This window comes from Sinohyriopsis cumingii, chromosome 2, assembly GCF_028554795.1.
Source record: "Sinohyriopsis cumingii isolate HCF-2022 chromosome 2, ASM2855479v2, whole genome shotgun sequence".
NCBI classification, from domain to species: Eukaryota; Metazoa; Mollusca; class Bivalvia; order Unionida; family Unionidae; genus Sinohyriopsis; species Sinohyriopsis cumingii.
In genome coordinates, this window is record NC_142962.1 from 124657099 (window position 1) to 124776502 (window position 119404).

The 119404-nt window shown below is 37.8% G+C and overlaps 3 protein-coding genes across 3 annotated transcripts; all 3 read left to right on the plus strand.

Annotated features, from left to right (window-relative positions):
• The first annotated feature begins 3386 nt into the window (after positions 1–3386).
• Positions 3387–90824, plus strand: LOC149805750 (uncharacterized). The gene is made up of 18 exons (XM_089950422.1): positions 3387–4005; positions 10121–10165; positions 19031–19138; positions 21316–21354; positions 30464–30535; positions 35831–35952; positions 40135–40298; positions 40753–40849; positions 41816–41928; positions 43270–43313; positions 56180–56290; positions 58858–58944; positions 59715–59823; positions 83267–83409; positions 83816–84216; positions 84847–84944; positions 86068–86124; positions 86754–90824. The coding sequence occupies exons 1-18, from the start codon at positions 3823–3825 to the stop codon at positions 86777–86779; spliced, it is 2019 nt and encodes a 672-aa protein (XP_089806548.1). The 5' UTR covers positions 3387–3822; the 3' UTR covers positions 86780–90824.
• Positions 90825–92299: 1475 nt separating this feature from the next.
• Positions 92300–92632, plus strand: LOC149805751 (protein CFDP2-like). The gene has a single exon (XM_089934730.1). The coding sequence runs from the start codon at positions 92300–92302 to the stop codon at positions 92630–92632; it is 333 nt and encodes a 110-aa protein (XP_089790856.1).
• A 124-nt stretch (positions 92633–92756) lies between these two features.
• Positions 92757–93572, plus strand: LOC149805752 (uncharacterized). Its single transcript, XM_089934740.1, has one exon. The coding sequence runs from the start codon at positions 92757–92759 to the stop codon at positions 93570–93572; it is 816 nt and encodes a 271-aa protein (XP_089790866.1).
• The last annotated feature ends 25832 nt before the right edge of the window (positions 93573–119404 follow it).

The following is a 119404-nucleotide window of genomic DNA, read 5'->3' on the forward strand; positions in this document are numbered from 1 at the left end:
ACAGTTTCAATTTTATCGTGCAGTTTCGAAAGTCACCATGCCCGAAACAATTCTCTAATCTTTGCAGCACTGGCTATTGTTTCAGACTGAGGTCATCCGCATTCACACTCATGCTATTACGGCATAAATGGACGCATCTACATTTCCTGTCCATAGTATACAATCACTAGTATATACAGGCACAGAATTGAAAGATATTTTTTCTTACAGTCTTTGAAAAGATAAATCCTCCAATTGGAATGTACATATGGTGCAGGGATACACTGATACTAATAATAACGAGTATCACCTCCAACAGATACTATGTATATTAAAGTTTCATGGGTGTATCATTAATCATACACTTTTTATACCAATTTAAATGTGAATGCATTAACCACTTACAGGACTCGGACCACAATTTTTATTCCTATATAGTCTCTACATTTGTTCCCAGTACTGAACTTTCCACTGTGTCCAAATCATAATACATCACATGTTAATCTAAAATATCTTAAATGATGAATTCACGGTGAAGTTCTTAACATGGGTTATGCCGCATTTCTTGGTCAGGTTGGCTGTAAACAAAACAATGTGCAATGGATCAACAATTTCACTTCAGGATCAGCATCAACGCTTTATTACTCATTCTTCACGATCGCCAAAATACTTAATCACAGCCACATCATAATGTTTACATTCTAAAGAATAAACAATTACCCTTAAATCAAAAACAAGAATGTCTAACTCTAACTCTTGTATCACCACTGAAACGAAAGAGAAAAATGCTCCATTAATAAATAAATAAATAAATAAATAAATAAATAAATAAATAAATAAATAAATAAGACTGGGACTATAATCGTGGTTACTGACCTGGAAGTAATAACTGTGACCCAAATCCACATGGACTCGGATCACAATTGTTTATCCTACGTGGTCTCAACATTTATTTTTTAGTATTGAACTTTCCACTTTGTACGAATCCTGATAAATCTTCTCAATCTAAAATACCTTCGAAGAAGTTATTGTCATATCTTATCCGATATTTTTATGAGAGGATGAATTGTAAATAAAGTGATGGGCAATGGGTAACATATTTCACTTCCGGATCCAGCAAGGGATCACGTTTGTCAGGGATTGATAAAGAAAAATGTAATAAACTGACTACGAACAGTGCAAAATTAGTATCTAGCTTGCCTAAGCGCTTTCGACTCCTAATGAGTCTTTTACAAAGGCAAATACAAAACATAGACAAGACAAACAAATAAAACAGTTTTACAAAGACAACGGTTTGTTGGGGGTGGGGGGCGGGTGTGTATCTATATTTTACACCATTACCAATATCACTGTTGGATCATGGAATGATTACTTGAATTGTTACAGAATATCGACCTTGGAATTTACGAATGAAATCGTACTACACATGACTCATCTTTACAGTACAACCCATTCATAGGATAATAGCATTAAAAATGTCATTAATTAAAAGACCCTTACAAAATTTATTATTATGAAATAATATACATAATATAGATATACACAACAATATCAAATAATAAATTTCTTATGTTGAATCAGAAAAAACAAGAAGCAGAACGTCTATTTTGATAATAATGTAAGAAACAGTTGAATTATATTATGTCTATGTCTATTTCTATTTAAATTTTTAGTTCAGTTATAAGGAACCGAAAAATCGTTTTTAAACATATGTTGCATAATTCACATCGTTTTCAGAAACCATGTTCATTTAAAATTACCCGATCTGAATGCTAATCCGGATACGGCAAGCAGTAAATAAAACGGGGACGGAGTCTTTTAGATCTACAAAAAACACAATGAAAGCAGTTCTTAAACTGTCCTTTTAATATGTAAAATTATTATAGCATTATTAGGCTACGTTTAAGACGTTTAGACATATATATGGTTTATTTGAACACGTGCACTTTTATTCACGACAACCATGGGATGACCTCATGGCGGGAGGGGGTGGGCGGGAACCGTGTCCCTGTACCGCCCCCTTAATCTGGTCCTAAAACTTGGAAGGCAAATGTACCAACCGAGCGCTTCATCATTCACTATCCATCTGATCTTAAGTGAGAACACTTCAAAATATACACAAATCCTATTTTTAAAATGAGTCTACTCCAAATGCATATGTTGATACAAGCAGGAGGTAAACGTTTTAATTGTTCGCGCAATAAATATTTATCTTGCCTCCTTTCTGTAGAACCGTGTAAGGAATGTGCCCCAGACGTCGTACACAATCCAAGTCGGGTACCTGCCCAACAATGACTGAACCGTCTCTATTCCAGAGAATGACTGGATGGGAGCGGAAAAAGAACATTAAGTCAAACTAGATTTTTTTTAAAAAACCCAACAGTTTCTAGATCAATATAAAATATTTTCCAGCATCCGCAATACGTCATAGTCATGTAAAGTTGTGCAAACACAACGATTTTTCTGTTTTATTTGTTTGTCTTGTCTATGTTTTGTATTTACCTTTGAAAAAGACTCATTAAGAGTCGAAAGCACTAAGGCTAATTAGATACTAGTTTTGCACTGTTTGTAGTCGGTTTATTGCATTTTTCTTAATCAATCCCTGACAAACGCGATCCCTTGCTGGATCCTGTGCGCTTGAATGGACTGTTATTTTCATGAGAAAAGGAAGAATATTTTCCAGCTGAGTATGAATACACGCGCATTGCAATGTCACATATATTATTTTTTTTCAAAGTAGTAGACGTTTATTGAGTTAAGTTATATCGCGATATCGGCGACGTCAGTAAAACTCGAGGAGTATAATAGCATATATTTGGTTTGAGTACGTATCTGTATTGACGTGATGAGTACTTTTCTTAAAGCAATGAAACTCACAAAAATATTCACAAGCATAAATTGTTCTGAAATACAGTCAGGAAACTAAATTTGCAAAACAATTAACACTAGGATGCGAAATACGAGTCACAGTAAGTGGATAATCAATTCGCGAAAATTTGGTATCGGATGTGTGACACCTTAACTAACTCTAGGAACATACAAAGACGATTCAGTCTACTACATAGCATTTGATTTAGATTATAATGCAAAATAAATTATCCAGGCAAATAAACATGGATTCATGTTGTGTACTTTTGACGTGCACCCAAGGCCTTATGCACATTCGTTGTTACAGGTATTCAAGCCAAAAATATATGCAATATATTTTCACATGAACTTTTTTCGTTTATTTTACATTTTCGTGATAACGATGTTGTGTCACTATCCAATTAGTGAAGACCTATTACGATCTACAATTAGGTGGTCCTTCCTTAAAGCATTTTCTTTCGAGGCTTTACGGCTAATCGGATACGTACGGTTCATTGTTATCGCGGGCATTTAACCGCCTGAAACATGAAACCTTTGGTGTGCTTTTTTTTTGTCCCGACGGGAATTCAAATACTCATAGATAGTTCTATTGTTTTTACATATATCTAATCCAGTTATGATACTTACGCGTATCCTTAGGGACGAAAGACAGCATGTAACTTCATAGCGCAAAAGATATACATGCGAATAATATACGCTAGTCGTATTTCTCTTATTGCGTTTTGTTGGATTAAGCGATAAGCAGTATTATCAGTGGTTGCTCTTGGTGAAAGAGAGTGGGACTGTAACGATAGACGCATGTACTGACAACAGCTGTGAATTAACCATTAATTGGTCTATCGGATTAAGTTGCAACATAAATTTTTGTGACAAAATTCTTTTCTTTTCTCGAATAATTTTGAAGTGAGGACTTATCGTGGAAAGTGATTAGCGTTTGTTTTATTGAGTATATACTGGTGAGTCTTGGGTAGCATCATGGCGGTAAGTCTAATAGAGAATAGGAAAAATCATTTGTATGGACCGGAGAGGAATTCACGGTTCCAGGGAATTCGGGATAAATTGACCAAGAGTTCCGTACTGCAAGATGGCGAATACAACTTTACTGCGTACGGACTTCGAAAGAACAATTGGAATACCAGCCATTCGACAGATTACCAAGTAATTTGTTTACATATCCCATTCTCTGTCTCTCTCTCTCTCTCAATTCGTCGGGATCATAATTTTTTTCTAAACCGAAATGGTCGTTCGCACTTGTGAAAACATGCATTGATGCCAGTGCATAAACGCGCATCTAGACCGACCCCCCCCCCCAAAAAAAAACACTGTTCCTGTATTTAGTGTACAAAATAAACAAAAACTGTTAATCTAGTTTCATAACGCACTTTTCACAAAACAAAAATCTTCGTCCCACCCCTCCCAAATGTAGTGTATTAAAAGAGTTCCCAATTGCCACTCGCGCAACTTACTTATTTAAAAATTAATGCTTATCAATTTTCACACAAATTATAAGAATTCATGTTTCAAATATTACAATACCAGTAGAGGAAAGATTGGTTTGAATTCAAAGTTATTAATTCAGCAAGACTTCCTTCTTTTATATGTAGGGTTCTGGGGACAGTTTCTATTGACAAATTTAATGCCGCATTCACCAGTCTAGTATTAAAAAAATCATAAAAAAATAAAATACACACGTGAGGTCAGCGGCGTCGCTAGGGTTGGTGTCACCCAGTGCGGTAAACTCATGTTGTCACCCCTCCAGACTTCCACCATGGATTTCTTCTTCTTAAAATAAGTCCACGGTATAATATAAAAATAAGCACCAGACGCTCTGCAGACTGCATGGTGGCACCCTGTGCCTGCTAGTCACGTATTTAACTATGATCGGTTATCCGCTTATGAAATCCGACTAGACCGAGCAGTGTGTGCTCTGTAAAATTTGCATTTTTTTATTTTGGTGTCACCCCTCTGAGATGGTGTCACCCGGTGCGGTCCGCACCCCACTAGCGACGCCACTGCGTGAGGTCAAAAAGGTCCATATTCTTGGATAGCTATATTAAAAAAAGCGTAAGAATAATATCCACCGTCAATGGCAGTTCATAGCAAAAGATCATAAAAACAAAATCACGTTCATTAGATGATAATGTTTCAATGATGTCATTTGATGACACCATATATAAAAGTTTGAAGAAAATAAAAATAAAAATATTTTTAAAAAATGGATAATAATGTATCCTGGCCAGTTTTAAACATGCAGAAGTTATCTCCTATAATTCACACTATCTGAGTTTTCAGTGTAATTTAGTATGAAATTCATTCTGAACTGTCAACTGCAAAAGATGGAATTTAGACATATATCTACCTTGTCGATATCAAAGAGTTAATTTTCTAGATGAATTTAGACAGGTATTTTTACTTATCGATATTGTCGAACCTCTAGCCATATAACCTGGGGACAGGCAATGTAGAGCAGTATCACAATAAAGGGTTCTAGCTCAATGAGAATTAACAATACAGTGGGATCGGAATCCTTTCAAGCTTATCCATTCAGAAAAATGTAACTTATGTATTATAATATCATATTTATCTTGGCTATGGACATTCATTATCAGTTACATATCAGTCAGGTTAATGTACTCAGTACAAACTAGTTAAGTCCACACACACACACACACACACACACACACACACACAACCACGCGTTAAATATAACATTGCTTTCATATAATATTTTATTTTAAAGTGCTGGATAAAGCAATTTGAATATACCAATACTACTGGTATATTAAATTGTGACCCCATGGCGCATTAATGCGCATATATAAATATTGTTTCAACATAAGGTTATGTTTCAAAAGTAGGCCATATATACTGTATTCTCCAAATCTTTGATCAATTTCCACTGATTAATAATTAGTGATGTTGTTGTCGTCGTTGTTGTAGGGTTTAACGCCATTTTTCAGCACAAGATAGGCTATACATGGCGGCCAGTATAATTGGTGGAGGAAGAACCCTGGAAAACCCAGGGAAGAACCAGCGACCCACGAGAAGCTACTGGCAGGCTTTCTCACGTACCAACGTTAGCCGAGGTTGAGACTCGAACTCACGCAGACAGAGGTGAGATGGCAGTGATCCGTAACGGCGAGTGCTTTAGACCACTCGGCCACTCGGGGCCCCTAATTAGTGATGTAATAAAATAACGATAAAAATATAAATAATCCTTGTCTTCTAACTGAATTAAATATGGAAAACGACTTCTTCGAAGTTCTCTCTCTCTCTCTCTCTCTCTCTCTCGTATGCATAAGAGAGATAATACTGGAGATGTATGTGAAGAGAGAGAGAGAGAGAGAGAGAGAGATCAAGAAAACTAAACTTGCACCAAACTGCCTACAAGAACCTGGGACTTAGTAACGGTTAGATGTACACGTTCTGTGGTATTTTAATAGTGTTCGCAATGTCAGTGTTACAAAGGTACATTATAGTCTGTCTAGACTATACGGTGCATTTTTTGGTTAGGACCTGGCAGACACATACTTTAATCTATTTAATGCTTTGTTTGTCTTTATTTCTTTTTTCTTATTAAAAAACCCTATTAATAAGGGTCTGAAAACAGATTATTTAATATTAAAATGTCAGAAAACCAGAAACACAGTGGCCACACAAATTTTGCAGCAAAAAAGAAATAATAATAATAATCAGAACTTTGTATAGCGCCTAATCTTTAGAAGCTCTACGCGTTTTACAACATTAGACAACACATATAACATAAAAAACATATATAATGATATGATTACAAAAAACAAACACCATGAAATTAGAAAACATTAAAAAAAAACATGCTAAAATATTTTAGGTAGGAAACATTATTAGGTCTTCAAGTTTGTTCTTGCAGTCGAAATAATATAAACACCCTTACTTGACCGACAGTTTATGAATAAATTCCGCACGTAGAGGAACTTACTAAGAAAATCGGTGAATATAGTACAACAGATTGAGGTATCTATTGTTGTCATAGCACTTTTTTCATTCCGACTGGTTGCAATATTTTCAAATGGTAGAGGAAATTATAAAAGAAAACTAGAGCAACTGCTATGACTCATCAGCACAAATCTCCACGTTTCGTATTGTATATTATAAACCCCTGCAATCACCAGGACTGAACCCCTAACAGACAGGAAGGGACCAGATATCTTTTACCCTCCCAGACACCCAGGGATGGCAATGGCTGGTCGAGCAAGGATACCCCCCCCCCCATCGCAGATGACTACAGCAGGTGCAGCACAGCTTCAGCGTTTCGCGAAGTTGACCCAGGTATTCATTAGATGTGGTCATGGCCAGTAACGGCCTTAGCAACGCTGGGCCCGATTTAAATCATTTTGGCAGGGCCCCCTGGATTTACGCGTGGGGCCCACCGTGAGCAAGGCATTTGAAAATAAACTTTTAAACAAATTTTATATGATATTAAAATGTCAGAAAAACAGTCCATTTTCTTCCATCGATTAAAAATTACTTTTTCTCTTTTGATATATTTTTTTAAAATTACTGAACCACTATGAGCGCGGTGCCCGATTGGGCCAAATCGGTCCAATCGGCCAAAGGCCGGTCCTGGGTATAGTGATAATTGAGCAGTTGATGTTGGAATCAGTCTTATTCAGACTAGATCTCTACAGTCCTACGGTAGATCTGATGGACATGTTCTGTTGACTTGTGGTTCACCAATCAAATCACAGCTTTAAAATATACGAAGTGATGCACGTCATTGGGAACATATAATTACCACCTATAACTCTCCATAGCAATACTTTATCCGATAGGATATTAAAAATAATTGGACTGTAAGTTCCAAAGGTCACCAAAACAAGCACTTTTATCGGTGTGTATCATATTGACACGTAGTACTGTGGAGATCTGATTTTAATCAGATTAATACCGCGATTTTTTTATTTAAAAAATGGTCAGTTGAACAGTACATTTCCATTTGGAGGAGAGAGAGAGAGAGAGAGAGAGAGGATTTTCTATGTTGCAAATATATCGGATACAAATCGGCACTTGGAGTACATGCTTAACTTTTGAGGAGGAAATTGGATCAAGAATAGTATCGATTTTCAGTCTAGTTCCATTGGAAATTAATCTATTTTTAAACGTTTTATGACAAATACAGAAAATGACTTTAAAGGCTTCGATGTAAATAAATTATGTTGATGTACCCACAATGTGTACCTAACCATCCTACGTTTCAAACGATGATCATTTACAATAACACAGCAAGGTAGTCGCATTTATATTTTTCATTAAAACTTTCAGATGATTTGTTATTCCAATGTTGTGTTATCAGATGGTATGGAGAAAATAAGGACGGATAGTCGCCATCTTTGTTCTTCTATGACATCTAACAATCACACATTTTTCTGAACTAGATTAAACTTCACTTTAATTTTTTTATGTGCGTTACACCATGAGTACGATTTTACTGCACAATGCCACCGCAAATATGACAACTCGTCTATAAAAAGAACAGTTAAACGAAAGTTTACAGAAAGTAAGTGCTAGGTCAGAAATGCAGTTTGGAATCCATTGCTCTTATCGGCCGCGAACGCATACAGTTTTATATTACTGTTTTTATGCTTTACGTCCTTGTTTTAAATATATCTTCCTAAAACATCGATCTCTAACTTTTCTATCGATAATTGATTTTACTACATTTGTAGGTTGACTAACCGATTATTCGACTAATTGCGCCAGGTCTAAACAAATGATCATATATTTAAAGTAGATTTCCCCTGAAAACATATTGTTTCTTGTCTATAACAGCATGTAAGCTTGCCAATTCATTATCAACACAACAAGACTACATATTAAACTATTATGGTCAAAATACAATTAACTTTTTGTGATATGCTGTTTTTCTTTGTCTTAATTTCTTTTGTTCTTTCTTCATTCTTTATTTCTTGCTTCATCCAGTCTTTATTCATGTTGTTCTTCCTTTCTTCCTGTTTCATAGTAAATGTCTCCATACAAAAATAAAAATTCGTATAATATCCAATGATTTTACTCGAGTATTTAAGGATACTGTTATAATTTTATGCTCTTTAAAATAAGTAATAGAAAAGAGTGAAAAACAACAAGCTTTGTAAAATTCAACAAATACTTTATTTCCTACGACTACAAAGTGAGGAAAAAAAGAACTTACGGTATTGCGAATTAAATCCCAAAATAATCATAGAATTACAGACACAAGTTCTAATAATAAAAGCTCTGAATAAACTTTAGTGGAACTCAAAATTAAATCCAACGCTGAAAGTGTTGCTGTGTCTGTGGTGTCTTGTATCGTGGTACATTATCAACAGTCTCTTGTTGAATAACAGTAATATAATTTCATATTTGAATTCACTATAAATCCCAGTGTATATCTCTGTCCAAGAATATTATTTTATGAGCACTCTGTATTTCCAGAGAAAAATCACTTGAAATGAATAATTTGAAAAAATAAATTCCAGCCCAAATGAATTCCTGGACACAAAAATAATACAATTGAATCTGCTAGATGTTAAAACAAGAATAAATAATTTTTTCATGTGACAAGATTATATCGTCCTCTACTTGACATCAGGTCACATTAGCTTTTTCTAATAAAAACAATTACTAATGAATAATTTCTATCTGGAAGGTTTTAAATGTTTACAAGATAAAATGTTAGTTATAATTAGAAGGTGTGTTACAAAAATTATCATACAGAACCTTAAAAAGGTCAGGTATATAAGGGAAATCCCAATAACCTAGCGCCACCCAAATAAACATGTTTACTTCTATTAATAATGAGCCTAACATTAAACCCATCAACATAGAGAATATTTTAGCTTTGTAATTAGTTATTTACAGAATATGAAGGGACAAAAAACAATAATTCAGGTCAAGTGGAAAATAAACTTGATTTTGAGCAAGATTACGTCCAACAATGTTATATTGCAATAGCATATAATGAAATTTAAAAAAAATTAAAAAGAAAACTTGCTAACAAACAATTCAAATTAAATATACATAACAGTACGAATGCATACAAGTTATCTAGTTCAGATCTGTCGGTTTTAAAATATTACGAAATATCTAGGAGTAAATCAATACACCTGCCACTGCTTCTAACGTTTGTCTGCAGTTGTCGTGTAAATATTGACAATATTACAACATTGTTTGCTACTTTGACAGTTTTACAGCTGCCTGCCTGTGTTGATTAGAATGATATATAAGTTTAGACATTTTTATTCTTTCTCTTTCTCAGGGAACCATGCTGGATCCCCGCCAGAACAAATCAACTCCCAGTCAGGTATACACAGGGGCATCTGATATAGACGAACAAACGTAAAGTAGATACCATATATCCTTATGTATAAGCCATACCAAATAAAACCCATTTTCAGAATGACATCACAGACAGCCATATTAAATTACAATATTATATTTTTACCGTTGATCATAAAAGGAGCTTGACGAATTAAAGTAAATTTTGTAAGTATGTAAGAAACATATCAACAGCTGGAAAAGAAAAAAGATTTTCCATTCGTTGTTTGCTAATTTTGTCTCAGTTTGACTGGTTAAAATATAGAAGGAAAAAAATATGTTGGTTGACATATAGAACAGAGAGGTAACGGGTTTGTGCTCAAAGTATGTAAATTTATTATCACTGACACTTTAAAACGCTCTCTACTGATCTGACTCTAAAGAGAGAGAGAGAGAATATTTATATGAGAAAGATAGCGCATTTTACTAGTGATTATATCGGTTGATATATATATATATATATATATATATATATATATATATATATATATATATTGATGGGTGGTTATATAATCGGGAAAACCACTGACCTGGTCAAATTTGGCTGGGCCGAGTAAAACTTGACTACATACTCGTCCCTGGTCCAAGCACGTGTAGATTCGCTTCTTGATCTTAAATCAGAGTGCTTTTACTACTCTTAACAAGTGGCGAAGTTCAACATCGCTTATGAATTGACAAGGGACAGTTATAAGTAAACCATGCCTAATGTGCCTACTTGCTTATAAATAAACCATGCCTAATGTGCCTACTTCTTTATAAGTGAATCATGCCTAATGTGCTTACTTGTTTATAAGTAAACCATGCCTAATGTGCCTACTTGCTTATAAATAAACCACACCTAATGTGCTTACTTGTTTATAAGTAAACCACGCCTAATGTGCCTACTTGTTTATAAGTAAACCATGCCCAATGTGCCTACTTGTTTATAAGTAAACCATGCCTAATGTGCCTACTTGTTTATAGTATACCACGCCTAATGTGCCTACTTGTTTATAAGTGAACCATGCCTAATGTGCCTACTTATTTATAAGTGGACCATGCCTAATGTGCCTACTTCTTTATAAGTGAACCATGCCTAATGTGCCGACTTCTTTATAAGTGAACCATGCCTAATATGCCTACTTCTTTATAAGTGAACCATGCCTAATGTGCCTACTTGTTTATAAGAAAACCATGCCTAATGTGCCTACTTGTTTATAGTATACCACGCCTAATGTGCCTACATGTTTATAAGTAAACCATGCATAATAGTTATACTTGTTGTTAGTTTAGAACATGTTGCAAAACAACATCTTTATTAACACAGGTACCCGGATGTAGCATTGCTAATAAAATGGGTAATTGTCATGAATGCATTATGTTACAGTTTCACACCTAGCCTTTGATTTGTTAATGGTGTTTGCATTTACTGTGACAGTTATCAGTAATTTAGGAATCCCATGTCTTTATGAATCAAAATTCGGAGATGTTAAAAGACAGAGAATGCCAAAAATGTTTTCATCTGGTCAGGCAATGTTAGACTGAAGCTTTATTGATACATTGCCATGCCAAATAGAAAGATGCCAGCATATATTTGTATAAGCATCTAATTACTTTTCACAAGAGAAATGCTGCCAACTTACATTCGAAATAATTAATTTTTAGTATTTCATCCTCCACACAATGCATGCAGTTTTAATCTATTTATAAAACAGAGAATGTGGAGACAACAACTGATTGCTAGAAGTCTAGTTGGGCTAATGACCTAAATATGTTCCAATTCTTTTGGACAAATCAGCAATCTTCCTTTTAATGACACCCGTTTGTAGCCCCCCCCCCCCCGAATGGATGCTTGATCAAAATGGATAATTTAGTATGAACGTTGGAAACAGACTTGGGATTTTTAATTTAAGTGAAAGTTACTGATATTTGTTTGTGTGACAGTGTATTGATAAACAGCACATTCATGAAAATACAACTGATCTGTACCGTTGTCCGACCAGACAAGGATTATCACATCTCCAGTTTCTAAATGTATACCATATCTAGCTTTATCACATACCCTGTCTCTTAATTTATCTCATATCTAGCTTTATCACATCCCCTGTCTCTTAATTTATCCCATAGCTAGCTTTATCACATCCCCTGTCTCTTAATTTACCCCATTCCTAGCTTTATCACATCCCCTGTCACTTAATTTATCCCAAATCTAGCTTTATCACATCCCCTGTCTCTTAATTTACCCCATGCCTAGCTTTATCACATCCCCTGTCTCTTAATTTATCCCATATCTAGCTTTATCACATCCCATGTCTCTTAATTTACCCCATTCCTAGCTTTATCACATCCCCTGTCTCTTAATTTACCCCATATCTAGCTTTATATCATCCCCTGTCTCTTAATTTATCCCATATCTAGCTCTTAGAGATGTGTGATAGCACATAGAAAAGGAAAATCATCTCATCTAGATTTCTGAAACGTTTCACTGTAAATGTGAATCAATACATCAAAGACTCTATGTGCAACTGCTGTTTCTCGAGTTACAGTCTCTTATTATATGCGAGTGGTCTAAAGCGCTCTCCGTCACGGATCACTGCCATCTCACCTCTGTCTGCGTAGGTTCGAGTCTCGGGCTCGGCCCATGTGGATATGTGAGAAAGCTTGCCGGTAGCTTCTCGTGGGTCGGTGGTTCTTTCTGGGGTTTTCCCGGGTTCTTCCTCCACCATTAATACTGGCTGCCATGTATAGCCTATCTTGTGCTGAAAAATGGCGTTAAACCCTATAACAACAACAACAACTTATTATATGCTTATCTAAACAGTTTTGTACTAGAACATACCATTTTCATGGTTTTTACCCATTTTTTTAAATATCAAAATTGCATCAGGTACCTGTGGTATTTACCCATTTTTGTAGCTTACAACAGGTGCTTGTGGTTTCTTAGTGAAAGCGTAAGCAGTGTAGCGGAGAAGTGTACTGTGTTGAGTATAACGAAGACAAGGTTGAATACATGGGAAGTCTCTTCACTGATATATATATATATATATATATATATATATATATATATATATATATATATATATATATATATATATATATATATATATATATATATATATATATCCCCTCTGCAGTAATAGGGTTACTGCGGCAGAAAGGTGGACATTTAAATTTTTTATGAGTTACGAGCCACCAGTCAGTAATCAGCAATGCCGACAGGCTAAATACATGTAAAACTCAAGGTAAACTATATAACGATTTAATCAATATCAATAATAAATAAAATAATTTAAACGATTTCTGGATATAACTCTTCCAGTTACACTTCACTCATAAATTTCAACAATTTCTGCAGGTTTGATTGAATGCTGTACCTTGGACACTTGGCCATCGTTTGAAAGTGTTGGTGTTGACCAAAAACTTTTCCTGTTTTCAGAAGCAAGTGCATGTGTTGTGTTGTTATCAGAAAATAAAGATTAAAAAGATTTCACCTAATTCAACCAGAATTTTAAAAGTATCATACAACAAAAAAATCAATCGTCCAGAACACGTTTTACATTTATTTCCTAAATGTAATAAATTACCAAAAATGTGTGGACCTCTATTTGCATTTGTAAATGACATAGAAAGGAAGGGAATTATGACGGATGCAAAGAGCGTGATGAGAGAGAGAGAGAGAGATATGCTTGAACTTGGGTCCGTGTAAAAGGGAAGGGGAAAATATGCTTGAACTTGGGTCCGTGTACAAGGAAAGGGGAAAATATGCTGAAACTTGGGTCCGTGTAAAAGGGAAGGGAAAAATATGCTTGAACTTGGGTCCGTGTAAAAGGGAAGGGAAAAATATGCTAGAATTCGGGTCCGGGTATAAGGGAAAGGAAAAATATGCTGGAACTTGGGTCCGTGTACAAGGGAAGGGGAAATATGCTGGAACTTGAGTACGTGCGATCCGACCACAAGCAGATGCATCTAATATATTTATCTAATAATGTATGTGCACGTTGTTACAAGCAGGTATGTATGTATGTATGTATGTATGTATGTATGTATGTATGTATGTATGTATGATGTATGTATGTGTCACAACTCGTCTACAGTATTAGAGCTAATATGGTAGAAAGGTGGACATTTAAATTTTGAATGACTAGCGAGTGCCCAGTCAGCAATGCCGACAACCTCAATACATGGAAAACTCACAATAAAATATATTGCCATTTAATCAATATTAATAATAAATAAACTATTGAATCAATTTCTGGATATAAATCTTCCAATTACACTCCACTAATAAATTAACACATTAGTTTGACCTGTTACAAATGTCTTCTTTATTCCATCATACCAGATTTAATATCCTAATGTGAGAGTCTCCTTTCAGTGAGTAGCTCTTGTACTCATCTGTATTAATTCTCCTTGCTCCCTTCTCCTTCCCTCTTCCTCTGCCGCTCCTTACTATTCTCTTTATCCTGCACCATTACTGCCACTCCTCGTACTCCGCTATTCCTTGTACTATTCTCGCACTTTCCCCTTCTCTCTTTAAGAGTTTGGTGCCGTCTCTACGCGCACCCTGGGAGATTCTCGTAGAATCTTCCTATTTCTTTCCCAGTCCAATTGCTCTTTCCTATTTTACGAGTCTCTCGCTCGAAGTGGTCTTTTCCAAAAGAATTATTTTTATAAGTCTTATATCCTCCGCTCATTTCAAAAGGTCAGGAACCAATGATTAATTTCACCTGGCACTGGCTAGACGTTTCATTGTCTTTCTGAGACATTAGCTCCTTCTACTGGTAGGTTTTTAAATTTCTATGATTCCGATTGGCTGGTACGCCTAGTCTGATGTTCGCTGCTTGCCACAAACCCCTCTTCATACGGATCTGTCAACATAAAAATATGTCCGTTGCAGCGACACAAGAGGGTTAATCCCTTAGATGCGACTAGCCGACTCCTATGAGGCGGCATAGCGGACAATAGCTAGTCCAATGAGAACATTGCAGTTGAAATTTTAATGTCATATGTCAAGAATTCCAATTTCACATGTTGAATCAAATTGCGTATCCTTAAAGTTCCATCTTCTCGGTCGAGAATTTAGATTTATTGTGTTGAATTGTGCAGCGGTGGTAGAAATTTTAATGTCCTATGTTCAGAATTCCAAGCTCAGATGTCGAATCTAACTGTTTGTGTTGAAAGTTCCATTTGATACGTCGAGTATTTAGATAACAACTGTTGAATTACACAGCGTTGTTTGAAACTTAGAATCAAATGCTGATTTTTTTAAAATGGATTTTATCTAAGCTGGTCTAATGAGAATGTTGCCGTTGAAATTTCAATGTCGTATGTCGAGAATCAAATTTCAGATGACGAATCATACTGTTTTTCCTTAAAATTCCGTTGTCTAGGTCGAGATTTTAGATTTTATCTGTTGAATTGTACAGCAGTGGCTGGAAGTTTTATTTCAAATGTCGATTATTTAGATTTCATCTGATGAATTACACAGCGTCGATTGAAACTTCGATGTCCAATGTGGAGTTTTTAGATTTTAGTTTTTGAAGTGTACAGCGGTGATTGAAATTTTAACGATGCACATCTTGAATCACATTTATTGTGCTGAAAGTTCCATTTCGTATGTCGAGTTTTTAGATTGTATCTGTTGAATTACACAGCGGTGTTTGGACGTTTTAGCTTGCTTTGTCAGATTTGCTATTTTATATATAGTGAAATAGGTGTTGGTCTTAGTAGTTACATTTCACGATGAAAATGTTTACTGTAACAATTCTAAATAATATCGAATGTTAAGACGTATCATTTGTGTATTCAATTACGAGGCCCCGTTATATTTTATGCATTTACAGTTTGAAACTTATCATTCTTGGTTCGAGAATTACTAGGAACTTCCTCGCTAGAGGTCGCTCTCTCTAAAAGAACCGTGCCATTTTTAAATATGGAAGATTCCCGTTGATTGATTTTGAAGAGCGACAATACAATGAAAATATCTGCTCATATTAGTTATCTTACTACTCTTTATTGAAGAAACTGTAACCAGTGAGCTGCAGGACTACATTTTAAGTCTATATATATATATATATATATATATATATATATATATATATATATATATATATATATATATATATATATATATATATATATATATATATATATATATATATATATATATAGATAGATAGATAGATAGATAGATAGTGAATGATATTATGTTTGCTTTAGTATACCTATCCAGAAGTATGAACCTTTTTGACCTCACTCGTGTACTTTATTTTTGTATTGAATTTTTATATTTGGCAGGTGTATGCAACATTAAATTTGTTCACAAAAACTGTCCCTTGCACTCATATATAATACCCGAATGACGTCACCGGCAGCCATATTTGTGGTTTGCTGGCAGATTTACCGTTCAGTTTATATGGTGTTTCAAAGTTTAAATAAATTCATTGAATCTGGCGATACTGTTACAACACATACACAGATACATATAACGCAAATCAGGCTTTTCTCTCAGAATCTACATAATCTGTTGATGCTTGACTCTACTTCATAAGTTAATTTTGCTGCAGTTTCAACTTGTTCAAAATTGTCAATTTTGGTGGTTGCATTTAGGAGAAACTTCAAGGTTGCCCATCGTCCAAGTAAAATTGATGAATATCGCCTGATAGAGTCCTTATCGAGAAGCATCTATAGGAATGGTTTTGGGTTATAAACAGGGAAATAAACCTGCATACATCTGATTTTTAGCTAATTATATTTAGATGAATGAGTTTACAGTGTATCAACACATCTAGGCAGGGGAAAATGTGGAGGGTGAGTGTCACTCAAAAGAATACAAAACAAGCTTTAAACAAAATTGTTGTATAGCTTTATTAACATTGACAAATATTCGAATTCTATCCGAATACTAATCTTCAATCAAAAAGTGCGTACACTTCAGAAGTTAAGTTACAACACGTGCGTGTATCCTTTACTTAAAGAGACTCCTCACGTCTTCCTCAACTGCGGCTCGAGATCTTGCAGACGACCGGTCTAATCTGTTGATGTTTGACTCTACTGCCCTTTTGCCTTCATCTAACAAGCTAGCTTCTGAATCCAATCTATTCGTGTCGGCTGCTAGATTCGTTAGAATGTCACCGAAATTAGGGTTCAAACTTACCCTCCTTGTCGTTTTATCAGCGTAAATGTAAGAATTTTAATGTCATTAAAATATATAAAATTAAGTCATGCAGCACGTTACTACTGTTTCTCAAAATAAGAGTAAGATCAATACTTTCAGCAGAGATGTACTCGTATTTACGCGCATCTTGACAAGGGAAACGAGTAACAACGACAAGCAGCCTCATTGTTGAAAACAATACGCGTCGTTTTACAAGAGCGACGGAGGAAATTCATAGTAATTCTCAAACTGTGAATGCGTAAAAGGCAATGGCGCCTCACAACTGAATACACGAATGATACATCTTACTACTCAATACAATTTTGAATTGTTAAAAGGGTATTCTCACCATGTGATGTAGGTTTTAACACAAACATACTATTTCACTATATAAAAGTTGCAATTCTGACACGCACAATGAAAGGACAACCACCTCTGTGTAATTCAACAGATACAACCTAAAAACTGGACATACGATATGGAACCTTCAGCACAATGAATGTGAATCAGCATGTTAAACTGAAATTCTCGACATATGAATTTAACATTTCAACAACCGCTGTGTAATTCAGTAGATACAATCTAAAAGCTCGACAATAGATATCGAAATTTCAACAAACACTGTGTAATTCAACACATGAAAGCTAAATGCTCGACTTCTGAAATCGAAATTTCAACAAACGCTGTGTAATTCAACACATGAAAGCTAAATGCTCGACTTCTGAAATCGAAATTTCAACACAGTTTAATTCAACTCGTAAATTAAGAATTCTCGACATATGACACTGAAATTTCAACTACCGCCGTTTCATTCAAACGACACAATCTAAAACTTCGACAATGTAAATGGAACTTTCAACCATTGCTGTGTAATTCAACAGATACGATCAAAAATCTTGATATAGAAAATAAAATGGAATTTTAAGGACAAGCAATTTGCTTCAACGCGTGAAATTAGAATTCTCGACATATGCCATTAACATTCCAACACCCGCTGTGTGATTCAGAAGATACAGTCTAAAACCTCGACATTGGATATCGAAATTTCAACAAACACTGACAAACAGCTTGATTCAACAAGTGAATTAAAAATTCTCGACATACGACATTGAAATTTCAACCGCTGCTGAGTAATTCAAACTACACAATCTTAAACCTCGACCTGGAAAATTAAATAGAACTTTTAGGACAAGTAATTTGATTCAACACGTGAAATTGGAATTCTCGACATATGACATTAAAATCAAAACTTCAACGTTCTCATCGGATCAGCTTTTCTCCGCTGCGGCGCATCAGAGACTCTAATCTAATTAATGAATAACACACAGCCGGCCATCCGCTGTGGGTGTCACAAAGCCTTCAGTCAACTGTCATAAATCGTACGTAACTCTTAGCCAGCAAGAAAGTTGAAATCACAGCCTTAATGATAGAACAATTCTGACTATTTCCTCACAGTATGTATGTATGTATGTATGTATGTATGTATGTATGTATGTATCGAGGATAGATGGCCGAAATTGGTGGGTACATGGATGTATAATTTCACCGTTTGATGCGTCCCACGAGACAGGAAGAGACTGGTATATATTTTAATTTGTGATTATTACTTCCTCAGATTGTTACTCTTACAATTTTGGAAGCAAACCACTAGCACGATGCTGAAGTAGTCAAACAAAGACTAACAACGTTTTACGCATTCGTACCTAATGATTTCAGCTTGTACACCATTTTGACATGGGAAACCAAAGTGGAAAGCTTCTGGAGAAACGAATCTATCAACTTGGTGTCACAAAAGACGATTTCCCACAGCAACTGATAAACAAGGTAAAGTCCCACACTCCTATGGCTAAACTTCTAAGATCACCTCACCCACCCACGTTGTGACTATAGGACTCACGGTACTAATTCAACTTTCATAGTAAACATATGGAAACCACAATGGTTCGTATCGTTGCTCACAATTGACCTGTCATACATGTACCATAAAATAACTACAAGGGAGGACATTTGTCTCCTTGCTCGCACTACCTATTTAAGAATAAACGCTGATATTTCAATCGACGCTTTGCGTAGCTTAATAAATTTGGTACCGATATTTAGCTCAGGCATTCGACTGTGGATCCCTCAAAAGTTTGATTTATTATCATACCCTTAAGGTATGCCAAATCATTTTCCAACGCTACCGCTCGATATGGTCCTGATCGCGCCCGCTAAATATGCAAGAACAACGCGCTGAATGGAATACTACCTTCTCACTGGCGAAATGAAAATAAGTTATAAATAAATACAGGACATCATTTTATTTTAACCAGTGAGAGGACAGTATTCCATTCAGTGGGATCTCACTTGAATATGAAGCGGGCGCGATCAGGGCCATGTCGAGCGGTAGCGTTGGAAAATGATTTGGCATTCCTTAAAGGTATGATATTAAGTCAAACCTTTGATAGGAATACACAGTCGATGCCTGAGCTCAGTATTGGTACCATATTTATGAAGCTACACAAAGCGTAGCTTAAAATATCAGCGTTTATTCTTAAATAGGTCGTGCGAGCAAGGAGACAAGTGTCGTCCCTTGTAGTTATTGTATAGTACATGTATGACAGGTCAACTGTAAGCAACGACATGACATGAACCCCTGTGATGGAAACACCATCATATTCAAAATTCAATAACTTAAAATTTATGGGTGCTGGTGATCAGACCTATATTTCTCCATGCGCAACTATCCTTGGTGCAAGCTTCTGTACGGAGAACATCATACGAGCTGCGTCATCTTTTTTTTTTTTATCTACATGTGCATGAAATACATGTTATGGGTTATGCACCCAATGAATCAGGTCCGGCTTTCATTATTGAGTATTCCTAAGTCAAGTCTGTAAAAATCCTAAAATTGCATCAATATAATTTTGTTTATTGTGTTTTAAATTATAGATAGAATAAGCTCTCAAAAGATACTTTTACTAAACTTTCCTTTTCATTATAAACCAATTATGGACCACCAAACCCGTATATACTCTGTGTTTTTTTTTGCAAACCAATTTCTAGACTGGTTCACAGTTCTTCCGTATAATTAGTACCGTGTGTCCTATAGAGTTCTGAATACAGGACTTAATGCTTCAATAATTATACGCACAAGACTCTCTCTCTGTCTCTCTCTCTGTCTCTCTCTCTCTCTTTCTCTCAATCTTAACGGGTGAAATGAAAAGCAAATGAAAAATACACTACCTCCTTATTTTTTGGTGGGTGGAGTGGGGGTGGGGGTTTCCTCCTTGCTAGGCAATTTTTGCTTTCAACTTCACAAGCAATTAGCTCTTCGACATCTTTTTGTGCATATTGTATATACTTAAGTTTTGGGGGTTTATTTGCAAATTATTAAAATCTCACATAGGTAATTGAAATTGATGAGAAGTAATTTTAACAGAATCATTCATTAAATAAACATCATAAGATACAGACGTTCCTATTCTTTGCTGCTGATACTATATGCTATATGCCGTGAGGCATACTACTTAATTCAGCCTGTCTCTCTGCGTTTATTTCTGTGATGTTTGTTAAAACCTCCATGCGTCAGAGTCAATAAGGGTGGATATTATAATACCCTCCATTTGTCAGTCCCTCCTTCAGCCACCACACTGCCTTATGAAACCGTTGGTTGGAAATTCGCCAAGCTTGGTAGTTGTCTGATCCACGTTGTATCCGTCTACACGAGGGTATACTTTTTAGCCCATTCCCTTGGGGTTCATGGGATGCGGTTTACTTATCAATTTCGGTGATATTTTAAAAAATATTCCAACACATGCAGTCATTGCAGGAAGACCTGTATTTTGTAATAGAGTTTGCATTGTATCTCTTGGATCGTAGTACCCCAAACTCTCTCTTTCCTTCTCCCCGAAACCTTTCATTGGGGAGAGCGAGATTAATAGCAATGGAAGGGTTTGGGATTCTGCAATGGTCAGCCATGGAAGAAACTCAAGTTTATCGTACTTTTTTTTCCTTCACAGCCGCAAATATTTCGAGGAGAAAGCGTTATAAACTGGACGGTGAGTCAATTATTGTAGTGTTATGTATCTTTAATTTATATTGTTTGTTAGTTAGTATTCTAAAAAATGTATACTTAATTTGCATTGCTTGTTAGTATTTCATTTTTTCCCCATTCCATTATATGCTATTGGTTTGTTATTATATGCTGGTTTTGACCTTGTCGAGATCATTGTATACTTAACCCGAGTCAATGATTTTTAAAAAATTCTGTAAACAACTAACACGTAGCTAAATAGTTTCTCATTGAGTATGGTTTAACTATTAGGAATAATAGTTTTGCCTGAGTCAATGATATTGTGTTTACCATATTTTATATTCTAATTATATCTCTTTTGTATTCATTAGGAACCTTCTAAAAGTTCTTTTGCATTATGTAATAACTTTTATCTGAAAATGTTAATTGTGACCTGAGGTCACGAAGAAGACAATGAAATCTTTTTTTTTCTAGACATTATATATTCGTTCTTTAATATCTGAGCAGAATCAGTTGTATTATTGTTGCGTCGTGTTGTTCATTTACGCCGAAATTTTATTTATTTAAATGTTTTATTCACTGTAAATACAAAGTGCTCATTCAAAAAATAACACTCTTGGAAATGGAGACTCGGGATTATTGTGAAATTTCAAATAAGGATATATGCATGGATTGTATTATCGTGATCCAACAAAATACTATTGGCACACCAGCTTTACACGTGTAACTGCAGACACATCAACACTTCCAGCGTTGGATTTAATTTTGATATCCACTAAACTTTATTTAGAACTTTAATCATTAGGGCGTGTGTCTGTAGTTCTAGGATTATTTGTGATTTCATTCGTATTACCGTAAGTTCATCCTCTTACATTTTACAAAGTTTGCTTCTTCTCACACTTTTTTCCCCACTTGTTTTAAGACAAGAGAGTCGTAATAAAATATTGGGGGCTCATCTGGGATACGGATTATTCTCAATTTTTTCAGAAACGTTTGTTTTAGAAATTTAAATTTACCTTAGAGGTATTGTGTCACATTTTAGAAATCTTTAGTGAAACCAAGCTTTTACAATGTCATCTAAAGTGGAGAACGTTGTTTCAAAACCTCCCCAAGAACAGACTCCTTGTAAAATAATTAATAGCTCCAGCCTGCCAGAAAATATAATCTTTCTGAGGCGAAGACTTCTAACGAAGCTAGAAATAAAAATTATTTTGGTCCAATATTTGGTGGAAAGGATGTTTTGGATAAAAGTGCTTTGGATTTGATTAGTAAGTCTCCATCCGGTTGTTAGTTATGAAATTGAAATTAAAATACAAGAATGAAATCGAGTTAATAAAGCCTGAGTTTCAGTTTCAGAAAGAAGAAACAAATGCAGAGAGAGAGAGAAAGAGAGAGAGAGAGCGGTTAATGCAAACAAATATGCAAGGCGAAAAAGAAGAGATATAATTACAGAGAGAAAGAGAAAAGGAATTGCAATTTAAATTAAAAGAATTACAGACGGAAAGTGAATACAACGTCCACACTTTACATGAAAATTGAAGTTTTGATGTTGCTAAAAATATAAGGTCAGTAAAAAGGACTCTATTAATGCACCAAAGTCATGTGAACTTGATCCAATTCCAACATCACTGCTGCTTGAGTGCTTAGATCCAGTATTGCCTTCACTAACTGATGTTATTAATACCTCTCTCTCATCTGGGGAATTCCCATCATTTTTCAAAACTGCCATTGTAAAGCCTCTGCTGAAGAAACCAACACTAGACCATAACAATTAAAAGAACTACCGCCCAGTTGCTAATCTCCCATTCATATCAAAAATCTTAGAAAAGGTTGTTCTATCCAAGCTTGTATCTCATCTAAATTCAAACAGTCTTTTTAGCAATGTACAATCTGCATATCGCCCTTGCCACAATACTGAAACTAGTCTTCTAAAAGTAGTTAATGACATTCTCTCTGCGTTGGATAGCGGAAAGATTACAGTCCTCACCCTCTTTGATTTGTCTGCAGCATTTGACACAATAGACCATGATATATTACTTCACCGTCTCCATCATATATTTGGCATTCATGATACAGTCTTACTGTGGTTCAAGTCCTACTTGGTCAACAGGTCACAAATTGTATCTGCAAATGGAATACACTCCAGCCCAGTTGATCTATGTTGTGGTGTTCCACAGGGGTCTGTTCTTGGACGTGTTTTCTTCATTCTGTACACTCAGTCGCTCTCAAGTGTCATAGATCATCATCCAGTGTCTCGCCAATTGTACGCTGATGACACCCAAATATACAAATCTAGCCACCCAACTCAAGTTGATGCTACCATCCAAGGTGTAGAGAGGTGCATTTATGATGCGAAATCATGGATAACATGGAACAAGCTGCAGATGAATGATGATAAAACTGAGGCCATTCTGATCATAACACAAAGACTTTCTCATTCACATCCTTTACCTGAAGCATATCAGCAACGCCAACATTAAATTCACACAATCAGTACTGAACCTAGGTGTTACAATGGACAGTACTCTCACATTGCACCAACATGTCATGAACATATATGCAAGGCTGCAAATCTTGAGCTGAGACGCATCAGCTCAATTCGCAAATATCTTTCAGTTGATGCCACTAAAACACTTGTGTGTTCATTAGTACTTTCAAGACTGGACTATTGTAGCTCAATTCTGTCTGGTTCATCTCAATATCTACTCCTGAAACTTCAAAAAGTTCAAAACACAGCTGCTCGGATCATATTTAGAGTACCACGATCAGAGCACACCTCCCCGCTGCTCTGTACCCTACACTGGCTGTCCATTCGATCCAGAATCAAACACAAAATTTGTTCTCTGTGCTACGTTTCACTGTCGGACTCTAGTCCAACATACCTATCCGATCTCACCCATGTGTACACACCAGCAAGATACTTACGCTCCTCTTCTGACAATCGTATACTCATTATTCCCACTATGAAAACAAAGTCATATAGCGTTATTTTGCATACCAAGGCCCAGCAACGTGGAATGAATTGCCCACTGAACTTAGACACAAAAACACAGTGATCACATTCAAGAGGGCTCTCAAAACTCACTTATTTCGACTGCAAGAACAAACTTAAAGACCTAATAATGTTTCCTACCTGAAATATTCTCAGCATGTTTTTTATTTTTTAATGTTTTTATTATTTCATGGTGTTTGTTTTTGTGATAATATTATTGTAGGTTTTTTATCTTATAGGTGTTGTCTAATGTTGTAAAGCGCTTAGAGCTTCTAAAGATTAGGCGCTATACAAAGTCCTCATTGTTATCATTATTATTATTATTATTATTACAAAGTGCACTTTTCGGCAAAGCTCGTGACATCTAGACGTCCCTGTCAGTACAGCAAAGTGTTGATTATGATCTGGTTAAGGAATGTATCTTGAAAGGTTATGAATTGGTACCTGAGGCTTATCGACAAAGGATTATGAACTATAAAAAAGAAACTGAACATACTCGTGAATAATTTGCAAGAGAATAAAAGCTGTAATTTGGTGCTTAGCACGAATGTTGGTCAAGATTGCGAAAATCTCAAACAACTCATAATAGTTGATAAGTTCAAGAACTGCGCCCACAGTGACGTTTACCTTGATGAGCATAAGGTCGAAACTTTAGGAAATACTGTCCGTACAGCTGACGAGTATTCCTTAGCTCATAAAGTGTCTTTTTGTCAGTAAGTCTTCTTTTCAGCAGTCTTTTGGTAAAATCTATAACAGCCGAATACAAGCTCTTCCAAATTTCAAACTGGCACAAATTTTAAAAAACAAGTTTCTAATATCGATTGATCAGAAGTCCTTTTTTTTCTTCCTACATGTACCTATTGCAAGAAGAAAGGGCACAATATTTCTGATTGCTACAAATTGAAAAATAAGCAACATAATCATTACATAACTATTCCAAATGTTATTATATCTAAGAGGTCAAGGTCATGCTCGTGCATTGAAAGCAATACATTTGTTGCCTCAAACAAACCACAGTCTGATTTTATTATGGAGAATTATGAACCATTCATGTCGGGCGGTTCTATATCACTCATTAGTGATTTTGCCAATCCTATCCGTATTAAATTTTAAGGGACAAAGGAGCTTCTCAGAGTATTTTGTTATGAGGTAATTTGCCTTTTTCTGAGAAATCTTCTTCTATTGAGAGTGTTCTTCTACAAGGAGTAGATTGCGGCTTTGTTAATGTTCTCTTCATTGTGTAAATTTGTCATCAGATACAGTCTCAGGACCCGTGACAGTCGGAAAAGTATAGTCATTACCCATCAAGAGTATTCATTTATAACTAGGCAATATCATAGATGGATAAAGATTGTTGTGTTTAATCATCCTCTTTTATCTAACAAGCCTTGTTTGGATCGGAAAGTCGATCCTATTGAAAAAGAATCCCTTATTTATACCAAGTTTATGCAAAAGAAAGCTCTTGAGAATGATGTTGTTCACGTAATTGTTCCTTAAACCGACACGTATTGATCAGGCTTTTGATGAGATTATTTTCTCTCTTCGTTTGGATCAGTCAAAAGGTATTGATCTCAATGATTCTCTTCTTGCTACTAATTCTTTTTATTCTAATCTGAGTGACAAACAACAATCACTTGTCGTCGAACAGGAAAAGGATATTTAGATTTTCTGTTTGTTTCAGAGGCCACACAAATACTTCTCTGCTATTGTTTCAAAAATGATGTCATTATGCAAAGATGGAGATCTTCTGAGGTACCTACTGCTAACGAGTTTCGGTGAAATACCAAATTATTCTTCCTAAATCGATTGGACAGGAAAACCTTAGTCTAGCCCATGAAATCCATTTTGCTGCTCAGTTAGGGAATCGTAAGACTTATCTTGAAAAACAAATTCTTTTTGGCCAATAATTATGTGATGTTTGTAAATACTGTAGATCTTGTAACATTCGCCAAATGGTTAGAAAACCTCATCAGAAGGTACCTAAGGCTCATCTTCAACATACTCCTGTATTTGACGATGAAGCATTTAGTAGAGTAATGGTGGAAAGTGTTGGCCCCTTATCTAAGGCTCAGTCATGCAACCAATACTTGTTGACCATAATCTGTGCGTCCAGAATAATTACCTTGAGGAATATTAAAACCAAAACAATAGTAAAAGCTTTGATAACGCTATTTTTTTTTAATCAATTCGGCCTTGCAAAATCTGTCTAATCCGATCTAGCGTCAATGTTTATGTCTGGAATCTTCCAAGAAATTATGCATGGATTAAGCATCTATTGATTCAAGTCAAAATGAATAAAACTACAATGGAGAGAACTTTTCAGTCTGGTCATAGATTTCTGTCTATCTCACTTATTGTTCAAATTTCTTCAGATTAGGTATTATGATCCTTATAAAGTTATAAAGAAAATGAGTCAGTTAAATTACAATATTAGCACTCCTGGGATGTAAACATATTAAAGGAGTATCGGTATGTTGATGGAGATAGCCACGTTAATCATGCAGTCAGATTAGTCGTACCTGTCCCGCACAGGGACGATTTAAGCGATGGAATGCAATCAGTCTTAAGTGACTTGGGAGTAATCAATCGTTGGAATTAAGAAATTATGAATAATCTGGACCAGCCACTTTCACATCTGCAGCCACAAGAACAGAATTAACTAAAACATCTATCTCTTGAATATGAGCAATTGTTTCCAGATGTTACCTACACGAACAAATACAATCTATCATGACGTTGAAATTGTAGATTCCGCGAACTCTGAAACAGCATTCATACAGGATGAACCCTCTGAACAGGAATGTTTGAAACAGAAAAGGAATGATTTCATAGAACCGAGTAAAAGTGACTAGAGTTCACTATGCATTCATGTACCGAAACCAGATAATATTTTGCGCATGTGACCAAGAAAAGATTCATTTCCTTTACCAAGAATCGATAACTGCATTAATAAAATTGGAAATGCAAAACATGTCACCAAATTTGACCTTCTGAAAGGATTCTGGCCATTTCAACTGACAGAAATGGCAAACGAACTTTCGGCATTCGTGATTCCAGATGGACTTTATCAATATGAAGTAACGCCGTTTGGAATGAAAGGTTCGCTTTGTACTTTTCAACGTTTAATGAACATGATTACAAATGGTCTAGATAATTGTAATGCTTACATAGATGATGTTTTCATCTACAACGACGCCTGGAATGATCACTTAGAGACAATTCGGAAATTCTTTGACAGAGGCACTGATGCAAATTCGACAATTAATTTATCCAAAAGTGAGTTTGGTCGTGCTATTGTTACATTTCTATGACATATCGTGTGAAATGAACAGGTTCAACCTGTTAGATGCTAAGATCAAGGCTGTCTCTGAATTCCCTATCAGTAAAAGTAACTGATGCAATTTATTGGTAATACTGGATTCTATCGGAAGTTTGACTACAATTTTTCCATAATTGCTAAAACCCTGAAAAATTATTGAGTCAGAAAACAAAATTTCATTGGTCTGAAAAATGTCAGGATTCTTTTGATAAGTTTAAGGCCATACTTTCAGCTCCAAATGTCAATACTTTAAATGTACGATGATGCAAGTGATGTTGGGATTGATGCAGAACTGATTCAGGAAAACAAAAATGGTGAAATTGTTCATTCCCGCTTTAAAATCTGATCAGAATCAATTTTGTTATTTTTGCATGCAATTGATCATTTGGGCTAAAATTGTATTTATGGAAGTACAAAGTGCTCATTAAACAAAAATTTTGGCTAAATATACTTGGATTTATAGTGGGATTTCAAATACGGATATATTGTTGTATTGCATCTTTGTAATACAAAAAGGCTATTGGATTTAATTTGGATTTTCACTAAAAATTTATCTAGAACTTTAATCATTAGGGCTTGTGTCTGTAATTCTAATATTATTTGGGATCTACTTCGCAATACCGAACATTCCTTTATTTGCATTTTCATTTTGCAATCTAGGGAAATAAATTATTAGTTGAACTTTACAAAGCTTGTTGCTTGTCACGCTGTTCTCTTACTTGTTTTAAGAACATAGAGTCGTAATAATAGTTAACTTACATATTACCCGTAGCAGAGTTATGATTACTTTCCCTCAGTTTTATACAGTCATGTAACCGTGCGTCTGCTCACACTTTCTACAGATAAAGCCCTGGTAAAATTATATATATATATATATATATATATATATATATATATATATATATATATATATATATATATATATATATATATATATATATATATATATATATATATATAGTAAGGGTTTTCTCATCCTATCATTTATCTTGTCTCTCAGGACATTAAGTATTAAGTGTTTGTTTGAAATAGTAAGTGTTTGGAATTAGCTACAATTTATTAGAGAAATTTTCATTGGCTATTTTTCAAACACCACACCGATAACTTTGTTGTATTATGCAGTATAGCAGTTTAGAACTTTATTCCGAAGACCGTTTTTGGCCCATACACTCAATACACTAGACTGAAGCTTTCAGTTTTTAACTGACATGTAAGAGATGCACACCTGAGGAAAATGTATTGAATATGTTAATATTAAGTAGTATGAAAACGTGAACACATCATTTAAAGGTTAAATTAATATACGCTGTACTAAGACTTACTCCTCACATGGATGTATCTCTACAAACCCCATCTCTTCTTCTAAGTAATTTCGCTATCTTAAAATGGCAGAAGGAAGCAGACTAAATGACTTTGATGTCAATAAGAAGCTTCTCAAATATTCACAGATGATTATTTTGAAGTCCGCAGAGATTAATTCAGTCTCAAATTCATCTGAAGAAAGACTGTTGGGTTTTGTACAAAAGGAAACGGGTAAAAAGTTCTCCATGCTGTATTATATTTTTGACGAGGAAGATTACGCTAAGCGACGAAGATACACTAGTGCAGCATTTAAAAAGAATGGGGAAATACATATTTTGTCCAAATACAGAGTGGAGGACTTATTTTTGACGATATTGATAATAAGTTACATTTTTGTTCCTGGGTTTAGGTAAACTTTCTTATAAAACCAGAATAAGAATTTCCACGGTACTTTCTAAGGTTTAAAGTACCGTCCCAAACGTAATGTTAAATTCTCATGACCTTCATTCCAGCCCAAAAAGTAATATTGATTTTCCATAGACTCCAGTTGTGATATCCGTAATGCTGAATTCCCATAACCTCCAGACCAGCCCTAACGTAAGGCTAGATAGACCCCATTATCACATCCATAGTGTTATATATCCGTAACCAAAATAGGGACCCCATACTCTACTGATAACGCAAATAACGGCGAGCGTTATTCGATTATATAATTTACTTGTTATATACCCCTGCTTATTATATACCCCTGTCTGCAAAATTTAAATTTTACAAATATTCTTTTAATTTTGGATTGCATATAAATGCATTATACACAACATATACCGTGTAATGTTACAAAACACATGTACAATGAATTGCTTTGGTCTAGCAAAGAGTTAATAGACGATGTGTAACGACACAAAACACATGTACAATAAATTGCTTTGGTCTAGCAAAAAGGTTATATACAGTGTGTAACGACACAAAACATATTTACAATAAATTGCTTTGGTTAAGCAAAGAATTAATAGACAATGTGTAACGACACAAAACACATTTACAATAAACTGATATGGTCAAGCAAAGAGTTAATCGACAATAATAGTTTTTAAAAAGTGTAACAAGATTTGATGTTTACAGGGATATATAATATTAAGGTAGGTAACAATGCATGTGTTGCATCGGTGGACAATGCCCATGTTCAAAAATTGGTCACATAGTGAGAGAAAGTCTTGTATCACACACACACACACACACACACACACACGCACGCACACACACACACGTTTCTATCATATTTTCAGACATTCCTTGTTAAAAGAGACCTTAATCTAACATAATTTCAGAAAATTATGCGTCATGATATATATACCTCATGTAACGCATGTTGGGCAGCAACCCAGGTATATATATATATATATATATATATATATATATATATATATATATATATATATATATATATATATATATATATATATATATATATATATATAATTTAAATTACTGTAAAATAATAGGATAAAACTGATTCTACAGGATATGGCTCCGAAATATGCCACGAACAGGATACCAGGACCTTCGGAATATACCTCAAGCTATGTTACTGAGGTGAGTTAAATAATAATAATAATAATAATACATTGTAAAATGCGTGTAAAGAAATTGCCTTTTAACATTTTTCATTTTTTTTTGTTGCTGATTTGAGGAGATGCGCTATTATTGAATTTCTAAAGCAAATAAAGTGACCGTTGTTGTCATCGTCATCGTCATCTTTTTATTGGTAGCCTTTTTCTCTAATCGTTTCTATCTCATCAACCACCTATATTGACATCATCAGTGTTGTCGTTATTATCCTCGTCGTAGTAGTCACGATGTTCTTCGTCTTCGTCATTATCATCGTCATTGTTATTTTCAGTGAGTTTCACAAATACAAAGTCGTCACCATTACATCAATATCAATATCGTCCATTTAGGCAACGCATTTCTTTCAAATGCTAACGGTCCTATTAAACTGCAAAGACAATCAGAGCCACACAAGCACGCACAAAGACATGCAAAGACACACAAAGACACACACAAACAATCTGAAATATATAACCTTAGGGATGTCAATCGCTTACAATAAAAAGCATGTTTGTCAAATTATTTATCACGCTTAACGCGGCGATTAAGCACGGGTTATTTTCACCTATAATTAAAAATTACCGTCATTTAATTGAGAACACCTGTTCGATTTTGTTAACGATTATGTAGAATGATTTCACAATTTCGACGGTAAGTATAATAGCACAAAGGAATATATAACAAGCAATGCTGCTGCATGTAATTAAACACATGTATGAGTGGAATGTTCATTTCTATATAATATTGTTTGCGTGATATGGTAATTATTCTGTTTTCAATGTCAGTTGATATGAAACTGATTTTAAAATTCTTAATTATTGGACTTTTTAAAAAATAGATTAGCTTTTGTGTTTATTTTAATTAATTATCCATTCACTTTGCTAAGCAACGTTTTTTTGTGTCTTTTTTTGTTACAACTTTTAACTAATTTGTGTGACATAATCGTATTTGTAACAAAATGCCGTCGGCACGTTCCAACAAGAAGCCCAAGACCGAACATTACCGTTGCATGGTTCGCCACAAGAATTGCAGCACAGAGTCAGAACAGTGTGATGCATATAAATAGAGTTCATGCAAAATGTGAAAGTATTGAATTAAGCGATTTGAGTGATACCTCTGTCAAGTTTACATATATTTATCGAGTGTTTATTTAGAAGGATGTTGGAGAACGCTTCAGCTACAAAAACACTATGATGCAACTAGCAGAGGTAAGTTAGTTTTTAGATTACTTCTTTTTTAGAATTATCAATAGCTAAATACATTATATTTACTCAACTTGACCAGAGAAAATATAGATGTCGTCATGTGTATTAATTTTTCGTGAATGCCTCATTAAAGAGTGTTGCTTTTCTTTTCAACAGATACATTTATAAATTCTTAGAGATTCTTGAATACTGCAATTTGTTCACGGCTATTGTATTTAGTGACCTTCAGGGTCCCTTTTGTATGGTATTTGTAGTATATTCTTAAATCTTGCTTTAATTGAAGCCATGTTGATACAATATATGTGTAGCACGTGTATGCTACCTACTTTTTTCCGTAGAATGAACACGTTTCGTCTGGTTAATTATTTAAAAAAAGAAAAATAAGTTTCACATTCTAATATTTTAAACAAATTTTATTTTCAAGAAGTATTGCTTTACAGTATTTCGTACATTTAATTTAGGTACAATATTTTAAGTCTGATTTAAAATAGTCATTAATATTTTAATATAGAAAGGTCACCAGGCCAATCTTTAGTCGTGACGAATTACGTAATGTTGTTGTCCATCCGTTATTCCGTTAGCGTTTGAATCAAAGGTATAACCATAAATTTCATGTGGTACATGAATAAATATGTTATCGTTTCTAAAGTGCATAGGTGGCGGCAGTATCTGGTCATAGCAGAGTTAAACAACTTTTAATTTACTTACAGGGGTTGGCGTTTGGTTTAGATCATTTACGGGTTATTGCACACAGACAGGAAGATCTACTCGAACAACATTTTATTTTTGACACGTTCCTGCTGGTTATACATCACTATATCTTTTGGTAATGCATTCAGATGATTCGAATGTCCATATCCAGCCCATTTTGACAACGGGAGACAGCCATTGTTTGTTCAATGCACTTTGGATCGGAACATGTGGAAATGAAAGTATGAGTACTGAAATTAGGGTTGGTACGTGTACTGAAATGGCTTTAAACATAAATTATTACACAGGATTGCAGCAAAGACTTCGTGTTGTGTTTTCCATTATTTGAAGATTCTGCGATTATGTGTGCTCAACCCGGTGCTCTTTTGTAAGCGCGTGGAGAAGCGGAACATTGAAATGAGATATAAAAGCAACACTTCCAGGCAAAATTGCTCTCCAGACCACATGACTCTAGAAATAAGATTACCGATTTAGATGCGTTGTCCATTATGTGGAGAAAGATGGGGTCACAAAGAGGCAGTCTCTGGTTACCAAATCATTTCGTACCGCTAGATTCATTGGAGCAAAGATTATAACTAATAAGTGTTCAAGCTGGTAAAGTTAGCACCCTGTCAAAACCTCTCGATGAAATAAATGAAATGGGTTGTGATTAGACTTGTGCATAAATGTCGTTATCAATAAACACACAATCGATGAATGCCAAGTTAACTCCGTTATCAGGGAACACACAATCAATGATAGTAAAATGATGGCTTCAGCACATGAGATCTTGGACAATAGGACAATGTCTTGTGACACTACTGACAATAATGATTTAGTCAATGACAGTACATTTGGTCAACAGATGAGTCATCAGTTAAATAGAGTGTGTGAGTCAAAATGGAAATAATGCGAAAGATACTGAATACACAATTCCCGGCACACATTCTTTACCTGGCGGTAAACTTCCAGCATATCCTGATGTTTTGAACATTGTATTTAATGATATACAAAGACTTGAGAAAGTTTATAAAGGTATCAAAGAAGACGTTTATGTGGCTCCTGTTAATAGTGATATTTTAAAGAGAATAAGTGACAAAACAAACTTTAAAGTATTAGGATGATTACAGAACTTGGGACTACAAAAAGTCTAGAAAAGTTAAAACAAAGTTATTGTTGAAAGAAGGTGACACTCAGTATTGCCTCTGTCGTTTGATTGTTAAAGATGGATTGCTATACACAGAACAAAGAAGAAAGGGAACTAAAATTCTCAAGCTCCTTGATCCATAACTTCCTTTAACAGAAATTGTGACCGTTCGCAGATATTACACGGTACTCAAGCGTCAACAACAGTACAAAAAACGGATAAAACAGATTGAGGGCTTGTCAGACTACCTGAAAGGGAATCGAAATGTCGCAACTGTTGAATACACAGGAGAGTATGAAAACACTGAAGTCCTTCATGGAAGTGTTAAAATTTGTTATGAACCGTATGTTAGAACTGACCCAGAATTATCAAAGACATTAAGAATTATGTCGAGCAGCAAACACCAAGGAAAACAAATGGTAAAATGACCGACCCAGACTTGAACTGTTCAATTTAATCTTCAATAGATTTAAACAATGCCAGAACTACAAGGCTCGTGTGCATGGGGAAAAAAGACCCTATGTGGTGGAAATAATACATTCTCGAGATAACGCATTTCCACCATGTTTAACGAAAGAAATTCATGACTGAAAATACCTTACAAGAAAATGGTCATTCTGACCTCTTAGCGTAATATGAGAAACACGTACAAAATAAACTGGCAGAACACGTAGTTTAGAAATCAGAAGAATTGTGAGGAACAATAACATAGAAAGTAAGAACAATTGTTTGAAAATCAAAATAGACTGTGATCCGAAAAGGACAGACATTATAGTATGGAAAATCTATGAATTAGTTAAAATCCAAACGGTGGATGTGGTACGAGCATGATATGGAGCGGCAAATTACAGTATAGCTAAGACATACGCTCATCTAAAAATAAGAAGAATTAATTTGGACACGAATAGAGAAGAAGAGAAAATGAAACTATATCAAAAGTTCCCACGGGTTGGAAAATTGGTCTAAAAGCGTTCACTGACTTCTGCAGATGGTACATACACCGTACACGAATTAGCGAGACTGACAATGAAGCCCAGCCTAGAGTCCAAGATGTTATTCCTGTCGAAGCCCAAGAAAGTAGACTCAAATGCGTAATATATCTTAAGGCAGCGCAAATGTATTGAGCTCGCCAAGATTTTTCAGATCGAATTGTAAATAACTACAAGTAGTATATTAGTTACGAAAAAAATATAAATTTGAAAGAGTTACTTAAACTAAAATGTTAGTGTGTGATTGCTTCTAGTGATAATGCACTGAAATTAAATAAACTGATGAAATAGACTTATGTTCACACCTCGTTACAATTTAGGAAGTAACAATATGATGTTTTAGCAAACTACACTTTAAAATGTATTAAGCATAAATAATGACGCAAACAAAAATTTAATTTTTATATTTGAAAACAAATCTAACATACCTTGTACAATTGTATGCATATATCTATATTTATGTATATTACTTATATATTTTACTATGCATTTAAATTTCTTCAAATTACTATGCATTTAAATTTCTTCATATTACTATGCATTTAAATTTCTTCATATTACCATGCATTTAAATTTCTTCATATTACTATGCATTTAAATTTCTTCATATTACCATGCATTTAAATTTCTTCAAATTACTATGCATTTAAATTTCTTCAAATTACTATGCATTTAAATTTCTTCATATTACCATGAATTTAAATTTCTTCAAATTACTATGCATTTAAATTTCTTCATATTACTATGCATTTAAATTTCTTCATATTACTATGCATTTAAATTTCTTAATATCTGTGATAAATTATTAATATCAAACTACTTTTTTAGTCATTTTAAATTTGTTTAGTTTCAGACATTACCTTGTGTTTATTATGTAAACTGCCACCACATTCAACTTTTGTACTGTTTCTATTTTGGTAAGGTTTAAATGAATGACAAAAGTTATCATAAACAGTAAAAACTTGAATTTATTTCAAAATAAAATGCCAAATACATGCATATAACTTTTCTCGCTTACTTAGTATGTAATTCCATGACAAACTAAAAAAGATACGTTTTAAAAATTGACTTTATGTAGCTTTTGTCACCCTTAATTTAACTGAACTGCTGTGAACATGTCTTTGTATGTCTTTATCTGTCTTTGTCTGTCTTTGCGTGTATTTGTAGGTCTTGCGTGTCTTTGTCTATTTTTGTATGTTTTAGCAGTGTTTAGTAGGACCCACTGAAAGAATCAATTGACTCCTTTTAGTTAAGGACCAATTCAGCGCCCTTGTATCCCCGAATGAGGACAGCCATTATGAAAATGCCCATAGATCCTAAATTCAGTCGCCAGAAGGATACCTATATTATGTTTGGAAGTGACGCTGACGGGTGAGTGTATCCGCTTAAAATTTAAAAAATAACAATAATTACAAGAAAATAAGTGTATATGTGCCGCTAAAAGAATACATACGACAAGTCTCACAATATAAATCTAATTATCAAATCTATTCAATCTTTTATAAACAAGGTAATTCCTTATTCTGGTATTTTGTTTTGTTTAAATTAAAAAAGTGTTTAAAACAACGGGGACGATAGATATAGCTTCTTAAAAAATTTATTTTATGGAAAAAGGGTATAATTATCTTAAAGCAATATCGTTTAACCATCAGCATGGATTTAATCGATCAATTTTCTCAAAATATCATAATTACCACCCTCCATTTATTTTATTTTTGCTTTTTAAATTCTGACTCGTATACATTTTCTTAAGCTCACTTGGTTCTTCGACTCATTCTATATTTAATGAGGGGTGACAGCTTTCTCAAAAGTTTACATATTAGCCAACTTCTGATTCGGCCTGAGGGAAAAAAAATGGCAGTAGTTAAGATATAAACATTTTACCACTACCTAGATTACTGCCTATTGATTTACTGTCACCTGCTTGCATTCAAGGTTCTGTCCAGACTTAAGTCTTATCTCTAACATTTGCTTGGTATATGTGATTATCTATCACTCTTTGGATATATCTATCTACATATCTACCTACCTGTCTATCTGCCTATCCATCTACCCACCTTTCTATCTCTCTGTCTCCAACGGTTATCTCTATGTACCAACGTATCTATTATTACGACTGTATGGTCTTAAAATAATTAGTAGAAAAGAACGAAAACCAACAAATTTTGTAAAATTCAACAAATAATTTATTTCCCTAGAATACAAAGTGAAAATGTAAAAATAACGCACGGTATTGCGAATTAAATCCCAAATAATCCTAGAATTTCAAACACAAGTCCTAATGAATAAAGTTCTGAATAAACTTTACTGGTATTCCGTTTAATTTCTAACGCTGAGGGTGTTGTTGTGCCTGTACTGGCTGATAGTCTCTAATGTATTAATGTACCAGTGGCCTGAATTTTAATGATGTGGCAACAGTCTTTTCATGAATCGCAATAATACAATCCAACAAGCACTTGATGGAATTCACTATAATTCCAAGTTAATGTCTCATTCCAAAAACATTATTTTTACGAGACTGCTAGTCTCATAAACTCTTAGGAATGCTGTTTCCTATGAAAGGAAGAAGAAGTTCAAGCTCTCTTGAAAGAGGTGTCACTTTGACAACGAAGATATGGCTACATCTGGGGAATATGGCGATGCGAGGGTACTTCGGGATGCTGTAACGACACAAGCCTCTTTGAGATTCTGAAGAATGGACTTTATTAAAATTCTCAACATATAAAATTGCATTACATGATCAACATTCCAACATCAATCTTCATAAACTTAAATTACAGAATAAATCGAATAAATTTACGATAGCTAAAGAATCTAAAATTCAGTGTTTCAGACTTATACCGCAATAATTTAATAGAAATATAGTTTACTAAATTTAATCTAAAATGTCAACATATTAAACTATACTATTTAAAGGGTATTTTATTTCTAAATTAACTATTACTGAGTATGAAGTTGGTAGCGAACATTGTTTTTTTAATACTATTATCAATACTATAATTACAAGTAAATATAAGTTCGTCAAACAATTAAAATTTCCAAAACATTATATTAAAGAATAGTAAAGAAATATTCAATGTTGCAACGTACTGATATTAGATTAACATCTTAAATATAAAAATCCTTATACTATATACAAAAAATTGTACATAGACGATACTCTTACCTGTAACGACACAAGACTCTTTGAGATTCTGACGAATGGACTGGTGTATCCGCAGATCGAGGCTTTTTATACCAGTTTCTTAGGACATGGCCAAATATGGTCATACGTATAGTTCTTGTGTTTCGACATAATCTCAAAGTGAGGCTCCATCGTTTCCTACAGACTATCGTCTGGGTTTATGTACGTCATTAGGCAGACAATTTTGCCAGATCAGCTCATTTACCCATCTAGAAGGAATCTTTGGTATTTGTCTAGTTCGTCTATCTCACAACTTACCGAGTGTAGCTTTTTGCTGACTTATGATACAAGGGAAATGTATAGAGAGTTTTGCCTTTTGCTCATAAGGGCAAAACCTTTATTAAATAGAACATAATTGTAATATGGAAATAAATGATTTAATTTTAATATATTTTAATAGAAAATTACATTCAATATAATTTAATCAAAAATTACTTTTAATACAATTTAGAGAACATTTTAATCTTATTAGTTTTACTTAAATTTGTAATTCAAGAGAAGAATAAACGATTCACCTAAATTAAAATCTAAATGCAAAAATACAGACGATTTCTGGCCAGATGTTATCGCAGGAATAAATAATATTTCCAGTAAACAAGATTATATTAAAAACTAAGACCAAAAAGAAGTATCCGGATGACGATCAAACGTTCATTTCTAGAACAATTTATTTTATAATTAGAAGGTCTGTTAGTAAAAATTATGCTAAAGAATATGATAAGCAGTATGTCCTTGACTCAGATTATGATAATGATCCTAATATTTAACTTACACTCAATGAGAATTGTAAACTATATATTAGTTGTTTACAGAATGGCAAGATTTTTGGAACTCCTCCACAAAAGGTAAAAAGCACCATGTAACCCCCCCAAAAACGTAGATAGGAACATACAGCTATCTAAGGGTACCTATTTAGAACAGAAAACCATAAACAGGATAATAACTGGAAAAACTAAACTAGTAAGCAGTTTTTGAAGGTTTATAGGACCCAAACCAGCAACCATTAACTGCTTTAACTGCCACACCACCGAAGATCTACACTACGTATTCAATATATGCCAAAAATATCAGCCCGCTAGGAAAATATTTATCAAAAACCAAAAAGAGATTGGATCACCACACACATACCCAGAGTTACTTATCGACTCTAATAAAAAGAAACAATCAACATATAAAAATATAGATAAATTCATAGACTCAGCAGGAATTAGGAACAAAATATAATTACTATCCCCACAAAACCAAAAGACCCAGTAACTAGCTAAATAAATTTAGAAGCCCCCACATAAAAACCGATAACATATCATTCAATTTTATACAAATTTTAATAAATATTTCACTTATGAAACATCTATCGAAAACTAAGGAAACCGCACAATCTGATGTCCTAGATGTCAACCGAATAATCAGCTAGGACTCCGGTCCTAGATGTCCTTAATGAACCGTGTAATCGGCTAGGACTCCGGTCTCTTCCTAAATAAAGTATAAATAATATTCAATCTCAGAAAACATTAACAGATAAATAACTTAAAGAGGCATTATCTAAAAACTTATAAATAACATAACGTAGGAAGCACACACTAAACACCTCGACTAGTAATACCATAATAACCTTGAAAATCTCTCTTCATACATGATTTCTACTAACAACCTCTATAAACAGCATAGAACACCTCCCCTTTTTTTAAGAACATTTTGAGAAAAAATAAACAACTCCCCCCCCCCAAAAAAAAAACCCCGCAAGAAACACAAGACAAATGCAACAAGAAACCAGCGATATGAAGCAACCAGGACCGTTCCCGAGCACTCCTTCCCACTAATGACAGCCAACCATTCAACCGTAAGGGACCTTTATGGACCCACAAACTGAGGCAAAACTATCAGGGTTCCTTGAACCCATAAAAGCCTGGGGGAGGTGGCACCATTCCCTTCCCCAGGAACAACTAGCAGGTTGCGGTGCAGTCAGAAAAATGTGGCACATGCACAATTGTGCGCACGCCACTATAATTAAACTCAACAAGAACAACAACAGAATAAAAAAAGTCAATGATTCTTGTCAGGTAGACAATGAAAATTATATTGGACAAGGTCAGCTACAAAATGTAATGCTTACATAACCCATGGCGTATAATTGATACAAAAAGCAAACAATGCAAATAAAATATAAATAACATATACATAACAATATGTCTCTCTGTTTGTTTGTCTGTCTGTCTGTCTCTCTTTATATATATATATATATATATATATATATATATATATATATATATATATATATATATATATATATATATATATATATATATATATATATATATACACACACACACACACACACACACACACTACTTTTTTATAACTGTGAACAGCCTGATCAGCGAGCAGCAGAGGATGTATGGACAGAGCGTTCCAGCATTCGCCAAAGAAAACAATCTAGAAGACACGGGCGAGACAGCTTCCGACACCAATATGCGGATGAAGAACATGGATAAAGTCTCCCATGTCTTTCGCTCCGGGGATTATAATGATAAAGGTACTGCTTTTCACGGACAGTGGTACTCCAAAATGAATATATCATATCGTCATCAAATCAGTGCAAATTTAGTAATTTTATCACATACACGACATAAGATCGATTGTACATAATGCAAAGCAATGAACAAATCGCATGTTTGATTTCCTTACCAGATTCGCAAACGACCGTTAAGCTTTTCAAAATTTGCGACGTACATTATTCAATTAAGAATCAGCATACATGCATCATCATGTTTTCATCCATGCAATTCTAAAAGGTGATAATTTGATGACGAGACTTATAGGTAAAGTTGTTTAAATGATTTTTGCAATGCTAGATGTTCTAATACTGATATATTTACAAGGTTTCTACTGGAGATTATATCGATATTTCTTATAATTTTTTATATGGCAAAAAAAAGCAGTATTACTTTTTAAAAACAACCTCTTTGCTGTGTAAATCTTCTTTTTAGTTGGAAATAATTTTGAAACAACAGCAGTCAATAGTTTTGGACCCAGGACTATTTCCCCAGGCGAGGCTGCATTGGCTAAAATCAGGGAGCAAGAAAAGTATGTATATATCCAGCAGAGAATGAATTAAAAAATGTGTGTCTCTAAGTTCCCTAGCTTATCTTGTAGCAGAATTATCGTAATTATGTGTGGTAAATTAGTTTTTTTTTCTCCCCAAAATGTTTAATTATAATTAATTGAGTATTTTAAACAGTTATTATACGAAAGATAATCGCATCTTATTTATCTCCACTTCTGTATGTCAAATGATCCTCTGGCTGTCTATAATTTTGCGACACCAGTCTATAGAAAGACTTGTGTCCTCATCAGCAGTTTGTCTGTAGTATACATGTGTGGGGATTAACGTTACGTCATCACAATATTGGCGCTATAATACCAATTTAAAAGTAAAGTTGAAAATGTAAATTTTAAAAATTGCAAGGTTATAATGCAACTTTGCATTGAAATGTATGCGAAGATTCATATTAAACAAAGGTCTAAATGTTATGACGCTTGGGCATTCACATCTTCCCAACTTTTTCATCACCGACTCATTTCTTATTGATTATTGTTCTATTTTCATATTATTTTAAGATTAAACTTTTCAAATATATTAGAAAATACAAATTTTTGAAATTGAACAGAATATAATTCGCCCTTGCCGTTAATCTTTGTTTTCTAATTACATTCAGAGGTAGAATATGTCGATAAAATATCTTTACCTGTTTAGTTTCGAGGCCGGTTGTTTTTGCGGAATAAGAACAAAAAGACTTACACAAATTTAGTTTTGACACTTGCAGTCATAATATACCAGATATCAGCGAAATTTAATGGCCGGTTTGATTATGAAGTCGTCTAATTTTAGGGGAATAGGATAACATTTACAACTTTAATTTAGGCCTCCTTTTATCGATACAGGCTAAATGAGGGTATACCAATAAAGGGAAAATTGCATATGGTATTAGTTCTCGTTTCTCTTCAAGTTTTGAAACTGATACTTTAAAAAAAAAAAAAACTTTTTCTCAGGTTACATGCTCAAGGACTACCGATAAGCCAAGCGGATGAGAGGAATGAGTATGCAAATGCAAATCAACTACAAAAGTACGCACGGAGTGTTATTGTGCCAACAATTTTCAAAAGTAAGAACATAATGGTCACCGTATAAAAAAATAAATTGACCTCTCGACAACTGTTGTATCATGTCGTATCAGAATCCTGTACAAGAGTACTGGAACATCCAGGCAGGTTGTAACCTGTAGAAATTCAAATCGTATCATATTCATATTGAGGTAATTTTCACTCAGTCTTTGCATAATTTTATATTTATACAGTCATATATTTTTACATACATACATACAAGCGTATTTGCGACATAAGCACAAAGGTATTAAACTTAAGAAGATATTTTACACTTTTTCATGAAAGCCAAAAGAAAATAAACACAATTATAAAAAACGCAGAAGGCAAACAACCGTTTACACTAGATCCCCTCAAGAAATTCGTAGTTAATGGTAAATTATTAGTTTTTCCTTAATAGCTCAAAAGAAATACGCCTTTGTTAGGATTCATGTACATTCACCATTAACGATGAAGAACTATCTGCCTAAAAGTTGAAAAGTTTGAATTACGTCCGTAACTAACTCTGTTCCAGATAGGGTAATTTATTTAAAACCAATACATTTTAATTGTGTTTTTTTTTGTTGTTGTTGAGACAATTTAACAGATAACCAGTCTCATTCTCTATACCTAAATTTCAGAACTGTGAAAGCATGTGCCTTTCTCTTGAGAATGCATATTTTTACTTTGATACGTTTGACCTCTACATTCTCAAATCCAACTCCTGGTTAGGCATCTGTATAAAATTACAGTGATTATTTTTTCCTTACATCTGAAGTTGGAACTGGGCATTTCAAGTTAGATCAAGTGCACGTACTCGGTTTCACTTGTGAAAATCAAATAAACATTTTATTTATATCATTATTATTTTTAAAAAAGATTTTCCGTTGAACAATTTTATGATCGGTTATAAAGACCAGTTGTGGTGGGACGAGGATTGGATTCGCTGTAGGGCAATGTTCTTTAGTGGCGGCTCTACTTTGCAACAGAGAACAGTAGCTGTGTCAGTTGTCAGATTCCCTATTCCTAACTAAATATAAGCGTTGTGAAAAAAATGTCTCCCTTACGCTAAGGTCATGGTGACATTCTATGAAAATCTCAGCTGCAGGAAAAAACTCCCGACAACGCACTCTTTGTATGGCGTCATGAAGCATTTGCCCGCATCGTGCTGCCACTGAAGACCATTGACGTGTAAGTGTCTTCAAATGTTTTCTGAACCACTCTTATTTCGAAAGGGGATCTGTATTTGGGAATAAAAATACAAAGTAAAATATATAAACTAGTCGAAAATTTTCTTCAAATATGCATCAATATTTAAAATATATGAAGTGTCTATTTCTATTCTTTTTAGTTTCCTTTTTCAGCTGCCGATGATGAGAGATCCTATCAAACCTCTGCACACTTCCAGGTAAGTCTTTGTTCTTTATATATCTATTATATATATCTATATCTATCTATATTTGAAGACCAAAATAAGTCGTAAGAATGGGACATTATAATTAGGATATTTAATTAAAAAGATAACGAAAATTATTCAGTATTTCAAATTAGTTAAAGGACGAAATCAAGAGGTATCTACTATACCAAAGTTATTTTTTGTTGTTGTTGCCTTCTTCGCTACATATGGATCCCCGGACACTCGTCTTTGCCTCTAACCACATGTCTTCTCTAACACGGCCCATATATATTTCATCACTTTTTTGTTGAGGCGCCGCTAGAGGTGTAAAGACAAGTGACGCTAGTGAGCCAGTCATGTGGGTTAGAGTCTCGTACGATTACCTCATTAGGGTATCGAATAAGATCAAACAGACCCACTTTCGTACTACTCTAGGCCGCAGTGATTGTTGAAACTTCTGCAGAGAGAGTGAGTGATGATGTACCCAGACAGGCAAGTCTAAGCTTTCAATCAATAAACCCACGCTGCAGTCTTATGTGCCTAGATGACATTATTAATCGTAACTATACTACATATAGAGGTTGTGTATTGATTTTCTTTTACAGCATTGCGTACACACTAAATATTATAATTTTAAAATGAAAACATGATGGGGCCATACAATGTATACAAATATCTCATACACAAGTAATAGACTGTCAAACTATTTTGAGCGAGTTTGCTAGCGTTTATAAAAATTGAATTAGTTTTCCAATAAAACTGGATTATCAAAGATGTCGGAGAAAAATTGAAAACACTACATCAACTGAATTCGCCATACAGATTAATTAAAGAGGCACAGAAGATGATATACCCATTCTCAGAAATTTTTCCTGAATATTTTTGATCAACTGGTTAACATGGGAACGGTCTTAGAAATGGAAAGGAATAAATTGGGGTAGCAAGAATTGCAGGATATAATGCGTGAAAAAATAGCCACAAAATAAGAGGGATATTAATAATTCACCCAATGAGTCTGACATTTTTAGAGATGCCTACTCCAGCTGTCATGACGAACATGTTTCAGAGCAGGCTAATTATACATACTTCAGGGCCATAAGTATAAAAATGGCATCCAAACTCAATTTCTTTTACAAAGCACATTGCCGCGCTGAAAGAGAGAGGCAGCGCAAGTATATCATACAATTTCTGTACACTCTCCTCATGCAAAAATTGAATGAAATTCACGATGGAAGGTTCAACTTTATTGGGTAAATGCGGCAGTCGGCCAACAAAATTTTATGTTGCTGTCGTACTCGATGATGACTCATTTGCGCTTCTTGAGGCAAACCCTTTTTTGAAAGATGTTTTACTCAACAACCCAGAATGTTTCGTGAGATATGCGTGATCAATTATTTAGCAAGGATTTACTTACAGCTTCGTGTTCATTATAGAAGGTATGAGTGGGAGTGCTGCTAATATAAAATGCAGCAATGTTTTTGTCAATAAGATAAACGCTAGGACGTATTTTAATACGAAGCCCCCATGTCAATGGAACCCAGAAGCTCCTAGGCATTGGGACAAAACATGCATAGTAACTTGCCTGGAAAATACGAATCCTGTGGCAGATCATGCCATTACTAGTACTGTAGAACACATGCGCAAATATTACGTAAAGGCTTAGTGGCACGACCCTTCCTGAATGTAGAATCGGAGTGAAATCAGCCTTGTGTAGTTGGGGAGTACTACAAATTGCGCAGACAAATATCAAAACCACAGACGCATGTGGCTGCCCAAACACAAACACAAACATATATCACAACAGCAGAAATAGGTGAAATAATCACCAGGATTGAAGAAATCGCAGTTTTTGATCCTGACAAAATATAAATATTTAAACAAACCCGTGACAAATTTTCCCAATTGAAAAGACTCTTTGCCTCCCCTTAGTGCAAGTATGCCTACAGTACCACAACTATGACAACTCGCACGGCAGCATGGTATGCACATACATAGGCGTATGAGAAAAGCAGACAATCTTGAATTTTATTGAGACCTCTTTGCGCTGAATTCACAACTTTCACAACCACCACCACCGGTGTTACTGCCACTGCGACAGCCCACCGACACACCAGACAAAGACGCTCGACAGCTTCTGACAAATATAATTTCTGGAATCGTAGCGGTGTTACAAAACTTTGGTCACGCTGGGATCAATGCAGACATTGTCCGCAGTGCTCATTTGGTTATTCCGCCTAGTTATGACAAAGATGAATCCAAAACTACTTTTCCGTGGATTCACAGTGGTACCTGCGTGATCCTGAATCGAAAAGACATCAATGTAATTATCAGCGGCGTTGGAAATATTCTCGAAATGCTATAGAAATACACCAGTGCAGACATGGGATGGACTCTCGAAAGATGTCGCCAGGTCGAGGTCCATCTCTCGCCGTTTTACCTGGTTCGTGGATCCAGTTACTTAGCAGAATCAAACCTGGTCCCCCCAAGATCAGTGATCAGTGGAAAACATTGTGATAATCGTTGTTTTGAATAAAAGATTTTGTCGACGCTATACCAGGCCAGTGACAATCAAGACATGCCTTGAAAATATAGCAACACCTGGCAGATATCAAATTTGATGATATGGAATTTCTCGTGCAAGTGATCAAAGCAACACTGAAGAAATTTGAAACACTTAACCCAGGTATCACTTATGACAAAGGCTTTTATCCACTGACACATTCTCCCCATAGACGGAACGGCGAAACCCAAATTGATTTGATGCTGCTGAGTGAAATGAAAACTCGGTATTGCACTACGTATGGATAAAAAATCTTGGCCGGCAGCTTAGCCGACACAGTTAGCCTGCGCATAAGAATATCCATGCAGACGTTGCATTCATGTATTTAACACTCAATAACTCCTCACAATTCACGACTTTTACTGCGGCGGTATCAATGAAAAACCACATCGCACACGCATGCCCGAGCCTGGCAAAAAACACTGTCAAATTTACTGCTGTGCAGCGAAAGATGAAAGTCCTGTATATCATCTACTAGGATTTCGAATTCTTGAATGTTGTAGTAAAAATCTCTGGTTGTACAGACTCGAATGCGACCGGCTCTGCTAACAAAGACACAGATGCGCTTGACGTCGACCAGACAGTGCAAGTCGCATAACAAATTCCATGCGAGTTTTATTATGTTGTGGTTCAGCGTGATGGCAAATCAGATCCACTAGTCCTATTTCGTGCTTAGAGTGTCAAAGCTCACTGGCTCGTGCACAGGAGCCGCACACAACTCGTGCACGTTGCTGCTGAGAATTTATCGCAACAGAACAAACATTTCTGTGGTGCTTCATAGCTTGCGTGGATACGATGACCACATGCTTATGCAAGCAATGACAACGGTGTCTTACCGATTAGTGTCATCCCCAACAACTTAGAAAAATACATGAAGTTTGGGCTGGGACAATTGTAGTTCATTGTTTCGATCCAGTTTATGAATTCGTCGCTTGAGAAGTTAGCAAGCAATCTGACGGCAGTGAACTTAAAAACCACTTGTCGATACTGTCCAACAAACATGAACCGGATCCCGATAAAAGGGGGTGTATCAATACGAGTACATGAACAACTGGAACAAACTTGCCGAAAATCAGTTGACAGCGATTGAAGCGTTTTATTCATCGATGCCACGTGAAGTTATTTTCGCCGCCGACTACGAAAGTACAAGGAATGTTTGGCCTGCGTTGGCGTGCAAAAACGTCGGTAACTATCACGATCTGTTTATGCGCACGGATGTATGGTGTTACTCGCCTGCGTTTATGAGGCATTTCGTGACACCGCCATATACGTTTACAAGCTCGATCCCGCCAATCACCAAAATGACCAAGACCAAAATCGAAATGGAATCGCTCACTGACGTTGACCAGCATCTGTTTATTAAATGATTATTTCGTGGTGGAATATCCATGTCAAGTCACATTTACACTCGTGCCATCAACCCTAGCCTGTCCGGGTATAACCCAGCTGAAACCAACAGTTACATAATGTATCTCGATACCTATAATTTGTATGAACTGTGGGTGGATTTAAGTGGATCGATCCTTAACAACTGAACTACAAAAAGATGTGCACAATCACAACATTCACAGTGACTACGGATACTTCTTTGAACTCGACCTGGAATATCCCGAGCAAATGCACGAATGACAACGCTTATCCGCTGAACTCAGAAACGCTGTCGGTGTCCGGTTCGAAGTTGTCCCCATGTCAGTGCTCATGGATGAGTCTGAATGAACCAACCTCGTCAAGAATCTCAGGACCAAACACAAATATGTTCTGTTCGTGGGAAATCTGCAGTTGTACTTCCGACTGGGTATGCGTGTGACAAAGATCTCTCAAGCTTGGATGGCTCCGTACATTCAGATGAATACGGATCTATGCACAAAGGCCACCAATGACTTTGAGAAGGACTTTTTCAAACTCATGTTCAATGCTGTGTTTGGGAAAACCATGGAAAATCTGCGCAAACGTATTATGTCCGTGAAAATAGCTAGCAGGAGACATACTTCGAAGGCTCATTACAGACCGACCGTTGAGTTCGGAAATCTCTTCCGTTCGCAGTAAATAATCAGAACTCAAACTGACTTAACCAATATATGTGGGATCATTTGTGTTGGACTTGTCGAAGCTGCTCCTGTACGAGTTTTACTATGACAATATCAAACCATTTTACCAGGGTCGGGTCAGGATGCAATACACCGATACTGATTCCCTGCTGATTAACATCACCACCGATGACGTGTACGCAGACATGATACAGCCATTTTTGGTCAACGAATTTAATACTATCAAGAAGCCGAGAGACATTCTTTGTTTACTAACGACAATAAAAATGTGGTTGGCAAGTTCAAATAAGATTGCTCAGATAAACCAATCGAAGAGTATGTGGGACTGTGCCCAAATTGTATTCGATTGTGACTGGCTTCAAGAAGATTTTAAAAGCTAAGGGAGTTTAACGAGTGATTGTGTAGAAAGATATCAAACAAGAGCTGTAGTTGTAATGCCTTAGAGACCGTCGTGAATTCGTGCACTCGGCAAATGATATCGAATCCAAGAAGAACCATCGCATGGGCATGCGTATACTGATGCACCAAGGCGAGTTTGTTCCCTCTGAATACCAAGCCATAGATACTCCCCACCGCTTACGCGTATGGTTATCGCGATTTTGGGAATGACACTGGTTAACGTGTCAACAAAAATCCAGGTGTCAGCTACGTGTCTGCTGAGACGACTTTTAATTCATCTCGCATTAATGCACAGCTGCGAGGTTTTGGTCCACCAAATGATGATGGCCCCAGTGAGTTACGGGTTGGTTCTCTTAGGGTATCGATCCGTTCCTGAATGGTGAACGAAATACGGACTATACTGGGTCAGTGGCAAGGTGTCGTTGTCCGCCTTCCAATTATCCACGTGCAAACAAATACTGAACAACCTTCTTTCGAGCAGTTGTAGCAGTGTTGGTTGTGAAATCGTTTTCTGATTGGAGGCGGGTCATCTCGTGACAGTCTTTTTCGATTTGCATTGGCTTGTTTTAATCACGTCATGTGACTTCATTGTTCATAGCTGCAACAGCGCTTGTTTGGCCAACCATCCTCTGCCAACCATGCTCTCATGAGTGACTTTGACCGCACTGACGAACTGTTTCAAGGCGGCTTTTACTCTCCATTACCCTAGCGGGCTGTAGTATATTTTGGAGAATGTGCGGATCTTTATGTCCATTATTATACAGGTTTACTTTTGTCTGCCTCCAAGTGGACGCTATCCACCGCTAGAGGCAGAGCCTTCGGGTGCATTCTTGTCTTTCATGCCTCCTTTGATGACCCATCATGCGATTCGTTCTTCCAATGTTGGATTAATCACATTCCGGTCATTAATAAGATCCACTTAGGCGCATTGACGTCCAAGGATATCATTGGATTCTTGGTATCCAAGGTCATATCGGTAACACATCGCTTTCATGCAATTGACAGGTGCTTCAATGGTCCTTTTTTTTTTTGCTTGTGAGAATCGATTCGTAGATCCAGGTCCACAGTAATTGTAGCTACAAATATGCTTCTTGTCGGGATATTTACTCCACTGTGTCGCTCGTAACTTTGTTAAAGCAGCCTTGATGTCACCGCCGCCGGTGACCTTTGCTTTTAAATTGAAACATACAAACATGAACTTCTTTGCACTACATCGAGCACATGTCTCCGCAACCGCTGTTTGTCCATTACGTATTTGAGCTAGAACTGGATTTCTGATACGTGTTTTAGCCCATTTCACGCAATATGAAGAGATAACGACCGACAATGATTCAATCACGTCACACAAAAAGACCTTATAAAGAGCAAAAACTACATTTCACAAGTAACACCTAGACTGGTCAAGCATGGTGATAGAACCGTGTTTCCAAACTCAGTTCGGGCACTGGTCATTGGGTCTTCTGGATCCGATAAAACACAACTGTTGATGAATATGGTTGTACGATGGTTAAACTGGGTTTGGCTGTACGTGATTGCGTTATAGGCCAATGATCAACCATGTTAAAACGTACTGAAAGATCTTGACAAAGCATTAAGAACAGGTAACAATGCTGCCATTCATTTTTTTCAGCACCTAACATTGACGATTTGGACGCCAACAAAAACGAGCTGGTGGTGAACGACGATGCGATGCTCGAGAGTCAAGACATTGCCGCACAAATATTCCATGAGGACGGCATAAAAACGCGGTCGTAATTTATTTTACTCAGCGATACGCGCATGTGCCAAAAGTGATCCTTGACAACTGTAACATGCTGATATTTCCTGGCATTCACTTGACCATGATGCGCAGCTGACCACATGCGGGATGCATTTCGTAGTCATGTTTACGCGGAATTCTTCGAATTCGTATAGTTTTCTCACGATTAATTCGACTTTTGGGCCACGCAGGTATCATGCTGGTTTGCAACGAATGTGTCTCACACGAACGCGTTTGACATAGACACAGTCAATTTAAAAAACAATCCTATAGAATAAAATAAACATTCGACAGCGATACTATAGAATCATAAGAAAGACTACGCAATGAACAGCAAGAATTAATTCAAAAATTAGGCAGCAAAGTAAGACCCAAAATATGTTACACTCGCGACGGACGGGTTCTTACAGCCGGGATTGAACAAACATTTTCACCGCTGATTAAGCCCAGAAACGAAATTTCCGAACGTGCCAAGGATATTAAAGAGGCTGCTTGAGCAACCGTACAACAAGTGATAGCGCCTACGGGAATAGAAGAAGCTATGGCCCAGTTCGTAAAGTAGCTAAACGCACCAAGAATATCAAGAAAACTACAAGAGCAACTGCAGGGACGATTGCGTGTTTGCCAGAAACGATTGAGGAAATCAAAGAAGATGGTGAAGAGCTTGGAGAGGCCCAGGTAATACTCGAGAAAGGCACTCAGGCACTTGATGAGGACACCAGAAAGGCAATGGCCAAAATACCAAACGAACAACCCTTGTACAAGTCAGAGTTGCCTAAGTCTCATTTCTATAACGAAGTAGTTTGCCAGGCGATTTATGAAAATCCTATGCGTATCGCTCTTAGCATGCTTCCCAACTAGAAAGATTACATGATAAAAATACCAGCAAACACACATGATAAACACATGAATGTTGGATGACCTAAAACGGTGTTCAGGGAATTTTTGGGAAAGAAACAAGCTGCTAGTGCTCAGTGGCCTCAATCAGCGCAAACGTATAATACATTTACAGAAGAAATAACTAATGGTTTAAAGCGTCATGGAAAGAATTTTTACAATTAGAACCAGTGAAACCGCAATCACAACAACACGCAGCAGAACAACATCCTATGTCGCGAATACCTCTCACAATCACTGAAAGACAAGAAGAAAAAACTAAGTAGATATTAGGAATTTGCTCGTTGGTAAGCAAAACAACTTACCCCGAATTTAGCAAGAAGAATCAGAGTTGCATAGACAACAAATAGAAAGATTCTACAAGAAGCAACAACGTACTGTGCCTGTTTCTCCATAGCAAAACCAGATAAATGACAAAAGCATTAAAAACATCTGACACCTTCACCTCCACCCACGCATGCACCGTGAGAAAAATCCGAATGGGCTAAAAAGGAAGCAAGCACCTGGCACGGGCAAGAAATAAATGCATGAGTAGGTAGAAAAATAACTAAACCAATGAGAGGGTCTTGGTTGTGAACTTTGCCACCATATCGACCTAGCGGGTCGATTGGAAATACTTGTGGAATAGTTCGTCCCGGAAACATGCCTTGGAAGTCATTATTGAAGCCATTTTTAGCGATTGCTCACAAATCGTATGGACAGAGACACATATCTTACGTTGATGCCCGAACTTGTTGAATGTATTTATTATGTATACACTAACAACGAATTCTTAAACAACTGAGACGGTTCGTGTGGAAACAGTGTTGAGACGCCTTGCGTCTTAAGTGAAATCTATGCTTCAGTGCAACATGTCAATACAGCCCAGATCTCGATGATTACCATCTCATCGACAAAACCAGTCACTTTTTTGCACCTGTGATCACTGGGGACTCGCTTACACTTGAGATCGCACTGGCCACGCTGCGAGTGTATTATATTTGGCTTAATATCCGATCCCATCTGTTTGGTGGTCTGCCCACGAACAGTTAGTTATTGTTTTCTGCAGACAGTGGCGCGAACTGGCATACTATCGAACTTTCCTCGGGAGCGTACGACATATAATCGATCAATGAAGAAATGCAACAAAGAATTTCGATGGTAACTGGCAAAGACTCTAAAATTTATATTCGTGCTCAGGAGCTCGCATTCAGTTCTGTCATCGCTATCGAATCTCAAACGTATGAGGTGGATATTGCACGGGAATGTCCGTAAGATTATTGTTAGGCTGACCTGGCCACATCTCAGAGGATAAGCTATTCTTGCGTGTGGCATATCATATGGCACTCGACATTGCGAGATTTGTTTCAACGACGCAGGTTTATTTAACTTGTGACGCTGTCAGTAGCAGTTACGAGAGCAGTTCCGACACGACAGGCGTAGTTGTACAGTCTTACATTTTCTTGGGGAGTTTTCACTGTGGAATCTAGAGACTTGATCTCGATTACACCTGCGGTACCTATGTATCTGCCATTCCATAATAATCGGCTCGTCATTATTAATTGTTCCGTGGTGATCAAGATGGGCACGTGGTGGATATGGGGTTGTCGGGTGGGGTGGGGTAGGATGGGGTGGGGTGAAACACTGTCGATGACTCTGTACATTAGAGATAGGTCTGACATTTTATAATTATAACAACAACAATGACAGTCGTGCATGAATGTGTGAAAACAATTTGCGTACTCGGTGACGTTGTTGTTCGTGGGTTATATGCAAGCGCACCAAAAGCCCTTTCTGACCTCGCTAAACAAGATTGATGTGGGTTAGTGTTTAAAAGTGCCACAGTGGATCGATTAAAAGAGCTAGGCTCGCATCGGCTTAGGCGTTTCGATTAGAAATCTGAGCACCAAAGACGGCTCCAGTTACATTGCCATCAAATGAATCAACGCTACCTGCTGTTTGTAAAATCATTAACGAAGCCTCTCGATAGCGATTGTATGATTCAACGATTGCAAATCTGGCCATGGGGAGTGGATTTTCACGGTATTAAATAAAATCAATAATCTATAAACCATGGCCCAGTTCAAAGAGATATTTGAATCAGCATTTGACATGGGAACGCCCGTATTATTGGATAGAAGCAAGAGAGATTTTTTTCATTATTACTCATATCCAGCTAGAGACCCGAATCAATTAAAAATAGAAATGTAATTACAAAACACCTCTAGGATTTTCCTTCTATGGGAGGCATTTTAGGAAGTGAAGGAAAACGGATACTCGAGAACATTGCCAAGTACGTGGAAGTGAAGGAAAAACTGATACGCGAACACAATGCCAGTTACGTTGCCAATACCGCAGTGGGATAGATAAAATGGAACCATGGCGTCGTTTCAACTTTCAGTCAAGACAATTACATGACAAATAATAAAATGATATTTGACACCTTCGAAGAAATTCGGCTGCAGTACGCAGATGCCAATTATATTGTCCGTGCATAGTCTGTGGTCGAGCAATGACCGGCATCAAGACGTTGACACGGGGCCCAAAAATTTCCCAGCAACACATTCCTACGTTGTACCCGATTTATTACTTTTCACTGGAGCATTTGGAATTGTTCAGACACCCTTGTTGTCGACATGTATAATCATGCACGTGTCGGTAACACCAGTGGCGCTAATTACAAATGTTATGCCGTGATACTTTCCGACAAGACACTGTTGTTGAAGGATGCTTGTGGTCGAATGAAGGTGAGCGATGTCTCTGTGGAAACTTCGCAGAATTTCCCAAATTCACAATTGAACGTGTTACGTATTTTATTTATAATGTCCTATCACGAAGAAAAAGTCGGTCTTATTCAAAAGGCAGCCGCGAAAAAGAAAACATACAATCAAAACAAATGTGGGGTCGCACTGAAACTGTCTATAGCAAAATTAACTGGAAATATCCCTAAGTGGGTTGACCCAAACACAACTCACTCAGCCTAGTTGCTGATATCCCCTGTCCACTCTGATATAGAACATTCAGGGCGCGCACTGACCTCTTTCTACCAACGGCGCACCCACAAACCGATCCAGCCCCCTCAAACATTGGACGGCTAAAGTGATCATCATCGTCTCGACGGAGGAAGTCATAACGGGAACGAAAGGTACTTTGGGATTGAACAGGAATATTGATAAATAATAAGAGACATCTCGATTGTGATTATGTGTCGCCATTATCATCTGTGTTGAGGCTGGACAGTGAAGTTGGTAATTTTTACACAGCTGCATTTTCAGCATTGTTAATCGTCGGAGATAAAATTCAGATTGAAGTACTCAACGCGCATCCTGAAGGGATAATATGCTTCCCTGTTGTTTCTATACTGTATGTGGTGTTTGTATTTAAAATTAGATTTCTGTGTATAAGTGATGGAATCTGACCGCAGTCATGTGGTTGTTGAATTTACCGACGGGATGTTGGATCAGGTAATAATAATAATAATGAGGACTTTGTATAGCGCCTAATCTTTAGAAGCTCTAAGCACTTTACAACATTAGACAACACCTATAAGATAAAAAAAACATAATAATATTATTACAAAAACAAACACCATGAAATTAGAAAAACATTAAAAAATATAAAAAAACATGCTGAGAATATTTCAGGTAGGAAACATTATTAGGTCTTTAAGTTTGTTCTTGCAGTCGAAATAAGTGAGTTTTGAGCTTGAATGTGATCACTGTGTCTTTTGTGTCTAAGTTCAGTGGACAATTCATTCCACGTTGCTGGGCCCAGTTATGCAAAAGAACGCTGTCCATATGACTTTGTTTTCATAGTGGGAATAATGAATATACGATTGTCAGAAGAGGAGCGTAAGTATCTTTCTGGTGTATACACATGCGTGAGGTCGGATAGGTATGTTGGACTGGAGTCCGTCAGTGAAACGTAGCACAGAGAACAAATTTTGTGTTTGATTCTGGATCGAATAGATAGCCAGTGTAGGGTACAGAGAAGCGGAGAGGTGTGCTCTGATCGTGGTACTCTAAGTATGATCCAAGCACCTGTGTTTTGAACTTTTTGAAGTTTCTGGAGTAGATATTGAGATGAACCAGACAGAATTGAGTTACAATAGTCCAGTCTTGAGTGTACTAATGAACACACAATTGTTTTAGTGGCATCAGCTAAAAGATATTTGCGAATTGAGCTGATGCGTCTCAGCTCAAGATATGCAGCCTTGCATATGTTCATGACTTGTTGGTGCAATGTGAGAGTACTATCCAGAATAACACCTAGATTTCGTACGGATTGTGTGAATTTAATGTTGGCGTTGCTGATATTTATTGTTTGAGGTAAAGGATGTGAATGAGAAAGTCTTTGTGTTGTGATCAGAATGGCCTCAGTTTTATCATCATTCATCTGCAGCTTGTTGCATGTCATCCATGATTTCACATCAGAAATGCACCTCTCTACACCTTGGATGGTAGCATCACTTTCAGTTGGGTGGCTAGATATATGTATATTTGGGTGTCATCAGCGCACAATTGGTGAGACACTGGATGATGATCTATGCCACTTGAGAGCGACTGAGTGTACAAAATGAAGAGAACAGGTCCAAGAACAGACCCCTGTGGAGCACCACAACATAGATCAACTGGCTGGAGTGTATTCCATTTGCAGCGGTTGTTTATTAATATCGATAACTCGAGGCCAGCTTGGAATGATCGCTCGTGCACGTGAAAATGCTCAGTCGAGGATAAAATAATCAGTGTGATCGAGTTTGAGACTCAGCTGGAGGAAATGGAAAATCACAGGCATCTCCAAGCACAGATAAGAAGCCGTGCGGTTGCAGATTTACAGACAGCAGAAATCGGGTTTAAAAAAAGCAATCTTCACACAGCGTGTCTTTATTAATCGCTATCATAGACATGTCTATCTGAGTACATCATCACTCACTCTGTTTAAGACTTTAGTTTCCAGAATCACTGCACACTAGACTAATACGGAAGTGGGGCAGTTTGACCTTATTCGTTACACTGTGGGGACATGGAATGCCGTACGAAACTCTATCAACTATGACTGGCTCACTCGCCTCACGTGTATGTTTACACCTCTAACGGCCCCTCAACAAAAAAGTCACCAAACATCTTTGGCCCGCATGGGGGATAACTTACCATGGGGGTTAGAGGCAAAGACGGGTGTCCGAGGATCCATAGGTATTATTATTATTATTATTATTATTATTATTATTTGATTCAAGTTTGGTTCTGATGATGACAAGAAGACGACTATCCATGAAAAGGATTTCGCTTTGTCTTCAATGGCAGCAAGACATCCTCCGATAGTTAAAAATACCCTTGATGCTGGAAATGTAAGTACCATATTTGTTTTTATTTTCTTCATGCATAATATGTATGAAATCGGATTGTATCATTGATGATCCACCTAGCTGATATATTAACCACAAGTTAGTTTAGGTCAAGAAAGATAAATCTGCAATAAGAGACGCGATATTTTGTGTCCTTCTGACTCTTAAACGGTGGAATGTGAGTAGTATGTGGGGACAAATGAGGGACACTGAGACTTACCACTGAAATAGGTGAAAAGGAATCGAGGGACAAAATCAAAAGGGACAATGGGACTTTCCTATTTCGAAATGCCTTGTGTTAGATTAGCATGTAAGAGAAGGAGAAGAAATCTCACAAACATAATATCCAAAATATCACCTGTATCATTCAACACTCCTTACACACACTATTCAAAACGCCTTGTTTAGCTTAGAGAAGGATGAAAGCAGCGAAACATATTATCCATCAAGCCGTACAAATACTCTCACATACTAACTATACCATCCAGCACGTCTTATATACACACTATCCTATCCCAAAATGCCCTGTATTAGCTTAGAGGCTTAGAGTGTAAGAGGAGGAGATTAAATCTCACAAACTTACTCTCACACACCTTATTTACCACGCAACACCTCTGTCTAACGCTATTCTTACTGTATCCACCACATTTGAATATAATTCCATATATTTCAGTATATTAAAGATTCTCACATCTTATATCTTACTCTGTACAGAACTATGATATAAAAACTCTTATCCTAATTTGACGATACTATTTTTAGTAGCAGAACAATCGTTCTAAAATAGATAAACTGTGGCAAACCAATGACAGGGTATAATGGTACTAAAAGAATTGCAGTGGCTAGGGAGGATGCAACTATGTACAAAATAAATTGCATTACTCAATGTATCTAACAGTTTTATATAAAGACAGTACGTTTCAAACATTACTGCTGGCAATAAGTTCACTGTGACTTCATCTGATTCTAAATGTATATGAATCACATCCCTGTAATATCTAATTTTTATGAATTGACTCGATGACCCACAGTTAGTCTGAGAACATGTCTATTAAGTGGGACTTTATAAAAAAAATACAGAAATGTTATTCATTAAAATTTGTGTATCCACAACGCAACTAATTTGCAACAACTACATGCTCTTGCATTGCCCAAGGTCCAATGAGCTAAACATGTAACACGAAGAAACATCTCTGATAACATAGGGAGATTTTGCATGCTCTACTAAATATCAACCCATTATGGTGCACAGCTGGTTAACCAGTAGTCTATGACAATATCGTAAAAACAAGTCTGAAGGCTGCATTTCCCTTGAAAATGTCAATATTCAAACCCTGAAGGAGTATGGTATATATTTTCATAGTTTCATTTACTATTTAATTTATTAATTTTTTCTCTCTTTGACAAAGCTCTTCAGCTAAACAGGGGGCAATAAGGTGAATACCATGAGTGCAAGAAGAAAAATGCGAGAGAATAAATATGCATCTCTCTCTCTGTATCTTTCTTCCCCTCCCCCCCCCCCCAAAAAAATATGAAAATGTGGGAGAAGCATTTTAGCATCAATGATACAATTTCCCTATTGCTGGTAATCTGAAATAGCATACATTAATACTTTTAATATTTATGAAACCAGAAGTTATTATAGTTTTATTACACACAGCATCGCTAATTTTATCATATCTGTAATTCAATAAATTTTCAGGTCAGCGTCATTATAAGTAGTTAAAAATACATAATACATTTAAAATACCTTGTGTGAAACAAATTAGATACTTTTAGTTACATTCAGCCATTATTTCGCTTTTTTTAAACACGTGGTTTTATCTACCATTTTCTGCAAAAAATATCAACTGTATAAAACGCATATAAATCTGTTTAAAAGCTGGGTTCTTTTAATTGGTACCAACTAAATTATGCAATTCTACTAACATAATATCTAGAAGATTTAAGCAACCGCCAGTTAAACAAAATATTAGATCCAGGATGGAAAAAAATGTAATTGACAATTGTACATGGCGCACAAATCTCATTTCTGACCTACATGCTTCCGTCATTATTTTACAGTCTTTTGTTCTAGCCATTTGCACCTTGCGTGATCTGTCTCAGGATGAAGCTTTAAAAGTAGCAACGTTCAACCTTGCTCATTTTATTTGTTACTTCATTGTTTCATCTATGAAAATATCTACCACAAACATCACGTAGATTCTGTGTAGTTATTACGCTCTTGTGTTTTGTTCTTGCTTCGTTGTGTAATCATCTTAGGGGTGGGATGAAGCTGGTGGGACGCCTCAGCTATTAGTAAAAAAAAAGATGTTATCAAAAGGATAAAAACTAAGTAGTTTTGCTAAATTGTGTATTTATTAAAAGGCGGGAAGGGGCTTTTAATGTGGCATGGGTTTATCATCAGATAAATACGGTATGTGAATCAATATTTCTGACTTCTCAAACGAGTGAGCCAGTATTTGTGAACGATATCAATGTTACCAGTCTTTAAGCAGATAAGCACATTTTTTGATGATTCCATTTTTTTCTTGCTAATGAATAAATATATTCCTGTTCAAATTCAACAGTTGTTCCAGAATGACCCAAATCGACATGAATTTGAAAAAGCCACTGCTAGTGTGGATTATTTGTACCATCGAGCCATCCCATACAGGGTGAGAATTATAGTTCCATGATATTCGTTATTTTCTTGTGTGTAATAATTGCCCACATGCAAACAAGTTAAAGCAGATCTGTTGTAATACTGTATTTTGGCAGATCACAGTCTAATAAAGCAAATCTGATTTAATGCTGTATTTTGGCAGATCACAGTCTAATAAAGCAGATCTGTTGTAATACTGTATTTTGGCAGATCACAGTCTAATATGTTCTGATATACCAGTGTGTCACGGGTCTATGCTGTTCACAGTTCGGTACGTGCTAGACACAAATCAGTATTATTTACACAGCAGATAGTTTTGCATGTTCATATTTACCCCGAGGTTCTTCGAGTGGACTATCTTATGATATAAAAAATGACCGTAAACTGCTTATTTTCATGTACAGTTTACCTGAAAATTGCGTATCTATATATCTTTCTGTTCATGGATAAAGATAGGTCAAAAACAGTTAAAGACAAGAATGCGTATCTAGTCTATGCATGTATATTTGGATTAGTGGTTATATGATTAGGTAGATGGATATACAGCCAGATATATGAATAATGTCACCTCCATATGAAGTTAATCCGTATGGAAAGGAAACGTATAAAAATTTTACATTTTATAATTATTTAAAATCTGTTAATTGAAACCAGTATTTCAGCAATACCCAGTGGTGATCTTCGTAGAGAAGGTTTAAATGTTCCATTATTTACCGGTATATGTGTCTAGAAGATGTGTTTCTGTTCACAATTATTATTATTATTATTATTATTATTACACAGAATGAAGCGGGGAAGACGCTAATGGAGATAAACCTCCAGAGACGGGACACAGACAATGTTGTTTTTAGTTACGATCCGACACGGGATCTGCAAGATCGGCAAGTTTCAAGTAAGTTTAGTTTCATATAATTTCACATTTTCTGGGCTGCATACATTAGTAGTAGAGTGGGGCGATCTAGATCCAGAGAGGATTCCCATGCTGAGCACGGTAAAAGTTTACAGATCCAAACGGGAATTTAAAGTGGGAAAGGCAATCTTGACCCAAACGAAAATTTAACACGGTAATAAGAGTTTGGGGAATAAAGGAGGTTTAACATGGTGATGGCAGACTGGGGACAACCTTGTAATCTAATATTCATCACCTAGTTTAACATGGTGATTGCAGACTGGGGACAACCTTGTAATCTAATGTTCGTCACCTAGTTTAACATGGTGAAGGCAGAATGGGGACAACCTTGTAATCTAATATTCATCACCTAGTTTAATATGGTAATGGCAGACTGGGGACAACTTATAATCTAATATTCATCACCTAGTTTAACATGGTGATGGCAGACTGGGGACAACCTTATAATCTAATTTTCATCACCTAGTTTAACATAGTGATGGCAGACTGGGGACAACCTTATAATCTAATATTCATGACCTAGTTTAACATGGTGATTGCAGACTGGGGACAACCTTGTAATCTAATATTCATCACCTAGTTAACTACTAGCTAATACTTAGTTATTTACAATCCAACATACAGTGTGCTGTGACCAAACACTCACACCTACTATCATTGAAAAGGATATGATGCAAAAGAAGGCGTATCTGAAATCACACACAAGAAGGTTCGAGTACTAACACACATACTATACTTACAGACAAATATCACATGTCAGATAGTAGGAATGTTTATATACACACTATACCCACATACACACTAGCACACTCCTTTGTTGCTGCCTTGATCTGGAATCAAATCAAATCCACAAAAAGCATATTATCCTGAATAATCGTCATACGAAATACTGTGTTCGCATCACTGTCCCTACCCATTTTGTTTGTAAAAATACCATCAAATTGATATTTTTCATAACCCCAGTGGAGCAAAAAAAAGATTGAAGTACACTGCGGTTTCTTTTTACTTATTATTTCTTCTTATTGTAGCACAAGGGGAAATCAGCATTAGGTTAGCAATTTGTATGAATCTAAAGTAACAAAGATAAATTCTGTAAATGTTCATAGTTTATATAATTTATAAATTCTATATGAAGGTTAAGGGGAGGGAGTAGAAGTAGTGAATGGGGATGGTATAGGGTCTATGGGACTTATCATTAAAAATACCCTTGGGAACATATAGGGTCTATGTAAATTTAACATGGAGAAAAATCGTGGGAACATATAGGGTCTATGGGAATTAACATGGCCAAAAACCCTGGGACAATATAGGGTCTATGTAAATTTAACATGGCCAAAAAACCCCTGGGACTGTATAGGGTCTATGTAAAATTGAAATAGGGAGGGTCTCTATTTTTTTTTAAAAAAAATAAAAAATAAAATAAAAAATAAAATAAAAAAGGGGTAGGCAATTCAAAGGCTATCTCTTTTCGAGAAATATGGGGGCCCTGAAAAGGGCCTTTGGGTTTTCTTCTTCTTCTAATTTCTTCTTTTCTCCACCAAGTTCTTATTTTATCTCCTACACTCTTCTTCTCTTTCTTTTTTTTCTTCTCCTCCTCTTCTTTCTTCTTCTCTTCCTCCTCTTCTTTCTTCCTCTTTTCATTTTCTTCTTCTTTTTCAATGTTTTCGTTCCATTTGCGTATTCTTATTCTTTCCTCTTCATCCTCCTTCTCCTCCTTTATCTCTTTCATGACACCACTAATCTTGTCCTTTGCTTTTCTTAAGTTATTAATTTCCATCTTTACACGATGGGGACTATAGGAATAATGGTCTTCAACGAGTCTTATTAGCATCTGTTCCATTATTCCTAAGTTGTCTAAAACGTCTTGCAAGGTTTGTATTTTGTCCATTTGGTTTGACGCCATCTTCTTTTTATTCTTTGCAGAATGGTTTGAACAACGAACACTGTGGGTTCTTATAGTGAAAGCGCGGACGTGAAGGAAAACATCCCCCTAATAACATAAAATTGATCTTACCTAGATCATGACCTAACATCGCGCGTACGTGAAGGAAAACATCCCCCTACTTTCTCATTTCATATAACCACAACTATACTCTCTACATACGCTAAGAATCAATAAATAAACCCATAATCTACTATTCACACAAACTTACTTCACCATTTACAAACACAAACCTACTTCAACATTTACAAACACAAACACACACACACACACAATCACATACACTTTCACTATTAAAAAAGAGTTAGTGTTTATTTTCACACTACTCTACCTACACACATTGGCAAATCGATCGTTATTTCTTTTCTAGAGTATTGGGTAGCCCTGAAAAGGGCTGTTGTTTTTTTAAAACTCCAGATGCACCTATCTAATGGTTGCACCTTCCTGGCCTTGCGCCACACACGCATCTTCTTCCCCAGTCTTCTTTCACCTTTTTTCTGGGGAGCGCAGAGGGAGGATGATTCGCTTCAACACCCCAATCCTCTGTCTCGGGAATATTGAACGACATCCTCTCTTCTCTTTTCTTTTTCTCTTCTTCCCTCTCTCTTCTCTCCTCCTCTTCTTTCTTCATTCTTGCTTCTTCTACGATAGCCTCCGCTGATAGTTCGTTTACTATGCGCCTGGCATATTCCAGGTGCATCTGGAGTTCTAACAGTTTCACTATTCTGCTATTCATTCTTGTGTTGATCAATCAACAAGGGTAGCTGGACTGCCGAGCGAGTTTCAATTTATACTGAAAGCGCGGACGTGATGGAAAACATCCCCCTAAAAACATAAAATTCATCTTACCTAGATCATGACCAAAAAAAAAAACAACAACAACGCGCGGACCTAAAAGAAACACTCACTCACTTTTTATGCTACCCATCACTATTTTAAAATTTTTTATAAATCACTTCAATAGACTATTTACATACGCAAAGCAATCCAATTTAACCCCAAATATACACCTCAAACACCAAAAAGACATTATTTTAATCTACTATCCATACCAACTTACTTAATCACTTACAAACACAAACACACAAACACATACCCTGACATTTTTTTTAAAAAAGAGTTAGTGTTTATTTTCACACTACTCTACCTACACACATTGGCAAATGGATCGTTATTTCTTTTCTAGAGTATTGGGTAGCCCTGAAAAGGGCTGTTTTTTTGTTTTGCTATGGCATTCTTTTTTAGTTTCTAAGAATGCGATGTCCTCTGAGGATAGACTTTCTGGCGATAGGTCTGCTTCTTCGGAAAGAGAAGAAGAACTCTTTGGTGTCGATACGGCAATCGACAAAGCCTCTGTCAGCTTCAGGTTGCTGCTGTTGTTGCTGCTGTTGCTGCTGTTGCTGCTGTCTCTGAAGTCTGTACTTCTCTGTCCATTCTTCTTTCTCCCTGTTCATTTCTTCTCTGAAGAGCTCTTCTATCAGGTCTTCAGTGATTTTTAACATTCTCACATTCTCTATTTCTTCTGGCTTCGGTATCAGACTGTGTCTGACCCTATGCAAATTCACGTAGGCTTCGTTGAGCTTAGCTAGTTTGGAGCACATCTTCGTAGGAGGATGAGTCAACAATGGATGGTTAGACTGGGAACAAACCGGTTCTTAAAGTCAAAGCGCGGACGTGAAGGAAAACATCCCCCACACGGTTTTTCGAGCCGCAACGTTCATGAGAGGGATAGTAAGAAATGAAAGAGCATCAATCCAACATTCTTATAGCTAAACAAAAGACAAAAGCATTTTTTCAAAACACAACATTTTTTATTCAAAAATCACTTAACACTAAACAACAACTCTAACATTTTTAACAATAATCCAACACTATAACATCAAACAATTTTTTTCAAATCACAAACATTTTTTTTTCTCATTTTACAACCTACTTTAAACAGGGCTGACAGCGTTGTGAATGAAATTGTGATTTCCACTGTTGGAAATCATTAGGCCATTGATGGACACTACGTTTCCTAGTTTGAGACAAAAGATAAGCATAATGGTCACAAAACCATCGATCTGCTTTCACATCGTTTCTAGCAGAAGAACGAGGATCGAAATGAGTCACTAAATGTTCTAAGGAATAGCCCAGGCTGCGATGATGCAGAAAATACACACAGTACTGTCCACACACCAAGGAATCTGTGCCTTGTAATTTCACATTATTGAATCGGGTGGTTTGAGCATTTCTTCTCATAAAGTCGATGATATCGTCTTCCAAAGGGGGCAATCCGTACGAATCGAAATATTCCACACATCCTTCTTGAGGAAAGTAGACGGCTACCCAGTGGGTTCCTGGGAGATGACTGTCGTCCGTGTTGATCACGTAAGCTTGATGGTCTTTAGGTTTGCGATTAGGGAGTTCATCTTTAGCACAGACGACAGGATTCCAAGAAGCCGTATACGAACTGTGGTTCAAAAGGTAATAAAGTTCCCAGGTATCCATTATTTTGTGTTTTCTTCTTCACAGGTAATAATAAGTCGTCAATTCGATCCTGACTTTTTGCTTGAAAATGTCTGACGAATAAACGGTTATTCGTTCTGTTTCCTCACTCTGATTCAGGAGAGCTTCGATACGATGGATCTCTTGAGTGGTTAATGGTGGACAAGAATGTTCACGCAAGTCTTTATACCACTGGTGCAACACGTCTTTGTTCGAGATGAGACTCCAAGCTTCGTCCAGATACTCGTCCAATTTTTCTTCTTGACTTAACATCAGGCATTTATCGTGTTGAATTTGACTGGGATGATCGTTTTGTCATCCATAGCAATTTTTCTTGATCAATTCCGTCATTTTATCGACCAAGTGTTTGGCAAAACAGGAGACTAAAAGAGCTTCTTGTTCTGGCCATCTCGACTTCATCATGATCACTTCTTCTTTTTCCACAGTCTCCTCACATTTCATGTCCAAAGTTTCTCCACTAGGTAAAGAGGGATAACAATCTTCCATGACTTCTAGTAATCTAGAATAACTTCTCTCAAACTGTTGATTTCTATGGTATTATCGAATTCTGCATACAGGATGACGTTCACTGTGTTCCCTGCATCCAGTGGACTCGCAAACTGAATTTCCACACGAATCTGGCCGGATTTTATAGGGTGGAAATGTCCCTCGTCGCTGCCTTGGTCTGGAGTGAAATCGAAAGCCCACAAAGCGTAGCCTCCTGCATAATCGTCGTACGTAATGCTGTGACTGGTGTTGGTTCCTAACTGTCCGGTAGCTTCGTACAGGGACAAGTACGATCTCAAATAATTCTTTGCGGCACCAAAGTTAGGCTCAAAGGGTCGGGTACACAAGGTCTTGCCATCGCGACTGACTTCAATCTTGGACACATTGTAATGATTAAAGTAGAAAGGATTTTCATTGTAGGCTCCATTGAAAGCTGAATTCTTGACGATACCAACAATCAAACGCTTGGGTAACTGTCCTTGGAACAGATGATCTTCGATCATGGATCGCTGTCCAGCAGGAATGGTGAAGGTTTTCACTTCCACGCGACGTATTGGATACTTGGCGGTCGTTCTGCTCAACGTCTGACTGATGTCGTTACCTACTTTAGGCAACACTTCCACACGTCGCACGTAGAGTCTGGCTTCTTCGATTTTGGTTTTGTAAGTGGCATCAGCAGCAGCCATCAAATGGAAAGCGGCACTGCTCCAATTCAGTCTCAGGCGGATATCTACCCCGTTTAGCAAATACTTTTCTTGTAACCACATGTCCAAATGCAAGCGATCCGTTAGTTCTAAACTACGACTTCCAGCAATTTTCTTTTGTCGTTCTACAAATCCCGTTGGATTTGAAGCATCCCCAGCAAGTGTAATGCCGTTGAACTTAGTCGCCTGGTCAGGTTTCCATACCACGCAAGCATCCAGATGAGTGTTCTTGGCTTCTTTTCCGTACGTCAAGAGATTTTCCAGGTAGGCTCGATAAGGGTAAGTATCCATGTTGCTGCTGACCAGTTTGTTATTCAAGTACAAGTCCACTTCGCTGAACAAGGAATGCATGAAATTGTTGACGGGAGCTACTGCTTCATCAGCGTCTATGTTAGCGTTGGGTGGTTCGATCACTTTCACTTTCAAGTATAGGTAACTACTATTCAGATCGATGTAATCTTCGGGCTGTCCTTTGATTTCAAACTCGATGGGAGCGGAATCAGTCAATGAGGAGACGGGATGAAATTCCACCCACTGGGATTCTTGCATCGTCATCATGGTGGGGGGGGGGGGGCATGGCAAACAGATCCAGTTCCGTCTTGGAACAAGCGCAAGACTCTCGGTGCATCATTTTTTTTTGTTGCTGTGTCTCAATAATCGAAAACGTCTAAGTCTCGAACGGTCCTTCTTTTCTTGGCCTTTCTAGCTTGAAGTCTGGTAAAAGGGTGTTTTCTTCGTCGTCTCTTTCTGCCTTGTCCTTGCTGAATGCCTGATTCGGTAGCGTGCAGGACATTTATAGGTGTGTCTCGTCGGCCTAAAATGTCTTTACCCGTTTGCAGCAAGACATTTTTGCCTGCCCTCATGAAGGCTTCTTTAGGGTTTTGTTTGTCGATGATGACATTTTGGAGAAATTCTTTGCCTTGCGTCAGTGCCGCATCTTTCAAGGCGTGCAATCCGCGTGTCACCATCGGTTTCAACACCGGGGCCACCGAACGAAAGGCTGATTTTAACATGTCTCCTAAACCGTGTCCTCGCTGTCGTGCAACCCCTCGATACACTGGATACATGACTTACGAGTCGTGAGAGAACCGTTTTCGAAAATGGAGTTTCACCGTGACTTTTCCTTTGGTGAATGGAATATTTTGTCCCAAATCTCCTTTTATAGCAATGTTGACCGTGTCCAAATACGACTTGCTGACCGGCAAATAGTGAGGATGGACAAATTCGCGGTGGACGTGGTAAGTGTTTCCACCTTCCTCGTCAGCGACCGTGGCAGAATCCACTTTGAAAGGAATGACACGCAGTAACGGTACGGAGGTGTGTCCCACCACGTTATACTCCACCACATCGGAGTACACAAACATCAAATTCAGTCCTTGGTTCAGTTCTACCGGGGCACGAACAAATTTGCTAAAAGAATCGTTGTCGTAAATAACTGCTGATTCGCCTTTTTGTTGTTCTACTTTCTTCCTCAGTTCCATGTCTCCGCCCAACATGTCAAACAATTCATGACAAAATAAAATGGACACGATTTTAGTCCCGTCAAATTTCATCAAGAAGCGACGAGCTGATTTGTGGTATTCCAGGGTGACACTTTTTTTGACACTTTCCAAAGCTTTCAGAAACACGACATTAAACCTGGAGGCAATGGTGCTCACCAAATGTTGACCACTAAAATAATAGCCTGGGGGAATGAACAAGTGATAGGTGGTGTACTTTTGATTTTTTGTGCCAGGGGTTTTCTTGTCATATTTGCCATGGGTATCCAAGTACTGTTGCAATTGTTCGTCATAAACTTCCACATGAAAAAAGTTTTGATTGGGAAGGACATTGAGGACTTGGGTCGGGTGAATGATTTCTACTAAAGCCACTTCCCAATGGGCTTCGTGATCTAAGGGAATGGCCTGAGGTAATTTGGCCGTGTAACAGCACAACGTGTTGTGGGGAAACACCTCCATGGAACTGTCACTGGGTAAGGTTAAGTAAAATTGGTTTTCGTGACTCATAATTCCAGAGTTCTGTGGCTGTCCGAGGGGTTATTAATGGACGTCAGAGGCGTGTCTCCGTCTAAAATGGGGTTCTGATTGTGGTTGGAGTGGTGACTGACACTGGCACTGGACACAAGGTTCCCGTGGTTCCCGTTCGAGGAGAATTTCAGGGAGGGATTGGGAAGCAGGTAACCGATGCAACTGCTCAATAAAATGGTCCACAATTGTTTGTCTCCTTGTTGCAAACTCAGATTGGCGATGGTTGCCCCGATGACACAATACACCACGAAGATTTGGCAGAAAAAGACGATTTGCGTTTTAGGCACACGTTCTCCACACCACACCCACAAGGGTTGTTTTTGTAAATCTTGCACAGAAGAACTGGGTGAAGAAGGAGTGGTCGACGTAGCTGCGTCAGATGTGTGAAAGGGCATGATGGTCACTTCTTTTTATAGTCGATGACTTGCGAAGCGTCGATCCAAGAATCGAAACTGGGTGGATATCCTTTCCAACGTACTTTGACTTCTTTGACACGTCGTTTGCCCACTTTACGGGTTCTGCGTTCGAGAATGCTTTCGATGTCGTACACGTCGTCTTCTTTTTTGGTGACACGTTGTAACTCGGGCAAATAAAACGTTCCTTTGAGCACTTCTCCGTTCATGTCTTCCAATTTATAGACGGCAGGATGACGGCCATGCACTCGTCCAGTGACGCGAAACAATTCGGTCGTCCAGTTAGGTAAGTAACCTTTGTCGAAAGTGCGTTTGGTTTTGCCAATGCGCACCCAATCTCCTACGGCCAACACTCCACTTTTCTTGGGGACAGCCCTCGTCGGGGACGTACCGAACAGACGCTCAAACACCAGCACTTCGTTGTCGGGAGTCACGTCTTGCGGGGCACGTCCGATGCTTCGATGGTAAGATTGGTTGTACGCTTGCACCAGGTGCGGTAAGATGTCGATGTACTTCAGAGTGTGGTGATGCGTAAAATATTTCCACATGCGTTCTTTCAAAGTGCGTTGAAAACGTTCCACGATGCTGGCTTTGGTTTCGGGATTCTCGGTGGTAAAAAAATGAATGTCACGTTTCTTTAATTCTTTTTGGAAAGCTTGGTTCAGAAATTCGGTGCCTTTGTCCGTTTGCCATCGAAGAGGGTGACGACCGCTTTGTTTCAACACCCGTTGCAGGGCTCGCACTAACTCGCTGCTCGATTTGGAAGTCAAGGGCACGACCCAGGCAAATTTGGAAAAGACGTCGATGACACAAAACAAATATTTGTAGCCACGATTGTAGCTGGCCAAATGAGAGACATCGGCTAAATCGGCTTGCCATTGATGATCGATGCCTTCCACTCGGGTGCGACTTCTGGCAAACTTGCGTCGAATGGGTTTGTGTAAAGTGTAGGTAGCTTGTTCTTGTAACCATCGTTGCACTTGAGGTAAACGGAGACTTTTCAGTTGCGTTTTGGCAGCACGATACAATTTTTGAACTCCTGCGTAACCTGCAGGATGGGAGGGATCGTAGTAAATGCTGGCTAAGACTTTTTCCATTTTTTGTGTTGGTTGGTGTGTTAATAAGACACCCACTCTTGGAGGATGCTACTCTTTTTCTCTTGCGGTACTTTCTTGGATTGCAATGCTTTGCGTGTGCAGCCGGCAATAGGTGTCGAAGAGGAGAAGGATGTCTGAGCGGGGGATATCGGTTCTTGTTTCACTTCTGTCTTCACTTCTGTCTTCACTTTCTTTTTCTCTTGTGAGGAAGAAGGGGTGGCCATCATCTTATTAATCCATCCAATTCTGGAGGTAGGTGGTGTTGTTAACTTGCGTACTTTTTCTGGTGGAGTTTGAAACCCTTCCTCTTCTTCTCCTTTTTCTGTCTTGGTCACGGGTACTGGTGGTACTGGTGCTGGTACTGGTGATGGTGCTGGACTTTTCATCAAGGTCTTAAAATCTTTCAAAGTGGGTAGAGCTGTTTCGTCTAAAGCTTTCTGGTGAAAGAGTTGCAGTCGTTGCAAGAGTTGACCGTACTTTTGCGATTTTTCTGTTTCGGACAAATCTTGGCGATCCATCAAGGACTGCAATTCGTGTTGTAACTGGGACATCTCGCTCAAATTGGGATTGGGAGGTAAATGCGGGGTGCGTTGTTCTTGCCACCGATGGTATTCCATCCATCGTTTGTAAGGCACTAAAGCTAGTTTTCGTCCTTCCATGGGGTTGTCAGGGGTCGATTCTGAGATCTTGGGACTTTCGAAGGCCTTTTTATCTTCCTCCCACCAGTCCTCCCAACATGGTTCCCAAGACTCCTTTCAGTATGGGGCCTAGCAAGAGAGGCAAAATGCCTCCACGTTGCACTAACATCTTCTTTTTTTGACGAATGGGAATTTTCTTTCGAACCATTTGGCGAAGAACGTGACGATGTTTTCTTAAGCATTGTTTCTGGTGTTTGGACAAAGGGATCGTGCCTTTCAAAACGTTCAAACAACATTCGCACACGGTATCGATGACCTCTTTGGAGGCCGTTTGAATGAGTTTTTTTCGTAGGGGTGGAGAAGCTTTGGACAGGACAGATAACAGGTCCCCATGTTTGGCTAAACGTGGTGGCAGTCCTTTCCTTTTCTTTCCTTGGGGTTTTCTGGAGGGTGACATCTTTGAGTCTTTAGGAGCACCTAAAAAACATTGATACCCTACTCGGTCACAGGCCTTTTTTATACTGGAACGCGTCGCCACTGATTGTCTTTACGGCGTATCAGTTTGAGGACAGGCATGACACGTCGTGCAGGGGTACGTAACGGACTAAATCGAGCCAGTTCTTGCTTGGACAAATCCAGTAAACTTTGTAACATGCCCGATCTTTCATGGACTTTGATTTTGGGAGAAGGTACTTTGTGAGCAGCAGCCACTGCCACTAAATTGGAGGGTCCTGCCACTGGGGAAGTTCTTTTGGGGGTCATCAACGGAGAAGTTCTTGGTGTGATCAACGTCTCCAAGTACTCTTCAGTTCCTGGTGACATCAACGGAGAAGTGGATAAACGTGAGGCTGCCGGAGACGCAGCCACCGCTGTGGCAGGTCGTGGTTTGCGAGTGTAAGGTTGCGTCCTGGCCGAAGTGCCTCTCTTGCGACTAGTTTTCTTCTGTGGACTTTTCTTTTTCTGAGGACTTTTTCTCTGTTTCTTTTTCTGGGGGCTTCTTTTCTTTTTCCGGGGTGGTGGTGTCTGGTAAGAGGAGGGTCCTGCCACTGGAGAAGTTATTCTTCTTGGGGACCTGGTCTTTTTCTTTTTCTTCTTGGGGCTTCGTTGGACTTTTGTCTTGGGGATAACTTTGGGGGCATTAGGATCCCATCTTAAGAGTGAGCGAATGATGACCCCTCCTAGAGTACCGCTCCCTCCAGGTTTCAAAATGATTTGTTTTTTGGTTTGAGTGTCGATGCGGGGATCAGCCAGTTGGACCAAAGCGACTTTGTTTCGATCGAAAAAGCGTTTGGTTTGATGAGGAATCTGAATGATTCCTTGGAGTAATTGACGTGCCGTCACCGTGAACCATCGTAAGACTTCTTTGAGACTAGCTTCTAAGACACGAGCTCGTGTTTGTGGATCTTTTTCTCGACTGATGCCATACAAGGCACGAATCAATTTGACGGGAAGATGCGACTGAAGGGACGTCATGTTCACACTGTGTGAGACAGACGAAAAAGGGTCTGAGGTTTTTATAGATTTTTTCATGGGGAGTGAAATGAAGTCGAGGACGGAGACGTGTACAGGACAGGCCCTCCGTCTTGGCACCAGTGGTGAAACAAGTGGGTACGAAATCGCAAATCCTCGGGAGTCGTAGGTTTCAAATCGACGAGTAAATAGGCGTGTGGCGTTTGAGTGGCATCGTCGTACGCCTGAGTCAGCCAAGGCGTTCCTAACTGTTTGGCTAAGACTTGCACTTGCGATTTATCTCGAGGGCTTTTAAACAAGACCACGTAATGTGCATTGAGACTGATGGTGCGATGGGCTTTACTTTGTTGAAACAAATTTTGGGTGATGTAAACGACACTGGCATTACGGTGATGCCCTTTGCGCGTAAACCACAATTTAATTTCTTCTTCGTCTTCTCCTAACATGTCGTCGAAAATGACCAAATGGGTTTGACGGGAGTCAGAGACGATGCCGTCATCTTCTTTAGGAATGCCTTCCACAAACACGATGGAATCGCCTTGACTTTCTCGCAAGAGGCTGTACGCCGATTGCCACTCTTTGTAACACCACACGATCCGTTGAGGGGGCCGATCGATCAAATGATGTTTATGTTCGATCAAACGTTTGACGAATTCGGTTTTGCCAGAACCGCTAGGTCCAGCAATGAGCATGTTAAAGGGATGGCGAAGATACAAAGCCTCCCAACTGGCACGATCTAAGTGTTCGTCAATGACTTTGACAGTAGAGGAAGAGGGAGCAGAGACAGCAGAGGTAGCCATGGTGTGAGAAATGTCACTTGTGACACGAAAACAAACAAGACAAGAGTTTATATACTTTTTTCAGAACACGTTTATTGAATGTTTTTTTCAAACATGAATACGAAAGACAAAAATACATAAAAGCCAAAGGCTTAAGTACAAGGATAAAAGGAACATGATAACGATGAACGTGGAATAAATACAAGTGTCTGTACAACATGTTTTGGGTAATGTTCTAACCAGTTCTATAGTAGTGGGTAAGGTCACACAAGTGTCCTCCCGAAAGGGTCTTTCAGGTCTGTCCACGACAGTCCTGTCCTGGGTGACGGGTTCTTCTGGCACCGTCACTAACACGGGTTGAAAAGTAACTTTTTTCCTTGAACAACTCTCGTGCATACTGGGCCACTTCTTGGGTCCAAGCCTCAAAACCCCATTCTTTCCAGGCACGGACATCTGTCCAATGGGGATGTAAGTCACAAGCTACACACACATCGTCATACACGTCTTGGGTAGCTAAAAGTTGACGAATCTTTTTTTCCTGTTGAGGTCGAGAAGTATCCAGATGAAAACGCAAGGCTTTGAGCAAAAGGAGTTTTTCGTGACCATTTAAGGCCATTGAGGTGGTAAGTACTGATCGTAAAGAGTCCACAAAGAATCGGCTGGTAAACGAAATCCCAAAAAACAAGTCACTAAGACACACACCACTTGTCGTCCCAAATTGAATGGATACAGTTCTTGTAATAATTGATGGTAATGATCCACGGTTTGAATATGGTCATTGAGTTCCTTCCACGGAATCTGTTGGATGACATGTGACATAAACCGTGGCATGGCAGCCTGTTTTTATATTCTCTTTTTTTTGGATGCAATACACGTACTTTCTAGCCAGAGATCTTCGTTCTCCAGTAGGGAATCTAAATCTTGCATACTGTAACCGAAACGTCAGAGTTCGTTTAGAAGTTTCCTCTTCCGCTAAGCAGATTCCACGTAACAAATGTTGGTAATCCTTTACCTTGTCTTCCTCAATGTATTGCTGTAGGTGAATCTCGAAGTAACCATAATTATGAACATGTCGATCATTAGCGACCTCAAAGCTTTGAACAATGTCTGACCATTGAAAGAATTTCTGACGAATCAGTTCTCTTATACCATTCAGGTACCAGTGGTTAAAGATCTGGTGACGTAACGGATGCAATTGTTCTTTACGTTTGACTTGTATTTTGACCAGCTCTCGGTAAATCCTTTCTCTCAACTCCACAGGCAAAGGAAGAATGTTCTCTTGTAAAGTATTCATGAATAGGTCAGTCCATACAATTCACAAAAGTAATCCACATAGTGAGTAATTTCTGACCACTGCCATTCAGGGTAACGTCCAAGAATGTCACTGAACTCTTTTGATGTAAACGGTCTAAAGCGATACAATAGGAGGAATGCACCCTTGACCCAAAGAAATCTAACACACTGGTTGACTTTTTTCACTTTCCTCTTATGAATTTCTCGACACAAAAGTTCTACAGTGACCCATTGAGATTTCACTCTGGCAAACCCCTGCCAAACTTCCTTGTAAATCTTCTCTTGTAGTTCTTTAGGTAATGATTCAATATCGTTTTTGAAATGAAGTTTAAATACTGGTCTCGGTGATGTCCAACATTTGACTCCTAACCAATCTGGTTTCTTCTTCGTCAACGACATGGTACGTTACTTCAATGTCTCGGTCCCACTAAGGGTAAGTAATGACAATTCGGTGACCATCGAGCATGTTCTACGTAGGCCGAATCTTGCGGTTCCCAGTGGTGAAGTGACACACCGCAACTGAAGCACTTGACTTTATCTCCTTCGCCCAAGTAGAAAAATCCGGCTCTGGCTAATTCTTCGGGGGTCGGTCCTCCCAGATACTTAGGCCATTTTCCTTTGAACGATTGAAGACGATTTTCAAAGTCGCAGTATTCCGACAAACGCACAGGAAACGAATATTCGTTTTTCACAGGTTCGTTTCGATGAGGGTTGGGTGACAGGAACAGGAGTTTGCTCAGGGCTGGATGACATCCGTAGGGGGGTAGACGTGAAGGTGAACATTCCCCTTTAAACCCGGTAAAATGTCTAAGAGGACGAGCGGCATCGCTTTCGCATCCCTCAGGTTTGACACGCACAGCATCACTTTCCATGACAGGGGCAGTGAGAACAAAGTTCCCATGATGCTTTACGGCATCGCTCAGGTCACAACGTACAGCATCGTACCCATCGCAAGGCTCACAATCGCACTCGTCTGCAAACTCCGTTACGCAATTACAATTGTAACCACATGGACAATCGCAGTTTCCTTCCGGACATTTTCCGTCGCAATGCATGGGTCTTATCCATCCAATATTAGTCACACTAGAGGAAGATACAACTTTTTTACAATCCCCAAACTGGAACGATGTCTCTTTCAAAGTATTCATCTTGTTCGCTCGGTCTTGGTAGTCACAATGAACTATCGATCTTGACCATAGCCCCCTTTTTATACTAGTCGCAATGCAGTCTCCAGCTTGTACATCTTTCCTTTTCTACGTTTTTTATGTCTTGTTTCGGAAGGTACCGTCTCTAAGGTACCGTCAACATTGTACCGTAGTGTGATGGGTGGAAAGGCCATAGAAAGGTAAGGGCAGTGCGGAGACCATCGAGTATGTTCCAGAATAGCTGAATCTTTATAGATACATAGATCCATTCGTAACTTCAGTCCGCAAGCGAAACACTGTACCTCGTATCCCAATCCTGACTCAGGTCCCAAGTAGACACATCCTGTTCTAGCTAAAACATGCGAAGAAGGAAATCCTTCCCTATCCGTAGGCCATTTCTGAAACGTGTCCAATCGACGGGCACAATCACAATAGTCAGGTAAGAAGACTGGAAAAAGGTAGGGTTTGAACTTGGAGTTCTCATCGGGTTTCTCACTCGATTCTTGCTGTGGCGAAGTCATCTTTCTGGTGGGTGGCTATCCTCTTACAACCAATGTTTTATACCAACGTGTCCATACGGTAAGGTGAAATGATTGGGAAGTCGAACTCGCTTCTGGTACACGATTTGATAAACTTTTTCCAAAGGTCGACTGACGATGTGGTGAGTGGGTAAACGTACAATCTTGTTCGGTTGGTAAGTGGTCACTTTAAAGTTTCCATCCTCTCCCGATTGCAAGGCTTCTTTCAATACCCCAAAGTTGACCACTCGACTGGTACGATAATTCAGAGTCAGTCCTTTCACTTTGCACGTCGTGTGCACTTCTCCTTGTTTGTCACGGTATTCGTAGCCGTAATTTTTGGGACCGCCACTGACGAAACTTAGAATCTTGTCGTCGGGATGCTCGTCTGTCCAGGCTCCTAAACGGTCTCCTTCGATGTTAGGGTGATGTTGAATCGGGTGATGGATGTAAATGCAGCTGTCCGTGTCAAAGTACAGGACGCGTTCCCCTAACAGTTCTAAAGCTTCGTACAATTTTAAGCGAGCATGAGCTGTCACGTAAGCCGCAATGATGACATTTCCAAAAGGGTCGTCTTGTACAAAGTCCAGATCTTCTTCGTAATTGACCAAGATCAAATTCTCTCGAACGACGTCCACGTGTTTCATGTATTTGGTTTTGTCGTGAATCATCTGGAAGTAGTGGGAAGGTTCTGTCAAATATTCCGTCTTGGGTAAACACGGTCGTTGTGCCATTTGACCCCACAAGCAATTTAACATCACTTTGGCAAACGATCGCCTGCCTTCGTTTTTCTCGATGTGGTCTAAAGTGATGCCTTCTTGTTCGTAGTATTTCTCTTTGAATTGTATTTGGTCTTCGGGAGTGTGACACCAGGAAGGATAGCCGCTGGCTTCTTGCTTCAGTTTCAAAAAGGCATCCACGTAGTCGGCGAAAATGCCTTTCTGCGTGGGGTCACCCTTGTGGTATTGTTGTGTCTTGGGAAAGTGGCAAATTTCGTACACTTCTAACAGTTGGTATCCCATGTCCAGAGCTTTGAACAATTCTACGCTGACCCAGGTTCCCGTCAAGGCCCGTTCTTCCTGGCTGTGATGGCAAGGTTGGTCTTGGTTGCACGTTTCGGCACAAGTACGACACAAGGGAAACATCAGTTTGCCTTGACAATGGTGAGGTAAGACGGGATGGTATAGGTTCGTGGGAGGCAAAACTTTACACTTGATCAAGCCTTCGTATTGTCGAATGTTTTTCAGGTCGATGTGTTCCGTCAGCAATTGCGGGTGCCCTGTAGGAAAGCGACAATATTTGCACACGTAGGGATACAGCGAACACACGTCCAAGTTTTTGATTTCTTCTCCTTTCTCTTCGTCGGCTTGGTACAGCAAACAGGTGGCATTGGTCCTTCCTCCGTACAAACTATCCCTCGGGTTCAGGGGGTCCATCAGCTTGTAACTTTCCACGAGGCGTTTAAACTCGGGATCGGTTTTCATACGGTGATCGTACTCGTGTTCCCACATTTCCACCACTTGGTATCCTTGCTGTTCTAACTTTAGGCGCCGCTGACAAGTGTCCTGGTACAAGTCTTCCATGGTTCGTTGCAAAAACTGATTTTTAGTGCCACGGTCAGGGTAACAGACGGGACATCCGTGAAATAAGCAACCGTTAAACTCGTACACGATCTTGGGGTTTTCTAAGTCCCAGCCATCGACCGAATACGTTCCGATGGTCTTTTCGCCCCCTCCGTTGCGGGCATGCTGAATCCACTTGTCTTCCTTGTCGCACAAGTAATGTAACCAACGTAGGGCTTTGACCGAGTATTGACGTTTGACAAAGTGGGTCGTTTGAGGACTGATGACAGCCACGGTGTTTTCAGGCATGAATCGTTGTCGATACACTAAGGAACACGCTTTGGCAATGGTGCAAGCTTCTTTCAAAGGATCGACCCCTCCGTGTTCCATGAACAGTTCTCGAAATTTTCCACAGCAACGTCGTAAAATGTCCACGTCGGAACGACAATACTTTAACATTTCTTCCTGAAAGTCGAAAGGGTCCGAGGCGTGAGCCTGGTACCAAGCGTAGAAAGCTTCTCGTTGTTCGGTACGCATGTTGTCGGGGTCGTAATAGTGAGCCTCGGGTAAATGGGGTAGAACGGCGTGTTGATTGGCTTCCGTATTGAAAAAGTGTGGAAAGTACCCTTTAGCCATTTCTGTCATTCCAAACGTTTTAGGCATTCGACTCAAAGGCATGGCCAAATAGCTCATCGAATCTTTAAACTGTACTTGTCCCACTTGCATGAAAATAATTTTGGCTCCGTTCAAAGTCACTTTAGGACGTTCGGTGCCTTGTTCCGTATAGTACCTCAAAAGAAACTGTCCATCGTATCCGGAGAAATTGTGAGCCATCACTGTGGCATGGTGATGACAATCTGCGTAACGTTCGATGTCCTCTTGGCTCCACGTCTTGTCGACGGGGTCTAAGACCCATTGGGCAAAATCGGCTAACGTGTTCGGTCCCCGAAAGATTTTTTCACGCCCTCCAGGAATCTTGCTGCAGTGAGGGCAATGACTGAAGATAGGTTCTTGAATGCACTTCTCGCACGCTCGATGAGCCACGCAGAAATTAGGAATGTGAATGCCAGTCTCTTGCATGCATTCGAAATCGAAAAAGATGAAATTGCCTTTCTTCTTGTGACCGTCATCTTTCTCTGGTGGGGGTTGGTATTTTTGCACGTAACATTGGTGTTCCAAGTCCACGATGTGGTGACAAATGTGACATTTTTTCATTCCTCGACATACGTGTGCCTTGGTACTATTGGTACGTATGACTTGTTCACACGTAGGGCACAATCTCAGGAGTTGACAAGCACATTTCTTCTGTGAACCTTGCGTTTTCAGATGTTGTTGGTAACAGGTAGAGCTGACAAACGTGCGCAGACAAGTTGAACAAGGCACTGGTTCTTCGCTCAGACAGGGTGGAGAGGCCAAACATCCTGAGCATTTCGATCCACAATGCTTGTGTTGCTCTCGATTATTATAACCATGGTCACATTTCTCACAGTAATAACCGTATCCCAGGAATCCAGTGATATTGGTAATGGTATCGAAATGTTCATCGTGATGATAAACATGAATGTATTTTCCGTCCTTAAAGTCTTGCCCTCGAAACAACAAAGACCCGCGCACTTCTTGAGGGTGCACTTTCAAGGTGTATCGTGGAGCTAGGGCATCTTGCAATTTTTGCATCTCAGGAATGCCACAGGGTGTGTCTTTGGACAGTCCAGCTTGTCGTAACAGGAGTTCTGCTTCACTTCGTTGTTTGGCTCGGTCCGATTGTCGAATGTTCTCCCAGTCTCTTTTCCATTCTACCGTGTCGTTCTTGTTGGCATAGGTTCGTCCCACCACGATGGCACGGGCTAAACACATCTGGTCATGAGGATTGTGAATTCGGACAAGGCTACGCTTAATGCTGCGAAGGTCGTTCACCAATAACATCTTTTTGCGTCCGGTCCCTTGAGGAGGAGAGACGTGGGTCATGTCCAATGTGGCTTTTCCATCGGTGATGTCAAACTGGTCATTAGATTGTTGCACGTGTTGAATCTTGTCCATGACTTTGGAAGCGGTCAATTCTGCAGGGGTGCTAAACTCGATCCAAACAGGGGATTTCAAACCGTCGTGTTGTATGGAAAGTCTCAAGCGATCGTCTTCTTTGGGTTGACATTGTCGCTTGAGTGCAGTGAGCAGAGAATCCCACACTCCGGTGATGAACCCTTCTGCTTTCTCTAACGGTACTTTGGACTTGAAATCTTTAAACTTCACCGTGTATTTGTAAGCCGTGGTTCTAAATTTTCTAGAGGAGCGCTTTTCCGTCTCTCGAATGGAATAGTATTTTTCAGGGTTGACTAATCGTGGTGAACTTGGTTTAGAGGTTTCAAATTCTGGTTCACTCATGTCCTCTTCAAAATCACTGGCATGAATTTGTGCCAAGATTTCAGCCCTGGTTCGAGGCGATAGATCACGTTTCTGCCTCTTACTTTCTTCTTCTTCTTCTTTCTTCTCGAATGAATGGGATCGTTTCATCTTGAAAGCAAAAAGTCAAATGACTCAAGTTCAAACACCATGAGCTACTTTATAGTCATAGCAGACCAGCGTATATAAAAGGGTGTGTGTCTTATCCTTTCACTATTCATTTCACTCTCAAGCCGAGCACAACGATGGAAGAGACTAACCAGATGGAACGTTTCGTCAGAGCTTTGCGAGGGGTCATTAGAAAATTCTCTTCAGACCAGCCTACGGACTACTCTCCTTCCTTTCGAGATAAAAGTCAAGATACTTGCTATATCTGTCAGAAGAAAGGGCATTGGTCTTCAGAGTGTCCAGACCGTCAAAAAAGAACAAAAACAGGGACTAAAAAAGACAAAAGTCAAGATACCTGTTATTATTGTAAAGAAAAAGGACATTGGTCTCCAGATTGCCCAAAAAAGAAACGAGGAGTCAGAAGAAAAGAAGGATTCTTCAGAAGAAGAGAGGGATTCTTCGGAAGAAGAGAGGGATTCTTCAGAGGAAGAAGAGGAAGAAAAAAGACAATTCTATTTACAAGAGGCAAAGAAACAGGAGAAGAAGAAAAGAAGAAGGGAAGAAAATGAGGAAAAGACGGTGAAGAAATTTGAAAAACAGAGAGACTAAACAAGGAGAAAGAAGAAGTCAATGAACTTTTTATTAAAGTGTTGTGTTGTGAATTGGATTGTAAAAAATGGATAAAAGAATAAATTAATGATATAAGGTAAGTGTCTTTGAGTTTTGATTTTAAAATAAGAACGTACACTCACGCACTCATACACAGACACGTACTATAAGGGTAAAATGGGTGGGGTTTATTTTTGAGTTATTGGCAAATCGAAATTGTATTTCTTTTCGAGAAATGTGGGTGGCCCTGAAAAGGGCCTTTTTTCTTCATGGTGAAGGGGTGAGTTTAAGCAATCAACTTTAACTGCCTTATGCCTTTGCCACGGCCAAGGCCTACTTCTGGACTGCGTAATGTTGATGATGATGATGATAATGATTGGGTTGAAATCACTAAGGGTGGTACGGTAGGCTTAGTCACAGGGTTGACGTGTTTAGCTCGGGAAGGTCGTATTCTCTTCGGTCGTGATAAAGAAGTCTGATACATTTGTTTCAGACTTCTTAACTCCGCTAAAATGTCCAACAGTACCGTGACCGTTTGATTTTCACCCTCTTGTTTCTTTGCTGCTACTTCTTCTTGCTGTTGTTGCTGTTGTTTTTTTCTTACCTCTTCTTCTTGTTGCTGTTGCTGTAGGAGAAAAGCCTGTTCCGCTTCCTTTTGTCGTTGTATAAATTTCTCCAATTCTTCTTTCTGTCTCTGTCTAAAATTCTCCACTTGCGGTAATGAAGAAGGTAACGAAGGTTCCGGAACAAATTCTTGCGAGGTAAGAAAATCCACAAAATCCCAGTTCACCTCTTCTGAAAGTAAGTCCGAGTTCCCTTGGGCAGTCTCCCCTGCTGGTGCACCCCATTGGATCGTTTTCTGAGTTTCCGTCATGTTGAATCACTGTCGCATAGATTGACTGCACACAAGCGCTAGCGAATCTATATAGACTACGTGACGTCACAGACTGCTCTCTTCGGATTGGATGCGAGCTGACTAAATTCTGTAACGCGTGTTCGGATTGGTGAATGAACTCAATCCGTTTCAATCCTTTCTGTCCCTATAAATAAGCGCAGTTCACTGCATTGATTCACCTATTCTCGGAGCCTCAACATGTGGACCGACGTTGAATCTTCAACCCTTGTGTCAACAATGATGTTCAGGACGGACATGCTCATGTATGTCCGATCCAAGTGGACCGTTGTCCACAGGACCAGCAGCAGCCTGTGGATAAGAAGAGTCTATATAGAGAGACAAGGTTGCCTCAAGAGGACTCTGATGTATGGCCCTGCTGTAAGACGAAGTTTGAGGACAAGAAGATGTCGCAAATGCCCTTTATGTTAAGGGCATATTAACATAAACCAAAGGCCCTTTTCAGGGCCCCCATATTTCTCGAAAAGAGATAGCCTTTGAATTGCCTACCCCTTTTTTATTTTATTTTTTATTTTATTTTTTATTTTTTTTAAAAAAAAATAGAGACCCTCCCTATTTCAATTTTACATAGACCCTATACAGTCCCAGGGGTTTTTTGGCCATGTTAAATTTACATAGACCCTATATTGTCCCAGGGTTTTTGGCCATGTTAATTCCCATAGACCCTATATGTTCCCACGATTTTTCTCCATGTTAAATTTACATAGACCCTATATGTTCCCAAGGGTATTTTTAATGATAAGTCCCATAGACCCTATACCATCCCCATTCACTACTAGTAGAAATGTTAGAGATCCTAAATTTGACAATTCTCACTGGCAACTGGTTGTACTTTTTACATAAGGGTAGCATATTTTTCATTTACCAGTTTCTGAAAACCAGAAATGATAATGAACGCAGTTATTCTGTCAGCCCATATTGTTCATAACCTTGGCTGCCAAAGACATGTGTAAAAAATAACAATGTAACAATCCCTACCATGGACTGTCAATCTTGGTTTTAGGCAAGGCCTGGAGTAAACAATTTTCACATCTGTCTCTATCAATGGTTTATTATCAAGTGGACGATATTCATGTCATGCTTCTTTTAAATGTGCGCTTATTATCCGCATTTTATACAATGTGTATCCCCAAAAAACTTAAATAAATCTTTCCCTGCTTTGAGTTGAATATGTTAAGAAAGCTTATTAGTCTAAATAGGTTTTTCTGGAAATATTTATAGTAAGTTCCTGCTTACATTCATCATAGCAATATGTTTCTATATTGCTTGACAATGATAAGTTTGGAATTCTTTTTCACCTTTACTTAATAAACCCCTACAAATACTGAATAGTTCAGAGGCCGCACGCAAATATGTTTTACTTTGTTATAATTAAATATATTTCGAAGAAACAAAATATTATTTCGTTATTTATAATTATTATACTTTATATAACAAAGTGAACATATTGTATATATATAATGCTTTGTAGAATAGATAATAAACATTTTAGTTTTTTTGAAATCACTATGGTGTAAAACCATATTTTTTCGATGACTATCCTATGCTTGATGATTAGCCTACCTCCTATTTTGTTTAATATTTATTTTTAAAATACCCAGATATTTAGCAAACATATCTCTTGCTGGCAATAAGCCAAGTCCTTACTTTTGAAACAAATATTATGTTATGTATATTTTATTTAATTTATAATTGATTTAATTTAATTATTTGTTTGCTAGTTTTAATTTTTTAAAATTCCACTACATGTTATTGTAATGTAACTTTATTTACTAGATTTGACATTGTCTAGAAATTCAGTTCAGTTCCGTTTGACCTGACTGTTTTTTTGTAAACAACTAATAATATAAACTTTGTATCTAATACTGACCTAGTTCCTGACCTTGTTTCAGAAACCAGTAAGAGTTGTAATAAACAACTTTTTTTGAATCTTTTAAAATTCTTTCTCAGAGTAAAATTCATAAAGTGGTTTTGAGGCCATACTTGGAGTTCATGACAAATAACATGAATTGTTACAAACTCTGGTTTTTCCAGAGGATGGACCCACATCTGGGCGTCTGTTTTGGTGTTTTGAGAAATAATCGGCATTCTTGCCATAACACTTGAGAAGTGAAAGTGTTTTATGTTTTGACCAGTTTTGGGGCTAATTGTTTTATTTTTCTTCAAAATATTTGGATTTCAAAAGATTATTTTACCCTCGAAATACTAGTGCTCTAAATTAATTCTTGGACAAGGACTGTCATTGAAATTTACATGGAATTCAAACACTGGAATATTATTTTCTGTGATTCAACAAAGAACTGTTGACACATCAGTACGACACTGACCACAGCATACATCATCTCCTTCCATTTTGTATTTCATCGGGTGTCGAACTCAGTATCATTAGGAAGTTTTATTACTAGAACTTCTATTTTTTAATTCTTTGATTATTTTTGGATTTGATTCGTAAAACCGTAAGTTCTTTTTTTGTCATTTTTAACTTGTTTTTCTAGGGAAATAAATTATTTGTTAAATTTTACAAAGCTTGTTGTTTTCACTCTTTTCTTATTACATTTTGTTAGAGCCTAAACACGTAACAATTAGATTAGACTGCTGGTTTTATAATGGGACAAGACTTTACCAATATTAGGCTAGACACCTGATTTTATATTGGACAAACAATTTAAAAATATTTTTAAAGTACTGGGGTTTCACAAAAGATACAAAAGATGAAAATTCACTACTACAAGGAAATTCATTCATTAAAAATACCTAAGAATAAAGAGATATATGTCCTTTGTTGTTAAAGAGAACAATATATGCTTTTATTGCAGCCAACCATTCAGACTTTACAGGCCCTCTGGTGGACTTGAAGTCAATGGAGCCCCCAAAGAGACCCAAAGCTGTGTATAAATATCTTGAGACAGATGAAGCTCTCCCTTACCCTGGACTGCAGAAAGACTACTCAGAGGCAAAGGTAACTGCCTTAATGTTCCCATTATAAGTCCAAACTTTATCATAAGCTCATTCTCTACTTTTACAAAAATTGAAGCAAACTTTCATTAAAGCCTTAATAATGATGAGCTGTGATCCAAATTATGTTTTAAATAAGTTTCATTACAGGTCCCCTGTGATGATCCTGTGAGATATACTGCCTATTTTTTGTATTGTCAAACAGCCAAATAATGTACATGAGCTATGCTCAGTTTGTACTGAAATCAATTTAGGTAGGAAGGACCGATTACATTTTTGGGATGCTGAATTCCTATTATTATTATTATTATTTTTATTCTTCTTCTTCTTATTATTATTATTAGTATTATCCAGTTAAAAGAGAATCATGGCAGTATAACAACATTTACACTGTCTTTACCATTTTTCAGCATAATTACTCTGGTTTCCTAATGGAAGGGAGTAATGCAGTGGATCGACGAAAATGGAAGAACTCTCAAACAAAGGAACGTTTGCATGATGGCCGAAGCACACATTTTACAGTTGGCTACTCTCCATGGGACTTCTGCTCAGAAACAGCGATGAAGTTCCGTGGAGAATCAATAAATGATCAAGCTGTGCCATATGCTGGTAAAGATGAGAATGTTCATCCAACAAAATTGTCCTACTTTTCCCATAGTGCCAATATACAGGACCTTCAGGCTGCAGATCCTTTCATTGCCAGTACACGAGAAAGCCTGCATGCCCGGATGAATTATGAACCTCCTGAATTTGAGCAGAGCAATACCACCTCAGTCACAATGGCAGATTATAAACCACTAGAAACAAGAAAGTTAGTATATGGAAGTGTGCTTCAAGATAAGAAATACTGATTTAGCAAAACTCTATCTTCAGTCATGTTATTTTTGGAGGTGGGGTGGGAAGCATCCTTTAATATAGGTAATATAAAGTTTATATATATATATATATATATATATATATATATATATATATGTAATGAGAGCATCTATTCTTCTAAACAATTTAGACTGTGAATATATACATGCATAGTGAAGAGTTTGTGAAGACTGAACAATGCTGGATCAAGCTTAATTTGAGTATTATGGTTTGTTTTTCATAACTACATTGGATCAAGGTTTAATTTGATCATAGAGCCAATGCTGTATTAAAAGTGACATTAAAACCAACAACAACTCAGTGTTATAAGCCATGTGTGACAATCCAATATGCTTTTTGTAGCTGCATGTGCAGAGATTTACTAGTTTCTCATCTATATGCATAAACAAAAATATGAGAACACCTAAAAATTTAGGGAGTATCCACATTGGCAGCCATGATTTATCAAGGATCAAAGAGGATTGTTGCCTGCTGCTTGTGTTGATGACAACAACTCTCCTATATACAAAAAGTCTTACATTAAACATGATAAAATCTGGTTTTTATGCTATTTATTTATTTTCAGAATAACGCCTTATCAAGTTCGAGTTATGGACAAATATGCCAAAGTTATCCAGAAGGACATAGCACCTACCCACTTCTTCCACACTGACAACTCAGGAAGCAAGTGTTTTGATACTGTTCTTTACCACCTTTTTTCTTCTTATTTCTGCTTGTCAATGTCCTTGTTAATGTTTCATTTGTTCATACTGCAAATACAACATGGATGCTGTTCACAAGCAGGAGTGATTTTGCCATCCATCCTAGCAAAGGGTTGCTGATGATCTTTGTTCCAAAACAACTTTTGGTATATGAAAAAATAGCTAAAATAGTATCTACTGCTCCACTGTCTGTCATTACATTTTATATAGCAAGGTGCTTGGACAAAATCATAGAGAACTCAGTACATATGGACATTATGGAAGTCACAGAATTAAATACCAAATTGGTTATGTAACAAACTTTTAGTAACTCTTTCAACCACAAGAGGGCTTTTTGTGGAAAACTCTACTGCATATATCAATGATAGATGTGGAATGAAATGAAGCAATGACCTTTGGATAGCAAAGATGAATTTTTGCAAACTCATCCACAGTTTTTTCTTTTACTTGAAGAGTTATTTATGTTGTATTAAACTGCTCTAGTGGCCTATTGGTTAGAGCTTCTGCCTCGGAAGTGGGAGGTCGTGGGTTAGAAATCCCGGCCGAGGCAAACCAAAGACTTACAAAAATGGTACTAACAGCAGCCTTGCTTGGTGCTCAGCATTAAGAGGTTAGTGTTAGGACTGGTCGGCCTAGTGTCAGGATAATGTGACTGGGTGGGACATCATGATGTAAATGTCTGCGGCATGATGCCCCAGTGCTAGACATCACTATAAACTGCCACACTGAAGACATTGTAGCAATATGACTGAAGTATTGTTAAAGCTACGTTAAAAATCACAATCACACACACATACGTTGCATTAATATTTAGTCATATGAATCATTACAACACTCTCTCAATAGAATACTGTTCATTATAACACCATTCCTCTTCAAAGGCAAGTTATAGATCGCACTTCATTATGTAGTAGTGAAATTATGTGTATCACATACTTCATTACAAGGCAATCTCACTGTAAGGCGGTATATTCTATGGCTCCCATGAACAGTGTTATAATGAAGGAATACTGTGTAAACAAAAGTACACCTGCCAACATGCCTATATTTCAACAAATTTCAGTGTATATCTTTTTCTTCTTCAGCTAACCAGTTCCTGACAACTACCATGGACCATTATACCCCTCCAGAATCTATGACTGGTGAGTTTAAATTGAATAATTCTTATATGAGTAAATAAGTACAGTAAAGCTTTAATAAATCCAATTATAACAACAGGTGCCAGTCTAGCATATTTGTCGAAATGTAAATGGTGGATTTATTATCAGACAATGATATCTTTGGTGAATATATGCCTATTTTTATGTTCAAAATGTGACCCAGGTTTAGAATCAGGTATGGGCATATTTTCATATAAATATTGTAAATAGATAAAGATAACTGCTATAAAACATTAAAAAAAATTAATCTTGTGTCAGTTTATAATTAACTATACAAAATATAGCTCTGAATATAATGTGTAAATTATGAAATAAGATAATCTAACCAGTTTAGTGGTAAATGTTTTTGTTTGTCAAGAGTGGATTTTGTTGTTGCTAGACCAAGCAAATAACGATTCTTCTGTGGACCCTGCCACCAATGGTTTTAACTATCGTATTCATAAACCCTACTGTCTGCATTTTATTCCGTACCGATTTTTAGAAAGAAAAACATCAATGATATAGAATGTGTGAGAATACTATACCAACAAAACTAGAATTTTTCACAAAGCCATGAAAATTGATACCTTTGTAAAAGAAATGCATTCACATAAACTATTTTTCTCTTTCAGGTCGCAAATTCCTTTCAGCAAGATAAAAACAAGATTGATATATAAATAGTATATATTTGTCCCAGTTGTGGATCATTTTTTCTCCTTATGTTGATGCCTTCTTCAGTTAAATATGGCTATGTCTTGGCAAAAAAATGTCAGGAATAGATGCAGTACATTTTTTACATTGTTGATCATAGTAGACTATTATCTGCCATTGTGGTATGTATTGTATCTATTTATGGACATATTCTAGTTTTCTTACAACAACAACACAAAAATATATAAAGAATGAACTACAATTTCAGACATGAATTATAAATGAAATTGCAAGAGTAAAATAAAATTTATGAACAGTTTTAAACAATATGGTACTAAGAATTATAAGAATGATAATTATTATCACAAGCTGCAGTAGCTTAGTTGGCTAGAGTGACAGACTCATAACCGATGGGTCATGGGTTAGATACCTGCTATGTCAGCCTGGGTATTCTACTTCTATATGTCCTTTGGAAAGACGTACACTCGTCTTTCATTTTATTGGCATAATATAAGCCCTAACGTACTCAATGTTACGTTAGAGACCAACCCAAGATTGGGTTAGTTGAATGTAAACCAGTTACAATTTACTAAAAATCCTGTTTTGATGGTAGTGATGTGAATAGATTAACACCTGAATCTATAGTTTCTACTTTACAGGGTTAGCTTATAAAGATAACAACAAGAATTTGATATTTATTGTTTCTTATCATATAATTTTTAGAACTATTCAGAGTCCCCATATATCATTTTAGAACTATTTGGAGTAATCATGTATTGTATTTGGAACTATTCAGAGTATTGGTATGTCATTTTTAGAACTATTTGGAGTAATCATGTATCGTATTTGGAACTATTCAGAGTACTGATATTTTCACTTTATGCTTTTATATACATTTATATGTACATTTGTTTGAATTTGTGCGTGAAACAATTATTATACCTTTATGCTGTGATATTTTTGAAGCTTATATGTGTGGTGTTTTGTCATTTTATTTACAAATTTATCAAAAACATTTATTATTAAAACTCATGCTCAAGTCAGGTTTTCAGTATTAACTGCCAGTATATTGTAGAAGAAAGTATTCTTTAATGTATTAAAATTATTTTAAATGTATACAATACAATTCTAGTTTAACTAATTTTTTTACAATGTAATGTAAACCAGACTGTAGATGAATCAACATAATTTATTGTATCAACTGGGAGGGTAAAATTATTTTATTTTCTATTATTTCTTTGATAAATATTTAAATTTCATTTATTTTACTTTGATTGCACAGCTGTAGCAACTTTCACATAAAAAAACTGCCTAATATTAATATTTCTGGATCACCAATCTTTGTCTTGTTTGAACTAAGTTAAATTCATCGGTTCATGTGGTTCACTGGTAACAGTGGCCTAGTTTTTATTCAAGATTGTGCACTCCTCATGACACATCAACATACTAAGTTACATTACTACAGGTAATAGTGTCAGAGAAACTAATCTAAATGCAAAGGTTAAGGAAGTGTAAAATATAGATTGTGATTACTTAGTTTTGACTCAAGGTTTTAATACTCCTCATGACCCAATTACTTTGACTAAGTTACTTTATTCCGCAGTCAACGGTGTCTTAGAAACTGAGCTAAGAAACCTTATCCTAAGCGCTGATGTTAGACAACAATTAGCATGTTCGTTTGGTTTAGTGTTTCATTGTACAGCAATCTAAGCATGGTATTTAAAGTTGAGGCAATTGGTGTAAAGTGCTTTGCCCAAGGGCACACTACAATGGCCGACACTGGCTGATCTGATGCTAAAAATAGAATAAGCACCATTTTGGTCTCGCATGGTTGGAATAGACATCATCAATCTATAGTGTTATGTATATTTAATATTTGCATTGTTTGTTAATTTTTACAAAACAATTATTATATGCTGTGGGAAATGTAAAATTATATCTTTTAGCTGACTTTTTCCAAAATCAAGTTCATTGGTTCATTGTGTACCTGACCAAAATCATTGATTTTATATTCTGTAAACAACTAATATATATCTAATATTTTCACTATGAGTATGGGTTTAATATTAGGACCATTATCAATAGAAAAAAAACATTTTTATCATGGCCTGAGTCAATGACATTGTGTTTATGGTATTATGTTTTATAATTTTAAGAAAAATGTATAACTTGTAAACATCTGGAATCTTCTAGAATGAAGCTTTCCCTCGGATAATTGGATTTTTTAAAATAGAAAATGCTAATTGTGACCTAGTTCAGGTAGCAGAGTATAAAATCTTGTTTACTGGAAAAATGATTTATTCCTGGGATAACATCTCGTCAGAAATCATTTATGTTGCTGTATTCTGATTTTGAATTATGTGGAATTATTTATTATTCTCTGGAAATACAAAGTGCTGTATTCAATATTCATGGAAGGATACATTAACTGGAAATGATAGTGAATTCAATCAAAGAAATTTTGGATTATATTACTGTGATTCAACAAAAGATTCTTGGCACATCTGCACTTTACAGGTCACTATAGGCATAGCAACAACTTAAGCATTGGAAATTATGTGTAATATCACTAAAATTTATTCAGAACTTTACTCATTAGGACTTATGTTAGTAATTCTATGATTATTTGGTATTTTATTCACAGTACCTTAAATTTTTTACCTTTTCACTTTCTATTCTAGAGAAATAAAGTATTTGTTGAATTTTTACAAAACTTGCTGTTTTTGCTCTTTTCTGCTACTTTATTTAAGGCCATAGATATGTAACAATAGGCTGGGACTGCTTTGCAATCCAGCTTTAAATGGACTCCCAAGGGCTGGTCTTGCCATGGTGTTGTTACTGAATTTAAGGAAACGAGAAACTAGATGAAACTAATAACATTGTACAGTACTCCATAATAAAAGCATTGGGAGCCTTTAAAGGGATCCATATTATAAGCAAAGGAACCTTATACTGAGGGATACTCCAAAAATGCTGTCATAATAGTACCAAAAAAAGCACAAAAAAGGGTATTTAATAATGAGAAATCACATTATAATTGCTTCTTGTTAGCTAATAACTAAAATTAAGTGACAATGATTTAAAAATCAATTTTCCACAACATTTATTTAATTTAATTGCATTCCATAACCATACCATGTTATGAGATATTCAGCGCTATATTGAGGGGCTTTATACTGTATATGGGCATTGACATGGTTCCTTATATATGCAAAAACTGGAGTCTGAACCTGCTACTACATAGGCATAAAGTGACCACAATTATGAATATAACCAATTTTCATAATACCGGTATTTAAAACCAACTATTAATACATCATCCACAACACTAATAGTATGTATCGATGAAATTAAACTGGTTCATTATAGAACTAAACTCCAAAGTAAACTAACACGATCAATTGAAGAAAAGAAAAAGAATATTGTTTTTAAACATACTGTAAAGAAAATGATTGTCTGCAGTCTTCAAGTAAATAGACTAAAATTTGCTCTAACATGATGCAACTACAGGCTGGGTTTATGTTTTTTGCCACTGCATTAGCATGGGTGGGTATGCTGTCCTGTTCAAGAACAACACAAAATTTGTAACAACACCAACTCTGCAACTGTTCTGTTTGTCTCACTCTTTCCTATTTCATTTTCCCATTTTGCATTTGCCAGTTATTTGTAAAATAGGATACGGAGATAACTTTTATTTTATTAAAAATGTTTAGAAAATTATACTCATCTTTTAAACTAAGCTAATAATCCTGAATAAAGAGGCAGACAAATGCAGTGGTTCTGTAGTTAGCATGCTGGATTCTCGACTACAACTGTTTTTGGTTTAAATCCGGCCATCAGATCAGACCGGGTCGGCTACCATTTTATGTATTACTCCAGAAGATGCTGTGCCAAAAGATGAAAACTTAGTGGAATAAAGAGTTTCCAATTTTTTAATAATGGGAAACAAAGACAGAGTATTAACCAAAATTATGTATTGTTTGCGTCCCTTGACATAATATTTGTTGTACTGATGTATTTACTGTCTTAATAAATGACTTTTTTAAAATCAGCATAGGAGCCTTTGGACTGCATAGTATGAAATTTAACTCTGTACAGCATAGTATCCAATTTAACTATGTACATCACATTATCAAATTTAACTCTGTATTGCATAGTATAAAATTTAATTCTGTACAAAATAGATAATATTTAACTCTGTACAGCATGTGTTTCATACAAATAATCCTAACATTTAGTGACACATATGGTGGGATTATTATAACTTGTTTATTTTAAATGAAAGTTAATTACTCTTCTGCCCTCAAAATATAGCATGGGTTCCAGAGATTTTATCTGTAACTCCTGCATCTGAGTTGTGAAGACTTGAGCACAAAATGTAAAAATAGAACATCGGAGTTGCTGTCATCTGTGTCAGATATGTATATCTACAATGGGTTTGTAGAGAGCAATCATGGGCCCTTTGGAGTAAGAAACACCCAGGCCTTTCCTAGATCTTGTTCAAACAAACCTTTTCTTTTATAAAATTAAAAAGTGTTGTTTGGTCTGGGCCCCCTTATGGGCGCAGGCCCTAAAGACATATCTCTGGTTGCCCCCCCTTTGTCGGCCCTGCATGTGGCTAATGCAAACTGATACCCCCCCCCAAAAGAAAAACAAATGCCCCTACCCAAAAAATCAGGCTGATAATTTTTTTAATGTTTTATATATTTTGTAATTCATTCATCACAAGACTGGAAACTTGAATTGTCTCCTCATCATAACCATCAATCCCATACCCCCAAGAGGTCATTGGGGCACCACAGAAGACTTCACAACCAATTATCTCCATCTTTCCCTGTTCTCTACTTCCCTTTAAGAATCTCCAAACCCCATGATTGTCCACTCTTTAATGTTGTCTTCCCACCTCTTTTACTGTGTGCCTCTTCTTCTGCACCCTTACACTATGCCATGTAAGATTGTTTTGGCAATCCAGATAATCTTGAGACATGACCATACTACTTCATTTTTCATCTTTTTGCTGTGGTCAAGAGGTCTTCATATGGTCCGATGGCTCATTGGATCCTGTTGTGGACCTCTTTGTTGGTTACATGGTCAATGTATGAGATGCCCATGATCTTGTTGCATCATCTCATTTCAAAGGTTTGAATCCTGTTTTGTAGATCTGATGTTTCACAGAAAAATGAATATGACAATCAAGAGAATCAGCTTTATTTTGGAACCAAGAAATCCTGCAAAGTAGTTCTGGTTTGAAGCCCTCATCTATGATCCCAGTACTTGAAATTTGTGACTGTTTCCAGCTTTTGTTCACTGACATTTATTTCTGCAATGATGCCATTGGTATTGTTTGTTATCAATTTTGATTTTTCTCACTAATCGTTATATCATATGCTGTGGAGAATGTGTTGAGGGGTTCAACCAAGTCAGCCAGTTCATTTTTCATCTTCCGCTAAACCATCAATGACATCTTTGAAGCAAAGTTTGGTGGTTGTTTTTCCTCTGATTCTGACAGTGAGTTGGATGCTGGAACATGCGAACGCTCAACCAGACTGGAAAACTGGCACAAGCAGTGAGCGAACTGAATCACTACAACTTTACCCTCATGGGTGTAACAGAAGCACGATGGACTGGTGCCGGCAAGCAGAAGTTGAACTCCGGAGAAGTCATCATCTGGTCCGGAAGGAAGGACAATGACCACCGGAAGGGAGTTGCCATCATTGTCAGCAAGAACAAGACCAATACCGTTCTACAGTGGAAGCCAGTGAACGAGTGCCTGCTGTATGTCAGGATGAACTCCAAGTATGCCAAGCTGTCTGTTGTTGTGGCCTATGTACTAATAGACGACGCGGAAGGAAGAAGATGATAAAGACACCTTCTACGATGCTCTTCAAGCTGTTTTAGAGGACGTCCCTCGACATGACATACTGTTGCTACTTGGCGACTTCAATGCTAGGGTCGGCTGCAACAATAAAGACAGAGTGAGGACCATGTGGCGTCATGGAGTAGGTGTGATGACCAACAATGGGGAAAGACTGGTCAACTTTTGTGAAGAGAATGACTTGGTCATAGGAGGGACCCTATTCGAGCACAAGGACATCCACAAGCTCACATGGACATCACCAGACAGCAGAATTCAGAACCAGATCGACCACATCATCATCAACAGCCGATGGAAACACTCCCTGCAGGACATGCGAGTGATGCGGCACGCTGACATCGGCAGCGACCATAGTCTTCTGGTGGCCAAGGTGACTTTGAAGCTTAGGAAAGTTAGGATAGGGGTCTCGAGGAATCAGCACTTCGATGTGGCCAAGCTGAAAGATCCAAATGTGAAGGAAGAGTTTAGGCTGGCCCTAACGAATAGGTTTAGTGTTCTAGAAGATGAGACAGCGCTGACCATAGACAATTTCAACAGAGTAATGAAGGAAGCAGGAGAAGTAGTTTTAGGTTATATGAATAGTAAAAATACAGAGTGGATATCAGGAGAGACGTGGACTCGCATAGACGAAAGAAGACAGATTAAGAAGAGACTTTTGGACTCCAAGTCACCAAGACTGAAAGAGAGAATTTCGAAGGAATATAGAGGAAAAGACAAGGAGGTGAAGAAATCAGCAAGGAGAGACAGGAGAGAATACACAAAGAGACTGGCAAAGGAGGCGGAGGCAGCAGCAGAGCAGAAAGACATGAAGACGGTGTACCGGAACACCAAGAAGCTGAAGGGCGAGTACGACCAGCACCACGACCTTCTAGTGAGAGATGAAGATGGAACTCATGTCATGTCACAGTGGAGGAGGAGAAGCTGAAGAGATGGAAGCAACACTTTGAGTCCATACTGAATCGCCCAGACCCACCAGTACTCGCTGACATTCCTGAAGCACAGGAGGACCTTGACATCAACTGCGACGACATCACTGCTGAGAAGGTCAAGCAGGCCATCCACAAGCTGAAGAATGGGAAGGCACCTGGCGATGATGAAGCATGTCCTGAGATGCTGAAGGCAGAAGACACAAAGACACCGCAGTTTCTTTGCCAGAGTCTCCAAAAGATCTGGGACAGTGAAGAAGCACCGAATGACTGGAAAACAGGAATCATCGTCAAACTTCCCAAGAAAGGAGATCTGGGGAATTGCAACAACTGGCAAGGAATCACCTTACTATCCATCTCCAGTAAGATTTTCAGTCGCATCATTCTTTAACGCATCACAACAGCTGTGGACGGCATCCTACGCCAGGAACAGGCAGGCTTTAGGAAGGGCAAATCCTGCATCGACCACATCTTCGCTCTGAGACACATCCTTGAGCAGTTCCATGAATGGAATGGATCCCTTTATGTGGTCTTTGTGGACTTTGAGAAGGCCTTCGACATCCTGCACCGAGCATCTCTGTGGAAGATCCTATGACACTACGGCATCCCCCAGAAACTTGTCAACGTCATCAAGTCCCTGTACGAGAACTTTGAGTGCAGAGTCATCCACAACAACCTACTCACTGAACCATTGAAGGTGGAAACCGGAGTGAAGCAAGGATACATTCTCTCGCTGATCCTCTTCTCACTGGCCATTGACTGGATCATGCGCCGCACCATAGAGGGCAAGAGGCAAGGAATACAGTGGACGCTGACCTGAATGCTGGATGACCTGGATTATGCCGACGACATCGGGTTGCTGGCAAGTAGACACCAGGATATTCAACAGAAGACACAACAGTTGGTACAGACAGCAAGCACCATAGGTCTTCGAGTCAACATAGGGAAGACACAAGTCTTGAGGAAGAACACTAGAGTGGGCGACCCAATCACCATCAACGACCAGCCTATGCAAAAAATAGACGAATTCACGTACCTGGGCAGCAAGGTTGCCACGGATGGAGATTGCACAAGGGAAGTCACCACAAGAATCAGCAAGGCCAACCAGGCCTTCGCAATGCTGAAGCCCATCTGGAGGACAACAAACCTCATCGCCCACACGAAGATCCGTATCTTCAAGAGCAACGTGCTGAACGTCCTTTTGTATGGGTCAGAGTGTTGGAAGACCACTGCTAACATAGAACGCAAGCTCGAAGTCTTCCAGACCAAGTGCCTGCGACGGATCATGAGGATCTTCTGGCCAAACATGATCTCGAACGAGGAACTCCGGCACAGAGCGGGCGCAAGCACCATCGCTGAGACCATTGCAACTCGTTGATGGAGATGGCTCGGCCACGTCTGCAGAATGCCCCTTGACTGACTACCAAGGGTGGCACTGAGATGGACTCCACAGGGGAAAAGGAACCGTGGCAGGTCCAAAGAGACCTGGCGCCGAACCGTGGAGCGAGAACTCAAGACCAGAGGCCTCACCCTGCAGACCGCCCCATAACAGCAGCCGACAGACCAAAATGGTGGTCCCTTGCTGTCGCCTCAAGCACCAGACGGTGCAGAGAGGATTGATTGATTGATTGACTGACAGTGCCCTCGTGGTCTTGCAAGGCATCCTACATGATCCTTTCTAGGAAGATGTTGAAGAGTGTTAGTGACAGTATACATGCCTGTCTGACTCCAAATTTTGTTCGGAACCAATCTCCTCTGCTCCATTGATAAGGACAACATTGGTGGCTTTGTCATAGAGGTGCTCAACAACCAGCACCAGGTTTGAGCTGATGATGTACTTCGTCATAGCTGTCCATAATGCTGCATTCCATGCCCTATCAAAGGCCATCTTGAAATCTATATAAACATAGTATAGATTTTGCTGATGTTGAAGGTCTTTCTCACAAACGGGTCTGAGTTTAAAGATTTCTTCTGTTGCGTTCCTTCCTGCTCGGAAGCCGGTTTGCTCTTTAGCAATAATGTTCTGTGCTCGAGGCTTTAGTCTGTGGAAAATTATCTTCAGCGTGATTTTGCATGGGTGGCTGATCAAAAAGATAGTTTTGTCGTTTAGGCATAGCTGTAGGTATCCTTTCTTGGGGTGCACGATTACCAAAGACGAGTCCATTTTGTGGGCCATTCTCCTGTCTGCTATATCTTGTTGCATATTATTTTTTGGACTGTGACTATCTCTTGTACTCCTGCTTGAATGGGCTTTACTGGTATGACTTTCCTTTCTTTAGTAAAGTAACTTCATTTTCCACTTCCGCACAAAGAATGGGGGTATCATCAATTTCTTCTGTCTGAGGGCAATTTAGTACTGCTGGTTCTCCTTGGGTCTTTTGATTGTACAGTTCTGAGCAGTATTATGTCCATCTCATGAGGATCTCTTGAACTTCTCTGTGGCATTTTCCTAACTTGTCTTGGATAGTGGCAGTTTTTCCTTGTTTAAGAGTTGCGAGATCTTTCACCAGTTGATATGCCGTCTTGCTGCCGTTTCTGCTCAGGCTGTCTTCTGTTTCACAGCATTGTCTTTCTACCAAGGACTCATTTGTCTTTTTCAAGCTTTTCATGATCACTTGTTTAAATCCCTGCATTTTCTAGCTTCTTCGTGATCTCTTTTTCATTTTTTCAGTTTTTTTCGTTCGTCACATAGTTCAAGGACAGCTTTTGTGACCCAAGGTTTCTTTATTCGACAATGTTTGCCAATGATCTAGCTGGCTGTGCTAGTCACAGCTGTGTTAAGAATGTGCTTGTTAAGGACTCTAGGTCGGTGTCTGGGTTGTCCAGGGTTATCAGAGGTGCAAATTTACCACCTATCAATGCTTTGAAGGCTTCGCGACTTTTGGATCTTTCAATTTTTCAAGGTCAAATCTGATTTATGGTTGGTTAGGCTTTTGATCATTTTCATGTGTATGTGAAACATTGTGATTAATAAATCATGATCACTTCCAATATCCGCTCCTGTGAAACTTGTTGTTCTGGCAATGTTTTTTCCATGCTGAATTGTCTTTTCAACAAGATGTAGTCTATCTGGTTGTGATGCTGTCGATCTGGACTGTGCCGGCTTCATCTTCTAGATGCTTTGTGAGGGAAAAACGTGTTGGCTAGCACAAGATTGTTGTAGGCGGCAAATTCATAGAGCATGAGCCCTCTTTCATTTGTTTCGGGATTGCAGAAGGGTCCACAAGAATTGCCTACACTGGCAAAAAATTCGTTTTCTTTTTTTTAATACATGTGAAGTTAATGTACTTTGGACTAGTTTAGGCTGATTTTTCGAGCATGCGGGGTTCTGCCATTTTTTGATCAGATGTGTGCCTAGATCATGCACAATTTGCACAACAAAAACACGTAAAGAAATTTGAGTAACAGTACATGAAAGTAGTTTAGCGGCATGCCGACGTTATCTCCAATGAGTACGCTAGAAATACCAAAAATTTCACCTTACACCTGTCATTCTGTCAGAAGTACGCTATATCTGTAATAAAATTTTGATTGCAGTTTCTGAGAAATGATTATATATTTTTTCAAGCAAATTTTTGTAATATAACCATATTTGACAGTAGATAGGCGTCATTTTTAGAAGATTTAAATAAGATAATCAAGTTTTAGCAATGTGCCCATATCAAAATGCGGATCAACATCATTTGTAAAAATGGTAAAGCCATCTAAATCAGAATACTGTAAAGTTTGATCCAATTCTGTTGAGCAGTTCTTGAGCAGTCATTCAAACGTTTTGTGATTTGTAACGGTGGTCATATTTAGATGGCTTATCAGCATTTTGTAAAGAACACTTAATGGCATTGTGCCACGATGATTTCGGTAAAACTTGGTCTAATTCTGTCAATCTATATTTTAGAAGAAGTCGCTGTTATGTTCTTCTACTCTTAGCAAAAGTGGCGTTACGACTATATGGTTATAAACTAAGTAACATAAAGAAGCAAAACCAACAAGTTTTGTAAACATAACAATTTAATTATCAAGTTAAAAGAATGAAGATTCAAGAGGAACTGAGAGTATTGCAAACTGAATCCAAAATAATCCAGAAAAAAAATTTGATTAAAGTATAAAAAAATGAAATGTTCCGTATAGATTTCGGATCCAAGAATACACTGGTCTGCCAATAGTCTTGACGTGTTGAAATGGCGTTGCCCAGAACTTCTTTGAATAATTCACAATAGTCCCAGAAAAATGCTATAATCCAATGACCTCTTTCTATTTCCATTGAATAATCCAAATGTTTCATCTGTAATAATATCTAAATACAATATAAATATACGTCTGCAGATTTGATGTTACTGCAAGAACACAAGAAATATAAATGAAGAATATTGTCCAGCGCATACATGAAAAAAGGGTAAAACACGCCATTTGTCACTACTTGTTGCGTGATAAATTGCAAATCTCGAAAATCGTAAAACAGCTCACATGATTTAATTCCTCCAATAGGAAATAACGTAATTCTTCTAAGAACCCACCCGACAGACCTATATCCATTGGGAAACAACTCGAAACTGGTCAACATATTTACTTATAAATTTTTAATAGTAACTGTAAACAAGTATATAAGGATCTATTTATAGATCCTATGCAATTGTACATCCTTAGTATCTTAAAATCTGACCTATTCACGAACGAAATATTTACTAAATATAATAACTAAAATTTACGATCATGAATAAAATTTACAGAAATTATAGAAATACATGACAGTGGCCATAATTGATGGTGGTTCGACATCATTTGGATAAAACCGAGAGCCATCATTGCCAGAATGGTTTTGAGAAGAATATATTACATATGTGTCATATTTGTTAGGGGCGTCAACTTCTTATGCGGCACTTTTGTTTGGTTATCGTTATGTACGAGATAATCGACAACAGTTTTATTGCCCGGATCGAGTAAATAATGAAATAATATATGAAATTGAGGGATGGAATAACAGGGATCTGAACAAAGATATGGAATAAGCCACACGAGGCTCCGTATGTAAGATATAACAATTTAATCAAGTACATAAACATTTATAAGAGATGCAATTAGCCGTTCTGTTACACCGATAAAACAAATTTGATCACAGAATCGAGTGAACGATCGAACTTATGTTGCTCAGCTGCCTGGATAACCCGGTTGTTTCCGGTCCTCTCAATGACAACGTTGGTGACAAGTCAGATACGTCGTAGTTCAACAGAACTAAGGCTAATACGGGTCATTTCGCGACCCGACGCTAATACTCCACTCTATTACCATTATACTAATGTATTCCTAAATGGATTATGACATAACCTAGACACAATAAACATGACTGTGGCTATAAATCACTATCTGGACTATGTGTCGGTCACATGCATTGATTTTTAGATTGAAAAGTATTCTCAACTTAATTACACGAATGACTTCGTGGACTTCACGCCTTGTCCTAACTACATTACTTTCTAACTAGCGATTCATTGGCATAACCTTGTCAGGCATATTAAAATAAATTCCTACATGATTCACAATTTAAGACAAATAAATCCACAAAATTCTCAAAATTAGTATCGTACATTATTCATGAAACTTCTAGACTACGTGATCCCTATTACATACAACGAGTTCATTCGAACAACAGTTTCATAATTCAGATTAAGGTAATATTGTATGGCATTCTTGGAATACATGAGTGAAATGCCATGCAGGACAAATGCAATTAATTTCTGAACTCAAAGAAAGATTGATGCATGAATTTAAAACGAATAAATAAAACAAATAATTACAAAACGTAAATAAATGAACAGATTGTATGCATTGGAGTCAACTCCTGTGCTTTCTGATATTTGCTTTCTTTTTTGAAGCCGAATCACTTTTTAAGTCCCGTGACCCACAACTTCCAGACACCCGTCCCTTGGGCAATTTAAGGAGGAATATTTGTTATTTCCCGGAAATAAGAACTTCTTGGCTTCCCCAATAAACGTAGACTGACTATTGTCTCAATATAAATTAATTAAAACCTAGAATTTCATATGGGAAACACACACATCTCATTTAGCTTAGACAGCAGGATTAACGTAATCTAACCGCAAAATATTTAACAAGCTCATCGAAGCTAGAATAATTATCTCTGTTCCGCCTTTATTAATAAGTATGTCTGAAATAACGAATTTTATGTCAATTATTTCAGATGTCACACATTTTCTTTGGATTGTATCTACTTTCTCGGTACTTAACCCCCAAGTTAACATTGTTTTTATCTGTTGGGCTGTTATTCCAGTGGGTTCTAATTAAAAAATAATCAAGAGCTACACATCCATGGCAGCTAGCGATTTATCGCGGGTCTAACACCATACGTCAAAGTTAATTGTTACGTGTCACGCTGACCACGATAAGATTGACTATGAATGTGTTGCATTAACATTTTACTTCAAAATTCACTCTGTTACAATAGTCTACAGGAAATCTTAAACCAAATAGGCTATTATCAGCAGCTAAGTTTACGCGCATACCACATATCAGACAGTGGTGATGCGAAATTAAGTAATATTGTTTTAACAATAAGACATTCGAACAATAAATGTACCAAAATTTACGTAAGACCGGTTCTTACAGTGCATTACAGAAAGTTTTGTTTTTGACATTTTTATTTTAAACAATAATTTTTGTAGAGAGCATTTGTTGAATAATATTGAACTGAAAACTCATAAGCTCTGTTACTGAAAACACAGAAGCACTGTTACCGCTTGTACTGAAAAGTCAAGAGCCCTGTTATCATCGGTAGCTCTGAAAAGTATTACATTTATTATTTTCAAGCATTATACAGGCAATTCTGATATAGTGCAACATTCTATTTTTTACCGACTTAGAATTCTTAAAATTTGCTTAAGAATACCTTATAGAAAAGTCTGGACATTTTTCTAAAAATGTTTTTTTTATTATTTCATAACATTTGCTCACAGGGGCTTCAAGTTTTAGTTTATTATTGTTTATAATATTCTTCAAAGCCCTGGAGTGTCATCAAGAATTTGCACACAATTCCATAAAAATATATTGGTACAATTGTATTCTGTTTAACTGAGAAAGTTACAATTGGCACCGGCTATATCATTAACATAGAAAATAAACTTGATACGTAAGTTTTATACAAGATGGTTGTACCATTTATTTTAATAAACTTATTGTACCACTATGGCATGGATAAGATATATTCAGGGGTTGTTGTCGAGTAATCGTCCAGTCTAACGATACCAAAAAAAAAAAAAAATAATTCTGCCAAACCATTGTAAATTCACAGGGTCTCATTTGAATGCCTCGTTTCTTTAGAAAGATGATTGCGACTCCTCCAAATTGTCATATTGTATCGATAATAACTAGTTTACAGGAAGGATACTTGAGATGGTCAATGCATTTTCTGCGTGAGTTTATGTGCTTAATGCATACGTGCAACAGAGACTGAATATGAAGCATTTTAAGTCAGTATTTTGATAACCATTTACAATAATGCACCGCCTTACTTTAATACCCTTTTTTACCACAAGGGAAATTTTAAAAACGATATTTTGAAACTTTTGATCCCGATTTTTAACAGTGTCAGATAATAATGTAACGAAATGAACAAGTAATGAAAAAGCTAAAGATTTTTTTATCACTGTAGTTTTACCAAATGGAGAAAGATTCCTAAATGACCAATTTCCTAACATGAAACTGAATGTAATTCCAAGAAGCTTTTAAAAGCTTTCATGATTCCAGATAATAAGTCTTTGATGTCCTTAACTCATACGTGCAACAAGCCATTGTGGAGCCAATCAGTACTATTTGCTGAATGCTTAGATGCTATGGGTCTATGGGATAGCCAAACGGAGCCAGTTTGAAATGATTGCTATGGCGATAAAAGGTCAAACGAAAAACTCGCTATATGCCTTTGAAATGATAATGAATTTTACAGAGGGGAAGTGATTGGCGCAGCTTGTATTCAAAGAGACCAGCAGTGCCACTGAAAAATTGAACTTATTGGTGTCAAAGATGAAGATAAAAATGACAGATGCAGAAGAGGCAAAGAAAACGACGGAGAATAAACTACCTCAGCAGCAGGAGCAACGCATGGGCAAAGACATACCTGGGACTGCGGTGTGCGGTGCAGACCTTTATCCCTACAATGTGGAAAAAAACTTTTGGGCCAACCTGGCAAGCAAACTGTTGCTTGAGGTGATCAACGAGGCTGGCGAGATTTGCTGGAGGATGTTTCAGCAGATAAATGCAATGAGTAGTATATGGGGACAAACTAGGGACAATGGGACTTACCATTAAAAAACACCTTGGGACACTCTGGGGACAATGGAAATTTAACATGGGAGAAATTGCTGGGATACTCTAGGGACAAGGGGAATTAACATGGGAATCTATTTTGGGCCAGTCTAGGGACAAGGGAAATTTGACATGGGAGAAAAGTGGGACGATTCAGGGACAATGGGAATTAGCATTACAGACACCCCTGGGACGATATAGGGACTATGTAAATTTAACATGGAGCAAACCCCTGGGACTGTATAGGGACAAGGGGAATTAACATTAGGGAATAGTTCGTGGGACTGTTTAGGGACAAGGGGAATTGAACATGGGGAATAGAGTTTGGGTCTGTCTAGGGACAAAGGGAATTGAACATGGGGAATAGAGTTTGGGTCTGTCTAGGGACAAGGGGAATTTAACATGGGAATAAATCGTGGGACTGTCTAGCGTCAAGGGGAATTTAACATATGGAAATTGAACATGGTGGGTCTGTATAGCGTCAAGGGGAATTGAACATGGTGGGATTGTCTAGGGACAATGATGGTAGAGGGTCAAACACAACAGAGATAGAGACATACATACACTAGTACAAGCGTGAGATTTATATATAAAGCATTACCAAGACCTGAAATCTTGCTGGGGTGTTCAAAAATTTGCATAATTGTAATGATGCTATAAATAGCTATAATCAAGGAAATGCTCAACGACAAAATGGATGTGACTAAAAGTAACTCTAAAATGACGAAATTGTCCCAGAATTTAAAGGAAAATAAACATATCCCCGAAAATTAAGTTACAATGGTTGAGACTCAAATGGATAAAATTAGTAACTACTTACAATATCAACTTGTGTGACGATCGTGGATAAAAACCCATGTATCTATTTATAGCTATAATCAGCTAAAATTCCTATGAAATCCCACTATCTATTTATACTACAACTTGGGGGTTATTCCTTTGGAAAACCCCACTATCTTTTTATAGCCTCAGCTTGAGTAACGTTCCTGTTTATGAACTCTAGTAAATATGTATAGCTACAACCTGTGGAAATCCCCAAGTCCATATTTATAGTCTCGAAATTTCCAGCGTCAGTGACGTCACTGTACTGAACACTAGAGGATAAATGTCAACAGTGTTGCAAGTGGCTGACCTGAATACACGCTACTGCAAGTAGGTAGGTAGAGTGTATCTGATAGGGATAAAGTGAGTTTTATAGGGACAAACAGAGACCAATACACACACACACACACACACACACACAACGTACGCGCGCAGACATACGCACACACACACACACACACACACACACACACAGAGGGAAGAGGAAAAAACAAACCCCAAATATACTATCAACACAGAAGGGAGATAATACAAACCCCAAATAAACTATCCACACAAACGTAGGCGAACGCATACAAACCCCAAATATACTATCCACACAAACGTACGCAAACGCATACAAACCCCAAAATATACTATCCATACAAACGTACGCGAACGCATACAAACCCCAAATATACTATCCACACAAACGTACGCAAACGCAAACAAACCCTAACATATACTATCCATACAAACGTACGCGAACGCATACAAACCCCAAATATACTATCCACACAACATCGCTAACGCATACAAACCCCAAATATACTATCCACACAAACGGACGCGAACGCATACAAACCCCAAATATACTATCCATACAAACGTAGGCGAACGCATCCAAACCCCAAATATACTATCCATACAAACGTACACAAACGCATACAAACCCCAGATATACTATCCATACAAACGTAGGCGAACGCATACAAACCCCAAATATACTATCCATACAAACGTACGCAAACGCATACAACCCCCAAAATATACTATCCATACAAACGTACGCGAACGCATACAAACCCCAAATATACTATCCACACAAACGTACGCAAACGCATACAAACCCAAAAATATACTATCCATACAAACGTAGGCGAACGCATACAAACCCCAAATATACTATCCACACAACGTCGCTAACGCATACAAACCCCAAATATACCATCCATACAAACGTACGCGAACGCATACAAACCCCAAATATACTATCCATACAAACGTACGCGAACGCGTACAAACCCCAAATATACTATCCACACAACGTCGCTAACGCATAAACACCCCAAATATACTATCCACACAACGTCGCTAACGCATACAAACCCCAAATATACTATCCACACGACGTCGCTAACGCATACAAACCCCAAATATACTATCCACACTCGGGAGGAAGAAGAAGAAAAAAACAACCAAATATACGATCAACTCAACGTACGCGAACACACACACACACACACACACACACACACACACACACACACATACACACACACACACAGGGAAGAGGAAAAAACAAACCCCAAATATACTATCAACACAGAAGGGAGATAATACAAACCCCAAATATCCTATCTACACATGGAAGAGGAAGAATACAAATCCCATACCTACTATCCACACGGAGGTGATATGTAAAAAAATAAAACCCATATCTACAATCCACGCAGAGGGAAGAAGAAATAAATAACCCAATATACACTATCCTCAAAGAGGGAAGAGGAAAAAGCCATAATATACTAACCACACAGAGGGAAGAAGAAAACCATTATACACTATCCACACGGAGTGAAGAAATAACCCTTTATATATACTATCAACAGAGAGTGAAGAAAATAACCCATTATATTCCATCAACACAGAGTGAAGAAGAAAAAGTTGTTTGAAAGCACCTAAGCCCTCACCTGCAATGACCAACTCTGCCAAACACCTACACCCCACCCCCACCCCAACACTACAAAACCCATTTAACCCGTTATTTTATGGCATCAGTGTCTGATTTAGGAAACATCAAGACACAAAATGATGGATGAATAGACTGACTATTGTTTACCGACTTGCATGCCTAAAGAGCGTGCGTGAAGGAAAACATCCTTCCATTTCAATTCTAACTAAAACATGATCCAGAGGGATAGAGAGAGGTGAAAGAGCACAATTTCATAAAGTGTGAGTAAAAACAAAACACGCCATCCTTATTATACAATGTTAAGACCAAGAGACACTTACGTTTTCTTTCTGGTCTATTCTCTTTTAGAAGGTAGTATGAAATTTCACATCAGGGCCAACGCATCGGCTCACATTGTCAATTTTTCCATTTCCATGTCTTCAAGTTCTTCCTCATCTTCAATTTCTTCTTCTTCTGAATCCCTCTTCTCTTTTTCGTCTTGTTTCTGTTTCTTCTCTTTTCTCTTAGGGCACTCTGAATCCCAGTGTCCTTTCTCCTGACAACGATATTAGGTATCTTGACTTTTGTCTCTCTTTCTTAGACGAAGCAGGTATTCTGGAGACAAATACCCATTTACCTTTGCAGATATAGCAAACTTCATCAGCACTTACACACTTTCGTATGACTCTCATCAAATTAACGACCAAAAGAGTAAGTTTTGTTGCCACTTTCGCCTGTGAATTATGCTTTCGTACGGCTTTTAGCATATATTTGACCAGCAGGTCGATCTGTGCTGACTCTTCCATCTTCTTGATCGTTTGAGACTGGAATGAATACTCTGACGCTAAGACACTCTCCCTGTATACAGGGACCTGCTGCGTATGAAACCTAGTCAAATTTAATTTTGCAATAAGATGAAACGATTTTATTGAGAAAGTAAAAGGCAATGACGTGCCGCGTCGCCTCACACAAGACCTGAAGTGTTAGCTCAAATCCGTATCAGCGATTTCGAAGACGACATAACTGAGCTTTAATCAATGTTCTCCAATTATGCCACAAAACCATGAGTCCTGATTCACGCCAAAAGAAATTTCGTTCGGTCCATAAAAAATAGTATCACATCTGAGAAACGCACAAACGAACTTCCAGAAAACTGAGAACGACGGCTTACACCTACAACGTGAAATGTATGAGTTCAAGTAGTGCGTGAAACTTAGTCAAATTAAATTTTTTATAGTCAAGACGAAACGATCTCTTTTCGAAGAAGAAAGCAGACACCAAGCGACAATGGCGATCCGTGTCACACAACACTTTTCAAAATGTGTATTATTAGAGGTTTGTTCTAGCGATCTGCATGGTTAAATTAAATGTTGATGTATTTTTCAATAAGACGGACACAATTTCCATGGGATCGCCCATGGTACCATTGTTCCTGCATTAGTTTAATTTTTTTTTAATATTATTTTATATAAATCGCCTATAGGATAGACCCAGTAAAGCATGGCCATTCTCGTCACTGTGTGAATAGCTACTCAAGTCAATTCGAAGTGAACGCGGTAAGAAAATAAGTATAGCCAATGAAATGGCTTACAACGGGTGATGCATTGTTTTGTTCTAGGACTGTGTGGCATAATAATCCCTACGCTCTTGCGTTGTTACCATTACAGTGCAGACAGACTGGAATGTGAACTTACAAGCCATCTTTGTGTATTGTACTATTTCTTCTTACCACATCAAAATACTGAGCGTCACAGTATTGGTTCGCGTTTTCAAGCTGACCATTTTTTTTATATCTTACTTAAACTTTTTAAGATAAACACTCACACTCACATCGGTAGAGTCAGAACAGACGTGTTACAGTATTGAGGGGCATGTTATCTTGTTTTTTTCTTCAAACTAATAAATTTGGGGTTTGTATGAAGTAAAGAACCGAAAGTACAGTGAACCGCAAGGATGATGACCCAATCTGTCTGTCTATTGATGCGTGTATTTACTTAAGAAGAAATATGACCTCTAAAACACAAAGAGATACGGCAAGCATGATTAGAATGAACACAACGATGTTTTCCTTCACGCCCGTATAATTTAGAGTTTCAATCCTCTTTCAAGACAAACTTGGTCTCCTTTTGTAGGGCTTGAAATAAAAAATAAAAAAACTGAAAAATCTTAAGCACTTTGCTATAGATAATTTCATCAACAGACTAAACAACATAAATACCGTTATAACACCAGAAAGCCTTAAATCTTCTATCAAAAAGAAATGCATCAAAAAATTAAAGATTAACGATAACTAACCAATGAAACCGAATTTAACAAAGGCAATGACATGTGAAGAAATGTCTCTCACTTTGGAAAGGTAGGCGAATGTAATCTGTCATGCACCATCAACTTGAAAAAATTATAAACAGAGAGAAATCTGAATTCAAAATTCATTTTTTTTTAAAATTGTTTGGTTTCTTTTTTCTTTTTTTTGGAACAAATCTAAGCACTAATATAGAGTGGAAAAGGGAAAATGCGCATAAAAGCTTTGATATTTCTGAAAAAATGAGGGGATATTCCTAACGTTCATAATCACCTATATATGCTTGGACTTGTCTGTGACTTATCCACAAAACAAGATGTACATATTTCTGGTCGAGCTGCAAGTGTGTGCGTGTTTTGGAAAAGGGTAAAAATTGCATATACAATTTTCTCGTGACACTTATAAAGTGAAGAGTCTGTGCAAGTGTCAAAAGCCAAAGTCATATAAGTTTTGTATTTTGTACGGCTTGTAAAGATTTCCACTTTAGAAAATGTGAAGTATCACAAGTTATTATCACAAACAGAAGTGGAACATAGGGGCTTGCAAGAAAGAAAATAACCCAGACAGTTGGTGTCATCAAGAGTGCTAGAGACGGTAGCCGAACTTGCTTGCTTGTTTACTTGAATTAAAGTGATTTTCGCTCCAATGGAGCATGTATCACTGGTTTAATCACGCACCGCGTGATTTTTAATTACTCCTGGGGGAAGGAAAGAGAGCCTCATCCCCCAGGCTTTTATGTACTCACAGACTACTTTTAAATTTAGCCACTCAGGTGTAGGACTAACTAGTCCTTAACAACCTGACGGAAAGGCTTTAAACATGAGTGGGAATAGTCTCACCACACACTCATTTGTCTGTCCGAGCGTGGTAAAGGATGAAAAAAGGTGCTCAGCAAGACAGCCATGGATGTTAAGTACTCCCCAAAACGCCAGCCCGTACTTATTTCAAATCAAGTCCAGTTTTTGCTAATGGACAATCAAAAGTACCAATAATGTGTTAGCCACCTGTGCAATTAGTTAAAATCTAACGAGTCTGTTAAATTTCCTACTTCCTAACATATCTATCTAATATTGGTACTTAGTGTACATAAAAATAGCCATACTGATCTTATTTAAATTAATATGTCTAAGCGACATATACCAATTTGGTCACTGTTAGGTTAAACAAGTTAAGTTTGTCGCGGTGTTCCAATGGGTCAAGTTTGTTTCGAGAATAGTTTAGTCAAGGAGGGATACCAAGCCAAAATATGGTTCCCTATTTAATAAAAGGCAATCTTTTGGAGCCCTAAAAAGGCTGTTTTTTTTTCTGCTAGAAGGTACCAGGTCTCTCTTTCGCCCTCACGATCTTTCCCGCACTCCTAGTCTCATGATTCTTGATATCAGGAAATGTGTAGCCATGATGGGCGGCAATGTAAGCAGCGGCTTCTACCAGTTGAATGAGGGGGTATCCAGTGTAGGCTTGACTGTAGAATTGAGGGGAGAACTCTCACTCCAAATTTCCATTGAGAAGGTCTTGGTTTAAAGGTGTCTAGAGATTTGTAGGCAACGTATTGTATGGCTCTTATAAACTGCTCTGCTTTGTTGACGTCATACAATGCTTGATCTAGCCCCATTTCGGTGTACTTCTCAACGAGGGTCAGCGTCCCCCTCCTCCTCCTCAACCGCCTCTATTTCCTCTTCTGGTTCTGATACTAATTCTTCAGTTGAGGTAGATAGTTTCAAATCCGCTTCTATGGTGTCTGTTGCTATTATTGTTGTTGTGGTTGTTCTTTCAGCTGGGATTGCCTGTAGTATCGGAGTGAGAGAAGAACGTAGTGCCTCGGATAATTGAGTTTGAGTTTGCCATACCGTTTGTCAAACATAATTGGCCCTTTGTTCTGCCACCACTCTTTCCGGGGCAGGTTGTTTGTTAGGTATAGTCGACTGTTGACTAGATGTTATTTGTGTTCTCGAGGTGGGTGGAGTGCTAACTGGCTAGGTCTGCATTTCTTGCTCCCGCTGCTGTTGCGTATATTTCTTCCCTCCACACCGAGTTATGGGCCTAATTCTTTTAATTTCGTTGTGCCCGAACTTACATTATCCATATTATCATCACAAAAAAAAAACAAAAAAAAACGCACAGACCTAAAAGAAACACTCACTCACTTTTTACTGACCATCACTATTTTAAAAATTTTGATAAGCGACGGAAACGAAGGGCTTAGAGTCACACTTTCTAACCAAGATAAAGAAATCATGTGCTTATAGACTCACTTCTGTTTTTTTTTTCTAACTGACTAACATATCATAGGCAATGGAATGTTATTTCTTTTCGAGAGTATGGGGCAGCCCTGAAATCTTTTTATTATTATTATTATTTTTTTGTGAACTTGAAGCTATGTCGATCCTTTAGGTTATAAGATGGCGGCCTCCTCTGGCGACAGGCTTTCTCGCAGGATAAGGTCTGCTTCTTCGGAAAGAGAAGAACTCTTTGACCATAAAACCGGGTGTAGTCTCCAGTCTGCCCATCCATTGTCGACTCATCTTCCTACGAAGATGTGCTCAAGATTAGCCAAGTTGAACAAAGCCTATGTGAATTTGCATAGGGTCAGACACAGTCTGATACCGAAGCCAGAGGAGATAGAGAATGTGAGAATGTTAAAAGTCACTGAAGACCTGAAAGAAGAGCTCTTCAAGAAGGAAATCAAGAAGGAGAAAGAAGAATGGACAGAGAAGTACAGACTTCGGAAACAGCAGAGACAGCAGCAACAGCAGCAGCAGCATGAACCTGACAGAGGCTTTGTCGACTGTCGTATCGATACCAAAGAGTTCTTCTTCTCTTTCCGAAGAAGCAGACCTTATCCTGCGAGAAAGCCTGTCGTCAGAGGAGGCCGCCATCTTATAACCTAAAAGATCGACGTAGCTTCAAGTTCACAAAATAATAATAATAATAATAATAATAAACATTTCAGGGCTGCCCCATATTCTCGAAAAGAAATAACATTCCATTGCCTATGATATGTTAGTCAGTTAGAAAAAAAAACAGAAGTGAGTCTATAAGCACATGATTTCTTTATCTTAGTTAGAAAGTGTGACTCTAAGCCCTTCGTTTCCGTCGCTTATCAAAATTTTTAAAATAGTGATGGTCAGTAAAAAGCGAGTGAATGTTTCTTTTAGGCCTGTGCGTTTTTTTTTTTGTGGTGATAATATGGATAATGTAAGTTCGGGTACAACGAAATTAAAAGAATCAGGCCCAGAACTCGGTGTGGAGGAAAGAAATATACGCAACAGCAGCGGGAGCAAGAAATGCAGACCTAGCCAGTTAGCACTCCACCCACCTAGAGACCACAAATAACATCTAGTCAACAGTCGACTATACCTAACAAACAACCTGCCCCGGAAAGAGTGGTGGCAGAACAAAGGGCCAATTATGTTTGACAAACGGTATGGCAAACTCAAACTCAATTATCCGAGGCACTACGTTCTTCTCTCACTCCGATACTACAGGCAATCCCAGCTGAAAGAACAACCACAACAACAATAATAGCAACAGACACCATAGAAGCGGATTTGAAACTATCTACCTCAACTGAAGAATTAGTATCAGAACCAGAAGAGGAAATAGAGGCGGTTGAGGAGGAGGAGGGGGACGCTGACCCTCGTTGAGAAGTACACCGAAATGGGGCTAGATCAAGCATTGTATGACGTCAACAAAGCAGAGCAGTTTATAAGAGCCGTACAGTACGTTGCCTACAAATCTCTAGACACCTTTAAACCAAGACCTTCTCAATGGAAATTTGGAGTGAGAGTTCTCCCCTCAATTCTACAGACAAGCCTACACTGGATACCCCCTCATTCAACTGGTAGAAGCCGCTGCTTACATTGCCGCCCATCATGGCTACACATTTCCTGATATCAAGAATCATGAGACTAGGAGTGCGGGAAAGATCGTGAGGGCGAAAGAGAGACCTGGTACCTTCTAGCAGAAAAAAAACAGCCTTTTTAGGGCTCCAAAAGATTGCCTTTTATTAAATAGGGAACCATATTTTGGCTTGGTATCCCTCCTTGACTAAACTATTCTCGAAACAAACTTGACCCATTGGAACACCGCGACAAACTTAACTTGTTTAACCTAACAGTGACCAAATTGGTATATGTCGCTTAGACATATTAATTTAAATAAGATCAGTATGGCTATTTTTATGTACACTAAGTACCAATATTAGATAGATATGTTAGGAAGTAGGAAATTTAACAGACTCGTTAGATTTTAACTAATTGCACAGGTGGCTAACACATTATTGGTACTTTTGATTGTCCATTAGCAAAAACTGGACTTGATTTGAAATAAGTACGGGCTGGCGTTTTGGGGAGTACTTAACATCCATGGCTGTCTTGCTGAGCACCTTTTTTCATCCTTTACCACGCTCGGACAGACAAATGAGTGTGTGGTGAGACTATTCCCACTCATGTTTAAAGCCTTTCCGTCAGGTTGTTAAGGACTAGTTAGTCCTACACCTGAGTGGCTAAATTTAAAAGTAGTCTGTGAGTACATAAAAGCCTGGGGGATGAGGCTCTCTTTCCTTCCCCCAGGAGTAATTAAAAATCACGCGGTGCGTGATTAAACCAGTGATACATGCTCCATTGGAGCGAAAATCACTTTAATTCAAGTAAACAAGCAAGCAAGTTCGGCTACCGTCTCTAGCACTCTTGATGACACCAACTGTCTGGGTTATTTTCTTTCTTGCAAGCCCCTATGTTCCACTTCTGTTTGTGATAATAACTTGTGATACTTCACATTTTCTAAAGTGGAAATCTTTACAAGCCGTACAAAATACAAAACTTATATGACTTTGGCTTTTGACACTTGCACAGACTCTTCACTTTATAAGTGTCACGAGAAAATTGTATATGCAATTTTTACCCTTTTCCAAAACACGCACACACTTGCAGCTCGACCAGAAATATGTACATCTTGTTTTGTGGATAAGTCACAGACAAGTCCAAGCATATATAGGTGATTATGAACGTTAGGAATATCCCCTCATTTTTTCAGAAATATCAAAGCTTTTATGCGCATTTTCCCTTTTCCACTCTATATTAGTGCTTAGATTTGTTCCAAAAAAAAGAAAAAAGAAACCAAACAATTTTAAAAAAAAATGAATTTTGAATTCAGATTTCTCTCTGTTTATAATTTTTTCAAGTTGATGGTGCATGACAGATTACATTCGCCTACCTTTCCAAAGTGAGAGACATTTCTTCACATGTCATTGCCTTTGTTAAATTCGGTTTCATTGGTTAGTTATCGTTAATCTTTAATTTTTTGATGCATTTCTTTTTGATAGAAGATTTAAGGCTTTCTGGTGTTATAACGGTATTTATGTTGTTTAGTCTGTTGATGAAATTATCTATAGCAAAGTGCTTAAGATTTTTCAGTTTTTTTATTTTTTATTTCAAGCCCTACAAAAGGAGACCAAGTTTGTCTTGAAAGAGGATTGAAACTCTAAATTATACGGGCGTGAAGGAAAACATCGTTGTGTTCATTCTAATCATGCTTGCCGTATCTCTTTGTGTTTTAGAGGTCATATTTCTTCTTAAGTAAATACACGCATCAATAGACAGACAGATTGGGTCATCATCCTTGCGGTTCACTGTACTTTCGGTTCTTTACTTCATACAAACCCCAAATTTATTAGTTTGAAGAAAAAAACAAGATAACATGCCCCTCAATACTGTAACACGTCTGTTCTGACTCTACCGATGTGAGTGTGAGTGTTTATCTTAAAAAGTTTAAGTAAGATATAAAAAAAATGGTCAGCTTGAAAACGCGAACCAATACTGTGACGCTCAGTATTTTGATGTGGTAAGAAGAAATAGTACAATACACAAAGATGGCTTGTAAGTTCACATTCCAGTCTGTCTGCACTGTAATGGTAACAACGCAAGAGCGTAGGGATTATTATGCCACACAGTCCTAGAACAAAACAATGCATCACCCGTTGTAAGCCATTTCATTGGCTATACTTATTTTCTTACCGCGTTCACTTCGAATTGACTTGAGTAGCTATTCACACAGTGACGAGAATGGCCATGCTTTACTGGGTCTATCCTATAGGCGATTTATATAAAATAATATTAAAAAAAAATTAAACTAATGCAGGAACAATGGTACCATGGGCGATCCCATGGAAATTGTGTCCGTCTTATTGAAAAATACATCAACATTTAATTTAACCATGCAGATCGCTAGAACAAACCTCTAATAATACACATTTTGAAAAGTGTTGTGTGACACGGATCGCCATTGTCGCTTGGTGTCTGCTTTCTTCTTCGAAAAGAGATCGTTTCGTCTTGACTATAAAAAATTTAATTTGACTAAGTTTCACGCACTACTTGAACTCATACATTTCACGTTGTAGGTGTAAGCCGTCGTTCTCAGTTTTCTGGAAGTTCGTTTGTGCGTTTCTCAGATGTGATACTATTTTTTATGGACCGAACGAAATTTCTTTTGGCGTGAATCAGGACTCATGGTTTTGTGGCATAATTGGAGAACATTGATTAAAGCTCAGTTATGTCGTCTTCGAAATCGCTGATACGGATTTGAGCTAACACTTCAGGTCTTGTGTGAGGCGACGCGGCACGTCATTGCCTTTTACTTTCTCAATAAAATCGTTTCATCTTATTGCAAAATTAAATTTGACTAGGTTTCATACGCAGCAGGTCCCTGTATACAGGGAGAGTGTCTTAGCGTCAGAGTATTCATTCCAGTCTCAAACGATCAAGAAGATGGAAGAGTCAGCACAGATCGACCTGCTGGTCAAATATATGCTAAAAGCCGTACGAAAGCATAATTCACAGGCGAAAGTGGCAACAAAACTTACTCTTTTGGTCGTTAATTTGATGAGAGTCATACGAAAGTGTGTAAGTGCTGATGAAGTTTGCTATATCTGCAAAGGTAAATGGGTATTTGTCTCCAGAATACCTGCTTCGTCTAAGAAAGAGAGACAAAAGTCAAGATACCTAATATCGTTGTCAGGAGAAAGGACACTGGGATTCAGAGTGCCCTAAGAGAAAAGAGAAGAAACAGAAACAAGACGAAAAAGAGAAGAGGGATTCAGAAGAAGAAGAAATTGAAGATGAGGAAGAACTTGAAGACATGGAAATGGAAAAATTGACAATGTGAGCCGATGCGTTGGCCCTGATGTGAAATTTCATACTACCTTCTAAAAGAGAATAGACCAGAAAGAAAACGTAAGTGTCTCTTGGTCTTAACATTGTATAATAAGGATGGCGTGTTTTGTTTTTACTCACACTTTATGAAATTGTGCTCTTTCACCTCTCTCTATCCCTCTGGATCATGTTTTAGTTAGAATTGAAATGGAAGGATGTTTTCCTTCACGCACGCTCTTTAGGCATGCAAGTCGGTAAACAATAGTCAGTCTATTCATCCATCATTTTGTGTCTTGATGTTTCCTAAATCAGACACTGATGCCATAAAATAACGGGTTAAATGGGTTTTGTAGTGTTGGGGTGGGGGTGGGGTGTAGGTGTTTGGCAGAGTTGGTCATTGCAGGTGAGGGCTTAGGTGCTTTCAAAAAACTTTTTCTTCTTCACTCTGTGTTGATGGAATATAATGGGTTATTTTCTTCACTCTCTGTTGATAGTATATATAAAGGGTTATTTCTTCACTCCGTGTGGATAGTGTATAATGGTTTTCTTCTTCCCTCTGTGTGGTTAGTATATTATGGCTTTTTCCTCTTCCCTCTTTGAGGATAGTGTATATTGGGTTATTTATTTCTTCTTCCCTCTGCGTGGATTGTAGATATGGGTTTTATTTTTTTACATATCACCTCCGTGTGGATAGTAGGTATGGGATTTGTATTCTTCCTCTTCCATGTGTAGATAGGATATTTGGGGTTTGTATTATCTCCCTTCTGTGTTGATAGTATATTTGGGGTTTGTTTTTTCCTCTTCCCTGTGTGTGTGTGTGTATGTGTGTGTGTGTGTGTGTGTGTGTGTGTGTGTGTGTGTGTGTGTGTGTGTGTGTTCGCGTACGTTGAGTTGATCGTATATTTGGTTGTTTTTTTCTTCTTCTTCCTCCCGAGTGTGGATAGTATATTTGGGGTTTGTATGCGTTAGCGACGTCGTGTGGATAGTATATTTGGGGTTTGTATGCGTTAGCGACGTTGTGTGGATAGTATATTTGGGGTGTTTATGCGTTAGCGACGTTGTGTGGATAGTATATTTGGGGTTTGTACGCGTTCGCGTACGTTTGTATGGATAGTATATTTGGGGTTTGTATGCGTTCGCGTACGTTTGTATGGATGGTATATTTGGGGTTTGTATGCGTTAGCGACGTTGTGTGGATAGTATATTTGGGGTTTGTATGCGTTCGCGTACGTTTGTATGGATAGTATATTTTTGGGTTTGTATGCGTTTGCGTACGTTTGTGTGGATAGTATATTTGGGATTTGTATGCGTTCGCCTACGTTTGTATGGATAGTATATTTAGGGTTTGTATGCGTTCGCGTCCATTTGTGTGGATAGTATATTTGGGGTTTGTACGCGTTAGCGACGTTGTGTGGATAGTATATTTGGGGTTTGTATGCGTTCGCGTACGTTTGTATGGATAGTATATTTTGGGGTTTGTATGCGTTTGCGTACGTTTGTATGGATAGTATATTTGGGGTTTGTATGCGTTCGCCTACGTTTGTATGGATAGTATATTTTGGGGTTTGTATGCGTTTGCGTACGTTTGTGTGGATAGTATATTTGGGGTTTGTATGCGTTCGCCTACGTTTGTGTGGATAGTTTATTTGGGGTTTGTATTATCTCCCTTCTGTGTTGATAGTATATTTGGGGTTTGTTTTTTCCTCTTCCCTCTGTGTGTGTGTGTGTGTGTGTGTGTATGTGTGTGTGTGCGTATGTCTGCGCGCGTACGTTGTGTGTGTGTGTATTGGTCTCTGTTTGTCCCTATAAAACTCACTTTATCCCTATCAGATACACTCTACCTACCTACTTGCAGTAGCGTGTATTCAGGTCAGCCACTTGCAACACTGTTGACATTTATCCTCTAGTGTTCAGTACAGTGACGTCACTGACGCTGGAAATTTCGAGACTATAAATATGGACTTGGGGATTTCCACAGGTTGTAGCTATACATATTTACTAGAGTTCATAAACAGGAACGTTACTCAAGCTGAGGCTATAAAAAGATAGTGGGGTTTTCCAAAGGAATAACCCACAAGTTGTAGTATAAATAGATAGTGGGATTTCATAGGAATTTTAGCTGATTATAGCTATAAATAGATACATGGGTTTTTATCCACGATCGTCACACAAGTTGATATTGTAAGTAGTTACTAATTTTATCCATTTGAGTCTAAACCATTGTAACTTAATTTTCGGGGATATGTTTATTTTCCTTTAAATTCTGGGACAATTTCGTCATTTTAGCGTTACTTTTAGTCACATCCATTTTGTCGTTGAGCATTTCCTTGATTATAGCTATTTATAGCATCATTACAATTATGCAAATTTTTGAACACCCCAGCAAGATTTCAGGTCTTGGTAATGCTTTATATATAAATCTCACGCTTGTACTAGTGTATGTATGTCTCTGTCTCTGTTGTGTTTGACCCTCTACCATCATTGTCCCTAGACAATCCCAGCATGTTCAATTCCCCTTGACACTATACAGACCCACCATGTTCAATTTCCATATGTTAAATTCCCCTTGACGCTAGACAGTCCCACGATTTATTCCCATGTTAAATTCCCCTTGTCCCTAGACAGACCCAAACTCTATTCCCCATGTTCAATTCCCTTTGTCCCTAGACAGACCCAAACTCTATTCCCCATGTTCAATTCCCCTTGTCCCTAAACAGTCCCACGAACTATTCCCTAATGTTAATTCCCCTTGTCCCTATACAGTCCCAGGGGTTTGCTCCATGTTAAATTTACATAGTCCCTATATTGTCCCAGGGGTGTCTGTAATGCTAATTCCCATTGTCCCTGAATCATCCCACTTTTCTCCCATGTTAAATTTCCCTTGTCCCTAGACTGCCTCGCCCAAAGGCAGCGATGTGGAGGCACATTGAGGCACTCGCGCGTCCCATCCAGTCTTGGTAAAAACGTCTCAGCTGAGCTGCAACTAATTCAGAAGCAGAGCGCGCCGCACATTACACAGTTAGTTTTGGCGAGGTCGATGTAGCCGGCGTTTGACATGGTCTTATCAACATCGCTTGAGGACCCTCGTGGTCGCAACATAGAAATCGAGCTGGCATTGTTGCGGTCTAAAATATTTGGCACTACGTACGTGCCAAATGCGTTCAGCGGTCTTCTGACCAATAACCTGCACGTATTCTCCGACGATATATGCCGAACCATCCAGGCCGTCCCATTACCATGGGGCGTCTACGAGATCTACGCCATTAAGACGTTAGTCCATCGGCATATCACGGTCCAGGGGGTGTTGACATCAAGGCGAGGATTAGCATCAACTACCCGACTTTATGCGGCCATAGAGGTCACCTCAGTAGCTTACAATGTGGACATCGCACGTTTGAGTTTGCGTATGTTGTTAATGTGGGGAAAGATTGACAAGGCGGATGCTGTCCTTTTCTTGTTTTACAAAGTTCTCGCTAGGCATCTTGCAGATATCAACTTTCTTAGTGTACCTCACTTGTAATGCCTTAACTCCAGCTCCAGCAACCGGGTTGTGATCGAAATGATGCTTAACTGTGTGAGCTCGTGACCATCGCATCGACTGTGCCCGGCCGATCAACAGCCTGAGTTTCACGCTCACTGACCAGGATGGCCACCTGTTACACTTTCGATACTAGACAATGACCATCTGGCTTCTAAATCCGCCACCGTACCGAGCTTGGTTAACATATTTTAAGTGTCGCTGAGATTATAACAGCCACGAATGACCCAATACGTTTGATTCGTTCACATATTATGTTCACTATGATGTGCATTACCGTGACAAACTTGGTGACATCTTCAGAAATATATTGTCAGCGCACCCTCCATGCTGTAGACTGCATTAGCCACGACAAAAGCCCCGACAGATGTTATCTATATTTGATTTAATTTAAATGTTTGTTTAAAATGCTTTTTATTCCATTACATGTGTTATGTATATTTGATTAAATTTATATTTTGTTTGATTTAATCGTTTGTTTGTTAGTTTTAATTTTTTATTCCATCAGATGTAATAGTAATTAGAACTTTGTATCTTAATGCTGACCTAGTTCCTGACTTTGATATAGAATTAGTAAGAGTTGAAGTAAACACCTTTTTTTTTGGGGGGGGGGGATTATTGGGTGATATCGAGGCTGTACTGTGAGTACGTTACTTCAGACATGTGAATAGCCTATATTTCGAAATTCTGGATTTACCGGAATTGAGCAGTAGTCAGATTTAATAGCGATAAGTTTTCCTCAAGTTATTTGGATTCTAAGAGATTAATTCTTTTCCTTGGGAATATTTAAGTGTTCACAAAGAATTCTTGGACAAAGACATTTATTGAATTTTTTTTTCGGTATTCAAAACTGGAATATTATTTTTTGTGGTTCAACAAAGAACTGTATACACATCAGTACTATACAGAATACAGTATACGTCATCGCCTTCCATTTCGGATTTTCGTCGGGACTCGAACTCAAATTCATAAGCACATTTTATTACTAGGACTTCTAATTTGTAACTCATGGAATTTCTTTGATTATTTTTGGACTTCAATTTTAAAACCGTATATTCCTTTTCTTCAGAACAAAATAAATTTCGGCATTTGTGACTCCAGACGGACTTTACCAATATTAAGTGATGCCATTTGGGATGAAGCCTTCGTTCAACAAGTACTTTTCATTGTCTAATGAATATGATTACCTCTGGTCTAGATAATTGTGATGCTTACATCGATGATGTCATCTACAACAACACCTGGAAAGAACATTTAGCGACAATTCGGAAATTATTTGACAGACTCACCAATACAAGTTTGACAATTAATTTATCCAAAAGTGAGTTCTGCCGTGCTAGTGTAACTTTCTAGGACAGTTTGGGATTTAAAAGGCTTGTATTATGCTGAAATACTTTTCTGTTAGAAGACTGTTGAGTGGAAGTCTTATTTACAAAAGGAACATTATGAGATAAAGAATACTTATCAGCAGCACGAGCAGCATTTTCCAAGGCTTAGATCTTAGGCTCGTCAAGATAAATCCTAATGTCACTATGGACACAGTTCTTGAACTCTTCAAGTAATACAAGTTGTTTGAGACTTTCATATTCTTGTTCAATTTTCTTGGCTAAGCACCATCTTTCAAATAACTGCTCTTTTTGTCTAGCAAATCTGACAGGAGTTTGTCCAGTTTCTTTTCTTTATATATAGTTTTTGAATTTTTGCCGATAAGCATCAGGGACAAACTCATAACCCCTTAAGATGCATTCCTTAACCACATCATAGTCACCACTTTGGTG

Coding starts and splice junctions, on each gene's coding strand:
- LOC149805750 (XM_089950422.1), top strand. CDS start 3,823: ATGGCGGTAAGTCTAATAGAGAATAGGAAAAATCATTTGTATGGACCG. Junction 4,006..10,120: donor GCCATTCGACAGATTACCAA/GTAATTTGTTTA, acceptor TCTCTTTCTCAG/GGAACCATGCTGGATCCCCG. Junction 30,536..35,830: donor CCTCAAGCTATGTTACTGAG/GTGAGTTAAATA, acceptor GACTCCTTTTAG/TTAAGGACCAATTCAGCGCC.
- LOC149805751 (XM_089934730.1), top strand. CDS start 92,300: ATGCGAACGCTCAACCAGACTGGAAAACTGGCACAAGCAGTGAGCGAA.
- LOC149805752 (XM_089934740.1), top strand. CDS start 92,757: ATGTGGCGTCATGGAGTAGGTGTGATGACCAACAATGGGGAAAGACTG.